A 115,328-nucleotide genomic window follows, 5' to 3' on the forward strand; every position below is an offset into this window, starting at 1 on the left:
TTTCTCTCTCTCTCCTTCTGTTTTTGTTTTTGAGACAGGTCTCAATATGCAGTTCAGGCTGGCTCTGAACTTACTGTGTAGCAAGGTAGGCTTGAGTTTGAGGTGGTCTTCCTGCCTCAGCCTCCCAAGCGCTGGGGCTACAGGTGTGTGCTATCACATCTGGCCAGTCCTCCCCTTTCTGACCATCTTTAGGAGGGGCGTACAATCGCCACGGCCTCTTCCCCACTCTACTGTGCCTTGGTGCACCCCGGGAAGCCCAGGACTTGTGCGTTACGTGGCCGCCTTCATCCTGGTGAGATGCAAGCCCAGCTTGCCAGCCCTTCTGCTGACCCATGGCGGTGGCTTTCTGGAGCCACTAGGCAGGAAATCCAGGCAGTGAGTGACAAGAGGGGCTCAGGGAGAGTGCTCAGAGATGGAAGGGAAAGGAGACCCCTTCAGCCACCTTCAGGGTTAAGCAACTGATCTGGTCAAACCTGACTTGAAATCTGAACTTGGTATAGTGTTCAGTGACGGCTTTGGGGCCAAAAATCCGTCAGCTCCTGGCGTCCCTGGAATGTGCTCTCTGCTTAATTGCTTGGCTGCAGGGTTATTATTAGCAACGAAGACTCAGCTCGCAGCGCAGCAAACTGGGGACGTGGGCTCCACACTGCGTGCGTCACGAGGCGTCTCCGGAGATGCCCTTTGAGACGGGCTTTGATGCGGGCAGAGACTTCCGGAAAGGCAAGTGGGCACCACTGTGCCAGCTCCGCCTCAGAGGGGGCGACGCCGCTCCTCTGTCCTCAGCCACCTCTAAAGTCTGCAGGCGGCCCAAGGGGAGCGGAAGTGCTGGCCAGGGCCCCAGAACTTGCCCGCCTCCTTTGATAGAGGTCAGCTTTCCTCCTCCACAGGGAAGCACCATGGGGCCTACGTGGCATTTGCCCAGCTTCTTCTGTTAGCTTGGACTTTTGCTCGGGTGGAGGAGCAAGGAGAAGGATTCTACGATGAAGGTAGAGCTCTAAGTTGCTCCTGGGGTGGCAATCCCTGTCTTCAGCGTGCTCCTCGGAATCCTGACCTTGGGGGCTGTGCGATGCGGCTGCTGTTTAATGCAGGAGTGAGTGGGAGAAAAGCCAAGGTGTGGGAAGCCAGGCCACCCCGCCTGCCTCTCCTGCTGGCTGGAAAGTCAGGGCTTTCCCCCTTGCTCCCCTCCTCTGAGACTCGTCGTCCTCACGCATTAGGGAAGAGCCTGGCAAATGGGTGCGGGATCCAGGATGCAAGCGGGTCTCTCCGGCTTCCAGCTCTGTAATGCGGGCTGGCCTCGAACTCACCTATGCAGCTCAGGTTGGCCTCAAACTCTCAGCAACCCTCTTGCCTCAGCCTCCTGAGTGCTAGGATTACAGGTGTATGCCACCTCTCCCTGCCCCAGATTTGGTTTCTGACTCTCCCAGGGCTGCTTTGGTGTCCCAGCGATTGCACGTGAGTGCAGAACTGGCCCCCCAACTCACTGGGGCTGGGGGTGGTGACTGCTGCTGCCAATCGTGCAGGAGCTGCTCCTGGCTGACATCACTTCCCAGCACTTCCTGCACCCCGGGGAGCCCCCAGTGCTTTCGATGCCAGAGCCCGGGCTGTGGACAGAAGGAGGCCAGGACCAGTGGGGAGGCAGGTGGGGAGCTCAGTTTTACAAATCCTCTGGGCCTTGTATGCTTGTAACCTCAGTGCATAGCAGGCTGAGGCAGGAGGATCCCCAGAGTGTGAGGACATACAGTGAGTTCAAGTCCAGCCCAAACTACATATTAAGATCCTGTCTCAAAAACAACAAGAACAAACCAAAAAAGAAAAAAGAAACAAACTTTACAGGACATCCAGCTCTATGGACTTGGTTTCTGATCCAAGAGGAAAATGGATCATTTAGTGACATAGGACTGATCTATCTATGGTTCTTTATTTCTTTCTTTCCTTTTCTTCCCCTTCCCCTCCTCCTCCTCCTCCTCCTCCTTCTTCTTTTTCTTCTTCTTCTTTAAATTTTCTTTTTCTGAAACAGGGTCTAACTAAATTGTCTGGGCAGCATTTGAACTTGAAATCCTCGTCTCAGCTTCTCCAAAGTGCCAGGATTTCGGTATGTGCTACCACACCCAGCTAGGAGAGATCATTTAAGAATGGGCAGTGGATGGAAGTCCCAGAGAAGGCCGGGAGGCTGGGAGCTACAGAGAGAACAAGGCAGTGAGTGGCCAAGTCCCTCGGGTTTAGCTCAGCCCTGCAGGAAAGGCTTATCCTGGGCTTATCCTCTGCTCCAGTCTCTCTCAGACATGAAGGCTGCTCCAGGGAAATGCTCAGCATTCCGGGAGTGGCAGGTGCAGAGCTCTGGTCTAGGACACTGCACTCCAGCCCTGAGCTGCCCTGATTTCCCTAATGGGTTTGCTCAGCCCTGAACGGCCAGCCCACCCTCCTCCAAGCAGTGGTCCAGCCCTGAGCTGCAGGCCACACCTCCTTGGTCTGTGTCCCAGGCATCTGACTGGAGAGAATCCTGTGTGTGCGTGGAGATGGGTCCCTGGCCCGCTGCACTGTCAGGAGGACGAGGTTGACCATAAGGAAGCTGGGGTGGGAGAAAGGTGTAGGGCCAGGGCGCAGTCCCCAGGGCAAATGCTAGGGAAGGCGGCTTCCAGGGGCATCTGTGGACAGGGACCTCAGCCCTCGAAGTCACGTGTGGTCTCTGCCCAGCACCTGAATCATCTCTTCCTGGACCTTCGGGACAGAGCGCGCACCTACACTCTACCAGCTGACTTTGTGCTGAGTGGGCTGACCTGGGGGATGAGTCCTGGCCACACTGGGGTGTGAGTGTCCTGGGAGACGGGCGCACAGGGCAGCAGTGGCGCCAAAGCTTTTTTGAAAATGGATTTGGAGCTGGGTGTAGCACAAGCCTGTAGTCCCAGCACTCAGGAGGCTGAGGCAGAAAGATCGCCATAAATTCAGAGCCAGCCTACACTGCATAACAAGACCTTGTTTGTCTCAGAAAACAAACAACAACCAAAAGGGAATGAAAGGAGAGGCCGAGCGGGCAGGTGCCTAGGGACCGGGCGCCTCCTGGCTCCGGCTCCAGCTCTATTAACTGCAGGGCGCCGAACCAGTCACGGACTTCTCTGGGCCTTGGTCGCCCCACCCATAAACTGAGAGATTAATGAGAATCCTAGAGTCTTTAGAGCAGATGGCACCGGAACAGGGCTTCGCCCCCCACTTAACTGCTTTTCCGCACTCAGTGCCCCCCTGGGTCCAGAGCCCCAGGAAGCGACTCAGCGTTTCTTGGAAAATTAGCTGCTCCTAAAACCTGATTTTCCAACATTTTAATTCATCTCGTTAGCAATCTGCAAGCTCCGGCACACAGTGCATGAAGGTGCAAAGTGACACAAGGCCCCTCCAGCACCACTGTCTCAGACACATACAGAACAAGGTGTCAGAAAGGCCACAAGAGTAGAGGCCAAGGCCCGGAGCTTGCAAACCCAGAGCCAGAGAGCAGGGCTGGAAGTCCCTCTGGCACTTAGTGCTGTGGGCTCTCGGAAGGGTGCTTAGTGTATCTGGGTCTCTATTTTCTCATCTTACAAATGGGGTTAACACAGCCGGTGTGGCAGCATGCACCTGTGATCTCAGCAGTTGAGAGGCTGAGGCAGGAGGAGCCTCATGAGTTTGAGGCCAGCTTGGACTACATAGCAAGTTCAAGTCCAACCTGAGCTAGGTAAGGAGACTACATTTTTGAAAAAAAGATGGAGGAAGGGGTGAATAACAACAGGACTGGCCTCAGGGCCCTCCTCTACTCAGTTGAGCTGACCACAAATGGAGTCATATAGACAGGGGCCTGGGATGTGTGGGGAACACAGAATGGGGGGTTCCCCTGGAGGAGAGAGCGGTGATCCCACTAGATGCACTGAGATTCTGAGGGTGTCTCCCAGTATGCAGGGGGAGGAATGAGATGGCCCCAGCGGAGAGGCTCCTGATCAGGCCACTGTGAGCTGAGCATTTGAAAGCTCCTTTCAGGGTGACATCAGGAATTGTGGATTTTGGTTTTTGTTGCTTAGTTGATTTACTGGAATTGTTTTAGACATGTATAGTTCAGGCTGGCCTTCAGTCCACTGTGCAGCCAGGCTGCCTTTGCACGTCCGGCGACCCTCCTGCCTCAGCCTCCTGAGTGCTGAGATTGCAGATGTGTGTTGCTGTGCTGGGCACAGGGATTACAGGCTTGAAGCTAAAGTTTGGTGCAAGGTAGAGGGCTCATTCCCGATGGGAATACAAGAGCAAGTTTAGAGTTGGGGTGGAGTGGGGAGAGACCAACTGCTGATATTTTACTGAGACTCCAGACCCAATAACCACAGGAGAGTGCTCTAATGCTGGCTGCAAGGCAGGAAACCTCGGCAGGACAAACCCAGTGCACACATCCTCTCGGGTTCCAGTCCCAGGGAGCAAAGACGTACCCACTTGGAAAAGGGATTTCTGCCGAGGTGTGATAAACAGTCCAGGGCATTAAACCTCCCCAGGGAAAGGAGCCCTAGCTGCCCAATGGGCCAGGCCTTGAGGCCACGCCCCAGCCCCATTAAGACACCTTGGGGACCTTGGAGAAAGCACAAGACTTTGTGTTCCTCCTCCGACTCTTTCTCTCCCACCTCAAAACAGATTGTTTTGATTACACAGAGAAAATTCCACTTCCAGAGAAAATGCTATATGATTGATTTTATTTCATTGTCGAGAGTATTTGCTCGCAGGTAAGAAGCAATCTTGTAGAAAATAATCAAATATATAAATCAAAATAAGTTAATAAATAGAAGTCAATCAAAGACAGGGGGTTGGGGACGGAGCCCTTGTGGAATCGGCATCCATGGCCAAGGCTTCCTCCTACGGCTGCCTCATCCCTGTGGGGAGAAGATACAGGGTAATCATGGCCACAGGGGGGAAACTGAGGCAGGAGCTGAGCTTCCCTGCACCTCTCACGCTCCCCTACCCACACCGGAGTCCTTATTGATCTTTACGTTGAGGCTCTGAATGTCCCATTACTCAGAGACTCAGTTTTCTCCTCCATAAAGTGGAGCTTCCCTGGTGGCCTGGTCCTCTACCTTGAGTCTTCAGGCAGAGTGGGGACCCCACGGGTGGTGACATGTAGGGCTCTTTCTGCCCCAAGCAGTGATTGCCCTACCCCGAGCCAACACCACCCTCCCCAGAGGCCTCCTGAACCCGCAGGACATGGAGGGCAGCAGGGGAGAGAGCTCGGGGATGGAGCAATGACTCCCCGTGACTGTTTCCCCCCAGTGACCCCACTGATGGCGAGTGTGCAGAAGGGGCGACCAGGAGAGGCCTTACCCTTACAGCCCAGGCCACTGACAGAATCGATCCGGTCCATCTTCGTCTTTCTGAAGCAACCAGAGTTTTGCTTCACCTTGGGCCGCTGGGGTCCCCGAAAGGTCTGGAGGGTGCTCTTGGGGCCTGCTTTCCCAGGCTTCCAGGCTTCTGGGAAGACTTTGCCCTTTTGGCATGGCTTCAGAGTCATGCGTTCTGGCTGTGCCTCCGTGACCTTGTCCCCAAGAGGGTGCAACAATTCTTGGGGTGAGTGGGGAAGCCCGGTCTCACCAGCACACACCTGGACTCGCCCACCCTGGCTGGTACCCAGCCTGGCTGCTGCTCACCTCGGGTATCACCCACTCCCACGGCAGGTGCGAGGAGAAGCGGGAACCTCTAACTGCTGTCCCCAAGCCCTCCAGGCAGCTTCCATCTACGCAGTTCCTAGTGCTCACCTGTACTGCCTGGTGATCCGAAGCCTGGTCAGGCCAGTCCAGTGGCGGGTGGGATCGGCCACGCTCGGGTAACAAGTGCAGGAGAAGCAGGAGCAGAAGCAGCCAGGGCAGGCCTGCTTGCGTACCCATGTTGCAAGGAGGCCAGCCGGGCTGGCGCTGTCCGGCTGAGCTCCTAACCCACCTTCCCACTGCCCTCTGCTCTCCCAGCTCCTCTGCACCTCGGCCTTTTATCTTGGGCTGGTTGTCCGGGCAGCCCTTCCCCAGAGTGGACGTTTATCTGTGATTTATCAGCCGCATTCCGGCCAGCTGAGCTCAAGGCCTGGGAATGCATCCTTCACTGCTGCCTGCCTCCAAGGAATCCTCACAGGGTGGCAGAGTACGCATGGGGTGGCAGCTGGGGAAAGCAGGCCTTGTATAGAGATGGGCCGGCCTGGGGCTGGAGGTTTGTGGGGACACTGGCACACCCCTGTCTCCTGCTTTCTCTTTTCCTTAAGGAAAAAAAAATCCAGGGAGCCCAAAATGATGCTTTCCCCTTTCCTTCCCACCCCAAGCATTGCTGCAAACGGCAAGGTGGACCCATCGTCCCTAGGGGCACGGGGTGCCTCGAGAACAGACCCAGCCAGCGCCCACCCACAGAGCGCATCTTGCTCCTGGCACTAACCCTCACCCTCACCTTGTGCCCCAAGGACGGCCGGAGCCCTGGCCGCTGTCCGTGGTGCTGATGGCCCGGAGCGAACCCGCGCAAACTCAAGGTCTGCTTCGCAGCAAGCTTTCCAGGCCAGAAAGCTCCACCTAGGTCCCTAGGCAAGGGTGCAAGCACTTCTGAGACCCCCCCCCCACCCCCAGTCTCTCACACCCTCAGTCCCGGAACCTGTCAGCACCGGGACGCTCATTCTCTTAACGTCAACTGGTTAAAAACTGGGTATGACAGGGAACTTTTGGAATGCCAGCCTACCTTCCACCCCTTAACGGGTAGCACTGATTTGGCTGGAATTTTGAGAGCATGGCGCGGAGGTGAAGTCATGCAGGAATGTTTCCTATGGCATCTCCTCCAGGTGCCATCATCCCCTGCTCCCCACTGAGCCAATGCATATGGGAGAAGGGAGGATGGAGAGGTGATTATCAATCTGGTGGGACCCTAGGGATAGAGATGCCCTCTCCTTCAGGTGGCCACCCATGGACCACTTCCTCTCACCTGGGAGCCTCCCACCTGTGATGGGAAATGGGGTCTGAGTCCAGGATAAATGATCCAAGCAGCTCCAGTACACCCTCAAATTATGTGTAACTGGTATCACTACCCCTTCAGAGGATCTGTGTGGACAGGTACTGGGGGAGGGGCTAGCAGGGGCGATGGGTTATGGCCGCGATGGGAAGGAGGAGGCAGGAAGCATCCGGACTCTAAGCAAATCCTGCCCTCAGCAGCATCTTGGCAGGTACAGGGTGAGAAAGGGACCCGTACTGCTCTGCCTTTCCAGACAAGGCAGCTGCGCTGAGCTGAATGAACAGACTTTCTGAAGATCACATGATAAGCAAAGGGGTGAAGCCCAGATTTCAGGCATCCGAGTCCAGACCTGATGCTCTTGGTGACTGCTGGGATGATGACAAGGTGTTTCTACTGCAGGGAAAATTGGAGGAAGCCGCTGCCTTCTCCACAGGCTCAGGGAGCTGTGCCGTGTTGGGGGGGGGGGTGAGTCTCACAGCTGCGTGTGCAGGGAGGGAGGGGAAATGTGCCACGGTGAGCGTCCGCAGGTGGAGTCGGGGGACAGGGGAGGACTGTGAAGATGCCAGTCCCAGGAAGGTCTGGGGGGTGGGGCAGTGTGTGTGTGTCTGTGTGTGTGTGTGTGTGTGTGTGTGTGTGTGTGTGTGTGTGTATGCACAAGCACATCAGGGGAAAACAATCCAAAAGCTAAGTGAAAATGAGGGAGGTTGAAATAGTTGAACTGAGTAGTGTAGGCTGGAGATCCTCCTGCCTCGGCCTCTTGAGTGCTGGAGTTACAGGTGTGTGCTGTTACAAAAAAGGGGAAGAAGCAGAGGCACGTGCTCAACAGGACAGGCTTATTTCAGAACAAACCTAGGAGGGACGGCTCTGCCGGAGGCCGGAGCTCCCTCTCCTACGGGCTGTAGGGTCGTTATAGGGTCATGAGCATTAACAAGGGGGCTGTGGAAGAAAAAGCTACAGTGGGATTTCAGGGTGTGGAGGGGTTCAAGAGGAAGGAGTTGTGGTCGTCTGCCAGGGGCAGGGCTCCAGGGCACATCAGGAGCTGTGTGTTGTTTTCAAGATCGGGGCTGAGCCAGGATTGTGAATTCTCGGGTGTGGCTGTGCTCACTGGGCCTGATCAGCCAGGGTGGCCGACGTGCAGCAGGGCTGGAGGCGCAGCTGGGGGCTCTGCTCGGACCAGATGGTGGAGGTTGGATTCCTTCATTCCAGGCTCAGTGGTTAGGTAAAGAAAGTGGGAAATGCATCTCTTGCTTAACCACCTCCTGCCGGCTGGGGCGTCATGCCTGGGGCTTTGTCTGGACTGAAGGAGGAAGGCCACGTTGATGTGAACTGTAGGAACCCCCTGTGAGATGGCCACATACCCGTCCAGTGGGAAACCTGAAACAGGCTGATTAGGCACAGCAGTAATACACAGGTGAGGAGAGAGGAGGCATGATCACAGGAGGAGTCCAGGATAGAAGAGCGGCCTTCCGTGAGCTCTGCAAGGTTCCCGAGACAGCTGCGGCGCTGCCTGGACTCTGGGTCTTTCGGAGCCACAGTTACGTTATCACCATGATCCGGAACCCAAGCACAGCGGCTGTGGGAAGCGTGGTGCGTGTCTCCTTGGCAGACTCTGCGTGGGGCAGTGGATCCCAGGCACTGCCATGGCTGGTTTCAGTTGCATTGTCACTTGAAATGTGGCGGTTTCTAGCAAGAATAAACAAACTTCCCCAAAAGATTAAAGCATGTAGGGACCAGACTTTGCGCACCAGAGTGGAAGGGGCTGGAATACCAAGTGTAGCCAGCTGGCTTCTAGATCTACCTGTAGCTGGAAACTGTCACCTGGGTTCAGTGATTGGAGCCCCTTTTAGGTTGACCCTATATTGCTATTATTTTAATATGGTTTTGGTTTTACTTTTTTGCTGGGTTCATGACCCAGTTAAAGTGAGACCTGCGTGGATCAAAATTAGCCCTCGATATCTATCAAGGTCAGTCACGGCCCCTCGGGCAGTACTTCTGAAACCATGTACAGGGCCACTGCCTCTCAAGTCCTCTGTCAGTGTCAGCCCCAGGATGAGCTGTGGTCCTGCTTCACGGTGTGGCTTCCCTGGGAAGCATGCTGGTGACCCTCCTTTTAGCACGCCACACATTTGCTTGACTCCTGGGGGCCCAACAGTCTCCCTGTTCAGGAGGCTGGAGCTCCTTCTCCTACAGGCATCTTTATAGGGTCATGAGCATTAACAAGGGGGCTGTGGAAGAAAAAGCTACAGTGGGATTTCAGGGTGCGGAGGGGTTCAGGAGGAAGGAGTTGTGGTCGTCTGCCAGGGGCAGGGCTCCAGGGCATACCAGGAGTTGTGTGTAGTTTTCAAGAGCGGGGCTGAGCCACGATTGGGAATTCTCGGGTGTGGCTGTGCTCACTGGGCCTGATCGGCCAGGGTGACCGACGTGCAGCAGGGCTGGAGGCGCAGCTGGGGGCTCTGCTCAGAGCCTTACTAAAATTGCAGGATCCTATAGAAAAGGTCCCCTCATGTCCTGGTCCTTGGTGACCGTGGAGGGCCAGAGCCAAAACACTAGCTATCCTCCTAGCCCAGTTACCTTTGTAACTTTGGTCATTAAACGTCAGTTGTTGAACCCCCAGGAGACCAGTTATCTTACCTAGATGTCAAGCACCTTGAGACATATTAGACCGGTACACTTGGGAAACAAACACACTTAATACCGCATGAAGTCGTGACAGGTGTCACGAACCGGGTCAGAACTGGCTAAGGAGGCAGCTCTCTCCTGCTCCTCATCATGGAACAGCCGACCCGAGAATCTACAACTATGTGTGAGAAATACTTTGAGCACATCAAGTAAACAAAGTGACCCACTCAAGTGTATCAGCCGGTGTTTCCCCAGGCCTGATTTTCGGTCTCATTATCCAGCTGGTCTCTGCGACTTTTCAACATCAAAAATGAATTTGTTTGTTTCCACTCGTGGGGGTTCGGAAGTGTGAAAAGAGGCTCTGCTAAGTGTGGCTGTCCTGAACCCCGTGTAAACAGCGGCCACGGACATCTCAGGAAGAGCCAAAAACGGGACAGACATTGTGGAGTTCAAACAAAGCGGGCGTTTGAGCCTTTATTAAAATACCGATGGAGGTTTTTCCTTCCCCTGAGTAATCTGTTCTGGCTTGGCATAATTGACTTCCCGGATTTAGGCTACTTTGAGTCCTTCCTTGGTGCAAAATAGACCCAATTGGATGCGGTACTGTAACTGAGAGCCCCCTTGCAGGGCCTTATCTTGGGGGTGGGCAGGGAAGTTTTTGGCAGGGGTAAGGGGTGAGGGAGACATAGGAGGGTGAGGAGAAAGAGGACGGGCTTGGGGACCCCCTGCCACTTGACGTTTCTCTGCAGCTAGTTATCAAGGTCATGAAGAATCTGGACACTAAACATGCTAAATCACGCCATTAATGCACCACATTGACAGAGCCAAGGACAAAAATCATATGATTATCTCATGTTGTAGTTAGGGGTTGTATACTGAGAACAATTAGAATCAGGACATGGAGTTTATAATATTGTTTTTATAATGGTCACTGGGAGTTAACACAAGAAAAATGCAGGAAATCTATCTGCAACACCAAAGACATAGAATATTTAGTCAAGAGCCTAAACCCCACGGCAATGTCCCACATGAGTCCAGATAAAAAACCAGAGCTCATGACAGTGTCTCCCCCACGCATCCAACTGGAGGTCCAGAGCCCACAAGAAGGACTCACGCCAGTCTCTTTTACAGATCTGTGCTGGGAAGGCCCAGAGGTCAGCGTTGAAAGCCAGAAAGTCCACACCAGCGGGGTGAAGGAGCTGTGCTAGTGGGATGAGGGTTCTACACTGGAACCAAGAAGTCACATTCACAACAAAGACCAGGGCTGTCCTGAAAGGCACCACAGCCATCCTCAGCGACATGGAGACCCAGAGCTCCTCTGACGATAAGCACAGAGGAGTACTTGCCAGGAAGCCAGCGTGACGAGTTCATCCTGGAGACCAAGTGGCACATGTCTTCCCTTCCGGAGCCAGGAAGCAATGCTTGACGTGAGAACCAGAGCATCTCCAGGAGAACCACCGGCTCAAACAGCAACATGTGGGAGAACCCACAGTGCCTCAACACAACAACGCATTAACGCCTCAACACCTCCCTTCTTCTCCGCCTGTTTATGCTGGCAACTTTCCTCAGGTGGAGCATCTTCGCTCAGTGCCATGCTGATGTAATCCAGCTGGCGTTAAGTTGACCACCACTTCTTAATCCATAACATTTCAATAAGTGCAGAGCAAGCTTTTGAACTGGGGATTTAGCTCAGCAGCACAAGTGCCTGCCTTGCAAGTACGCAGCCGTGAGTTCGATCTCCAGTACTGATAAAAAAAAAAAAAAAAAAGAAAGAAAGAAAGAAAAAGCTTTTGACAAAGTCCAGCACCCATGCATGATTTAAAAAAAAAAAAAAACCCCTACGGAAAACTGGAATAGATGGTCTTCATCTCAATCTGATAAAAGCCAACTATGATAAACGGACAGCCAACAGTGTACTAAGTGGACAAAAACTGAAAGCTTTCTCTCTAAAATCAGGAACAAGGCAAGGATGTCACTGTCTCTGCTCTTATTCAACATAGTCCTGGAAACTTTAGCTGGGGCAATTAGACAAGAAAATGGAATAAAGAGAGAAAAGGAAGAAGTTAAATTATCATTATTTGCAGATGACATGTACTTACATAGAAGGACCCAAAAACTCCACTAAAGGGGGCTGGGGATTTAGCTCAGTGGCATAAGCGCCTGCCTTGCAAGCAGGCGGTCATGAGTTCGATCCCTGGTACCGATAAAAATGAAAAAGACAAAAAAAAAAAAAAAAAAAACCCACTAAAAAACTACTAGTTGTAATCAGCAGTTTCACTAGCATAACTGGATACAAAGTTAACACTCAAAAATCAATAGCCTTCCTGTACTCCAATGAGAAACCCACCGAGAAAGAAATCAGGGAGACAACATCTTTTACAATAGCATCCAAAAAAAAAAAAAAAAAATACCTAGCATCAGTCTAACAAAGGGTGTGAAAGACCTCTGCTTTGAAAACTACAATACTCTGAGAAAGCAGATTGAAAAGGATATTAGAAAATAGATACCCTGTGATCTTGGGTAAGAAGAACCAATATAGTATAAACAACCATACCTCCAAAACTGTTACACAGATTTAATGCAATTCTGATAAAAACCTCAGCAGTATGTCTCACAGACTCAGAGTAAATAATCCCGACATCATTTGGAACCAGAAGAGACCTAGAATAGCAAAGGCAATCCTGATCAACAAAGACAAGACAGGGCATCACAGTTCCTGACTTGAAATTATATTATAAAGCTACTGTGATAAAAACTGTGATACTAGAGAAAAATAAACCAGACCAAAGATCAGTGGGACAGATTAGAAAACACAGACACATCTGCAGACACACTAAGCCACCTTATCTTTGACAAAAATGCCACATTCATTCACTAGATGAAGATAGCCTCTTTAATAAATGGCGCTGGAAAAACTGGATCCACACCTGCCCAAGATTAAAGCTGGACCCATAGCTTCCACCATGCACTAAGCTAAAATCAGAAAGGGCCAAAGATCTTAGTATTAAAACAGGAACATTAAATATACTAGAAGACAGAGTAGGTGAAACTGCTGAACACACCGGTGGAGGCAAAGATTTCATGAACAAACCCCGACGGTTCAGGAGCTGTCACAAAGAATCAGCAACTGGGATCTCATCTTACTGAAAAGCTTTTGCACAGCAAAAGAAGCCACCAACAGAGTGAAGAGACAATCCACCGTGTGGGAGAAAATATTGCCAGCCGTTCCTCAGAGAAAGGGTTACTATTAAAAACATAAAAAGAACTCAAAAAATTCAGACACCTCAAATTTAAAGACCCAATCCAAAAAGGGCATCTGAGATGAATACACACTTCTCAGATGAAGAAATATAAACAGCAAATAAATACGTGAAAAAATGTTCAGTTGAGAGATGCAAATTAAAACAACACTGAGAATCCATCCCTTTCCAGGAAGAATGGCTGTTATCAAGAAATCAGCCACTGGGGCTGGGGATTTAGCTCAGCGGCATAAGTGCTTCCTTGCAAGCAGGCAGTCGTGAGTTCGATCCCTGGTACCGACTAAAAAAAAAAAAAAAAAAGGCCAGAGATTTAGCTCAGTGGCATAAGCGCCTGCCTGGCAAGCACAAGATCATGAATTCAATCGCTGTTACAAAAAAAAAAAAAATTCAGGCCACTGGCTGGCACTTTCTAGCTTGTACCTGAGCTCCACTGTGAGAAAATAAAATATAAGAAATTTAGGTCAAATATCCTGTACTTTGCATGTTTGTTTGGTTGGTTTTTTGATACAAGGTCTCACTTATGTAGCCCAGACTGGCCTTCAGTTCCCAGCAATCCTCCTGCCTCAGCCTCCTGGGTGCTGGGATTCCAGGTGTGTGCCACCATGCCCCAGTCCAACATCCCTTGTAAACTGAGGAGTGACAGATTTTTTAAGAGGACGACCCAAAGGGGTATCTACTGGAATTTTAGACATTTGGCAGCCCCTAGTAATGGGCATGAGCGGCCAGGAGTCCGTAGGCTCGTGTTGGAGCTGCCCCCCAAGCAGGACCACGGGCCCAGAGACACTAAAGCGAACGTGGCCTGGTCCCCAGAGGAGGTTTCCCGAGAGACTGCTCAGGCCTGCCTGCTCCTGTGGCTGGAAGGTGCCACAGCACAGTCTGCCGGTGGGCCCCTCAGAGATCTGGGACAGACCTCCGCTTCCCGGGTGCAGCTGGGGGAAGGTAGGCCTCCCCCCGCCCCTCGCTGGTCCTGGGCCACGTGACCAGGAGTGCTTGGTGTTAAGTGGAAGGGCAGAAGGAGCAGCAAGTGACCTGGAGCTCATGAGGAGAGGGGAGAGGGCAGGCAGGTGCTAAAGGGAGAGCGGGGACCTGGAGTAGCCCCCGGCCTCTGCCCCACACTGGGCGCCAAACGTCAGGAAGACAGGACAAGACAGGACAAGCGGTAGGTACGTGCTCAGCAGGGCATGCTGGCTTCAGAGCAAAGCTCTAGGGTCTTTATGGGGTCCCCAGCATTAAAAGGGGGGCTGTGGAAGGAAAGAGCCCCAGTGGGATTTTGGGGTGCAGAGGGGTTCAGGATGAAGGGGTTGTGCTGTCACGAAGGCAGGGCTCCAGGGCGGACAGGAGCGGCTGTTGCTTGTCAGGAGCGGGCTGAGCAGGACTGAGAGTGGCTCATGTGACCATCTGCAGTGGGCGGGGGCCAAAGTGGGCCCTGCTCAGATCCGGATGGCTGAGGTTGGTTCCTTCGTGCACCACCACACCTGGCTTTAGAACATTCTCGGCACCTTTAGTCAAGGTTCCCTCCAGCCACAACCCTCTGTACCAAGCAAACACCAACCTTCTTTCCGGGTCCATAAAAGGAGCCTTGCTGGACCTTCCATGGAGATCAAACCACAGTCTGTGACCTTTTGCATCTGGTTCCTTTCACTAAATATCCACATCTCTTTTTTTGGCCGTACCAGGGATTGAACTCACAAGCTCGCACTTGCCAGGCAGGTGCTTATGCCATTGAGCTAAATCCCCAGCCCCAGTATCCACATCTTGAAAGGCTCATCCATGTTGTATCATGCATTAGTGCTTAGTCCTTTTCACAGCCAAATAATATTCCACTGTATGGGCATACAGCGTTTGGTTTGTTTCCGTCTTTAGGGTCTGATGGAGAATGCCGCTCCGTATGTCCCCGTACAAGTTTGTGTGTGGACTTGTTTCCTTTTTCCTTTAAGAATGGGACAGGTGGGTCACTGGTAACTCCATGTTTGATCATTAGAGGATTCACATGCATCCATACATAGTTCTGAATATAGTTTGTATTGCTAAAGAGCTGCCATAGCTATGTTCTTAAATGGGCATTTTAACAATCCACTGAGTTTAATTTTTAAAATAACTATGGGTTTAATTGGTGCCTAGATTTTTTTTGCTAGTTTGACTAACACTGCTAGCTGAGTTTGGTGGCACACACCTACAATCCCAGCACTCAGGAGGCTGAGGCGGGAGGATACTCAGGAGTTCAAGACCAGCCTCAGATCAAGATGCTATCTCTAAAAACCCCCCAAATCAATAAACAAATAAATGATGCTATTATCAATATTTCTAGGTACCAGGCTTTCTGTCCTGTTAGGTCAGGTTCCTCCACCTTAGCTGTGTAGAAAAGTGAGACGGATAATTCCCTGGTGGGCTGAGTGGGGGCTCCTGTGCCCGGTGGGAGGCTCAGCGGCATGCCTGGGCTCTGCCCTCCACGGGAGTGACTCCCTCATCCAAGCAGTGACAACAAAGGCAACTCCAGACCTTGCTAAATGTCGCCCGGGGGGACAAAGCTGCACCTGCCTGAGAAGCGCATCAGACCTGGCCCCTGGAAAGGCCCTGAGAATGAGATGTGTGCCCTGAAAAGCTGCAAGCTGGAGCTCAGCAGGGTGACAGGGTCACGAGGGTCTTTGTCATGCGGTTCAAGGACCTGCGTGAAACAGAAGGGCTCTGCACTTGCTGTGCAAAGCTGCATCGTATGCACCGGGCCGAACGTGGCTTCTTGTGTTGCATGTGCGGCCCTCGTGTTCCAGCAAGGCAGAGTCGAGGAGAACGGGGAGAGGGAGAGGGAGAGGGATGGGAAGGGGAGGGCAGGGGGAGGTGGAGGGGAGGGGCAGAGGGGGCCAGGCCACCAGGCAGGGAGAAAGGAGGGAGGAAATGCACAGAGAGGAAAGCCCTTGACCAGCTTAGTGTACAGGGTGGCGGCTGTGGGGATGTTGAATGGCTGCGTCTGCACGAGGGCTATTCGTAGAGCTGCTGGAGGGGAGGACACACTGCTGGGGAAGGCGGGCACAGGAACAGGGCCCTGTGTCCCCGAGGGAGCCCTGTGACAGCCCAGCCCTGGAAGCAGGGCGACCCCTCTGGCTGGCGCTGCCCCTGGGATCTTGCTCCCCGAGAAGGTGGCCCTCACCACATGGGCTGCAGGTCCTTGGCCTTCTGAGGCTGGGGATACCTGGAATTTGGCCCCCCTGTAAAGGGCCAAGCTCTGGGACTGAAGTGCCGTCCCCCTTCTGTGTCCCCTCCTGTTCCCGCACTGGAGGTCAGCATGGGGACCTTCCCTCCTGGGGGAGAAGTGCCCTCCCCACCCTCTGCCATTGCTGAGGTGCAGGGCCAGGCATCTGGGCCCCCAGGGGAAGAGGGTGGCACAGTGTCCCCGGGGTGGGACACTGAGGGGGCTAAAGCCAAGCACCAGCTTGCACATCCTCCCAGCAGCCGCCACGCTAGCCCACTCTGAAGTCCCCCCGGAGGGCCATGGGAAATAGTTTGCCACGGGTTGGTGACGGGTGGGCCTGTCTGCGGGACCCCTCAGTCCGCTTTGCTCTCTCTGCCTCGGGGCTGAGAGTCACAGGCACGCCTGCTCTCCCAGGGCCTCGGGGCCAGGTGCTGCAGGGCTGGGTGGGTTCTGTCTGGGGCAGCCCTGGCTGTCACCCCCAGGGCTGGCTGCTGTCACCAGCAGCTTGGCTGTTCTCCGCCCCCAGATGCAAACCGACCGGAGGCCCCGCAGGTGAGGCCTGAGTGCCGTGGGCCCCCCGCCCCCCGCCCCCCGCCCCCCTGTCCCCCCGCCCCCCTGCCCTCTCCCCCTCCCCTTCTCTGCTTTCTTCCCTCCTTCCCTTTCTTCTTTCTGTCTCTCCCTCCTTCTTTCCCGCCCAGCCTCCCATGTCCACAGTGTCCCCAGGAGCCTCCCGAGAGCCAGGGGTACCCCTCAGTGTCCTCCCTTTATCTCCCTTCCCGCAAGGACTGGATGAGCAGAGTCCGAGGCTGACCCAGGGCCCGGAACTGCGGCTCTGAGCTCCATGTGGTGGGTGCCGTCTCCACTGCCCCCAGCAGGATGGCCCGGCGTGCGCCACCATCCCTGCCCTGCCCTGGGGGGGATGGCCTTGAGCCCACGACAGAGGGTGCAGCTCCCTTCACCAATCTCTGCCACCCCGGACCCACTGGGTTGGGGGGAGCCAGCCTGTGTGTGGCCCCTTCCCCTCCCTCCAGAGACTGACATCTTTTTTTTGTCTTTTTTCGTTTTTATCGGTACCAATGATCAAACTCACGACTGCCTGCTTGCAAGGCAGGCACTTATGCCGCTGAGCTAAATCCCCAGCCCCGAGACTGACATCTTTAAGCCAGTCTCCAGACACAAAGATAACCTCAGTGGCACTAATGTGGTAAAACTGTCCAGTGTACAAACAGAAACACACGCGTTTCCTCCCCAGAATAGACGGCAAATGTTCTTCAGGGGCTGCTTACTCTTACCATTTCATAACTTGGACATTGTAACACAGTTTTAACAATACTTAAGAGACAGGATTAAATCTGTCAACATTGGCTGGCATAGTGGTGCACACCTGTAATCCCAGCACTCAAGAGGCTGAGGCAGGAGGATCATCATGAATTTCTTTTTGAAACAAATGTGTTTCTTGTAGGCAGCATGTTGTTGGACCTTGCTTGTTGATCCATCCTTAGCAGTCTGTCTCCTGACGGGTGCATTGAGGCCGTTAACACTGATACTTATAACATGTATATTGATTCCAAGATGGCTACACTCAACTGCCCTCTTCTGGGGGACATCTGAACCCAAATAACTCACCAGCCACCGCAGTCGGCTGCACCCACGTCCCTATTCTCTGTGAGTCTCTGGAGTCACAAGCCTCCCGCCTGCACGGTGAGTCAGGGCTCTGTGAGAAAGCACCGCTGGCGCCTCCCTCTCTGCCCTAGACCCCCGCCCTCGCCCTCTCTGTGGGTTCGATGCCTGCCTGGACCCCCGATGTCCCCCCTTCTCTTCCTCACGTTGTTACTTTCCTGTGTGCGGACACCAGGTCTCGGAGACGCTGTTTGTCCGCTGCTCCACTCTGCCGGCTTCCTCTTTATCTTCTGTTTCTCGTCAGTCTGACACATAATTAACCCCTTTTTCATAATTGGCTCTCAAGATACATTAATATTCAATTTTTCTCGGATGATATGACCGTTGCTGCTTTGCTTGGGATTCCCCGAGTCACGTGGTTGTTGATCCTGACAGGTTGTGTCTGTGAGCAGACATCCAGCCAAGCTTCGTGAGCTAGAGGACATTCCCAGGGAAGCTGGGGGTGGGCAGGTGCGCGGCCCCTCCCCACCAAGTCCCCTAAAATGCTTGGCTCTTGGGGATTAGGCCAAGGCTACCCCAGCAGCTAAGTCTTTATGCTGTTGGTGCCCACAAACCTCAGCACAAAACCAAGAAACTGTTGTAGTCCCCACAGAGCCCCTGAGATGACAAATGGGGCAAGACGTCTTTTTTAAAAGAAGAGCTTTTATTTTAGCTGGCCCAGCAACACAGTGCAGATGGAATTTGCAAAACTGTGCAACTGAGTTAGAGTTTTGACTGATTTTTATAGTTCATTTATGATTAGCTCATTGATCATTAAGTACATAGCGATGAGAAACAGAAATAAGGTGGGCCTTTGTTCCCCTTTGCTTGAGGTCAGAGGCATTTCACAGTGAGTGGTTAGCCACTTCATAGTCCTTGGTCTGCCAATTCCAGGAACATTTGTCTCTCATGAAGGGAACAATGGTTGACACAGCATCATTTGTCTCTTACAAGGGGAACAAAAGTTGACATTGCACACAGGTCACTAAGGTGGGGGGGATGACGCATTACAGAACAGCAGAACGACTCGGTCAGTTAATTTATAACTATGTGGTTGGTGCTTGGTTACTAGGGTAATGAGCTCAGTACAGAATGACAATATTACTAATAACTATCTTTTTAAGTAACTATTTTTGTTAATTATCTTTTAATCAATTATTTTAATTTCTAGCATCTTAGTATAACAGAAACTAAGAATAAGAAAAACAGAAACCTGAGAAGGACAGGCAACAATACGCCCTCCTTTCAAGGGGGTTTAAGGAGGAAGACACATGAGCCCCACACCGAATTCCTCAGGATGGCGGGGGGGGGGGTGTTAGGAAACAGACCAACAGGTAAGAGAGGAGCTAAATAAAGAGATCATGGAAATAAGTCCCAAAATAACCCAGGCGCTTTGCAAAAGACACCTATAAAAGACCAGCTGAGCTAAACAAAATGAAACAAAAGATGGGCAAGCAGGGCTGGGATGTAGCTCAGAGGCACAAGTGACCGCCTGGCTAGTGCGAGGTTCCGAGTTCGATTCCTGATACCAAAAAAAAAGAATGAGTATTTTAGTAGTGGGTTGGAGCACATGAAAAGCTATCAATCAGAAATATAGGAAATTAAAAAGTATACTGAGAGCTTGAGGAGCAGAAGTTGATTTCAGAACTAGAAGACAATAAGGAAAAATCAGAAGACAACACAAATGACGTTAAGAACCTGTTCACGGGGCTGGGGATTTAGCTCAGTGGCACAAGTGCCTGCCTTGCAAGCAGGCAGTTGTGAGTTCGATCCCCGGTACCGATAAAAAGGAAAAAGACAAAAAAAACAAAAAAAAAACCTGTTCATGGAAGTGACGGGAGGGCCGGACGTGGTGGCACACACCAGCAATCCCTGCATTTGGGGACACGGGCAGGAGGACTGGCTCAAGTTCCAGGCCAGGCGAGGCTACACAGCGAGTTCAAATCCAGCCTGGATACAAAGTGAGACTGTCTCAAGATGGAGGAGGAGGATGGGGAGGAATGATGGGGGAAAACTTCCTAATTATAGCAAAAGACATCAACTCACAGATAAGTGACACATATAGGACCCCAAATAACAAAACCAAAAGAAATTCTCCACCTGCCAAGGCAGCGGAAGCCCACTCCCAGGGACAAAATCTTAAAATCAGAGAGAAAAGCAACAAACCCCAAATAAAGCAAGCTCGTTAGAATCACAGCGGACTGGGGCCCCACTCATCACACCAGAGGTAGGGCAGTGTTGTAGTCAGGGGTTGTACACAGAGAACAATTTAGATCAGGACATGGAGTTTATAATATTTTTATAATGGTCACCGGAAGTTAACACAGGAGAATGCAGGAAATCTATCCGCAACACCAATGACATAGATTTTTTTTTTTTTTTTTTTTTGTCTTTTTCCTTTTTATCGGTACCGGGGATCGAACTCACGACTGCCTGCTTACAAGGCAGGCACTTATGCCGCTAAGCTAAATCTCCAGCCTCGACATAGATTATTTAGTCAAGAGTCTAAACCCCACGGCAATGTCCCACTTGAGTCCAGATAAAAACCCAGAGCTCAGGACAATGCCTCCACGAGTCCAACTGGCTGTCCAGAGTCCACGAGAAGGACTCACGCCAGTCTCTCTCTCTTTTTTTTTTTTTTTTTTTTTTTTTTTTTGGTCTTTTCCTTTTTATCGGTACCAGGGATCGAACTCACTACTGCCTGCTTATAAGGCAGGCGCTTATGCCGCTGAGCTAAATCCCCAGCCCCTTACGCCAGTCTCTTTTACCAGTTCGTGCTGGGAAGACCCAAGGGTCAGCAGTGGAAGCCAGAAAGTCTATGCCAGCAGGGTGCAGGAGCTGTGCTAGTGGGATGAGCGTTCTACACTGGAGCCAAAAAGTCACACTCACAACAAAGACCAGGGCTGTTCTGAAAGGCACCACAGCTGTCCTCAGTGACACGGAGGCCCCGAGCTCCTCCTCCGACAAGCACAGTCGGGTACCTGCCAGGAAACAGTGTGATGAGTTCATCCTGGAGACCAAGCAGCACATGGCTTCCCCTCCAGAGCCAGGAAGCAATGCTCGATGTGAGGACCAGAGCTCCTCCAGGAGAACCAACAGCTCAGACAGCAACTCGTAGGAGAACCCACAGTGCCTCCTTAACGCCTAAACCCTCTCCACACTTCTCTTCTTCTCCACCTATTTATCCTGACAACCCTCCTCAGGTGGAGCATCTTCTCTCAATGCATGCTGATGCAATCCAGCTGGCGTTAAGTTGACCACCAGTTCTCAAACCGTAACAGGCAGGACCACCTCACTGGGGAGGACAGATGTCAGAAAATCAGTAAATGCTGGCCGGGCATCAGGGAAGAAGGAAGCCTTGGGCGGTGTTGGTGGGAACGGAGACCAGGGCCGTCGCTGTGAAGGGCAGTGTGGAGCATCTTCGAGAAACTGAGAACAGAAACCTCGTGTGACTGAGCTCCCGCCCCCTGGGTATCTTCATGAGGAGTCAGAGTCTCACAGTGACCCACGAGCTCCATGCATTCCCATGTGTATAGCAGCTCAATTTAGAACAGCTCAGTCTTGGAAGCAGCCCATGTGGCCCTCAAGAGACAAATGGACACAGAAAATGGAGTGTGTAGACACTGCGCAACACAGCTCTGCCGTGAGGAAACATAAACGTGAGACCTTCGTAGGTAAAGGGATGGACCGGGGGCCATAATGTTAGGTGAAATAAATCGGACAGAAGATTAAATATTGCATGGTGTTTCTTCCATGAGACACCCAAAGCATAAAAACGAGCCGGGCGTGGTGGTGCACACCTGTCATCCCAGCACTCGGGAGGCTGAGGCAGGAGGGTCGTGGCAAGTTGGAGACCAGCCTGGGCTACAAAGTGAACTCAAGGTCAGCCTGAACTGCACAGCGAGACTCTCTCTCAGAGAGAGAGAGAGAGAGAGAGAGAGAGAGAGAGAGAGAGAGAGAGAGAGAAACATGTATTCTACACCTGTGCAAACTCCTCCACGGTAAATGTTACCATTATACCCCACAAACACGGGCTAATAAGTAAAAGAAGCTGACCAGGAGCAAGACAAGGGTGCCCAGGGTCACCACTGCTGCTTAACGTAATCCTTGTGCATTAACCAGCGCGATCAGATGGGAAAAAATAAATCATGCAAGAAAGGAAGAAGTCAAAGTATTTTTATTTGCAAATTAAAACATGTATTTCCTTACTTAGGAGACCCCAAAAGTTACATTAAAACACTCCTAGGATCAATACACAAATTCAGCACCGCAGCAGGCTGCAAAATCAGCCTGCAAACATCAGTGGCTCTTATACATGAGTAATAAACTCACTGACAAAAGGGTTGAGAAAATAAACCATCCACCACAGCTAGAATAATACCTAACTGGGAATTAACCGGCCCCAGGAAGAGAAAGACATCTAAACTGACAATTTCATCGCTTTGAAAAAGGAGATTGAAAAAGACTCAAGAAAATGGAACAACATCGCAGGTACCTGGACAGGCAGAGCCAATGTAGTCAAAATGGTCAGACTCCCCAGGCTGGCGCATATATTTCATACAACCCCAGTCGGAGTACCAAGAGGGTTCCTCACAGCTCGTGAGAAAACAGTGCAAAAGTTCATATGGAACCAGAGGAGACTCCGAATATCCAAAGCAATCCTGGACAACAAGAGCAAATCAGGACGTACCACAATCCCAGATTTGAAGTTATTTTACAAAGCTACAGTGATGAAAACGGCATGGCACTGGCACCACTACCAGCGTGTAGGTCGGTGGAACGGAGCAGAGGAAGCAGAAACAGCCCAGACACATGCAGCTGGTGGGGCTCCAGCAAGGCGTGCAGAATCGTGCACTGGAGAGGCGCAGCCTCTTTATAACTGGTGCTGGGGAAATGGGCTTTCCACACGCAGAACACTGGGTCTGCACACGTAGCTCACCACGCCCTAGCTAACATCAAAATGGATCCTGGCCCTGAATCAAGGCCGGCAGCTTCCTGACGCTGGTGGTTTCAAGCAGGAGCCTAAGAGATGTGTTTCTATGGTCTGTTGGCCGTTTCAGAACTTGGGCAGTGAAATGGTCAGTTCATTAGAAACAAACAGCTTGAAGCAACCCCTCGCCCTCTGGTGAGATTGTATGAAATTTAAAAACTTCTGCCCAGCAAAGGAAACAACCAACAGGATCAGTAGACAACCTGCAGAAGGCGGAAACATTGTGCCACCCGTTCCTCAGATGGAGGACTAATGTCTAGAATATATAAAGAACTCAAAGCAAAAATTAGACCGCCCTCTGAGAAAGGAGCCAGTCACAAAATGGGCAACTGAAACGAAGAGGCACTTCTCATGAGGCGGGCAGATGGCCAGTGAATACGTGAAAGGATGTTCTACATCACTGTCATTAGAGAAATGCAAATTAAAACAACACAGATTCCGTCTCACCCAGAAAGAATGGCCGGGATCAAGAAGTCAGACAACAAACGCTGGTGAGGCTGTGGGGGGAAATGAAGTCTTCTGTGTTGTTGGTGGACGGGTAAACTATACAAGCACTATGGAAACCAGTGTGGAGATGACTCCAGAAACTACACCCAGAAATTTCACTTGACTCCATTATTTCCCTTCTATCTTCACAAGAGTCAAAACCATGAAGTGGCAGTGAACTGTACATGCCCGTGTTTATAGGAAGTCCACTCATCACAGCTAAATTGTGGGTGTGGCCGGTGGGACCATTAACAGATGAAAGGACGGAGCATGTACTTAATCAAACACACACACACACACACACACACACACACACACACGTTTCTGTTTGTCCTGTGATACCGGTGACCGAATCCAGTCTTCCCACTAAGCCCTTTTCAAGTTTGGAGATGCCATCTTACCAATCACTGAGTTCCAGAAATGCGCCACCTCCTGCCTCAGCCTCCCAGAGCACTAAGATTGCAGCAACCCCTGGGCCCCGCTCTGGTCCCCTCGCTGCCATCAGCTCCTCTCCCTGCCCTGTGCCCCTCTGCCCATCCCCTCATGGCTGGGAGCTGGGAGGCCATGAGGAGAAGCCACCTCCACTGGGCTCCTGGCTGTCAGCGCCCGAAGTGGCTCTGGGATTGCTGTAAGCCCTGTCACGCTGACGGCTGATAAAGGCTCGGCCCGCTGAGCCAGAGCCTGGGCCTCGGCCCCAATTCCCTGATAAATCCGGGCTGTCAGGGCCTCGGCCCAAACCAGGGGTCACGCTGGCCGGCCCCACCCCTGCACCCGCTTCCTGTTGCCTGTTGACAGCCAGGCCTGGCCACCTTGAGGTTACCCTGGGAGCCAGGCTCACCACGGGCGGGCGGAAGTTTACTGGGTTTGCATGGAGTCGGTTTTCTGCCCGGCCTGCTGTCCAGGACCCCTGTTTTGGGCCCTCTCCTCTGCTCCCTGCCCAGCCTGTGTGTCAGTGGCAGGACGTGGGGCCAGGAGCCAACGATCAAGGGAACTTCAGCAACTCCAGGACCCTTCCAGAGACACCCAGCAGGTCCACGGATGGTGACGCTAAGACATAACCCATCACACCCCAAATTCCAAGTGTGCCTAGCTTAAGAACTCCCGAGCTAGTGCACACACACCTGTAGCCCCAGCACTCAGGAAGCTGAGGCAGGAGGGTGACCGAAAGCTCCAGGCAGCCTGGGCTACACAGTGAGTTCAAGGCCAAAGATACAGAAGCTAACCAAGACGGGCCGGGAGTCGGGACGAACAGGGTAGGGCATGGTCCTTCTCTGAAAAGACCAAATTTAGCCGGTGTCACCCCCGCTGAGAACTGCCCACTCTCTCCCACCGGGCCCTGCCCCCCCTCCAGTATCAGCCGCCTGACCCTGGCACCTCCAGGGCTGGCTCCTTCTAGGAATGGCAGGAGGTGGCAGCTGTGGCCCCTGGGGTGCAGGCTCCAAGCTGGACCCTGTGTGTCTTCCTCCTGGCGGCCCCCACCCAGCAGCTCCTGGGGGAAAGGAGGGACTGTTGCCAACCTTACCTCACAGGTGTGGATGGACTGAGGCCACCCAGGGTCCCAGCTAAGGCCCAGCAACCGACACTGGGGTCCTATGTGCAGTCAGGGTCTCCTTAGAACCCAGCAAGTTAGGACGACGTCATTAGAGCGAGCCCTCAGCAGCAAGTGACAAGTGACCCTGTGGACGCCCGGACCCCAGGCGTAGCTTCCAGGACCAGGCTTGGGCTTTGGCACCACAGCCCTGCCCCACAGCAGGGTCACACAGTCACAGGAGGGCTCAGGGCAGGGCCCGGGTCTGTCCACCTCCCCACAGTGAATGTTCTTGCTATGCACTGCGAATGCTCCTAATAAAAACAAACATTAAAAATGTTCTCTGATGCCTCAGCACAGGCTTGGGGTTCCTACGGGGCTGCCCTTCCTGGGTGGGGCCACCCAGCAGTGCCTCCGACCTGTGTGACCCACTGGTTGGCTGACCCCAGGATTAAGAACTAGTCACTTTATTTTATTTTGTTATTTATTTATTTTTGGTTTTTCTGAGCAAGGGTCTCGCTGTGTCATGCAGGCTCACCTCGAGCTCGTGGCAATCTTCCTATCTCAGCCTCCTGAGTGCTGGGACTCCAGGTGTGCGCCACTACGCCTGACCAGAATTGTATGCTCTGGAAGTTCCTAAGATGAATTCCAGCACCGGTATGGGTTAGAGTGTAGCCAAAAAATGAGAAACCCCAAGATGAGAAACCCCAGCCGCCATCTGGGGTGACGCTTCCCGTTAAACTCTCTAGCAGCAGGATCACAGCAGCTGTACAGCGGTGCTCTTACCCGAGTGGGTCCCCAGCAGCAGCAGCGGGGTGGCTGGAGCCCCACCCTCCTGCTTCTCCATTCCCTTCTGGGCCTCGAGCTGTGCCTCCTCTCTGCACTGCATGGCAGGGCCGGGCAGGGTCAGGCCGCTGGCAGGCCCTAGACAGTACCCTGGATTGCTGTTTCGTTTGTGTTTTAGAGACAGGGTCCTGCTACATTGCCCACGTTGGCCTTGAACCCTCCATCCTCCTGCCTCGGCCTCCAGAGCAGCTGGGATCCAGGTGTGTCCCAACGTGGGGTTTGTGACAGCACAAGTGATGCCTGCCCACAGCTCAGCGCCACTCTGGACAGTGAGCCCTTCGGGAGCCAGAACAGCCGTATTGTGGCTACTCCAGTCTCTGCCTGGGGAGACTGAGCAACTGGCCATTGGTGATCGGCCTGTGTGCACGCTGTTTCTAGCTCTCGAGGAAGTCACAGGGTGATAGTCACATGTGGGGTGAGGTGACAGCCCCGGCACATTCCTTGGATTCTCAGCCCCCCATGGGACCCAGCCTGAGCTACTGTGGCCCCAAGCAGGCAGCCAGCTGCAGGGGGTGTCTCTGACCCACTCAGGGTAACCTCTACCTGCCCGTCAGCAGGCGGGCACACAGACAGGCATTGCTAAAGGACCTTGAGACGCTGCCTGTGGGGGAGAAGGGCTCCCAGCACCCCTAGGGGGACGAGACGGCATGTCGGCTGTCCCAGAGAAGACCTAAGAAAGCCCAACAGAAACTGCGGGGACAACAGGACAGGCACCCCTGCTCGGCTGGACAGAGGATACTCATGGCCTCTTGACTGAGACAGGGTCTCCCTATGTAGTTCAGACTGGCCTCGAACTCGGTATGCAGCCCAGGCCGGCCTCAGCCTCCTGAGTGCTAGATCCCAGGACTGCTACCACACTCAGCAAGCTATTTAACTTGTAGTTAAATCATCATGGGGACCATTCCATGTGAACATATTTAGACCCAACAGCATACCTGAGCATTACGTGCAAGCCAGGGTGCTTTTGAGCATGATGGGGCAACATTAAACCAAGCGAAGAGCCGGGTGGAGGTCACATTCTAACGGGGAACCCAAGCCGCAGCGAGAAGGGAACCTAAGGGGAGAAAGGGTCCCACGGAACAGGAAGGAGGCGGAGCCCAGTGGGGGTCTGGGCAAGGCTTTCTGAGGAGGGCTTGGCCGGGGACACAGAGAGGGACAGGTGTGGCCAGACCCCGTGAGGGGGACTTGCTGGGTGGGAGAGGGAGCGGTGAGCCCAGTCTGGGTGTGGGGCGCGAGGGGGTGCAGATGGCATCTGGCAGCAGGGTCCCACTCACCACCCTCTGTGCCCTGGCAAACACATTGGGGTGAGAGGAGAGCCAGGGACGTGGTTGAGGACCCCAGGTTGGGCCTGGAGGCCTAGAGGAGCAGATCGGTGGCTTCCCCCAGGAAGCCGGCTTCCTGAGCCCTCCCAGCCTCCTCCCCAGCCACGTCTCCCACCGCAGGTTGCTGTGGGCCTAGAGACCAAGGGAGGGGACGGAGGCCTAGGTAGGGGCAGGGACGGAGGTCTAGGCAGCGCTGGACCTGGGATCCCAGGCTGTTGCGGTCATCATCTGAGCTGCGGACTGAGGCCTCCCGGGTGCTGCCCCTTCCGGGCATCCTCCTCTCTGTCACCGTGGGGATGAATGCAGAGCCAGGGGACAGTCATAAAGGGAAGGCGCAGGCTGGGGGTCAGCGGTGTCGGGAATGGGAGGCGCTGCCCCCGGCCCTGGCGCTGGCCCGGCGTGGACGGGAAGCGGCTGCAGAGTCCCACAGGTGGGGGTGGCCGGGAGAGGGACCCGTGACGGAGGCCGTCGGGTGGCCCGCTGGCCCCGGGGACTGACCTCATTGCCCAGGACCGCCGGAGCTTCCTGGGGTCACATTCCGTGCTGAAGAGCCTCTCTCCGAGGCCTCGGTTGGCGCCCAGGTCTTTTTAGGAACCAAGGCTCTAATTTTAGTGTCCGGGCTTCGACACCTTCTCGAAATAGCTCCCCGTTTTTCCCCCGTGTCCCTGCCTCTTCCCTGGAGGCGAACCCCTGGCATCCCGGTGACCGCTGGTGGCCAGCACAGGCCCAGCCTTGTATGGGTCTCGGCGGAAGGAGCCGGCCTCCCAGAGTGTGTCACAGACCCAGGGTCCTGCTTCTGGGAAAGGCGGAGCCCAGCGCCCATGGCGTGGCGTCAGGGGACCCGGGCGGCGAGCCCAGGCAGGCCACGGGGACAGCCAAGCTTCCCCCTCTGTGCTGATCAGCCATCGCATGATTTCCTGTGACCCAAATCGAGGTCCCCAGCACCCCCTGGAGACCAAGGCCTCCTCACTAGCCCAAGCCTCTACCTGAAAAATCACAGATGACCCAGGGCAGCTTTCCTCTCCTTTTGCGGGTTTTGTGCCATCTTGTACCAACTATGACAAATGCCAAGCTGGACCGGGAACTTGCTAGGGTGCCAAGAGCTTCCTGGACACACTTTTTGTTTGTTGTTTTTTTTTCTTTTATTCTCTCTCTCTCTCTTTCTTCCTTTTTTTTTTTTGAGATAGTCTCACTAAGTGGCCCAGGCTGGCCTCAAACTTGCACTGACCCCGCTGCCTCAGCCTCCTGAATGCCGAAGGCTGGGATTACAGGCACGCACCACCCCACACAGCCAGGATTTCATTTAATCTCTAATCACCTTGGAATTTGGAAGATCAGGCCCTTAGCTCTGTGGTTCTGGGTTCCCACCACATGGACACTCTGGCTCCCAGCCCTTCCCAACCTTGCTACCCGACTCTCCTACCGAGCAGACCAGAGGGCTCGTCCTGTTGGCCTGAGGTCGCACAGCAAAGCAGCGGTGGGTGGAGACACTGCCCCCAAGTGTGGGAGCTGATGGCTCTGAGAGCTGGTCACGCAGAGAGGCTTCCAGAAACAGCTAGGCAGGTGCATCGTGGCTGGGAATGCCTGGCCGGTGGCCCTGACCCCAAGGGACCAGCGTACTCAGCAGCAGGAAGAGCTTTTTACAAACCCCCGGCTTGGTGAGCGCTGGGTGGCCAGAGTGCAGGCTCCTGCAGCCCCCTGAGAACACGGCCTGCCAGGATCCTCGCTCTGCCGGGAACCAGGAGAAGGCAGAGTGGGCCTCGAAGCCCCTCCCGCTGAGAGCAGAGCCCCAGGTCACACCCTGGGCCCCCAGCAACCTGCAGATGCCACAGCCTCTAGGGTCCATGCGTGGTACCAGGCTGGTGGGCACACCTTGCGGTGACACCTGTGATCCAAAAGCTATCGTCACCATCATCATGATCAGCCATGCTGTGACTCAGTTCCCCTGCACAGCACTGGGAGGGAGTAGTGAACGGGCCAACGAGGTGACAAACAGCTCCTGACCTTCACTCAGCCCAAGTGCTGCGGGGACTTCAAGGACCAACAAGGTCCGCGTGCCAGAGCCCTGCACTGTGTTGTCAGATACTGAGGTAAATTTTTACAAACCTTTCAAAAAAATCTGATTTCGTAATGTGGATCCCCAGGTGAATTATGCAGTAATGGGAGTGTTTTTGTTTTTTGGTGGTTTTTTTTTTGGTTTTGTTCTGCTTTGTTTTTGACTCGGGGGCTCACTATGTAGTTCGTCCCAGTCTTGAACTCACTGTGTAGCCCAAGTTGGTGTCAAATTTGCAGCAATCTTCCTGCCTCAGCCTCCCAAGTACTGGTATTACAGGTGTGTGCCACCATGCCTGGACAGTGACAGTGGATTGAACTGGGAAGTCTGTCACTCCCGAGGGGTGTTCGTGCCGCTCTTCAGCGTCCCGGCTGTGGGAGGAGAGGTACAGCAGCCGACAGGGCCGAAGCCCCTTCCCCAGGAGGGCTGACTCCCCCACCTGGGCTCCCTGCACTCAGCACCCTGGGCAAGCTCAGGGCATAGATAAGGTTGCTGAGGTGCTGCTGGGCACCTCGAGTCCCGGCCTGCAGGCTGGCCGTGAAATGCAGAAAGGGAGCCAGCAGTGTGGGTGACCCACAGATCCCAGTGTCAGTGTCTCTGGACCACCTCGCCATCCACGGGCTCCCCGTACCCCAGCTGCACCCTTCCAAAGCATCCTCACGTTGCCATGGTTTGCCTGCTTTGGGGTCCTCGGTCCTGAAATCTGAGACCCCCATTGGGGTCTCCTGCATCTCAGGGGCTACTTGCCTCCGTGCTGCAGCAGGGAGCCTGGGATCCTGCCAGGGGTGGGGACACCACCCGTCCCCTAGGAGGGAAGCCATGTGTGACCAAGGCAGCTCCCCACCCATTCTCCAGGTGCCAGTGACACTGACGCATTCGGAAACACCTGCCAGCCAGCCTCACCCTGGCCCTGGCCCTGGCCCTGACCCTGCTGCCCCACCTGGACCCGACGCCCAGAGCACTGTGTGCTTTGGCCACCCCTGGCCCTGTCGAGGCACTCAGCAGAAATCCTGCCCTACGGCTGGCTCGAGTCGGGGGTTTAGGTTCTGGGCCCTGGGAACATTGGGCTGCTGTGTGCCCAGCAGTGACTTTTTAAACGAAGGGAATTTTCATCCAGTTTTTCTGTGAGAGATGCTGAATGTCAGGGTGACAGTGAGTGGTGGCACACGCCTACAATCCCAGCACTCTGGGAGGCTGAGGCAGGAGGATCGCAAATTCAAACCCAGGCTTCAAGATAACGTGTTCAAATCCCTCAAAAAAGGACAGCAGGGTGGCTATCAGTGGCCCTGGAAAGCCCTCCATTCTGGCTTCCCACAAGCTCCACTCTGTCCTCACCTAAGGAACGGAACAGAGTGAAATCCAGAGTCTGTGCCGGGCTCTGTCTGCCACCAGGACCACGAACTCGAGGCCTGTGGCTGGTGGGGAGCTGACACTCACTGGTCACCTGTCCAAACTAGCTATTTTCATTCACTGACCCATTTAACCCGAAGCTGAGCTGACCGTAGCCATCGTGAACCCATTTCACTGATGAGTAAACCGATGCTCCAAGAGATGAAGCAACTTGCCCAAAGTCACACAGCCTTGACAGGCACAGCTAGGATTTGAACTGAGATCTGTGTAACTTCAAGGTCTGTGTGCTGATCTTGTCCCAGAGTAGAATGGGACAGGCCTTCCCAGACAGCTCAGGGACACACACCCAAGGGCCACGATCCCTTAGAAGAGTGTTCCTGCCTCACCTACCAGCTGAGGTAGAGATGAGAACAAACAGCCTGGCGTCACCCGGGGCCACCGCTTGATCTTCCCACATCTGGCCGGCTGCTCCCCACAAAACTCGGCAACCGGCAGGCTGAGTCGCGGGGCGAGGAGAGAGCCTTTGGCGCCACCTGCTGGAGATATGGTGGCGGCAGCCTACTGAGGGAGACAGGACCAAGGGTGGGCGTGGACCCTGGGGTCTCAGGACGGGGTGCACATTCTTCCTGCAAGAGCCATGTCCGGCTGTCTGAGGAAGAGAGGAACAAGGCACAGGCGTCCTCCAGGCTCACACCATCCCTGTCTGCTGAGTCCCAGGTTCCAAGACCATTGTGATTATGACGGAGACCGCACCCGTCCTGTATCTTTGCTCTTACGTCTTTGCTGTTCATGCGACTTCTACCAAGGGGTTCTGGGGTGATGCTGGCTCCAGGAACCAGGGGAGGCAAAGGGGTGATCACAGCTGTCCCATAGCTAACGTGTTTCAAGCGTTTTCTGAATCACACATACCGCACGGCACACCCGTGGTCTGGGGGACAGTCTCTAAGACCTTGAAGGGGGAGGAGGAAGATTTGTACCCAGAGAGAAGCATCAGCATCCATGGTCTCCACGACCAGCGCTGTGGATCACCTTCTGCCTCTTAGGACCAAAGAAAGAGGTGTCCCGGGCTGGTTAAGTGGGCAGTCCCTGGAGCCAGGATGCCTGTCCCACCGTAAGCCACCTTCCCACCACTGTGACAAGATTCCTGAGATACCAATTGCAAAATGAGAAAGGTTTATGTAGGCTCACGGTTTCAAAGGGTCCAGTTTGTGGTCAGTTGGCTCTGTAGTTTTGGGACCTGAACAAACCCGTGATCCAACTCCCTTCCTCTGGGCCCGTGATGCCGAGCCTTTTAGAGATTTCAGTGATAACGAATAGCCTGCTGTGGCATAGGTGCCACAGGTGCGCTGCCACTGCTCTAGGGAGTCCTGACAATGCTGCCACCCCAATAGTGCCATGGGCCTGTGGGGGACGGTGAAGCTCCAACTATGGCACCTGACCATCACAGACCAGCAGTGTGATTATGAATGAGTTCTTTACCCTCTCTGAGCCTCAGTTTCCCAATCTTTGTTCTAGGAGTTGTCACAGCACTGACCCAGGGCTCCCGGCTCCCCAGCTGCCCAGGCAGAATGGTGGGACACTCCTGTAAGCTCAGCACCCTGGAAGGCCGAGGCAGGATGACCACAAGTTCGAGTCCAGTCTGGACAACTGAATGCCTTAGCAAGACTGTCTCAAAAATTTTTTTTAAAGTGCTAGACTTATAGTTAGTTATGAAGACCCACGAATCCATCCCCATTAGCACAAAACAAAAACAAATCTTGTGGAAGAATAATAACAGTATCCATTCTGCCTGGTGACTGGGCAGCATGGTTGTTATAGTGAGGTTTGGAGAGAGCATCCTGGGGAGTGAACCCGGGTCTCCCTCACACCAAACTTGTGCTGCACCACTGAGCTACACTCTCCAGCCCCATCAAAAAAATGTTTTTAGGACACAGTCTATTTTGGATTAAAAACTGGTGGTCAACTTAACACCAGCTGAATTAAATCAGATGGCCCCCCTGAGGGAAGTTGCCAGCATGAAGGGAGACATGGAGAGGAAGAGAGGCATCCTGGTTCTCCAAAGTGTTGTTATGTGGAGTGGTTGGTTCTCCTGGAGGAGCTCATCACGCTGGCTTCCCTGGTACAATTCGGCCGTTACCATCAGAGGAGCTCAGGACCTTGTCACTGTGAGTGGCTTCGGTTCTCTTTGGAGGAGTTTTGGGAATTGACTCCAGGCCTTTTTTTGTCTGTAGAAGCAGGGGCTCACTAACTTGCCCAGGCTGGTCTTGAACTTGCAGCTGGGTGGTGGGGACACCAGGCAAAGGAGGCCCTGTCACCTGAGCCTGGTTGGGGGGGGAGGGGAACCTGGAGTAACGCTCGACTTTTGCTCACGATTTCGGGGTGTCTGGAGTGGCGGGGGGGGGGCGGTATTTGCATCTGGCCATCTGGATCCAGCGACCTGGGGGGCCCCACGGGAGAAGAGGCCCGGTTTGCGCTAACGGACCCCAGTGGAGGCTTCCCGGAGACCCTCAGCACCGAGCAAGGGGAGCTGGGACCAGGCGGGTTCCAGCCGACCGGGCCCCGCGGGGCCAGGAGAGGACGCGGAGACGGGGCCACGCAGCTTCCGGAGCGCCCGGGTCCGAGGGCGGCGCTGTCCGCGGTGCTGAAATCCGGCCCGCTGCAGGGCCCGCCCGGTATTCGTTTTCGGAAGTTCAGCGCTCCCAGCCCTCCCTCGGCCTCAGTCGCCTGACAGTGTCACCAGGGCTTCCTGAGCAGCTGTCACAGCGGTCGGACAGACGAGCCTGTGCACCTTCCAAATCCTGGCCTCTACACGCCGGCAAGCGCTCCAGCCCTGAGCTACATCCCCAGCCCTTGCTATGCTTAGTTTTATACAACAGTGGCTTCTTTCGCTATTTAGACTATCACAGGAAGAATGAAAGATATTTTAGAGTCATAACTTTCTAAAGCGAGATCCAAAGCCTTAATAACTAAGCAGGAGAGACAGGGCGCACCCTGCCTTGTGATGCCAGCTACTTGGAGGAGCCTAAGCAGGATCCTGGCCTGAGCGACCTAGGGACACCCTGTCTTAAAATCAAATTTAACAGCTTTTGTTCCTCATGAACAACTGGTCATCCTGGATCCCTGCTCACCACCATGTGCTGTAATAGCAGGCAGGGGATCAGGGCTCACTGCAGGGGTCTCTGATAACTGGCATCCAATGTGACCTGAATTCACAGCTTCTCACTGGCCTGGTAAGTTGACTGGGGGCGTTTTGACAGCGTTCAGATCTCATGTGACAATTCCAGGGACATCCGGCAGAGATAAGACAGAGCCTCACTATGTGGTTCAGGCCGGCCTTGAACTGTGTTTCATGTGGAGAGGGAAGAGAGGCTGGGGCTGGTGATGGAGAAGGGGGTGAAGGCTCTGCTCTCTCAGTGACCCTTGGGGTGGGCTGTGGAGCCCATGGACAGTGACTTTCCCAGCAATTCAGCTGCCACAGAGCAGGTGCCAAGGAGATGAATCGGGTTGTCTGGGGTGCAGAGGACGGAGGGGAGGGGGCAGCAGCAGGGTGACAGATTGCGGGCGCCCCCTCCACAGCCGCTCCCTTTCCTAGGCTGCTTCCTCTGGATGGAAGCGATCCTGGGGCTCTAGGCCTTTAGGATCCACTTCCTGCCTGCCTGGCCGGATCTCTCCACCCCATTTGTAGGTACAAAAGAAATGTTTTCTTACAGCGCCAATTAAAAAGTAAATCCAAATCGGATGTTGCGGCGCACGCCTGTAATCCCAGCACTTGGGAGGCTGAGGCAGGAGGATCGCTGCAAGTTCCAGGCCAACTGAGCTACAAAGTGAGTTCAAAGCCGGCCTAAACTGCACAATGAGACCTTGTCTCCAAAAAAAGAAAAAAAAAAAAAAAAAAGTAAATCCAAAGCCTTCCTGGATGGAGCAGGTTCTCCGTCCCCACCCTCCGCTCTGCTCCCTAGCCTGGCGACGCTCAGCACCTACCATCCAGGGCATTTCCGGAAGCCGGAGCGGCGCGGCTGAAACTCATTTGCATACCCGCCGTGCATTGTATGATGGGGAATTTCCCGCTGTAAAATTACAAGAGTCTTCTTTTCCCTTCGGTCAATTTTTTCCAAAAATAACATTTATGTTTAGAGTTGTGACCGTAATAGGCAGAAATGACTAATACCTCGTGGACAATGATCACCATTACATAATTAGGAATAGCCCTTTTCCAAGTATTGTGGGCCAGTCACGCTGAACGCCTTTTAATGTGTTTGTGACAGGTTGTGTATAACTGTACTTTAAGGTTTCTAGATGGTTCAAAGAGTCTAGTCCGTCTGGCACGCGTTGTATTTGCAACCTTCTCGCTGAAAGTGATTTGTAAGTTTCTGAAAAAAGTAAATACAGGTCAAAACCTACCCGCCGTTGAGATCTAACTAAGATATTCTTCCAAAATGTGAGAATTTATTACTTTTGAAACCAGAAGTGGCACAACATTCAAAAGTCCAAAACATGAGAAAGGTGTTAGGTGATAGGTTTGATTTTTACGGGCAGTCTGATTGGCCGGGGTTTGGGTTTAGGTCACGTTGCGTCGGGCCGCAAGGGATTGTGGGAAGTGTAGTCCTTCTTGAGGCGGCCGGGTGACTCGTGGAGGACGTGAGGTTGCGGGGCTGCGGGGAGGGCAGCGCAGGGAGGGAAGCTGTTCTGCGCTTTTCTCCTCCAGGGTCTGTGCCTCTGGCGCGCACTGCAAGAGCTTGGGTCACAAAGCTGGCGTGGGTCTGGGATAACTCTTTCCAGGCTCTTTGATCTGGCCAGAAAGGTTTTAGGTCGATGAAATAAAGTACAGGATTACACGAAGACCAATTGAAATGCAGTTATAAAAATATTCTTTTAAAAAGCCAGGATGGAAAGAGAGGGGAAGAAGAGGACGAAAGAAGAATCACAGTGCATTATGTACATGTACCAACTCCGGTGATGGGTTACTGCAAGCATATGGGACTAAAGTAAAATGTTAATATAAAAGTAATCATTTTTCCAAACACGGTAATGCTGGGCATGGTGGCACCTGTCTGTAAATCGCAGCCTTGGCGAGGGTGAGGGAGGAGGATCGCTGAACCGCATAACAAGACCCTGTCTCAATCCACCCCACCCCCCGAAACAACCCCGTAGCCAGGCTTGGTAATGTATACCTGTAATTCCAGCCACTCAGCAGGCTGAGGCAGAGGGATCACAAATCTCAGCCCAGTCTGGGCCACCCTGCAAGACTCTGTCTCAAAATAAATAAGCGGGGGAGGGAGGTATTGTAAAAAAAAAAAAATTACACAAAGATGTGGTAGCACATGCCTGTAATCCCAGCACTGGGAGAGCCAGGGTGTGAGGCAGTGAGTTCGAGGCCAGCCTGAGCTGCGTAGTGAGTGCAAGACCAGCTGGACTATCTAGAGACCTGGTCTCAATTTTAAAAAAATAAAGGACAGAAGGAGATGCTGGGTCAGGGGAATAGCTCAGTGGCACCAGTGCCTGCTTGGTCCCGAGTTTGATTCCCAGTTAAAAAACAAAAAAAGGAGGTGCTAAATTTGTTAGACATTAATGCAAAAAAAGAGAGACCACTTTCTGATTGACAGCCACAGACTGAATTCTGTCCACAGCCCCCAGGCTCAGGAGTACTCAGGGTATGATATAAATAACTGTCCCTTGTGTTGGTAGAAATTTTGAATTTATTGTGGGTCAGGGATGTAGCTCAGTGGCACAACACCTGCCTGGCAAGCACAAGGTCCTGAGTTTGATTCCCGGTACCAAAAGAAATTTTGAATTACCAAAGTACGTCCATTCATACACAGTTATGAATGGAGATTGAACTCCGGGCCTTCACCCTGAGCTACATCTCAGCCCTCTTGTAAAATGTGACTCTCTAGGTTGTACAGGGTGGGCTTCAACTGTCCATCCTCCTGCCTCAGCCTCCCAGAGTGCGAGGGTCACAGCCTGCTCACCACTCCCAGCTGACCAGGTAGTCCTCTATTTAGCATCACTCCCAGCCATCCTGTGAACTGGAGGGACATTAGCCCCATTTCACAGGTGGCAATGTAGAGGGGAAGTGTTTCAGCCCTGATTTGAGCTCACACAATGACAATGACCGAGCTGGAGACAGAAAGCAGGCCCCCACTTGCTTCCACTCCCAGAGCGGGGCTCCCTCTGCTTACTGCAGAGGCTGCCAAGCGACCTCACAAACTTTTGTCCTTACAGAAGCTGCAGCATTTCTCCTGAGCCTTCCAGACCTTGAGCTTTTGTTTTCTTTGCTTTTTTAAAAAACTAGTCACCTGTTTTAGATATGTACAATGATTACATTCATCACAGGAAATTTGCATCTGTACATGACGTATCTTTGTTGGAGAGCGTTCAGGCTGAATACACGTGCAGGGCTGTGGCGTGGCCTGGGTATGGCTGAATTGAGAACGAGGGACACCTCAGGGGGCAAGATGGGCCACAGCTGAGGCCACTGGGAGACGTTCTGGATAGTTTTCCTTATTTAGCATCGTCTGATGCTCTGAGGGGTCCCTGAGCCCCTCCCGAGGTCCCGCTCAGGTCTCTGCCATTGTCCACTCAGCTCCTGGCTTGTTCTGGGTAAATACGGGCCGCCCAGCGTCAGTCAGCTGGCGGCTGGCAGAGTTCCGGGCTCTGCCGAGGAATTCACTCCTCCTGCAGCCCTGAAGACCACGCCGCGGGTCTCATCCCTTTGAGCCTTTGCCGTGCACCTGTTTGGGGGACTGGAGGTCTAGGCACGGACCCCAACATATCTTAGTACTTTTTGCCCATTCCTCTCCCCTCCCTGCAGCCCCTCTTCCGCTCATTACAAAAGCTTTGTTTCCATGTTTTCCTTTCTCTCCTTTTTCACCTCTTCCCTTCTTTCCTTGCCCTCTCCCTTTCCCATTCCCTTTCCCATCTAAACATCTTCCTGTTTTACATTCCCTGTGATACCTGTGGTCCGTATTTACCCTCTCAGTTTCTCACACTAGAGGAATAATGTGGGATTTACATGTGCATCCACCTTAGTTTACTTAAGAATTCAGTCTCAAGGTGAATCCATTTACCTAGAAATGGCTCAAACTCATCCTTCTTTATGGCAGAGTAGTACTCCATTGTGTAAAAACACTATTCTTTATCCATTCATCAGTTGATGGGCATTTTGGCTGTTTCCAAGATCTTTGGTGTTTTTTTGCAGGGGGGGTAAGCGGGATTAAACTCAGGACCTCAGGCTTGCCAGGCAGGTGCTTATGCCGCTGAGCTAAATCCCCAGCCCATATCTTTGATGTTTTTGAGACAAGGTTTTAGTATGTAATTCAGACTGGCCTTGAGCTCACAAAAACCTTCCTGCTTCAGCCTCCTGAGTGCTGAGATTATAGGCATATGTCACTATGCCCAGTTCTTTCCAGACCTAGCTATCATTTCCCTGGTCATACACTGAGTAGAAACACCCACTCTTATGGCTCTGGGGCACCCAGGAGGAGGACTCACGGTGCTCTCTGGGTTAAGGGGACAGTGGTCACCTGCATCCTGCCCAGGCCCTGCTGAAGCTCCATGACAAGTGACACCCTTCTTTGCAAGTTGCTTTCACTGGGTGTCAATTCTGTATAACTGGGTGATAAGTCATGTTCTTTGGTGTGTTTTTGTTTTTAAACAGGAAAAAAGCTTTAACTGGAAAGTGAGCAGGAAGAGGGGAGACAGGAAAGACTCCGGCTCAGGTCCCTGAAGGGCGCGCTCTGGTGCAGGCCTCAGAGTCCCCGCCAGCAAGGGGTGTTTCCAGGGCTCACCAGGTGGCTGGTGTCCTGGGCCTGGTGTCATCAGTCTGGAATCTTAATGGCCAGGGATCAGCTTTGTTCCCAGCAGAGAACTCAGGGATCTCAGTCACTGGGGGCTCCACCTGTCCACGGTCACCCATTTGGGACAGTGGCTGGAGACTTCCGAGTGGAGCCAAGGTCCTCCCCAGCTCTTATCTCAGGGTCCTCAATCTGGAGGGGGGCAAGGTCCTGATCATTCAGGCCTAACCAGCCCTGCCCTCAAGCTCCTGGACAGACCCTCCATCCCCACAATGGGAGCAGACAGGACCCGCTGGACAGTGAGGCTTTGACTGGGGATCTGCAGGCCCAGGGAAGAGCCATGGCTCACAGCGAAACAGCTTCGAAGTCCCTGGCTGTCCCGATCCTCTTTGGTTTTGGAAAAAGCTTAAAACTTGGCTGATACTGGGTATAGTGACACACCCTTGAAATTGCAGCACTCAGGAGGCTGAGACAGGACAATCACTCAAAGTCTGTGGCCAGCCCTCATCTAGCCTGTTGCAAAAAACAAAAAACAACAACTGTAAAGTTTAAGTGGCATTATATATAAATAAGTATACTTCAGCAAGTAGATTCTAGCCATCCAGATTTAGAAATCCCGGTCACGGTCTTCCTGGGACTCAAGCTGGCACAATGTGAGCACACGGCAGCTGGTCATCGCTGTAGCCATGCCCTTGGTCACCAAGGGCAGAGGGCTGCAAGGTTCCGCTCAAGGCAAAGCAAATGATTCATCCCGAGACCCTATGGGTCAAAGGTCGAGACTCCAGGGGCTCCGGAGCTGCAGTGGGGCTGCAGTAGCTGGTCCTGGGCGAGCCGTCTGCTCAGCCGGCACCTGCAGCTGTGGGCCCTTCTCACTCTGCCTGGGCCTCCTTTGCAGGCTGCAGCAGCTCCTGATTGCTAGACTCCTAACCAGACCCTTTTTTTTTCTTTAAATCGGCGGTGTCCACACCTGTAACTCCAGCAATCTGGAGGCTGAGGCAGGAGGATTGCTATGAGTTCCAGACCAGTCTGATCTAGTTTCTTTCCTTCCTTCTTTCTTTGATCTTCCTGGAGCCTGCAGACCCTTAGAAGGGCACAACCCATGCACATTTTTTTTCCTCCTGAGGTAAGTTCTATAGTTTTCCCAAACAATGCCTCACTTACAATTTTTACAAAATGTCCTGCACCTGGGGCTTATCTTTAGGGACCTCCCTGATAGGCATCTATGCCCTAAACCTTGAAGGTCTGGTTAGAGCCAGCATGGTGGCACAGGTCTGTAATCCCAGCACTCAGGAGGCTGAGACGGGAGGATCCTTGTGAGTTCGAGGCCACCTTGGGCTACACGGTGAGTTCAAGGCCAGCCTGAACTACATAGCGAGACCCTGTCTCAAATGACAAAAGCATAAAGTTATGTCCCACAGTTCTAGAGGCTCAAAGTTGGCAGTTGGGATGCCAGCAAGGCTAGGTTCTGGTGAGGTCCCTGTACCAGGCTGTCAACTGCTGTTTCTTTGTTTTGTTCTTTTTTTTGTTTGTTTCTTTGAGACAGGGTCTCACTATGTAGTTTAGGCTGGTCTTGAATTTACTCTGTAACTCCAGGCTGGCTTTACGGATTTCCAGATTCCTCTTACATTACGGTCCCCCCGTGAATTAAGGTTCCCCCTACACTAAACGCTGAGCAGCTTCCCAGAGATGAGCATGGCTGGAGGGCAGGCGGTGTGGAGCCATGCCTGTGTGCACAGCTGGTTGGCACAGCTTTGGCAGGGGCAAAGGCGGCTCTGTGGGTTAGACTGGGCACCACAGGCCATCTGGGTCGGCCTGCTGGGCAATGCCGAGTATAATGCAGTTGGAGATCTCAGCCCTGCAGAGACACAGGGGACCTCAGGCTGGAGTCTGCACTGACAGCTGTGTGGCCCTGGATGATTCTGCCCAAGGCCCATGTTCTCATCTCTCAGTGTCCAGGGAGCCAAACTGACACAAAACACCTAATAGGTGTGGTGAGCTCCTGAACAAGATGAAACCAACAAACATTAGTTTACTGAAATCCCAGTCACTCAATGGTCGTTGTCTTGCGGTACTGGGGATTTTGGCTCCTTCACACTAAGCTGCATCCCAGCCCATTGATTTTTATTTTGTGACAAGGGCACCTGGCAGGGCTGGAGCTTTGGACCCTCTTGGCCCTGGAATAACAGGTCTGTGTCACCACACCTGGCCACAGTTTCCTTATCCACTCATGGGAGCCCAGGACACACTCGGTTCCAAGTTCAGCAGTGAGCGGGAGTCACAGAGCTTGGGTCCTGTGGTCTAACAGCTGCCAGCTGAGTGTGACAAGTGGCGGGCAGGTCGCAGTGCAACGGACGCTGACCATAGAGAGGTGCCCAGCCCCTAATGTAGGCAAGCAGCCCCGGAACGTGGCATGTCCGAGCTCCGCACTGGCAGGACGGGGAGGCTGGGACTGAAGCCACCGGAAAACCAGGGCCTCGTGTACCGCAGCCTGGGAACCGGGGAAGCGGGGTCCCCCACAGCGGGGCTCCCCACGGCGGGTCAGGTCGCCTCTCGCAGTCCTTTTTCGGTCCCTGAACAAGTGCCCTCCTCCCCTCACAGGAGAGGGGTCTGATAGTGCCTTCGGTACCATCAAAGTCACATCTGGGCATGGGGGGTACTGGGCACTGAACCCCAGGCCTTTCTGCTAAGCTGCACTCCAGCCCCTTTTTTGCTTTTTAAATTTTCTATTGTTATTATTCGGTTTTGGAGCCAGGGTCTTGCTATGTCACTCAGGGTGGACTGGAACTAGGCAGCCCAGGCTGACCTCTCTAGGACCCTCCTGCCTCAGCCTCCCGGGCGCTGAGGTCTCGGCACTGCACCACCATTCTCGGGTTTTCCCTGCGAGGTCCTGCTGCACGCTCAGGCTGGGCTCGCACGTGTGATCATGAATCATGATGCCGGCTCAACTCGGGGTTTCCTTCCGCTGCTGCCCTGCAGTTAGAAAAACTGGGCTGAAGGGGGAGAAGGCTTCAGAGCAGGGGACCCCGGGATGCGCAGGACTCTGGCTCAGCCCACTCACTGGCCTCCGCACAACTCCGGGTGAGCAGGGAGGCGGCTGGGGCACAGCTTGAGTCGCCCCTTGGGAGTGGAGTCAGCACCCCAAGCTGCAGTGAGGCCGAGGGTCCCCTTTCAGACCACCCAGAGTCTGGGAGCCTAGAGGATGGCATCAAAGGGCCCACGCGTTTAAACCATGCGCAGACCAGTCAGGGAAATCTGAAAGAAGTTTATTTAAAAACAGAACAAAAAAGCTTTGGTATTTCAAAACCCAACAATCACCAATCACTAGAAAGTTAAACACCCCCGAGGCCAAAAGTACAAAACCACAGGAGCCCGCAGGCTCATGAGAGGACTCCCGTGCAAGCCCGGCTGACAGCCCCAGGTGACGGCAGGGCCACACTGTGCCCCAGAGCAGGCCAAGGCCCTGGGGCCGGCGTTGCTGCCAGCACTCATTACCCAGCGAGACCCCGACAAAAATAAATTAGAAACCCATTCGAGAAGGGACTCATTAAGTGAGGAGGAGAGCGAGGTTTTCTGACACGAGGCTTTTCCAGGGGTGCTCCCTGGGACGGGGCGAGCGAAGGAGGGGCGCACTTCAAGTATTTCCCCACGGGTGGGTTCCTCTTCGGGGTCCCTTCCTCCCCGCGTGGCCCTCGTCCTTCCGATGCCAACTCACGTCCACCAGGGCTTCGGCATCGCTGTCCCGGACAAGGCACAAAGGGTGGGTGCTCCGGGGACCCCGCGGCGGCTGGGCGCCCCGTGCTGTCTGTGCAAATGGTGGCTGAGTGGCGCTTGCGTCCCTCAGACACTGGGATCTTCCTGTGTGCGGAGAAACAAGGGTCAGCGTGGGCTGCGCAGCCACCCCAGGAGTGGTCAGCTCCCGGCCTGGCTGCTGTCACTCTGACTGTGTGGAGGACCAAGGTCCACACGGTGGGCAAGGCACCCCAGGACCGGCCCCGGGTGACCCAGGGCGGGCTGTTCTCCCTCCTAAGGTCTGGCTTCCTCTCCCAAGCCCTGCCCTGGGGACAGGGCTCTGCGGCGGGGACAGGGCATCCTGCCTGGGCCTGGGATGCTCACTTCCACCCATCCGTTCACTTACAAGTATTAGGGACGGAACCCAGCAGCCCTGCCACCGAACTATCCCCAGGCCTTTATTATTATTATTGTTACTGGATATCTCCCTGTGTCACTACAGTTTGACAAGGGGAGGAAGGAATGGTGGGAAGGAGGGTGGGCGAGGAGAGGAGTTAGTGGGTAAAAGCTCGGCCCCTTCCAGCACACCCCGCCACAGCAGCCCCTCCTGCCTCTCCTAAGTCCTGGTGGCACAGGCAGCCGCTGGCAGGCAAAAGGCGGCTTCACCACAGATAGCAGCCTGGCCCCCAGCACCAAGCAAGGGACGGTCCTGCAGCAGCTGTGGTCAGTCACAGCTTCCTGGGGGCAATGATGTTTCGAGTAAGGGGGGCCATTGAATGTGTCCTGACTGTCAGCAGGGCCTGAGTGACCATCGCAGCCCTGAGGAACTGGCTTCGGAGGCATCGTGCAGCCCTCAGGGGGGGGACAGAAGGCAGTCGATGCATCTGTCCTTCAATTCCCTGGTCCCCTCTCTTAGGATCACTTCTCAGACATAGCTTTTTTTCAGTTTTGCAACTGGGTTTTACTATGTAGTTTGGCTGGCCTTGAACTCACTGTGTAGCCCAGGCTGGCCTTGAACTCTCAGCAATCCTCCTGCCTCGGCCTCCCAAGTGCAGGGACGACAAGCACAGGCCACCGTGCCCTGCTCCAAGTCACGCTTGGATGGCCTCTCAAACCACACTCGCTCCTCTCTCTGTGGCTGAAAGCTGTGGCCTGGTCTTAGTACCGTTCTGCCCAGGGTGCCCCTGGCCCAGCTGGCCCCTGGACTCAGTGGATAGGGGCCTCAGACCCGAGGGACAGGGACAGCCTACCTTGCTCCTGAAGAGGGGCTTGGCTCCGGGCCCGCAGTACTCGTTGTAGATGAGCTTGAAGAGGAAGAGGTGGAAGAGGGTGATGAGGGAGGCCACACTGAACCAGAAGACGAAGGGCAGCCCAGGGTCCTGTTGGGCCATGTGCTCGTCGTGGGCCAGGATGGCCTTGAGGTGCAGCGTGTGCCGCAGGTCCTGCAGGTGCGTGAGGTCGGTGGAGATGTACAGCAGCGGGGTGATGGGCTGTGTCACCATGACTGAGAAGGTGTGGCCGCCCGGTGCCGAGGTCAGCTCCACCGGCTCCTGCAGGCAGCCAGCCTCGCAGGCGTAGATCTTGCCGGGCTGCCCACGGGCCTCCACGGACACATGCAGGTAGGGCTTGCCTTCGGCGTCCGCCAGCACGGCCAGGTCAATGTGGTCATTCTTGTAGCGGATGCCGTGGAGCGCGTAGCTGTTGTGCAGCACGTCAGGGTCGGCCTGGAACTGCAGGTGGTTCTCGGTGAACTGCAGCCCCCCGAAGCTGAGCACCATGCCCTGCAGGATGCCCGGCGCGCCCGCCTTCACCAGGCCCTTGCAGCCGCGCTTCTGGAGTGTCAGCCTCCACAGGTCGGAGAGCTGCAGGATCTGCTGCGCCGAGCCCAGCCGGCTGGGCCACAGGTTCTCGGCGTGCATGGTGGCGTGGCCGCTGAAGCAGTGGTCTTCGTAGCTCAGCGTGGCCTCCATCTGCTCTCGCTCCCGGCGGCCCAGGGAGGGGCTGAGCAGCGGGGCTGGCGAGCAGGACAGCATGTAGTACAGCGTCAGGTTCACAGTCAGGCCAGACGGCGTGTGGGCGTCGGTGATCCTCTTCATTTCCACCCCTGGAACACCATACACCAGACTGTGGGTTAGCAGGAAGGGCCGGAGGGAGAGCCAGAGAGGGGGACAAGGGTGGGGCGGGAGGGTCCTAGTCAGACTGTGGCGCACGCCTGTGATCCTACCATGAAGGAAGCCGAGGCAGGAGGACTGCCATGAGTTTGAGACCAACCTAGCTCCATAGCGAGACCCTGTCTCAAAAAACCAAAAGCAGTCTGCGTCCTAATGAAGTTGCAGTGCTGGTCCCCTCCAGGGTGGGAAAGGTCATCCTCCCCATCTAACATGACTAACTGGAGCCCATGGGCCTAAAACCTGAAGACTCATTCAAGGGAGTAAGGTCTTCGCAGAGCTGGGACACCACACTGTTGGCCATGACCTGGCCCCAACTGGATGGTCAGGCCCCTCATGCCAGGCCTGTCACCCGTGCCCGAACACCCCTGGCCATTTCTCTATCCCTCTGACCAGTCCTGCAGTTTTAAACAACATCTCCCAATTTTACAACAATTTGGGTTGGTACATAAAGACTGACATGGGGTGTCATACAGACATCCCCCAAATCTGAATGAACTGGAGGCTCAGACAGCTGCCCGCCCCAGGGTGTCTCCAGCTGGACACACGTGACAGGCAATGTGAACCTGACAGGGCACAGACTCAGTCCCAAACCAAGCCTTCCCTAAGCTGTCACCCAGCAACCGTGCAAGCCTGCAAATTCTCACTCCTGTGGCCAACGCCTGTCCCACAGGGACACCTCGAAAGCATCGGGATTCGCCCACTTCACAATCTTGGTCCCAGCTACCTTCTCCCTTGCCTGGGCTCCCACAGAAACTCACAGGCTCTCCACACTTAGAAACTCTCGGGGGCTCTCCACACTTACTCCGAACACAGAAGCTGGGATCCTCTCAAATGCAATCAGACCACATCTCTGCCATCTTCCCCTTCCTCTTAGAATAAAACTCAGCCCTTGCCAAGGCCTTCGAAGCCAGCCACTCGCCTAACAAGCTCTGCTCCAGGGCAGGCTCCAGCCTGCCAGGCTTCCTCCCACCGGGAGGACTGGCTGCTGGTCACCACTCAGGCCTCAGCCTAGTGTCTCCTTCTCGGACAGCCCCACTCCCCAGGATGGGGCTAAGCCAAGTGCCCCCCTCCAGGCCACTGACCCTCCCCCGTATTTTCAACTCATTCTACAAGCTGTCTTAAATTTTGCTTTTCTGCTCTGCCTGCCTCCTAACCTACTTGAGCAGCACCAGGAATCAGGAACTTTGCTTTGTTCACTTGTTCCAACTCTGGCCAGAAGCAGTCAATAAATACTTGAATGAATTACACATTGTTTGAGCAACCAAACATGAATCCAGACAACTGGAGCCCTGGAAACCAAAAGCCTTCTTTCTCACAGCCCAGGGAGAGAAGTTTCTGTTTGGGGGAATGAGTCCAACATGCTGAGAGGGGTCCCCAAGCTCAAGCCCAAGCGCAAGGCACACCTCAACTTTACTGGAGTCAGGCCTAGAAGGCCAGGCCTGGCCCAGAGAGACCTCCAGGACAGCAGAGGTCTGCGATGGCCCTGCTGGTCCCCCCTTTAAGAATGACACTAAAAATTCCTCGTTAGTATAGTGGTGAAAAATTAAAAAAAAAAAAAAAAAAGAATGACACTAAAAAGCCGGGCGTGGTGGCTCATGCCTATAATCCCAGCACCCAGGAGGCTGAGGCAGGAGAACTGTTTCGAGTTCGAGACCAGTCTGGGCTACAAAGTGAGCTCAAGGCCAGCCTGAACTACATAGAGAGACCCTGCCTCAAAAAGACAAAAAAAAAAAAAAAAAAAAAAGACACTAAAAAGCTCCACTCCAATCAGGGCTCAACTTAAGAATAAGTAAGATCCAATGTTTACCGTCAATTTTTCCTTTAAACCACACAAAAGTCTTCAGAGGAAGGCAACACTGTAAACACGGCTGCCCAGGTAGCAGTGACAACAAATTCAAGGTCACACAGCTATTAAGTGGCTGGGCACAGATTCAGCCTCCAATCAAATGCAACATCCAAGTTGTAGCCTTCGGTGTCACCTCTGCAGACCTCTAAGGACACCTCTAAGGCGAACCAGGTACCCTTGCATGCAGGTTATGTACTGTGCACCAAGCACTTGCCTAGCCTCACCTGGGCTGAAGAGCTGAGCCCAGAGGTGCTGGTGGTCCTGAAGCAACTCAGCCGCCGGCATCTCCAAGAGCTCTAGCATTTCCTTCCGGGCCAAGTCCTGGAGCGCCTTGAGCTCCTTGGCAGCTCTGCTTTTGAGCACCTGGGGAGTAACGGGGTCGGAGACGTGCACCACCCACAGCACTGTCTCGTCCAGCTGCGACTTGGGAGCCACCTGGAGCCGATTCACAAGCTTCTTCGCGGCCACCACGACCAGGTGCACCTGGCCCGTGGGCAAGGCGGTGGACCGACCCGAGTAGAGGAGGAACTGATGGTCTCCAACCTTCTCCAGGGTACTGGTGAAGGCCTTGGGGAGCGGGCCGGTAGTGGGAGCCACAGTCTGCAGTGCGGCCACACGCTCCGTGGGATTGTTGAGCTGGATGCGCTGCAGATAGACGTGGGGTCGGCCCCGGTGTGCCAGAAAGTCCTCCTGCAGCAATAGGCAGTCGCGGCCCGCGCCGCCGGCGAGGCCAGAGGCCGAGGCAGGACCTGCGCCGGCGGCAGCAGGGCCAGAGCCCGGAGCGCCGAGCTGTAGGCAGCGCACCCGGCGAAGCAGCCCCTCCCGCAAAAGCAGCACCGTCTCGCTCGCCTCGGCCAGCGCGTTCAGTGGGCGCAACTGCACCCAGGGCGCGAAATCCGGCGCCACGGCGGGCTCTCGCTCCCCAGGAGTCACCCACAGCCGGTTGGCGGCCACGTCCAGCGCCAGAAAGCCGTTGCCCACCAGGGCTGGCACTCCGGGGCCCAGCGACACGGCCTGGCCGCGCTCCCGAAGGCCGCGCCAGGTGCGCGTGGCCGCCTCCAGGCAGGCGGAGGGCTCGGCGGCGCCCGGCTCACCGCGGGCCCAGGACGGCAGGTGCAGGCCGCCCGCCGCCCTCCGCGCCCCGGAGCCCGCGAACCACAGCAGCAGCAGCAAGAGGCCGAGCAGAACAAGCAGGCGGCGGGCCCAGCTGCTCGACAGCAGCCCCGGCAGCCCCTTCAGCCGCTGCTGCAGCCACATCGGGCCGCCGGGCGCGGGCGACGGCTCGGGGGCGGCCGCGGGGCCTGCCGCCCAGCCCACCGGCCCGGCCGCCCCCGCCTCACTGCCGCACCGGGATCGCGACGCCCAACGCGACGGCCGCCTCTGCAGCCGCCCCTACTTCTTCCTCTACCGCGACTTCCCTCCTGCCGTCAAACGACACGGGCCGTAAACCGCCGCCGAGCGTTTTGCGACAATAGAAAGGGGACGGGCCGAGGCAAGGGGCGGAGCGGAAGGAGGCGGAGCCACGGGGGGCGGGGACACTCGCTCTAGAATTCTAAACAGTGAAGTCCAAGGGCGGGGGTGGAATGGGGGTGGGGCTGGGGTGTGCGGGCTGCGTCCAATTCGCTTAAAAAAAAAAAAAATAGCACGCACAGAGCCAGCCAAACTGAACATGTGTTGGGGCCTGTTTGCTACTGATGAATTCAACAGCCCTAAAATAAGAAAGTAAAAAGAATTGTCATTTCTGTAAAACTGATGATCATTAGTTGGAAGGAAAAAAACAAACTAGAACAGAAATTCCCACTGAAACGATTTCCTAGGAAATATTTTGTTGACAACTTTTCCAGATCTGTCTGGCCCCGTAGACGCGAGATGGGAGCAGGAGTCCAGGCCAGGACTGTCAGTTTCTCAAACGCTTTTTTTTTTTTTTTTTTTTGAGGCAGAGTCTCCCTATGTAGTTCAGGCTGGCCTTGAACTCCTGAACTCCTGGTGATCCTCTTGCCTCAGCCTCCTGAGTGCTAGGATTACAGGAGTGCTTTACCAGGTCTGTCACACACTCTCTTCTTTTAATCATATTTTATTGATGCATGTTTTTGTTTTAATATTTAGCTTTTTGATCCATTTCGATATTAGTTTGTTGCATGGTGAAAGATATGGGTCTAACTTGAATGTTCAGCATGTGTAAGTGCACCATTTATTAAGGAGACTAATCTTTCTTCCAGTGAAAGTGCTTGGCACCTTTGCCAAAGATAAGGTGGCTGAATATTCGTGGAGTTGTTTCTGTATCAACAATGTCTTTAAGTTGTAAATTGTCAATGACAACAAAAGTTTTTCAGTTGGGTATGGTGGCATATGTCTGAAATCCCAGAAACAGGGAAGCTGAGGCAGGAAGATCCTTTGGAGTTTGAGGCCAGCCTGGGATACAAGTTCAAGGGTAGCAGGCACTACAAAGCTAGTCCCTGTCTCAAAAAAAAATTTTTTTTTTTTTTTTTTTTGCTTTTGGATCTTGGTAAAAAAATTCAGCTTGAGCCCAGGGCTGCACAATGAGCGACTGTTTCCACTCTGGTTTCAGGACATTCCGAAGCCAGATAGGGTTTCGCAGTTGTTGGAAATTAAATGGTCACTTGAGGTGGCTTCTTTTGGGCTGTGGGCAGACCCTGAATTGTCTGCAGAACTTGAGGGCCAGTGCCTGCTGGAAGATGTCTGTCTGGGTGACCCTAATTCTAGTGTGTGCTTCATGTGTGTGTGTATATGCGTGTGCATGTGTATATGCGTGTGTGTGTGTGTATGATTCTAGGAATGGAGCCCAAGCCCTCAGGCACCATAGGCACAGATTCTAGCACCCTGCTGCCTTGCCCAGCCCAGCTACCTTTTATCTAAAAAAAGATTAGCTGTTGACAGTGTCGGTGCCTGACTGTAGCCTCAGCTACTTGGAAGGATGAGGTGGGAAGATCGCTGGAGCCCAGGAGTTTGAGGCCAGCCTGGGTAAAACAGCAGGACCTCTCTAAATAAATATCACCAAAATATCCATAGTGATGCCAAGCATGGTGGCACACACCTGTAATGCCAGTGCTTGGGAGGCTGAGGCAGAAGTGCTGCAAATTTGGGATTTGCAGCCTGGATTACACAGCAAGACCCTGTGTCTAAAACAAGAGCATCACACTACACTAGGTATCACGCCATGTGGCTTACACTGCCCTTTAGCTGTTGAACTAACTTTGGCTAAGAAATGCCAAACAGCTACATGATACAAAATACAAAAAGCACAAAAGAGTAAAGGATGATTATTAAGTCATTTCCTCTCCTGGGGCCCCTGTGAATCTGTCCCTCTCCCCACCTGTCATTAACTGTCTCTTGGATACTCTTCCAGACACTCTACTTGCTTACAAAGATAAACACAGATCTTTATTTTGTTCCTTGGACAGAGATTATAGCGTGCAGACCCAGGCATAGTGGCACACGCCTGTAAACCTACACTTGGGGGGCTGAGGCAGGAGGATCACCATGAGTTTGAGGTCAGCCTGAGCTACATAGTGAGTTCAAGATCAGCTTGGTCTACAAAGTGGGACTCTGTCTCAAAAATAAAAAAAATTTAAAAAAAAAAAAGGAAAAGAAATTATAGCATGTGATATACACTTGCACCCTCTTTTTTTTTTTTTTTTCTACTTAAGGGAACAGCTTGGAAATCCTATTATTACAGGTGCTACGTGCTGATGGGAAAGTGACAGCCGATCTGAGAGCACAGAGAATGTGTCCCTCTAAAGGCATAGCTCCTCCTGTCCACTACAAGGCTGGAAGACAAGAAGCCCTCCCAGCGGGCACTGCTGACGCCGGGCAGCCCCTGCATCTCCTAGCACAGCTGAGCGCTGCCCCTTTAACTGCCTACAGCACGTGTTGCACGCTCTAGGAGCAACATCTGGGCGGCAGCCACTGCCGCTTAAAGAGACAGGCCCTGCTAGAGGAGGCGAAGCTTGGCCCGGGTTCAAATTCCAGCAGTTTGCTGAAGGGGACCGGAAGTGGATACCAAAGCGGGGAGGGCAGGCCTGGCCAGAGAGAGCCCTTTCTGCGGAGGGGACAGCTGCTTCCAAGATGACTTCCCGCCTGATGTGTGATGATCCTGAGGACAGGCCTTGTTCCACGGCCCGGCCACAGCGTGTTTTTGTATCTGTGGAACCTGACCATGAAGGGAGGGTCTCCTGGGATTCTAGCAAACAGGAGGTTAGAGCTAGGTCCAAAGGGTGCCATGTGACATCAGGGAGCCTCTTCACAGAACCAAGCCCTATTTTGTCCTGTGCAGAGGGAGTTAGTGCAGTCTAACATGAGGCTGAGGCGCGAGCCCTTTCCAAACAGGCTGTTTCCCCCACTCCTCCGCACGCATTTCCTCCTCCATCTGCCTCCTCCCAAAGCCAGAGCATCCAGTGGCTCTGGGACCAAGTCCTGTCCCAGCTGCAGCATTCCCCTACCGGACTGTGCCTCTTCCCTGAGCAGGGCCTGTGACCTTGAGCCTCGAGCTGGTCCCACTGGCCCCATCTGTGCAGTGAGCAGATGGAGGCAAAGAGGTGTGCGTCTTGTTTGCATCTTCTCAAAATAACTCCTTCCTTAAAAAAACAAAAACAACAACAAAAAAACCCTCCTTCCTTTTCATTGAATTGTACAAATAATACATATATATATATATTTGTTTTGTTTTGTTTTTTTGAGACAAGGTCTCCCTGTGCAGTTCAGGCTAGCTTTGTAGCCCAGGCTGGCCTCAAACTCACAGCGATCCTCCTGCCTCAGCCTCCCAAGAGCTGGGGTTACAGGCATGTGCTACCATCCAGCTGTATGTTCATTTTTTAAAAAAATAAAAATTACCTAGACATAATGTGAAACCAATATAATACATCAAATTATGTATAAAATTACACATATTCTACCAACCTAGAAATAATCACTGTAAGCATGTAAGCATTTGGTTGTGAATTTCTTTTCTTCTTCTTTTTTTTTTTATACCAGGGATTGAACTCATGACTTTGTGTTTGCCGGGCAGGCACTTGTGCTGCTGAGCTAAACTTCCAGCCTTTTTTTCTATTTTTAAATTTGACAGAGGGTCTCGCCATATATTCTAGGCTGCCCTTAAATTCATTGTGTAGCCTGCCCTGCATTTGCAGTGATCCTCCTGCCTCAGCCTCCCAGAGAACCAGGATTGCAGACGTGGGCCACCATCCCTTTTTAAGAGGATGTCTGCCTCACGAGGGGCACCACTGTATATCCAGCTTCTTCAGCCACCATCTCTGCATCGTTATTTGCATAGAGGTCTCTCCTCCACCCACCACCCACTGCTCTGGACTCGGCCAGAGGGGCTGGCTGCTGTCTGAGTCTCCGAGGGAGGCTGGCTTCTGCCCAGAGGTGGATTCCCCGGAGCTGACCTTAGGCCCCTGGGACTGCGGGCTGGGCTGTGGGAGTCTGTTAAGAGGCTCTAATTTGTCTCACTCATTCCTGCGTTATCTACCTTGTGGCCCAGCAATTACCCTTCCAGAGCAATTCTGGCTGGGCCTTGGGGTTCTAACTGATTCCCTTGACCCGGGGAGTTAGGGAGTGGGTTTTCCCCATCTCCAGAGCCAGCAGGGCCGCAGCGGGGTACCCCAAGCTCGGCCATGTCCCTGTCCAGGAGGTCCCCTGCCGAGGAGACCCCGAAACGTGACTTTCAGGCTCCCCAGCGGGGCTGTCCTATGTGCTCCAGGCACCAACGTCATCCCCCAGGATTAGGCGCCGTGACAAACCCCGCTTTCCCGGAGCGCACGCCCGGACTCCGGGGATGGGTCCTGAAATCCGGGGTGCAGCCATGCGGCCCCTTGTGGCCCCGTCCGCTCCCACCTCGGGCGGCGGCGGCGGCAGGACCCGGGGGCGCACAGGCGCAGGCGCTGCCACACCTCGCGCGGGCTCCGCACGGCGCCCGGCCGGGATGGGGGTGCGGTGGGGGTGGGGCGGGTGGGGGTGGGGACCCGCGGCGCCGCCCCCGGGGCGGGGCCAGTGCGTGGCAGCCTCGCCGGCCGGGCCGCGAAGTTTCCAGTCCTGCCAGCGCCTCCGGTCGGCCGGTCGTCCGCGGATCCCGACCATGCCACCCCTGCTGCTCCTGGCCCTTCTGGGCTGGCTGCTCCTGGCAGACGCGAAGGGCGACACCAAGCCGGAGGGTGAGCGGGCGGCGGGGCGGGCGGCGCGCGGGGGCCGGTCCCGGGCGGCCTCGCTGAAGATCGGTGGGTCCCCGAGGCCTGGGCTGGGGCTGAGGGGCGCTGGGTTCCGGCCACTTGTCCTCCTAGTCCTGGTGACTCGTTGAAATCACTTCCTCTCTTGGGACTGCGGTTTCCACATTCATGCAGCCTGCCGAAGAGGCGACAATGGAAATCCCATTCAGGGCTGGGAGGGACTCAGCGCTGGGGGTTAAGGGTTAACGCTGGCCTCCTTCACTATTTGTGGATCGCTTTCAGTGACCAGAGGTCAGCTCAGTGCCGTGGTTACTCTGGAAGCTGGTGCCTTCCTCTGTACCCACTTTCCAGCCTGGCCAATGGAGGCTGCGTTGATTTGCTTCTCAGGGTTGAGGATCCCATTCCGAGGTGTGTCTGGTTCCAGAGCTACTGCGCCTCACTGCTGCAGGAGTGCAGGGCCTTGGGGTGGGGTAGGGAGGAAAGTTTGCAGGGTAGCAGGAGCTTTCACCGTGTTCTCTGCACAGCTCCTGCCCAGAGGGTCTTCTCTCCAGTTCACATGTGGGGAAACTGAGGCTCAGACAGGGGCAGCAGCTGCCCAGGATGCTCTGGCTGTGACATGGTTGGTCCCCACTCTGCAGGACTCCCAATCCTCCCAGCCCTCCCTGGCCTGGGCCAGTTCCAGGGTTGCCCACCGGGCATCCAAGGGCCCAGGGAGGTGGAGGTAGATGATCATCCCGGCAGATCTAAGCCAAGGCACACCAGCCACACCTTCCACCGCACCCTGTTCCACGTGGCCCACCATCCTGGAGAGCCCGGCAGCTGGTGTGTTGGGTTGGGCTGGGGAAGAGATGGAAACCACTGTGTCTCCATTACCTCCTTGGCACTAAGTTATACCTAGGGCCAGATCCTCTGGATGGCAGAGTCATTGTGCTTAATCTCCAGCAGGCTTAGAGTCCCGGCCTGCACCCCAGGGCCATCAAAGCTCACTCTTAGAATGCTAGAGGATGCCAGGGCCGTGAGAGTTCGGCTCACTGCCTGTTACATTCACGGGCTTCACCAAGGGCATTTCCTCCCCTCCCTGAGTCCCCAGCCTGGCACAAATACAAGTCAGAGAAGGCAGAGGGGGCAACGCTGAGCACAGGGCTGGTGGCAGCCTGTGCAAAGGGCCTGCACCGGCCTGGTCCTCTCCCTGGCTAGCAGCCAGCGGCCCTATAATAGCCTCTGTTTCTTTCTGGGCCTCGATTTCCCTGCCTCTGCTGATGGGCCACCTCCACTCAGATCATCTCATGAGAGAAACTACAGCTGCCCAAGATGAAGCCCAGAGCGGTGAGTGAGAGGTGGGACTATGATAACGGGGCTCCCCACTTTTGGACCCCGGTGAACAGGAAGAGGGCGGAGTGGATACAGGTAGCCCTCACCGCAGCACTCCTGTTTCAGGAAGGCAGGAGTTGGGGTGTGCCCGAGATCACTTGGGGTACCCCAGCCCCATTTATTTGTTTCTATATAGTCTTTTTTTTTTTTTTTTGAGACAAGTTCTTATTATCTTGGTTACTTTTCTCTCATTGCTGAGACAAAATACCTGGCCCCCAAAGTTAGAGGAAAGGTTTATTTAGCTCACAGTTTGTAGAGGTTTCAGTCTCTAATCTGCTGGCTCCCAGGCAGGGAGGCATGAAGAGGGCAAAAGGAAGGGGGCAAAAGTGGAGGAGAAGCCTCTCTTCCTCCCACACGTTGTATACAGGTTACCTGCCCTCGGGCAGGTGTAGCACTCACAGCCCTAATCCTAGCACTAGACAATGAACCAATCACAAACTCTAGATTCAGCTGCTTTGGAAAGGCTCCTGGCCCATGACCACATTAGGCTTTGGGGGCCATCCAGATGCAAACCATAACATTCATTGTGTAGCCCAGGCTAGTCTGCAGATCACAGTGGTCCTGCCTCTTGCCTTGGCCTCCTGAGTGCTGGGATTACGGGTATGCACCACCTCACCTGGTCTGGTTTTTACTTTTTTTTTTCTTTTGGTACCTGTGATCGAACTCATGACCGTGTGCTTGCAAGGCAGGCAATTATGCCGTGAGCTAAATCCTCGCCCTGGTTTTTACTCTTACTGGCTGCCAGTCAGAGGGGGACTTGGGGCTCCTTGCACAGGTAGATACCTGGTCTGCTCCCTGGGAGCCCTGTGTTCGAGGGAGGAGGCATTGTCTTGCTCGGGGGAGCCTCCACAGCAACACAGGAGCATGCCGTTCTGCAAGCCCTGTCCAGGGCTCCAGCTCGGTACTTGCAGGGGAGGTAGGAAAGGAGAGGGCAGGGGGAGGCCCTTTATGCATTCCCTCCTCAGAGAGCAGCTTAGTGTGTGCACCAAGCCCAAAGCCTCCTCAACTGGGGCTGCGCTGGTGGTGCTGGAGAGGAGGGGCATCCTGGGGCTCAGCCAATCAGGGCTGGGGGCTCCACCGTCTCCTAAGGACCCCAGAGGTTCTGTTCTGGGAGCTTCCTCCTGGGCAGCTTGCTTTGCTGACATCTCTCGTTGAGTCCTCACATCCTTGGGGGAAGGTGCTGTTATTATCCACTTGAGTCTTTTAGTATAGATGAGGAAACTGAGGCACAGGGAAGGGAAGATGGGTCTCGCTATGTAGCACTGGCTGGGCTTGAACTTGCAATCTTCCTGCCTCAGCCTTCTGACTGCTAGGATTATAGGCACACAACACCACACTGGGCCCAACCATCTTTGCTTACCACTCTACCCTGCCCTGTGGTATTTATCTCTGCTGCCCCAGATCACAGCTGGATTGCTCTGTCTGGGGGAGTCATTGCTGGGTTTGGGTAGCAGGGAGGGGGCCAAGTTCTTCAGCTACCAGGCTCCACGTGGGCTTGGTCTGAGCCCAGAGCAGTGGCTGAGTAAACAGCAGGCAAGCGGCCGTGGGCTGAATCCTTACAGCGCGCGTGGCCCAGAGCTGTGGCTGCTGGAAGATGGATCAGAAGGTCTCCCCGAGTGCCCGCATAGGATGCCCACCTTGGGAAGCCTGAGAGAGGTGGGCGGCCTCTGGTCGGTGGCACTCTGATGTGTCAGGCTTTTGGACAGGCTGAGGAGGAAGATGTCAGGTGCATAGGCAGGGTCTGGCATGGCCAGAGACCTTCCCTGAATCCAGCCGGACAGTTTCTTTGGACAGAGCCAGAGCCCGGCAACAGATGGCCCGGGGCATCGTCCCAACCCCAGGCAGTGCACATGGTCAGGTTAGGAGGCCGCTTGGGAGCCGGGCTGCCTGTTTTCCAAACCCTGCTGCTTCTTGGCTCCCTGGGGCAGGTTACATGCCACCCCCCCAGCCTAACTGCGGAGCGGGGTCACTGTCCACACTGCTTAGGGCAGTGTGTGGCTCGCACAGAGCGAAAGGCTTGCCGCTGTTACTGAGCTGAAAGCAGGAACCTCAGACAGCCGCCCTGTCCCCCTCCCTGCTGCCCACTTCGGGAGCCTGTCCCTGGCGAGACTCCAGAATATTTTCTCCTCTCTCTCTCTCATGCATGCATGCTGGCTTTTTCCACCCATGAAATGTGACACTCGTCCTGTCCCCAGCACCCACTTTGGGCCTCAGAGCTGGTCGCTGTGCTTCTTACCTGGAGGAGACTTAACCCTCAAAGCGGGAGTTGGAGGAGCCCTTCCCGCAGTGAGCAGCACCCCTCTGCACTGGCCTGGGGCTCAGGCCTGGGACCCCCTGCTCTCTGTACCTGTCCCAAGCACCCACCCCTCCTGCCTGGGCCCCAGCCACCCCAGCTGGTTTCTGCCAATTTGCTGCCAGCCGCCTGGCACCCGCCAGCCCCCAGCCCTGGGGCCAGCAGCCTATACCTCAGCATCTGCCAACCCTGTCCAGCTGGGCCCCTTTGTCCTAGCGCGACTCTAGACTTCCTGTGGGGGAAGGAGGGGCCCTGCCCGCCTGCCTTTGGCCTGGCCACTGAGGGGCTGGGATTCACAGGGAGAAACCACAGTGAATGTCCCAAAGCAGGTCCTGCCTGCCAAGCTGGGGAAGGCACACATCTGAGAAGGCTTCAGAGAGGTGGAGGAGTGTCATTGTCACTGGTCCTGGGAGCTGCAGGACCGTTGGAGAAAGGAGACACAGAAGGAGCCACTGTAGGAGGGGAGGAGCCCAGGGCATGACCCCCGGCTAGAGAAGGGATCAAGAGTCTGCCAGACAAGGGACCCTGAATGCCAGGCAAGGCATCCTCCTCTCACCAGTGGCACGTGCCAGCCATCCCAGTCAGCGCTGTATATGCCAGGCTCATTTAACCAAACCAGCAAGCAGTCAGTGCTGTTACCAGGGGGAAACTGAGTCTCAGAGAGCTTCGGTCTCAGGAATTGTCCAGCAAGTTCCACCGTAGAGACAAAGCCCAGGATAGGTCCTTGAAGCAGCTACTCTTGGTGATGGTCAGAATGAAATCAGGAGTGGAGATCTCAAGCAGCCTGAGCTTGGCATTGGGAGGGTCCTATTAAGGGGACTGCAGGGTGGATTGGCTGCATCTGCCCGGTGCAGGCATGGAGGATGCTGGCCTCTGGGCTTTGTATTTGCTGCCTCTCTCCGTATCTGACACTGGCCAGAGAGGCTCCCCGGGGCTGTGCTCAGAGCTGGCTCTTACTGGTCCCCATCTGAGGCCTGATCCTAAAGCCAGGACCTCGGTCCCACAGGGCCAGTATGATCGCCTTTCCTGCGGCGGCTGCTTGATGCACAGGGTAATGGCCAGGTGCCTCCCCTTGAGGGAACCGGGAGACCCAACTGTGTCCCAGCTCTGCTGTGAACCCGCTGAGGCCCGATCTGTCCTGGGCTGGCAGGAAGAGGACACCTGCCGGGGTTTGACAGGTTACTTGGAGCAGTGACCACCACTCCCTGCCACCTCGGCAGCAAGTCCCCTTCACTGTGTCCTCCTCTGCCCACAGATAACCTTTTGGTCCTCACGGTGGCCACGAAGGAGTCTGAGGGCTTCCGCCGCTTCAAGCGCTCGGCGCAGTTTTTCAACTACAAGGTCCAGGTGAGGCTCCTTGGGGGCCGGAACTCAGGGCGCTGGTGTCTCCAGCACACACTTGGGGCTCCAGGACAGCTTGGGGAACCCCGGAGGATGAGTGTGAGTGGGGACAAGAAAGGATAGTGTGTGAGGCTGCTCTAGCAGGTGACCGAGAGGGACTTGGGCTTAGTGTCCTCTGTGTGCACCTCTGTGGGTGTGGTGTTGGACACGGCGGGGTAGAGCTGTGGACCAGACAAGTCCATTCGTGTCTCTGCCTGACGCCATGAAGGAAGCCGGAAAGACGGTGCATAGTTCACGCATGCGGGTGCTGAAGCAGAGGGCCGTTTCAGGCAAAGCTGGATCCAGGGTGGTCAGGAACAACATTATGGGATGTGGCAGGGGGAAGGGGAGGACATTCTGATCAGCCAGGCGTGGTCACATGGCCTCCAGGAGCCAGGGCTGCCTCACACCTGGAGAATGGTTTCCCTACAGCAGGGGGCAGAGGTGCCAGCCAAGCAGTATGCCCACTGTCCAGCAGGGGGTGAGATGTAGCCGGGAAGTACTTTCCCCTCCCTGGTTGGTGTCAAGTGGTCTCCCTGTGCAGGCACTGGGCCTGGGCGAGGACTGGGACGTGGAGAGGGGGACGATGACCGGTGGAGGGCAGAAGGTCCGCCTGCTGAAGAAGGCGCTGGAGAAGCACGCAGACAAGGAGGACCTGGTCATTCTCTTCACGGACAGGTGGGTGGCCCTGACCGGGGCCCTGTGGACATTGGGATAGCAGGGGGGACCCTAAGTGAAATTGTGTGGCTTTGAGGAATCCAGGAAGCCCTGGATAAGACTATCCCGTGTTGCCCACTCTGCTCCACTCTTGGAGACAAAAACGAGAGGAAGAGCCATGCCCTGCGTGTGACCATCTCTGCCCAGGGTCTGGGTGGACGCTTACCAGGCTGCCCTGGAGACCCTGGGCAGATCCGTCCAGGCTGTTCTGGAAGGTGGGGTGGTGAGCATCTCCATCCGGGTCAGCTCCTACGGCGGGGTCTGCCATGGCCTGTGTCACTGGGCTCCATGGCACCTCTCCCTGCTCTGGCCACAGCTATGACGTGGTGTTCGCCTCGGGACCGCGGGAGCTCCTGAAGAAGTTCCGGCAGGCGAGGAGCCGCGTGGTCTTCTCGGCCGAGGACCTCATCTACCCCGACCGCAGGCTGGAGGCCAAGTACCCCGCAGTCTCCGAGGGCAAGAGGTTTCTGGGCTCTGGAGGTGAGAGGCTGCACGCGGGGTGTGGGGCCTGGCCATCCCCTTTGGGAGGGTCCCCCTTTCCTGACAGCCACATCGAGCTTGGGGTGTCGTACAGAGCGCCCTGATTGAGCCCCAGGGTTCTCAGCCCCAGGTATACTCTGAGTCACTGTCTTTGTCCCATTCGGTGGCACCCAGATGCAAGAATTAGACATGGGGTCACCTGCTTCTATTTTTGACCTCTCACACCTCCCGTCCATCGTGGGTCACGTGACCCCTCCTGCCCAAACCAGACCAGTCCTCCTGTGGTCTACACTTGCCCCCTTGCCCAGCTCTCGACCTTCACTGTCTTCTCATTGCTCTCCCGGCCTCTGTCCACTCTCCTGTGGCCTCTTCTCCACCCAGCAGCCCAGGGGAGTCTTTCAGGGGGTGCAGATTACTGGATGTGGTGGGCACATCTGTAATCCCAACACCAAGGAGGGTGAAGCAGGAGGATTACAAGTTTGAGGCCAGCCTGGTTTACACAGCGAGTTCAAGGCTGGCTTGGACTACAGTGTCTCAAAAACAACAACAACAAAGAAAACAAACAAAAGAATGCAAATGTCCCCTTCGTTCCCACTGCTCGGAGAGGAAGGGAGATCTTTCCAGCAGCTGTCTCACTGGCCCAGCGTGACCACCGTCCAGATGTTCTGGCCCTGGCCTTGGCCCAGGGGTCAGGGTGTTTGTGTTTCTTTTCTCTTTGCCTCTTGTGGTCTGCACTGGCCAGGGAGCCTGTGTGGGGTTTTTCCACTTGTCAAGAATACTCTGGGACCTGGGCTGTCCTGTCCTGTTCTCTGGGCCACGTTTCCCAGATCACTGAATAAAAGGGGCTCCAAGCCTGGACCCCACCACCTCCACTCCCCAGGGTCCCCTGGTCCAGTCTCTGGACCTGGTGGGTACACTTTTGGAGTGTGCCATTGATCTTGGGAACTGCCTAGCCAGCGATATTAGTTAGCTAGCTTGCACCCCACCCCCACTCCATCTAGACGGACTTCTTTTTAATTTTTTATTTTGTACTGGGAATTGAACTCAGGACCTTACGCTTGCCTGGGAGGCACTGGGCCACCCAGGTATATCCCCACAGCTAGGAGAACTTCGAGAGGAGACAGGATTTGTGGGTAAAGGAGTGGAAGGTGAATGGCAGGGGAGGGGACCCCTGACTCAGAGGTCAGAAGCTAAGTGTCTGTCTCCACCTCCCCGCAGGCTTCGTTGGCTATGCCCCCAGCCTCAGCAAGCTGGTGGCCGAGTGGGAGGGCCAGGACAGTGACAGCGACCAGCTCTTTTACACCAAGATCTTCTTGGACCCGGAGAAGAGGGTAAGAGGAGGTGGGTGGGCTGGGAGAGGGCTGGGGGAGCCTGACGCTGTGTCCTGCTGGCCAGGCTGCACCGGGCACGGTGCCCTAGCTTATGTTAGTCTTTTGGGGCGGCTGTCACAGACTGCCATAAATAGGCCACGGGTAACCGGCTCTCACCCCAAGGGCTGCGGTGTGAGATTGGAGTCATAGGTCTCAGTCAGGATGACTGGGTTCTTGGAATAAAAGCATTTGTGAGGCTGCTTTCCCTGCGGGTCACAGGGACAGACACAGAAGACTCACAGCGGCACTGGTGTGCCATTGCTAATCAAGTGTCTGTAAAGTTACCATTGTGGTTGTCATTGTGGTACTTGTGGTTGAACCAACTGTTGGATCCCTCCAGACCTGGGGTTTCCTGGCTCTCTAAGCAGAGGTGCTGGGCCAGGGAACTCCAGGGGGTTGGTATCTGGCTCCCCCCCCCCACGCTGGTGCCCTGGGGAGCCCCGTCCACCAGGATCTGTCCCTGCAGGCTGCAGTGCAGTGTCCTCTTCCCCACAGGAGCAGATCAATATTTCCCTAGACCACCGATGCCGCATCTTCCAGAACCTGGATGGAGCCTTGGGTGAGCAGGCCCCCAGAGAGGGGAGGGGAGGGAGCCGGTCCAGAGAGGGGAGGGAGGGGAGGATGAGGGTTCCAGGCAGCGCTGAGTCCAGTGCACCCTGGTGGGCTTCTCTCTGCTGGTTGTGCGGGGAGGTCTCTCTTGGGAAGCAGGGAAAGGGGACAGCTTGGGGTGGGGGATGCACAGAGCAGGTGGTAGACCTTTGCCCTGCAGGCTGTCTTTACCGATGGGCTCCCTCCTGCAGATGGGCCCCCTTCCCTACAGATGGGGCCCTCCTGTCCTCAGGGGTGGTTCCTGGGCTGGGGCCAGGGCAGGGCCTGAGCTGGCAGGCTGTTGCTGAGAATGACCCCTTGACCCTTAAAGCCATGGACCAGGCCTTGTGTCTGTGGCTGGTAATGATGGTGCTTGGCAGTGGATCTTGCTGGGTAACCCCAAGAAAACACACACACACACACACACACACACACACACACACACACACACACGGGGAACCCAACCAGACCCCTGGCTGGTGATTTAATTTATGGAGTCCTTTGGATAAAAACTGCAGGTTCTCTCCTGGTAAAGAACCATTGCATCCTCCTTCCCGTGGTTTCTGGGGGGCTCATGAACTTGGGTGGAGAAGTGGAGTTCAGGTCCCTGTCTGGGCAGTTCAGGACCTTGCACAGAGGGTCCATCCTTGTGGTCACCTGCTACAAAAGGCCTCTGTTCCCAGTGTCCTCTCAGAAAGCTCCCGTGTGTCTTCCAATCAGCAGCTTCCTATTTTCCTCTGTGCAGACTACAAGGGTCAGAGCAGGGGTCTGGGGACCCTGCTCCAAGGCCCCCTGTGCTAGGTGTCCTGGTGCTGCTGTGCATGCTGGGAGCTGGGATGGTCTGCATCTTTGGTCCCCTCCCACCACCACCTCTGGTTCTAACACATCGTGAATTTGGCTGGGGGGAGGGACAAGAGAGGGATTATCCTCATTTTACAGGCAGGAAAACTGAGCTCAGGGATTGCCTATGGCCATTCCCTGCCCACAGCTGTCAGGCCCCAGCCCTGGCTGCTGGGTGGATGTGGACAGGCTATCCTTTCTGACCCCCAGATGAGGTTGTGCTCAAGTTTGAAATGGGCCATGTGAGAGCTCGGAACCTGGCCTATGACACCCTTCCGGTCCTGATCCATGGCAATGGGCCCACCAAGGTAGGAGGGCCCAGCCGTGGGGACAGCTGGGTTGGGGGGAAGCAGAGCTCGACTCAGCCCTCGCTGTCACCCCTGCCCTGTGTCTTCTCTCCCTCCCTTCCATGAGCTCTGGTACCTCATCCCTCCTTGCTGGGCAGAGGATGCAGTCCCCGTCTGTGTCTAGGCTGGGCTGCCAGAGCTGTCTGCCTGCCCTCATCCTGGGGCCCTGTATCAGGGTGAGGACCCAGGAACTTGCATTTTATGGGTGTCCAGGAGATCAGAGAAGAGGAAGCACCACAGGGCCACATCCTCCCTCCGGCCTCCCCAGGCCGGCGGGCTGCTCTCCCCAGGACACTGGACTACTGGGTGTGGGAGGGAGCGTGATGTGATGGATGGGCCCCCCGGCCCCGGAGGTGGGCTTGGGGCCAGGGCGGGCTGGCCTGGCTCTGCCCCAGCCCTGCGTCTCTCCCGACAGCTGCAGCTGAACTACCTGGGGAACTACATCCCGCGCTTCTGGACCTTCGAGACTGGCTGCACGGTGTGTGAGGAGGGCCTGCGGAGCCTCAAGGGCATGGAGGTGAGGCTGCCGGCCAGGCCTGTGGGGGTGCCTCCAGATGGGGAGGCGGGGTGGAGCCTGGGATAGACTCCTGCGCCTGCTCACCTCCCTGTGTGGGCTTCTGTCCTCCTCGCCACTCCTGCCCCCTCCTGGCAGCCTTCCTGGACCCCACAGCTGCTGGCTTCCCTCCACATGCCTCCTGTCTGGTTTCTCCTGCCTGGTCCTCCTCAGCCCACAAGGCCTCATCGTCAGCCTGCTGTCCACCAGGCCTGGCTCTGAGCCCGGCCAGTTCCTGCCTCTGCTTCTGAGCGCTTCCAGGCCCAGGCCCCTGTCCAGCAGAGGGCACATGTTTTTTGCTTGTCTTGCTGTGTAGTACAGGGTGGCTTCCAACCTGCCACCCTCCTGCCTCAGCCTCCCAAGTGCTGGAATCGCCATGCCTGGCTATAGTCATGTACTTTTGCTTGTGGCTCTGCTCCCTCGGGGCACACGAAGGCTGGGTGACAGAGCATGGCTGGACATTGCTGGACTCTTGTGGCCCCTCCCCCCCGCAGGACAGAGCTCTGCCCACGGTGCTGGTCGGCGTGTTCATCGAGCAGCCCACGCCATTCCTATCCCTGTTCTTCCAACGCCTCCTGCGCCTCCGCTACCCCCGGAGTCAGATGCGGCTCTTCATTCACAACCATGTGAGTGGCGGGCACTGCCCCCAGACTTGTGTGGGCCCAGTAGACGTGGGGGGTGGGCCGTGTCCCCAGATGACAGGATTGGCGCTGGAGCCGGACTGGCTTGGCTTGAATCCCAGTGGACTGCTTTTATTGGATACCTTCACCCACCTCTCTGGCTTCCGTTTTCACACCTGTAAATCAGGGATCATGGTGGGCAGAGTAGTGGGAGGCCGAGACAGGAGGACTGCGAGTTTGAAGTTAGTCTGGGCAACTCAGAGAGAACTGGAGCCCAGAAGCTAAAGGGGCTGAACACAGCTCAGTCTTGAGCACTTGCTAGCATGGGCGAGGCCCTGGGTTGGATTCCTTGCTCTACAAAAAAAATAGTGGGCAGAGAGTAACAGTGCCAGTCACTTAGGATCGCCACTGGGGTTGACCAGATTGGCCTGTAGTGGGTATAGAAGGTTCTGGCAGCCGCCGGGCTGCTATTTGGTTTGATTTGGTTTGGTTTTCTTTCAGTACTGTTGTAGGCAGGAGCTGCAGGGAGAACACTTACACACAGGACACAGAATTTATAATATTATTTTACAATGGTCACCCAGAGTTAAATACAAGAAAGTGCAGGGAATCTGTCCCCAACACTAAAGGCCCAGAAAATCCAGCCAAGAGCCTGGATCCCATGGCGGTGTCCTGCATGAGTTCAGCCGAAAATCTAGAGCCCACGACAATGACTCATGCAAGTCTGTCCCACGGATCTGCGCTGGGAAGGCCCAAAGGTCAGTGGTGGAAGCTAGAAAGTCAGTGCCAGCGGGGTGAAAGAGCTGTGCCAGCAGGCCGAGGGATCTGCTCTGGAGCCAGGAAGCGATGCTCAAACTGAGTACCACATTTCCCCCGAAGAGAATTACAGTCATCCTCAGCCACAGTGAGGTCCCGAGCGCCTCGGAGGATGGGAACAGCCAGGGTCATATCAGGAAGCCAGTGAGACAGGCTCCTTCTGGAGACTGACCAGCACACATCCTCCCCTCGGAGCCAGGAAGCGATGCTCACCCTCAGGACTAGAGCTCCCCCAAAGTGAACCGCAGCCACTCGCATCAACAAGGTCCCGAGCTCCTCCAATAAGAATGGCTGAATCCATATCAGGGAAGCCAGCATGACGAGCTCCTCCAGGGGAACCAACAGCTCCAAACAACAACACTCACTTAGGAAAGCCACAACACCACTGTTCCCCTCCAGCTGTCCCTTTTATGCTGGCAGCAGTCCTCAAGCGGGCTGTCCACGCTCAGCACCGCACGGGTCCAGTGCAGCCGGTGTTTAACTAGACCACCAGTTACCAACCCACAAGAAGTACTTCTTGGGGAATCAGTGAAGGCTGCTGCTTTCCGGGGAGCAGACTGGAGCAGCCCTCTAGCTCCCTCCCTCCCGCGTCCCCTTCCGGCCACACAGTCCTCTCTCTCGGCCTCTCTCGTATGTGTCTGTCCACTGCGATGCCAGCACGCGCTTCAGAGCCTGCCTGTGTGCAAAGCTCTGTCTGGCTGTAGCTCCTCCCCCAAACCTTTTTTTTTTCTTTCAGTACTGAGGCTTGAATCCAGGGCCTTTGCATATTTTTTACTTTGATACAAGGTCATTCTAAATTGCTAAGTTGCCCAGGCTGGGCTCGCCCTTGCAGTCCTCCTGCCTCAGCCTCCTGGAACGCTGGGCTGATGGCATGTGCCACCTCCCCCAGCTCCCTCTTTTTCTGAGACCCTATGCACCTCATCCTGGGGGCCTGGGTCACCAACCGTCATTCCACCCTTGTATTATGATGCCTGGAAACAGGACGGAGGTCCTGCCTGCAGACAGCAAGCCACCGCCCATGAACAGGGACTTTGTGTAGGAAGAGAAATGTCCCAGGTGGCCTCAGAGGACCTACTGTGTGCTGCAGCTGACTTGATGTCTGCTTACTGTGACGCGGGAGGGAAGTGTGGTTGTCCCCCCATTTTATAAGGGGTAGTATGGAACTGCAGACGGGCAAAAGGGCCAGTGCCGGGTCACAAGCTCATCCTAGGGGACCCGAGGGCCAGCTGAACCTTGAGTTTGGGTCTAGAGACTGGTTTGCCCATGTCCCCATACTGGGGGTCTCAGGTAGGGGCTGTTGCTCGTCAAATCGAAGGCAAAGGTCACCTGGTGCCAAGGAGGGACCCGCGGGGCAGAGGTCTGGAGACAGGAATGCAGATGGCCGGGGATGCGGCAGGGAGGAGAGAGGGAGTCACCCGGCAGTGCCAGGCGGTGCTGGGGTCCTCTGGGGGCTGGGCCCTGTCACCTGGCCCTCACCCTGCCACCACCCCCAGGAGCAGCACCACAAGGCACAGGTGGAGCAGTTCCTAGCTGAGCACGGCGGCGAGTACCAATCGGTGAAGCTGGTGGGCCCCGAGGTGCGGATGGAGAGTGCCAACGCCAGGAACCTGGGCGCGTGAGTCTCGGGCTGGTCCTCCTCGCGGGGCGGACAGGCCAGTGGACAGCGGGAGCCCCCAGCAGCAGAGGAGGAAGTGGTCTCTGCTTTGCCTACCTCTCCCCCCAGACAGACAGAGCAGGGTCATCTGGGTTCAGGATGCAAATTCAGGAAACAGGAAGGGCCGGAGGCCTAGAGGTAGACAGACCAGCAGGGGAACAACCCGAGTTTTTCTGTCAGTATGATTATTAATCATCATCACCACCATCTCCACTATTATTAACTTTGTTATTATTTAGTTTTGTGAAGCAGGGCCTCACTGTGTGGTTCAAACTGGCCTTGAACTCACTGTGCAGCCCAGGCTGGCCAGGAACTCGAGGTGATCCTCCTGCCTCAGCTTCTGTATGTGCCACCATGCCTGGCATGTTTTGTTTCTAATAAAAGAACAAATTACTTGGGTGTGGGCACGTCTGCAATTCCAGCACTCAGGAGGCACCAAAAAAAAAAAAAAAAAAAAAAAAAATTGCATTGGTTGTAGAGGAATTAGTAGGGCTCAGAGGCTGGGCAACTTCCCGAGAGGGACTAGGGGTAACTGGACGTATGAATGGGCTTCTCAAGTGCTGTCCTTGTGGCCCAGAAGTGGCCTTGAAGGATGCTCAATGCAGGACGCGTAATGTGGCTGTGTCCCAGCAGGCTTGCTTTACTGGAATTAAAAAGAAATTTGACAGCAGTGTAATTTTTGTGTATTATTTTGATTTCCAACCCCCCAGTCATTCAAAAACAGAAAACTATTCTTAGCCCACCAGCAATTACAGAACCTGTTGGCACGAGTTTGAGACCAGCCAAGGCTGCACAGTGAGACCCTGTCTCAAAAAACCAAAAACTGAACATCAAAACAGACAAAAAATAGGTAGTGAGCAGATTTGGGTCAGGGAGCATCATTTGCTTAAGTCCTGGGCCACGTTTTTGTTGTGGTGGTTGTGGTGGGGCTGGGGAAGGAAGCCAGGGCTCTGCAGGCTAAGCCAGGGCCCCCAGGGGGCTGCCCCACAGCCCTCTCTCTTCTCTTTTTCTTTAGTCTGTAGATTGAACCCAGGGCTTTTGCACTGAGCAACATATCAGCCCTTTTCTTTGTATTTATTTTTATTTTTTTTGAGATGATCTCACTAAATTGGGCTTGAATTTGTGATCCTCCTGCCTCAGCCTCCCAGAGTGCTGAGATTACAGGCAAGCACCACCACACTTGGCCCAGCCCTCATTTTTAAGGCTTTTGGTACAGACTACCCAATTGCCCTCCAGACAGGTATGAGCACGACAGCCCCAGAGCATTGGGCCTGGCTGGCTGGCCGTGCACCCCTTTGGCACTCCTGAGAGCCCGGGAGCTCAGGAGTGGGTGTCAGCTTTGGGAGGGACCTCCTGGGTGGCTGGTCCCCTGGCTGCAGCCCCCGACAGCTGACCTCTCACCTTCCTCCTTGCAGAGACCTGTGCCGGCAGGATCACACCTGCACCTACTACTTTAGCATGGACGCAGACGTGGCCCTGACCGAGCCCGACAGCCTGCGGCTGTTGATCGAGCAGAACAAGTGAGCTGAGAGCATAGGCAGGAAAGGGGAGCCCCAGCCCCCACCCCTCCTCAGCCTCACTTGTGGCCAGGCTGTGGGTTCCCAACCCCAGAGAGGATGGCACCTCCCCATATCTGTCCCCAACTCCCTCTTGGGAGGGAGGAGCTAACATCCCTTCAGACCAAGACTTGAGCGTGCACCAGTCATGGGGTCCCCTCCTGGTCCCCATCCCGGGTCAGATCCACTCCCACTGAGGCACCCCTTCCTCAGGAACGTCATCGCCCCACTCCTGACGCGCCATGGGAGGCTGTGGTCGAACTTCTGGGGGGCGCTGAGTGCGGACGGCTACTACGCTCGCTCGGAGGACTACGTGGACATCGTGCAAGGGCGACGTGTGTGAGTACCCGTGGCAGCCCCCCTCCCGCTGCTCCTCACCCAGGGATGCCTGTCCTGGCTGCCCTCAAATTGCAGTTGTACCGGGTGTGGTAGCTCACACCTGTCATCGTAGCATTCAGGAGGCTGAGGCAGGACAATCACTGTGAGTCCAGAGTGAGTCTCTGTCTCAAAATCCAAAACAAAAGAAAGAAGTTGCTATAGAACCTCACGCAGAGAGGCTGGCAGAAGAACTTCCTGACAGTTGTCCCCGGCTCGTGCTCCCTGAGAAGGGCTTCAGATCGCTCTATCACGCTCTCCCAGCCTGCGGGCTCCTCCCCTTTGGTCATAGAGCCTCGCTTCCAGCCTTCAACTCCCCCTGCGCCCCAGTGACCCCCTTCTTCTTCCCTGCCCCCAGTGGCGTCTGGAATGTGCCCTACATCTCCAACATCTACCTGATCAAGGGCAGCAGCCTGCGGACAGAGCTGCAGCGCACAGACCTGTTCCACCACAGGAAGCTGGACCCCGACATGGCTTTCTGTGCCAACATCCGGCAGCAGGTCAGCGGGTGGGGAGGAGGGACACCTTGTCACCGAGGCCCAGGACCTGCTTCTTTGTTGTTCTTCGGAGGCAGGGTCCCCTGTGTCATTCAGGCTGGTTTTGAGCTCACTTCGTGGCTTGTGCTGGCCTCGTGGCAGTCCTCCTGCCTCGGCCTCCCCAGTGGTAGGATCACAGCCAGGTACCACCACGCCCAGCTCTCAGACCCTTTTCTTTTATGCGTTCACCCTTTTATTCCCTGCTGTCCTCCAGGAAGTCTTCTTGGTTAATCCTAGTGTTGGGCCCGGGCCAGGTGCTGGAGACACAGGCGGCCTGTGCTCGTGGGTCACTCCGGGCGGGTGCAGCAGCCCCACTCTCCCCGGGGTGTGCGCGGGGACAGGGCGGGTAGCCCCTCTCCCATCAGGCCTGCTCTCCCCAGGAGGTCTTCATGTTCCTGACCAATCGGCACAGCTTTGGCCACCTGTTGTCCCTGGACAGCTACCAGACCACCCACCTCCACAACGACCTCTGGGAGATCTTCAGCAACCCCGAGGTGAGGCCCAGCGGGACTCCTGTGCTCCTGGGCCCAGAGCTGCTTCCCTGGCCTGCAGGGCACCTGCCACCCGCTTTCTATGCCTCTGGGACTCAGTAGCCAGCGCTGGATTTGGGGCAGCGCCATCTAGTGGACAAGCAGGCTGGTGTCAGAGGCCCTGGTTTGTGGCCCAGATCGGCCTAAAGGAGCTGGGGTTTAGTTGTCTCTCAACTTTTGGGGCACCTGGCTGTTATCTTGGCTCTAATGGTTGTGCCCTCACAGCCTGTTATGCCCTGAGGGTGTCACGGTGATCAGAGGGGACAGTTAAATGACAGTGACTGTAGGTATCGGGAGCTTGTGGCTGACATGGGCATTGGTGCATACCACACCTGCACACAGCTCTGTATACAGACACACGTGTGCACACATGTGTACGTGAAGCCACCTCCTGTGGGCACACCTGGCTGGCACGGGTGCATAGCTGCCTGCCCCTTTTATCCCGAGGGGCTGTGGGTAGAAGACCCTTCGGGTGACACGTGCCCCATGGGTAGACGCGTGCCAAGCCCCACCGACACCCCTCCCTGCAGGACTGGAAGGAGAAATACATCCACGAGAACTACACCGAGGCCCTGGCGGGGAAGCTGGTGGAGACGGTAAGGGTGGCGGTGGCCCAGGAGCAAATCTGAGCCCACATCCTCTGCCTGCTGCAGTGGATGGAACCAGTGGGGGACCGACAGTGGCAGCCCAGGGAGCACCCCTTTCTGTGTGTCCTGGCCATGCTGCAGCCAGAGGAGTGCGTGGCAGCATGACCCTGCCCCTTGGCTGGCACTTTCTGCCTGGAGCCTTCAGAGGAAACTGCCCCCAGATGTGATCCTGGGCCTACCCCTGGGCCAGGAGTAAAAAGTGGCACCCACTAAGGGCCCCGAAGTGGGTTCTGCACCCAGGGGAGGTGGTGCTGCGGCCCTGGCCCGTGTGCCTGAGTCCCTGTCCTCCCCAGCCTTGCCCCGATGTGTACTGGTTTCCCATCTTCACGGAGACGGCCTGTGATGAGCTGGTGCAGGAGATGGAGCACTTCGGCCAGTGGTCCCTGGGTGATAACAAGGTAGGGCCTCCCAGACACCGCGTCCGCCCTCTGGGCTCTCCTGTGGCATGTCGGTCTCTCTGGGATCCTTGACTTGGGTCTGCTGGCAGGCATTCACGAGGAGAGGGATTGACAAAAGTAGTGATGTGTTGGAATTGGCTGTTGCCACGGTGTATCTGACAGCTGCTTCAGCCAAGTTGCTAGGTCTTCCATGCTGGGTTACTGTTAGCGTGGTTTAGCTTCTGTCCCCGATTTGTGCTTGGAGTGGGGACGTGCGGGAATGTGGGCACTGGCCCGTGATTTCGGGCCAAGTTCAGCAGACGTCAGATGCAGGGGCCTGGTGCACGGGAGAGGCTGTGTGTTACCAGAAGCAGGAAGCTCATCATGGGAGGTTCAGGCTCCCTTTTTTTTAACCTCCTTGGTGCTGGTGATGAACCCAGGGGCTGGTTTATGCTAGGCAGGGGCACCTCTGCCAGCTACTTCCCTGGCCCTTTTCGTTTATCCATTTTGTGAGAAACGCCCTTTCCTGGCTTCACATTTCCATCCTCCTGCCTCCGCCTGCAGAGTAGCTGGGATTGCAGGCGTGTGCCACTGTGCCTGGCCTCTGGCATCCTGTGTAGGGCACCTGCTTTGGTGTCGGGCCGTGTCCGAGGCCGAGTCACTGGCTTAGCTCAGGTACTCTGAGCTCTGGTTAACGCAGGTGCTCCAGTGGCACGGATTCCAGTGCCTGGGCTAATTGTGCCCTTGTGCTGTGTAACAAGTGACCATAAGCTTAGTGGCTTAACACGATGTCTACTTAGTTTCCAGTGCTGAGGACTAAACCCAGGGCTTTCACACTGAGCTATGCTCCCAGCCCCTTTTTATTTATTTTTTTTATTTTGAGACAGAGTCTTGCTAAGTTGCTAAGTTGCTCAGACTGAGCTTGAACTTGCGATCCTCCTGCCTCGGCCTCCCAGAGTGCTGGGATGATCAGCCTGCACCACGAAGCCAGGCTACAGCACCTGTTTATTCTCCCCCGGCGGGGTTAGGGATGCAGATACGGCTTTGCCGGATCCTGTGATCCTCTCACAAAGCTGAGTCAAGGGCAGCTGGGGTGGGTGTCTCATACGAGGCTTGAGGTCCCTTTCTGAGCTCGTGTTGCTGGCTGGATTCCTCCCCCTGCAGCTGGCCTTTGCCATGCCGGTGTGACCCAGGGTCCCTCTCTCCCAGACCCTCCTCCAAAGGCTGTGGCAGGCTGCACCTCCCTTGGTTAACCCTAGGTCAGCCGAGTGACAGGGACCCAGTGACATCGGTACCTCTGCCCCTCTGCCTCCTCATGCCACGCAGTCCCGTACTGTGCCCTGGGTGGGGCCATGCGAGGCGGAGCCTGTGTCTCAGGCCCGGGACTCTAGAGCACCGCCGTAGCCCTCACTGTGCTCACTTCCAGGACAACCGCATCCAGGGCGGCTATGAAAACGTTCCGACCATCGACATCCACATGAACCAGATCAGCTTCGAGCGGGAGTGGCACAAGTTCCTGGTGGAGTACATCGCTCCCGTGACAGAGAAGCTGTACCCCGGCTATTACACCAGGGTGGGGCTTGGGGTGCAGCCTGAACCGGGGCGGCACGGGGTGTCTGGGAGGGGCAGGCACCCGGAAATCACCCCAGCTTTGGGGACAGGCTGGACACCGGGCTGCCAGGGGATGGCAGGGTGTGAGGAGGAGGGACCTTGGGGTACACTAGGCTCTCGGGAGCACACTGCTTTGTCCCCCACCTTACCCCTCTTCTTCTACTTGTTTAAAAAATGTTTGAGTCTGTGTGTGCTTAATGATTACACTCATGGCGCAGAGTTGGTACACACTTTGTTTTTTGTGTGTTTGTTTCCTTTTGTCTTTCTGAGACAGGATCTTGCTGGGTAGTTCAGGCTGGCCTTGACCTCATTTTGTAGCCCAGGCTGACCTCGAACTCCTAAGGATCCTCCTGCCTCAGCCTCCCGAGTGCTGGGATCACAGGCTTGCACCATCACAGCGGCTCATAACACATTTTAGTTCCTTCTGCTTCCTCTTCCCCTCCCTTGTCTCTTCCGCCATATCGTGGTCTCTTTTCTCATTACCATAGCGCTGGCTCACTGTTTCCTGACACCTTTTATTTTTTATTTTGCCCTTCAAGTTACTTATACTTTGGGCTGGGGATTTAGCTCAGCGGCATAAGCGCCTGCCTTGCAAGTGTATGGTCGTGAGTTTGGTTCCCAGTACCGATTAAAAAAAAAAAAAGTTATTTATACTTTGGGTCTCATTTCATACACACTAATTAGCTCATGTGTCTGATTTCTTTTGGTTACTATTGTGGCCTCAAGCCACATCCATTTGCCTACAAATGACCAAAGCTTATCCTTCTTTATAGCAGGGTAGAACTCCCCGGGGCGTGTATAACTCCATCCGTCCATATGTGATGGACATAGAGAGACAGCCTCCGACCAACTATGAGTTCGCTGCTGTAGACATGGATGTGCTTGTATCATTGTCATGTGATCTTTGTAGCTCTTTTAGAAGATATCAGAAGGAGAATATCTAGGCCGAATGGAATTTCTAATTTTAGCTTGCTTTCTCTGTTTTTATTTCTTGAAGACAAGGTCTTGCTCTTTGTAGTTTAGGTTGCCTTAAATTGTACCAGGCTGGTCTCAATGCCTGTGATCCTGCCTCGGCCTCCTGAGTGCTGGGATGACAGGTTTGTGCCTCCACACTGGCTGGTTTTACTCGTATTTTTTTGGTACCCAGGATGGAACTCGGGACCTTGCCCTTGCCGGCGGGAGCTTGTGCCGCTGAGCTAAACCCTCTTTTGAGGACTGCACACTGACCCCCATAGCAGTTGTGCTAGTGACATTCGCCAGTCACGTGCAGGGTCCTTTCCCGCAGGGCCTCGCCGGCACTTATGATTTGATTTCTTAATGATGGCTGTTCTTTCCACTCACCCCTTTGAATCTTTCCTTGAACCCTCAACCCTTAGCCTCTGCGCCTGCCCTCTGCCAAGCCTCTGGCCAGCTGACCCGCATGCCCGGTCCTCCCCAGTGTCCCCCAGTGCCATCACTCCTGTGTCTGTGTGTGGTGTCTCGGACCTGGTCACTCTGGCTGGCTCCATCCGTCCCTTCCGTGTGGTTTCTCCAGACTCATGCTCCGGACGTGCCCTGGGCTCCTCTCAAGGAAGGCAGAGGCCCAGAGGGTCATGGTCCTGGACTGGTTCCTGCCTCCCACCCTGCGGTTCCTCCCTTCCCTCCTCCTCCACTCCTCTTTCCTTTCCTTCTCTCTTCTACCCCTCCTCCCTCCCTTCTTTCCCTGTATTTTTCTTTTTATGTCTCTTCAAGACAGGGTCTCCTATGCAGTTCAGGCTGGCCTTGGGCTCACTTTGTAGCCCAGGCTGGTCTGGTATTTGCAGCGATCCTCCTGCCTCAGCCTCCTGAATGCTGGGATGACGGGTGTGCACCACCACGCCCAGCTCCCTGTATTTTTTCTGGGAGCTTTCTGTGCCTGGCACCGTTCCGGGTGCCTGGGGACGCAGCACCCACCCGAGGGGTCCTGGCTGAGCCCCAGCCCCTCCTCCCTCACCGGCTTGTTATCCCCTGCCCTGCCCAGGCCCAGTTCGACCTGGCCTTTGTGGTCCGCTACAAACCAGACGAGCAGCCCTCGCTGATGCCGCACCACGATTCCTCAACCTTCACGGTGAACATCGCCCTCAACCGGGTCGGGGAGGATTACGAGGTGAGGTGGGCCCAGGGTGGTCCAGGCGGGGCTGCAGAGCCAGAGGACGGGTGCCGGGTCGTGGTGGGGGGCTTCCTGGAAGGGGTGGGCTCAGGGCACCATTTGCAGGAAGTGGGGTGGCTTCGGAGGCCAAGCGTGCCCCTCAGGAAGTCTGGGACTGGACTGCCTGGTTCTGGGTCGGCCGCCCTCCCCTTCACCGCTCCGGGGCCGCAGGTCTTTATAGCCTCTCTGTTTGCTCAGTCTGACTCGGGAGAGCTGAGTGCCGTCCCTAGAACTGTGAGAACAACCCAGATCACGCAGGTCACTCAAGTGACAAGGAGCTCTGGGGTCCCTCCTGTGGGAAGAAGAAGGCAGCTTGGAGAGCAGCAGGGGTGGTGGAGGCTGGGGAGGAGCTGGGAAACCAGGAGGACACCGGGAGTCTGCCTGTGGTCCACTAGGGAGCCAGCAGGCCTTGGCCCACTCCTTAAGCCACTGTTTTACTTTGGTTTTGCTGGTAGTGCTGGGGCTGGACACCCGGGCCTCACGCAGGCTGGCCAGGTGCTCTAAGCAAGCCAATTCTCAGGGCTCAATACAGTCTAATGCCCACTTTGCAGATGAGGAAACTGAGGCTGGGTCACAAAGTCAGTAGAGGGTAGCGAGTTTGTCCAGGGCTTCGTGACTCTGCGGCCAGAGCTCTCTGTGCAAGTCTGTGTTTGCTGGCTTCCAGGGAGGCTGGAGGCTGTCCCTCCAAAGGGTATCTCCGGGTTACTGTGCTGGGGATGCCTGGCTGTGGCAGGGCAGCCCAGACTGGGCAGTAAGGGCTGGGCAAAAGCGTTTGCAGCACTGATGCTTCCTCTCTTCCTCTCTCCCAGGGCGGGGGCTGCCGGTTCCTGCGCTACAACTGCTCCATCCGAGCCCCACGGAAAGGCTGGGCCCTCATGCACCCCGGGCGGCTCACGCACTACCACGAGGGGCTCCCCACCACCAAGGGCACCCGCTACATCGCCGTCTCCTTCGTGGATCCCTAACTGGCCAAGCCCACGCCCTTGGACCTTTTGTCTTTGCCGACAACCACTGCCCAGCAGTCCCCGGGGCCTCGGGTCCCGGCCTTCCCGTCACAGCTTCGGGGCCCCGGACTTCTGTTGCTCTCACACTGCCATTGGAGAGACCGAGCCAGGCCAGCGCAGTGACAGAGCAGCCTGGGGGCTTTTGTGGTGCTCCGGGGCCAGCCCCAGGGGGCATGGATCGCTTTCACACTTTGGATGACTTGCTTCCCCCCAAAAGCACCTGGCACCTTCTGCCTCCTGTTCTTCTATGGGCACAACTTGGAACAGAACAGGGCTACCCATGTGAAGGAGGAAGCCACGCCCCAGGGCACCTCTGACACAGCGGCAACCCCTTGGGGTTCTGCCTCCAGCTTTGGGGCAACACAGAGACCTGATCAGGTGCAGGTTTCCACCCTGAGCCCTGGGCTGCCGAAGCCCCTCTCAGGCTCCGTGTTGAGCACAAACTTGTCCCTGGAGACAGTGACTCCAACCTCTGAGAGGACAGTGACGGCATCACTGCTGCAGCTTGGGGGAAGAAAACAACACGGCCACACTGCACTGGATCATTCTGTCCCAAGGCCCCTGGGGAGAGGGACCGTCAGAAACAGGAGAGTTCTATTAAAGGTGTTCAGACCACAGAGTGGAGGGTGCTTTGGGCTGGCGGGTGTGCATGTGTCCAGCAAGTGATGGTTGGGGGTGGTTAAGAAACGGATGTGCTGGGTCCATGCCTGTAATCCTAGGCCTCAGGGAGGCTGAGGCAGGAGGATCATTGCAAGTTTGAGGCCAACCTGGGCTACAAAATGAGCTCAAAGCAAAAAAAAAAAAAAAACCAGAAAAACAGAAGCAGCCGCAGCAGCAGCACTGATGTCCTGGTGCCCAAACCCCGAGCTATGTGACCTCTGTGGCATTTGTTTATTCTGGAAACCCTTGCTGTGAGCCAGATCCCGGCTGCCCGGGGCACAATTCTGTCCAGACCAGCGTCAGGTGGTAGCTGGGCTCTGGAGCCCCTGAACCATTTGGCCTGCATTGATGGAAAGAACCGGTGTGCTGGCAGCCTGGGCTGTGCCCTCGGGTATTTGCTGGTCCTGAGAGCCTCTGACTGTCCACCTCTTGCAGGCTGTGCAGTGACCATGTCAGGCGTTTGGCACACAGTGCTCAGAGTAGAGGCTATTTCCTTTTTACGCGTAGGGAAACAGGCTCAGAAAGGCGAAGTCACTGATCTAAGAACACAGCAAGTAAGTGGTAGGAACAGGAGTTTGAATGTGGTTTCAGCAATGGCAGCAGTCAGATCCCTGTGCCCCAGCTCCTGGTAGCCAGTAGTGTGGGGAGGGGCAGGGATGGAAAGAACTAAATAGGGTGCACTGTGACCTCTGATCAATGTCAAAGTGACATAAGAAACGTGGGAGAGGAGCAGCAGGGACCAGTTGTCAGGCATAGCTGGATATTCTGAACTGAGAAGGATCTCGACCTCCAGGGGATCTTTGCCAGGTCAGAAGGCAGTTTAGGTTGTTACCACTGGGGAGGGGGATGCTGCTGGCATCTGGCAGGTAGAGGCAGGGGATGGTCCTGAGCATGGTGCAGTGCACAGGGCAGCTGTCCACCGCTACCGGAAAGGAATCATCCAGCCTGGAAGCTACTGAATCTGAGAAAACCCAGTGCCACATAGGCTGGGTCTCAGACCGGCCAGGTTTCCAACAGGCAGAGACACCTTTGAGGCCTAGAGGATGCAGCAGGGCTGGAGTGGATGGGTCAGAATGTAAAGCCCATTTCCCCAGGTGTCTTAGTCCATTTTCAGTTGCTATAAGGGAATAGCACAAGCTGGGTAATTTATGCAGAAGAGAGGTCTGTTGAGCTCATGTCATGGAGGCAGGGAAATCCAAGTGTTCGGTGTTAAAGTCTAGTGAAAGCCTTCTTCCCATACCTTTATATTGTGGCTGGTACCACACGGTGAACGGAGGGAGCCAGCTGGCTTACCTGTGTTTCCTCTCCTGCCATCTCACCTTCAGGGTCCATTTATCGTCTTCTCAAAGGCCACGCCTCTGAATGTCATTACTGTGAAGCTTGGGAGTGAGCTTGCAGTTTAGGAACGTGTAGGCGGCACATTGCCTAGGGCTACGGAGAGTTTGTGTGTGACTCAGGAGGCTGCTGGGGTCATCTGATCGCTGGATGTATGGCTTCTAAAGATTTTTAATTGTTTTGTTTTTCAAAATTGGCTCGTGATAAATTAAACTAGCATAAATCTTTGTCACACTTACTACAGACTGCGCAGGTCTCCTCTCCACAAGCCACCACGGCCAGTCTTTTTCTTGGATATTTATATTTGTCACTGCGATGAATTACTTGACACTCAACTTAAAGAGAAGTTCATTTGAGTCAGTGTCCAGTGGGTTCAGGCCGTGGTCAGCTGGTTCCAAAGCAGAAGGAGTGTGTGGTAGATGTGAGTGGTGGAGGAGGCTGCTCAGCTCATGGCAGCCAAGAAGCAGAGCGAGAAAGGAGGACTCACCTGCAGTCAGCTTCAGTTCCAACCACACCCCTCCTTTTAACAGTATATATCCATAAATTCATCAGTGAGTCATCCACTGAAGAGTAGAGGAGCCTGTGATCCAGTCCACTCCCATAAGTTCCACCCCTGAGCACAGACTTCTGGGGGACATTCCAGAGCTAAAGCATAACAGGGTTCTTGAGCTGATCTGTGCATGCGTGTGTGAGTGTGTGTGTGTGTGTGTGTGTGTGTGTGTGTGAGAGAGAGAGAGAGAGAGAGAGAGAGAGAGAGAGAGACAGAGAGAGAGAGAGAGAGAGAGAGAGAGAGAGAGAGAGACAGAGAGAGAGAGAGAGAGAGAGAGAGAGAGAGAGAGAAAAGTTTATTTGCTGGGGACTTGGGGATTGATTGACTCCAGGACCCTAAGCATGCCAGCCACATGCTCTGCCACTGAGCCACACCCCAACCTGGGGCTGTTTTTAACACCTTTTTCTGATGATAAATGGAATTCATGAGTGAAGCCTGAGCCAATGCTTGGAGGGAGGTTTAGGGAAGAGGAAAAAATGATAGGAGGCATTTGGGGAGATCCTTTAGGCTTCTACCTGACTTGGGCAAGATTCCATCAGAGAAAGGAAACGGAATTCATGGTTCCTGACAGATGAGAGGGAGGCAGGAGATTAAGGAGAAAACCATCAGCGACACTCTGAGACAGCTGGTCCTTGACGTTCCACTCGATGCCACATCTCAGACAGAGGTCTGGACACACCTACAGGTATGGCCTGGGTGTGGCCCCACTGTCCAGTCAGACTCTCAGAACAGACAGACACCCTGAGAGTGGTGAGGGAGAGAACGCTGCTTCTGAGCCACTTCCCAGGAAAGGCTCAGGGGTACTGATTCTCCTCTTGAGGCTCTCTGGCTAGATTTTGCCGTGCATTTGGGACAGGGCTGTTCCTGGGAAGCTGGGTCCTAGTGCAGCACGGAATCAACCCCTCACCCCTTTGGTCCTTGGTTCTTTGTGCCCTTCATGAAAGAATGCTGTCAAGACAAGGGTGAGCTGGGCATGGTGGCATAAGCCTGTACTCCCAGCACTCCAGAGGCTGAGGCAGGAGGATTGCTGTGAGTTCAAGGCCAGCCCAGGCTGTATAATGAGACCCTCTTTCCAGAAAAAAAAATTAAAAAAAAAATCCTGCCTGAGCAATTCAGTGAAATACTGAGTTACTCCTGCGTTTCAGTAGGATATTATCAGCACTGCTTATTAACATTTTACTTATTACTTTGGAATTGCAAAATGTCTTCCTGTCTTAGATGGTCAGTATTACCAAAATTACAGAAACTTACAAAAGATATTTTTTGTAGTATTGGGGATTAAACTCAGGGTCTATCTCACTGAGCTATGTCTCCAGTTTTTTTGAGGCAAGATTTCACTAAATTGCTAAAACTGGGCTCAAACTTGTGATCCTCCTGCCTCAACCTCCCAATTGCTGGGGTATGCTCCACCACAGTGGGCCCAAAGGGTAAATTCTTAATTTAAACCAGGTCCCAACCCAAACCATAGGGTCTTTAAAGAACATTTCCTTTTAGGCTGGGTTTAGTGGTGCACATCTATAATCTCAGTATTCAGGAGGCTGAGGCAAGACGATCACTTCAAGTTCAAGGCCATTGTGAGCTACAAAGCGAGTTCAAAGCCAGCCTGAACTGCAGTGTGAAACTCTGTTTCAAAAATTAAAGAAAAAAGAACACTTTCTTTCCTAGTATCACAGCAGCTGGCAATGCTGTGTGCTTTGTTTGGAGCTAGACAGCCGGTGGCTGGGGATCAGGAGAGATGTGCATAACGTCATTATGCTGCATAAGACTGCCTTAGCTTTGAGACCTCAGAAATCATTATAAATATATCATGTATTGAACTCTTTGTTTCTTAAGTGGAAAAGCATTGTATTTTGTATTCTGCCTAGCCAGTGCTGCTCAACAGAAACACAATATGGGCCACAAATGTGAATGCGATTTAAAATTTTCTAGTAGCTACGTTTTTGTTTGTTTGTGTTTGCACTACTGAGGATTGATCCCAGACCCTTCACACTGAGCTACGTCCCCAGGCCGTTGCAGATAGGACCTTTCTAAATTCCCAGCTGGGTTTGAACTTGCATTGCTCCTGTCTTAGCCTCTCTGAGGAATGGGACTACAGGCCTAGCCACGATTTTAGAAGTAAAAAGAAACCAGGGGCAAATTTAAGTAATTGTATTATTTAACCCAACGTATTCAAAATTATAATCTTTTACACACCAAGTCTTGGGGCATGTCTCAGTTTGCACCTACTGCACTGTGGGGACTCAGTAGCCACTCAGCAGTGACTGGTATACCAGTCCAGGCTAGGAGTTTCCCTGCTGAAACTGTCTACTGCTGTCTCTTGGTGCTTGGCTCATAATGAGAGTCCCAGTTGACTGTCGCTGGACCTTGGGCAGTCACTCTCTGAGCCTGGTACGCTGCTGCTGTTCTGATTTCTACAAAGGCAACTGAAGGGCAGCCAGCCCCAGCCTGCCTGTTTCCCTAGATGAGTCACTGCCCCCAACGCTGGTCCTCCTGAGGGCGCTTCTCAAAAAACATCCTAAGATTCAAGTCAGGGCTGACCGATTCTGGGGCAATAAGCCAGACGGGGGACCTGAAATCTGTACCCTTGTTTTTTTTCTTGTCCCTTGACAGCTGGAGGCCCCGCCCCGCCCCGCCCCGCCCTGCCGGCTGTAGCCCGCGCCCACGGAAACTACATCTCCCATAGTGCAGCGGAAGTCCCGAGGCTCTTACCACATCCGCTTGGGACAAGCCAGTGGTAAAATTGCACGCTACAGCGTCTTTCAAAGGGCAGAACCCTGAAATCACTGCGACATAAGGAGTAGTAAATTCCAAACGACTGAGCTCGGAGTCCACTGGCTCGTCTAGGCCGAGAGGGAAGCGGTCGACGGATGATGACGTGAGCGCCCCGCCCTGCTCTCGCCTCTCTTTGGGGTGGCGCTCGCTGGTGACATCATGGTTGTGATGGCCGCCGCGAGGCCGGGAAGGTGAAGGTGAGAGGGCTAGCTTGCTGGAATAGTGGGACTCGCCAGTCCCGGCACGGAGATCCCTGAGCTGCCCAGCCCGGGGTGGTGGGCCGGTGGGACTCTCAGGGCTAATGATCAGGTCATAGGAGGGTCCCCACGCTCTGGCCTGGAAGTCCGGCTCTTCGCGGCTCTGAGAGGAGGGGCGGGACGCAGGACCCTGGGCTGGGGCGTGGGGTCCTCTGGAGCTCCCATCGCACCCCTTCACAGTCTTAACGACCACATTCCGCGGCTGCTCCTTTCCTGTTTTTCCCTCAGTCCCCTTCTCTTGCCAGCATTTACTCAGGCAGATGCGCCCGTTCGCTGCTGGAGCGCCCTGCCCCGCCCTCCCCTACTTAGGGCGTTTGGTACAGCGGCTTATTTACTTGTATGATTTCTCGTAGCACTGTAATGCAGTGGAGGGCAAAGACTGTTCTTATCTCTAACCCCAGCGCCTAGCGTGCGCGCGCGCACACACACACGCACAAAAATGCTAAAGAAATGGCTGCTCGGATGCAGGACGCCAGACACTTGTCCTCCTTTTTTTTTTTTTTTTTTTGTCTTTTTTGAGACAGGGTCTCACTATGCAGTTCAGGCTGGCCTTGAGCTCACTTTGTAGCGTAGGTTGGTCTCGAACTCGCGACAATCCTCCTGCCTCAGCCTCCTGAGTGCTGGTATTACAGGCGTGAGCCACCATGCTCGGCCGTCCTCCGGTTTTGAAATCCATTTTTGCTCCCAATTGTTTAAATTTTCAGCGCTCTGTCTCCCTCCTCCCAGAAAGGAAAGGGCTCTGATTTCTCCCTTCCTGTCGCCAAAGAGGGGCAGCTAGGCTGAGCTTTCAAGTGAGAGAGGTGGGAGGTCTCAGTTCCTCGTTTGGCCACTCGACTAGCAGTGTGTAAACCTTCCAAGTAGTCCAAGCTTCTCTTTAGCCCTTGAGAGTTGAGAATGGAGATATTTACAGCAGCTGGGGTAGTTGGCTTTTAATGAGCTACATTTCTCTCCCTCACCCCACTCCTCCCATCTCTAGTTGGTAGTTGGTCCTCAGCACCAGTGCTTGTGCTGCCTTCCCCTCCCTCTCTGGATATGCTTTTACCAGATCCCCTCTAGGGAACTTCTGTAAGGCTTAACCAGCGGGGCTGAACACGTGTTTGTGCACACCCAGGCCTGGCCCCACACCTGTGTGTTGTGTCTTTCCTGCAGCATTTCCTCCCATGCCAGCCCAGCACCCCAGGACCTTGATGAGTAAGCTTCCCTGAGGGATGAGTTTGTTTGGCTTTGAAACCTGATTAGACTTGTACACACCAGTTGTTTTTTTCATTGTTGCCATCCATTGACATCTCCCCTTTCCTTCCCAGTAAGGCGGTTACAGGTGGAGTCAACACCGTCTACAGCCAACCTTGACGGGAGACAACACAGAGGAGAATCAGATTCTTACTACTTTTTGACTCCAGCCCTGTTCATGATGCCCACGCTGTGAACGTCTCTTACCACCCAAAAAGTAAGTGATAGCTGTGACCTCCAGCACCCTGGATCTGGGTTGAGTGGAAAGGGGTGTACTGTACTCTGCTGGCTCTGGCCCTCGGCTGGCATGTTTCTTGGTTGGGGTTCTCTTTGTATAGAGTGCATTGGAAACTGTGTTGAAAAAAACCACTCTGTCTCCTTTCTGCTTCCACGAAGAATTCACTGGGCATTGTGAGAGCCTGTTTAAAGTGGCCAGGATCTCCTGGGCTCCCTGAAGAATTATCTCTGTCGGGACTGGGGATTTAGCTCAGTGGCATAAGCACCTGCCTTGCAAGCAGGCAGTCGTGAGTTCGATCCCTGGTACTAATAAAGAAAAAAAAAAAAAAGAATTATCTCTGTCTCCCTGTTTTTAGTTCTGTGAGGCGCTGTTTCTTATCCCTGGCTCTGCCCAGCAGAGGGTGGCTCCTTATTACAGTTCTTCTAAGAATCTGCCCTGTTCCTTTACCCTGTATATCCTTCTGTTTCAATCTCTCAGCTTCTCCTCTGTTCCAGCTGTGCCAGCTGACGATCGTGGATACATTTTATTTTCCCTGCTAGGAGTTGCTGTACATAAAACTGGGTAAGGAGGTGGTGTGGCTTTAGGGACTGTGCTTGAGACCCAGACACTCCTTGCAGTGAATTTGCTACCCCTGTGCCTACATCCTAAATACCTAATACTTCCCAACTAACCACCTAGGTTAGTGAGGGCAAATCTTTTAGAGCTTTCACTGCTACAAACAGCATGCTGTGATGTGGGTTCTCCATAGGTTCATGACCACTGGCCTAGGTTGAGGCAAAGCTTCTGGTCACCTTGACATGTTAAGAGCAGTTGCATTCCTAATTGGATTTGTTTCCAGTCTTCGGTTATTATCTGTTAGTAGTGTGCTCCTGGCACTTTTCAGAAGTGAGATTAGGAGACTACCAGGATGAAAGAGCCTTTCCAGGAATGCAATCATCAGAATTTTGTTTCATTTTGTTTTGGCTTTTGAGGCAGTGTCTTTGGCATGTAGTTCAGGCTGCCCTTGAACTAGAGGTGATCCTCTTACCTCAGGCTCCTGAGTGCTGGGATTACAGTTGTGTGCCACTATACCCAGCTGCTTATCACAGTGTTAAAGCTTGTTACTCAGAAGAGTCTTCATTGAATAAATTTGTGTATTGCTGCTCCAATATAATTAAATTGTCACCGTGTGTGCCAGTGGAGAGAGACAGCAGCCCAGTATTTATTTTTTTGGTCTTTTTGAGACAGGGTCTCACTGTGCAGTTCAGGATGGCCTTGAACTCTCACTTTGTAGCCCAGGCTGGCCTCGAATTTGTAGCGAGCCTCCTGCCTCAGTTTCCCAAGTGCTGGGATTGTAGACATGCCCCACCATGCCTGGCCCTGTCTGAGACTATAATATCAAGAGCACTTTGAGCTCAAAAGCTCCGAGTGTGCAACTTAGTGTGCAGCTGATACTGGAATTGGACCCTCCAGCTCAGCTGTGCTGGGGGATGGGCTGCGCATGCCTGCGGTGATCCCTGTGTCAAAGTCGTGTCTATCAGGGCTTTCCAGAGGAGGAACGGGAAGCCAGCCGCTTCCCACAGCGTGAGAGAGGCAGCAGACAAAGCCCTGAGATAGTGGGGGCCCTCTCTTGGCTCTCGTGCATGTGTTTTGCAGCTTTGGTCCTCTTGTGCCCACGTGTATGTCCAGCCTGCTCTTTGGAGGGATTGTGTTACAGAATCTGAAACGTTTGTCCAGCTCTCTGGGCACACTGAGCCCAAATATTGCTTTCTGAGAAGAAAGAGGATTTGGGTGTCCAGGAAGGTTTAAAACTGTCCCTGGGGGGTGTTCCCCTCTCACACCATGACTCATAGTGGTGGAGAGGAAGGTAACATGGAAGGAGGCCACTGTTCTTGAAGACTGGCTTTCGAGGAGCTCAGAGCCTAGGTGGGGACACAGTCTGGTGAGGGTGGGCGTTCCCTGTGCAGGGGGTGACGTGAGTTGGGCCTAGGACAGTAGGAGCGTATGGCTTATGGGTAATTAAGGGAAAGTGTTCCCGGGAGAGAGCAGGGTCAAGTGTGGAATCTGAGCTTGGGGGTCGGCAGCGCTGGAGAGATCACACAGCTTGGAGCAGTCACTCGTGGGTTTTTTCCCACAAGGTGTTGGAGACATGCGCTGCGGGTGTTATCGCGGCAAGCACAGGGCGTTTCCTGGCTGAGCTCCCCGCAGACTTTAACCTTGAGGGACTGAGCTTTTACTGACATGTGTTCCCGAGAACCCTGCCCTTACTGCTCACTCATGCTTTTAGTTCTTAGCCTTCAGGCTTGCGCAGTGACTAGAATTTAAAAAGCACCTGCTTCTGAACCTGACTCCTGCAAGCAAGCTGTTTCTGCAGCCGGCACAGCTGAGCTTCCCAGCGGGCCTGTTTACTCTGTCTCCAGGCCCGCTGGTGGGAGAGGCAGGTCCTCACCTCAGCCCAGTTACTTTCTTTGCAGGCCCGGGGCTTTTGGGGAGATCTGGCTAATCGTTATTGTTTTAAACCGCGTAATTCTTTGATTCCTTACTTTGTGTGTGCATGCTAAGCTTGTAGCAGTTTTACAGTGTTATACTTGTGGTACACATGAAGAAATCAAGGTTCTAAGATGAAATAACTCGGGGGCTGAGGATTTAGCTCAGCGGCATAAGCGCCTATCTTGCAAGCAGGCAGTAGCGAGTTCGATCCCCGGTTACCGATAAAAAAGAAAAAGACAAAAAAAAAAAAAAAAAAAAGATGAAATAACTTGCTTAATGTTGTTTATGTAGCCCAGAAAGAATACAGTCATGATGGTTTCTCTCTCTCTCTCTCTCTCTGTTTTTTCTTTTGTCTTTTTGAGACAAGGTCTCACAGGGTGGTTCAGGCTGGCCTTGGGTTCACTTTGTAGCCCCAGCTGGTCTTGAATTTGGAAAATCCTTGTGCCTCAGCCTCCCGAGTGCTGGGATTGCAAGAGTGAGCCGCCACATCGGGCTGTTTTTTTTTTTTTTTTTTTTTTTTTTTATGTGTTTTGTTTTGAGATAGTGTCTCACAATGTAGCTCAGGCTTCTCTTGAACTCTCAGTGACCCTCCTGTCTCAGCCTCCCAAATGCTAGGAATACAGTCATGTGCCACCACTCCTGGCTACAGTCACAATTTGTATCCACTGATAGCTGATTCCAAAATCTGTCCCGTGTAACCCCCCATCCTGTCCCATCCCAGACCCCTTTTTTAGTGTGGGCCTCTCCCCCATCAGTGCTGGGATCCAACCCAGGAGCTGGGCCAGGCAGGCACTGTACCACCGAGCTACACCCACCCAGCACTTCTCGTGTGTCTGCCTGGCCGCACCTGGATCTGCTTTTCTGCTTTGAGGACCAGTCACTTAATTTCCAGTCTTCTCCTCAAGGCCCTGCTGTCTTTCTTAGTCAGAAAAACACATCTCAGAGATGTGGCAATGGACGGAGGAGGTGGGTGGAAGCAGAAGTGGGGTCACTTCCTTCCTCTTCTTCCCAGGAGTCTCACACTGCAAAAGGATTTGTAGAGTTGAGCAGTGCGTGTGGTTCCTGTCTCTGCCCATCTGTCTGCGTCCTCCTTGGGCCGGGTAGTTCCTAAGAGCTGGTTTTGGTGCTCAGTCTCCCCCACTTTCTCCGGATGGCCTTTCTGCTTCTCAGGACCTTGCTCAGCACTCCGGGCACCCTTTGCCAGTTCCTCTTGTGTGCGCGCTTGGGAGCAGCGCCTTCTTTCCGCCTGAGACTCGGGGCTGATGGGCGGGGCTGCCCAGCAGGGAGGCACAAAGCCAGGCACATCGTGGCATACACATTCTCTGGTCCTGGCGGGACCTTTTCCTTGTACTGCCCTGGACCGAAGGGCTGTGCCGGAGGAAGGGCTCCCTGCATGAGGACCTGGCAGGGTTTCCCAGCCACATCTGGAGCCGCTTTCTCTGATTGCCACTTTTGACCTTTGCCCAGGGGACTTCAGAGTCAGGTCACTTTGCCATGTGGAGCAAATGCACTGTAGAGATGCATATGAGGGTGACAGAGAGAGAGAGAAGAGAGTGCCACATAAAAAGACAGTGTTAATAACGTTAGCAGTGCTTACGACAGCAGTGCTTATCACACAGTGGTAGAATTAGGGCTTTTTCCTTTAGTTTCTAAATTTTCTACAATCCAAGGTACAGTAAGAGACCAATAGATGTTTTTTCGAGTGAGTTTTGTTTTGTTCTGTCTTTTTGAGGGGGTTCCCCTACGCAGTTCAGGCTGGCCTTGAACTCACAGCTGTCTCCTTTCTGAGCCTCCTGGGTGCTGGGATTCCAGGTGTGCACCATCACGCCCAGCCTCGAGTCAGTTTTAGCCCCGTAAATCAGTGAGGAATGGGCACCATCAGGCTTCTGGGCGGCAGAGTGGCCCCGGTGCGTGCCGGGTGTCGCTGACCTTGAGCCTCACTCTGCGCTGTCTGCGAGGTGCTTGGATGGTGTGTGGGGAGAAGTTAGGGCTGGTTAGAGGATGGCTTCTCTGTGTGACCTCGCCATTCCTCTGTCTCTCTGTCTGTCACCATCTAGCAGGCAAGGTGTGGCCAGCACCGGGCCTGGACTCAGGGCCTTGGCTGCAGGTGTCTGTGCCCGTGCAGCGTGGCAGGGACAGTAGTCTCAGTGTCCTGAGGTCTGCCCTCCTAGTCTTCTCATGCTGGCTCTCACCTGGTCACTTGGAGCGGCCCCAGAGGTGGTCCCAGTTCTCCTTCCATGGCCTGTCATGCCCTAGCACCGTGTCCCCTGGCCGGTGTTCCTGGGCACGCTCACATTGTCTCCTCTTGCAGCGCGATGTCCCTGCTCTTCTCTCGATGTAACCCCATCGTCACGGTCAAGAAGGATAAGAGACACATGGCCGAGGTGAATGCGTCCCCTCTCAAGCACTTTGTCACCGCCAAGAAGAAGATCAATGGCATCTTTGAGCAGCTGGGGGCCTACATCCAGGAGAGCGCCGCCTTCCTGGAAGGTGAGTGGGCGCCTGCTCAGCCGGGACGCCTCAGACCCTCTGAGCTACTCGGAAAGCAGGCTTCGGAGTGTGGGGGGTGCAGCCTCACTCTGGGGGGACACGTGCGCCCAGGGGCCATTCCCCTTCATGGTGCTCTGTTTTCACAGTCCCGTGGGTTTAGGAAGTGGGCAGCTTAGGCCGGGAAGACCCAGGAACCAGCAGGTCAGATTTGATCTAAGAATTGCATCAACTCGTCTCACGCCGTGAGGGTTGGGTGAAGGTTGTCCCCATCTAAAAGAGAAGCACACTGAGGTTTATGATTTGTCCCCGTGCGAGTGACCTAGTGCTTGCTGACAGCCTCACCCCGCCCCGTTCTGGCCGCCGGAGTGCCAGGCACTGTCGGGTGGTGGTTATCCTGGGCGGGCTGCCCTGCCCGGGATATTTTTAGATTGGTGACAGGACTATGAATAGACATTCCTGTCACCTTTGCCTCTGCTACTCGTTACTAATTCGAGGCCTGCCTGTAGTCCCTGGCCGTACCAGCAGAGAAGGGCCGGCCGCTTGGCCGTAGGCCGGGGGTGTGAGCCCCGGTGGCTGGCGCCCAGCTGCCCTGGATTTTCTGGTTTGGAGGGGCCCAGGTGAGACCAGGCATTTTCAGAGCTCCCTCAGGAGTCTGTGCAGATGTCCCTTGGGCAGCCATCTTCTCTCCAGCTGCTGTCAGCTGGGGTCCCCGACCCCACATGCCTGTAACAGGGCCACTGGGGCTCGCAGTCCATCCCCGAAGGAGGCGTCTGGGTCCAGCTGTGTTAACTTGTCTGTGCCCAGCCTTCTGTGTGGTACCTGATGTGAGGGAAAGTGTCCCTTGCGTTTTAAATTAAAAATAAGTGTGGGGTGTAGCTCAGTGGGAGAGGCTTTGCCTAGAGTGCCTGAAGCCCTGAGTTTGATTGCCAGCAATTAAATAAAGAGGTAAAGAGTTTTGAAAAACCTGAATTCTAATAGTATAGGGTTGAGAGTGAAATGATTCCACCTGACTAGCTGTGTGTTTAGCGGACATTTGCTAACAAAGGCGCTCATCATGGAGAATGGGTCCTGTGCGCCTCACGTCTTGGCCCTCGCCTCCCATTGCCGCCCTTCCCTCCGTCCCCCCTTCCCAAGATCGTCCCATCTCCCCGCAGCCTCCCCGTTTCCATCACTTGGGCTTCGCTCCTCTTTATACTCGGCTTTCTCCTCCTCTGTCCGCCCGGTAGCGTAGCGTCTGGTCTCCGGAGCCTGTGCCTCAGCATTGCCTGCCTCTTTAGCAGCAGCCGCCCTGCTCAGCTGGGATTTGTGCCGGGCGTGGGATTACAGAGGTGGTAACAAGGCTGCCGTCCTCCCAGAGCCCAGGGTGACCTCTGTGACCCCGAGTCACTGGCTCGCCTGAGGCTGTGGCCAGCGCATGCTTCAGGGAGGTGTTTGTGTGACAGTGCTTTGATCTGTGAAAATGTGTGGTCCTCACCTCTTGGTCCCGGGATGGAAAGGAGCGGAGGAATCCTGGGCTGCAGCTGGGGCTGCTCTGTGCCGGGAGGGCAGCTTCCCAGCTGGGCCTTCTCCAAAGGGCAGGCAGCAAGAGCCTGTCACCACCCGCTTTGCTGGGTGGCCACAGCCTTGGGAGCCTGCGTCCTCCCGGTCACTGCAGAGGCGTGTCCGTGTGCCCATGCGGGGGTGGGCATGGTGGGTGCAGCCTGGGGGCTGCCAGCTTGGAGGTGTAGTCGAGAATGCTCCCAGTCACCTGAGGCCTGTTTGGGGGGATAGAGAGATGGAGAGAGAGGCCAGCAGGGCCAGGTCAGGAGGGACCTTGTGCAGTGACATGGAGGGCTCAGAACCTGGGCACTGGTGTGACTCTTGCCTCCCCTACTTCTGCCCTGTGCAGAGTTACAGCAAGGCTGGAATGAGGCAGTGTGTGGAAGGTGCCCAGCACAGTGCCTGGCTGGTACTGAGAGCTTTGTAAGCATTTGTTGAGGAGGAATATGTAAGGAAAAGAGCGGTTAACATTGGGGATTCCTGGCGGCCCCTGCTCTCCGTGCTTTCACTTAGTTGAGCTGCACATAGTGATCTGAGTGTCTCTGCCTCCGTCTGACGGGGAGCCTTGTGCCTGAGGCTCCAGAGCTGGTGCCTGTGAGACTCGGGAGCCTAGGCGGCCTTGCTGCCAGTCATGCCCTGGCTGCCTCGTGGAGGTTCTGGTGAGCAGGGCCAGCACTCGGGCCCTTCCGGCTGCGGTCACAGAACTCCCATCACATGGCAACCCTCTGTCATCTTTGCCTCCAGACACCTACAGGAATGCAGAGCTGGACCCTGTCACAACCGAAGAGCAGGTTCTGGACGTCAAAGGCTACCTGTCCAAAGTGAGGGGCATCAGCGAGGTGCTGGCCCGGCGGCACATGAAGGTGGCCTTTTTCGGTCGGTGAGTCTGGAAGCCCACAGCTGCTTCCTGGGCTGGGCCGGGCTGGGCTGGGCCGGGCTGGGCTGGGGCCAGCGGCCTGCCTGAGTCCTTCGAGTTCTTTTGTATGTTGAATTTGTAAAAGTCTATGTAATACAAGATTAACCTTTTTGTTGGTGGTGGTGCTGGAAATGAAATCCAGGGCTCCCAGGTGCCAAGCATGTGCTCTGTCACCCGCTGTACCCAGCCACCCACGTTAACCGTTATGAGGTACAGTACACGGTTCAGTAGCCAGTGTGTCCGCATTACTTTATGACCTGTTTCCAGAACCTTTCATCTCACGGACCTGGAATGGTCACCATTCAGCAGCGGTTCCCCGTTACCCCGCCCCAGGCCTGGCCAGCTGCCTTTCGCTCTCTGTGCTTAGGAATTTGAGTGCTCTAGAATAGAGGCCTCACTTAAGTGGAGTCAGACTGTGTCTCATGGCGACTGACTCTTGTCAGTGCCTCCGTGTGGTAGCCTGTGTCGGAGTTTAAGGCTGAGCTGGTCCAGCAGCACACGCCTATAATCCCAGCACCCAGGGAGGCTAAGACAGGAAAGTCACAAGTTCGAGCCCAGCCCCAGCAACCTAGCGACCTGCCAAGACAGTTTCAAAAGGCAAACAGTCAGGGGCTGGGATGTAGCTCAGTGCACAGGCCCAGGTTCAGTCCCCTGGAATGGAAAAGCAAGCTGAAAACCCAAAGCCACCTTTCAGGGCTGAGTCCTGCTCCATTCTGTGTGGGCCACGTTCATCTACTTGCCCACCTGTGAATACTGGGTTGCTGCCACCTGTCTGCTGTGGCGAACACTGCTGCTGTGACGTGGGGACAGCTCTGTCTTCTGCACCTTGCTTTCTGCTCTCTCAGGCCACACAAGCGGTCAGTGGGTCGCATGAGCCTGCTGTGCGTAATGTTCCGGGAGCCACTGCGCTGTTTCCCCTTGTGCACCCCGAGCACCAGCCTGTGGTGTCTCCCACCCTTCCAGCACCGATGGCTTCCTGGGTTTTGCTAGCAGCCGTGCTGACTGGGTGAATTGGTGTCCCACCGAGAGGAGTGTTTTTGCATCCTGTCTGTGTTTGTTTTGTTTCTGAGATGGGTTTGCTATGTTGCCCAGCCTGGGCTCCAACTCCTGGGTTCCCTGGGTTCGTTACTTCTCTCGTTGCTGAGACAAAATACCCGACCCGAAGTTAAGAGGGGAAGGGCCAGGGGTTTAGTCACCTCAGAAGCACCTGCGTGGCAAGCGCAAGGTCACGAGCTCGATCCCTGATCCCCAGTGCAAAAAAAAAAAAAAGACTAGCCAAAGTTAAAGGGGAAAGAGTAATCTAGCTTGCACTTCGTAGCACTTTCAGTCTGTAATCGGCTGGCTCCAGGGCACAGTGGCATGGCGACAGGCATTTCAGAGGACAGAGTTCATGGCTGGCAGAGGGAGCAAAGCAAACAAGAGACTAGACAAGCCGCTTTCTGCGCCTTGTATTGTGTCCAGGCTATCGGGGTTCGGGTGGTGCCAGACTGATCAGTAGATTTATTGAGCAACCACCCGCCCTTACTCCGAGCCCCTCAGTCCTAGCATTGGGCCTGGATCAGCCGCACACTGTAGATCCGGTCACCTCTGAAAAAGCCCCACCTGGAACTGCATGAGGCTTTGAGGGGACATGTAGTCCCAGACCACAACATGGATTTCCCTGCCTCAGCCTCCTGACTCCAAGGGGTACAGGTGCAAGCCGTTGTTGCCCTTGGTTCCCACTTTGAGTGAAGCTTCCCCCTCTGCTTTCATGTTATAGTTTTCTAACTAGATATCTAAAAATAAATTAAAATTGGAAACAGGAAGAAGGCCCCTAGCCAGGTGGGGTGCCGGGCATGTGGCAGTTCCTGGGGAACTGTGCCTCGAGTCCTGTCCTGATGCCCTGCGACGGCCTCGGAGTGGCCCTCAGCTCAGTGGTTCATGCTTGCATAGGCCCCAGCTGTGCTGCTGGTGCTGGGAGGCAGCGGGGTGTTCAGGGACAGGTCGCACGAGCCCCGCACAGATGGGCCTGAGGTTGCAGCCCTGGTGGTGGCCCAGCCTCAGGCCAGGGGACATTTGCTGCCTATTTTAGTGAGCACAGAGCGCGTGCTCTGGGTGCTGTCTGGCCACCAGTGACAGTGCAGAGAACTGGATTTGGGGCTACCAGTGACAGCTGCTGCTGCTGGCTTTGCTGATGGCCTTGTGTCCTCCTAGGACGAGCAACGGGAAGAGCACCGTGATCAATGCCATGCTGTGGGACAAGGTTCTGCCCTCCGGGATTGGCCACACCACCAACTGCTTCCTGCGGGTGGGCGGCACCGAGGGCCACGAGGCCTTCCTGCTTACCGAGGGCTCGGAGGAGAAGCGGAGCGTCAAGGTGGGTGTTCACCAGGGGGCCATGTCACAGGGTGACCCCACCCCGCACGAGGGCCGGGCCCCCTGCACTGGGAGGCAGGAGACCCTGGGCCCTCACACGGACTCTTTGGAGGACAGGAGTGATCAGGGAGTCAGGTAAGCCACCGGTGAGCCTCAGGGTCCAAGTGACGGCTGTGCACATCCATGGTGACAGAGCAGGGAGAAAGGCGCCACCACTGCTCTTAGTCCTGAGTGGAGAGGCCTTGTGAGCCGGGACTGCTGCACGCCAGCCGGGACCTGCCACCTGGGTGCTTCCGTTTGTCTCAGGGAAACCGAGTTCCTGCCTGGGGCCAGGTGCTGAAGGAGCTCTGTAAGGAGTTAATGCCAACGCGGTAGTGACAGCATGTACCTGGGAGGCTGAGGCAGGAAGATCACTGCAAATCTGAAGCCAGCATGGGCTTCATAGTGAGTTCAAGATCAGCCTAGACTACAATGGGATATCTTGTCTCAAAAAAAAAAAAAAAAAAAAAAAAATGCAGTTTCAGTTTTAAGGTGATATCTAAGAAAGAGTCTTGAGGAAGAAAGGGTTTTTTTTGTTTGTTTTTCATGCTATTAGGAATTGAACTCAAAGCCATTGCATTGATATATATAGATATGTAGATATATCTATAGATATATTTTTTAGATTTTTGAAAGTCTGGCATAGTCACTTAGGTTGCCTCGGCTTGGCTGCAATTTGTGATTCTCCTGCCTCAGCCTCCTAAGGATTGTAGGTGTGCACCAGCATACCCATCTAGAAAGCTGGTTCTCACTATACCTCCCAGCACTTAACTTTATGTAGGAGACAAACGGAAAGGGGTAGCTGACTAGACCGCCATGCCGTGGCAGGCGCTGTTGCAAGCCTGGCTGGGCGGCTGCCCCGCAGCCTGACCATCCTCTCCCTGCTCCCCCAACAGACTGTGAACCAGCTGGCCCACGCCCTGCATCAGGACGAGCAGCTGCACGCTGGCAGCCTGGTGAGCGTGATGTGGCCCAACTCCAAGTGCCCGCTTCTGAAGGATGACCTGGTGCTGATGGACAGGTAGCAGGGGCGCCCCTGCGGAGGACTGAACTGGGAGGCGCTGGGTTTCCATCCGATTCTGCACGATCCCGCCTTGCTCTGCTTTCTTTCTCTTTTCGAGGTGGTGGGTTGGGGGCTTTGTCTGCACCCAGGCGAGTGCTCTGCCCCGGAGCTGTGCCCAGTGCTCACTCTCGGCCCCAGTGTTGCTGCCTTTGAGACGGCTCTGCCAACCCCCCTCCTCTGGGTTCCCTCCGGGGTCTGGCTGCCAGAGCTATTGCACCAGGGCCCTGCCGATCTTTCAGGACTGGGCTTGGGGAGATGGGGAGAGCTGCGGGGTGGAGACCGTCTCGTCCCCAGGTCCCTCATGTGTGTGTGTGCTGCAGGAGATCCTGTGGTGGTGGGGTCAGAGTAGTATTTGATTCCCGTCTGGGGCCGGCATGGTACTGGGCACTCACTCATGCTAGGCTGCGCTCCAGCACTGGGCTGCAGTCCCAGTCCTTTCTTTTTAAAATTTGAGACCAGGTCTGCTGAGTTGCCCAGGCTGGCCTTAAACTTACTGTCCTCCTGCCTCAGCCTCCACACCCAGACAAGCGCTTGTGCCACTGAGCTAAATCCCCGGCCCTAGTGATTACATTTGTATAAGGGTGGTACACGCATATGTGAAAAGCCACACGTTGGCCAGGCAGGCTAGCAGGATGCGAAGTAGGAAGTCAAGCTCGCCACACAAGGGCCAGGCCGCTTCCTCCCCCCAGCCTGCCTGCCTCGAAGCCCCCAGTCTGTTCACAGCTGGCGCGACAGGGCTCGAAGTCTGTGCCCAGCCCTGTTGGTTTGCCCCTGTCGCCTCTAGCCCTGGAATCGATGTCACCACAGAGCTGGACAGCTGGATCGACAAGTTCTGCCTGGACGCTGACGTGTTCGTGCTGGTAGCCAACTCGGAGTCCACCCTGATGCAGACGGTACCTCCTCCCCTCCCTTCTCCTGGGACCCTGCTTCACAGGGGCTGGGGCGCCCCGGCTGGCGCAGCGCCTTTGTCCTGAGGCCTTGTCCCCCTGTCCAGGAGAAGCAGTTCTTCCATAAGGTGAGCGAGCGGCTGTCCCGCCCAAACATCTTCATCCTGAACAACCGGTGGGATGCGTCCGCCTCGGAGCCCGAGTACATGGAGGAGGTGAGTGCCTCTGTGTGACATTTGGGGGCTGCATCTGCCCGTCACCACGCTGTGCGCTCCTGGGAGCCGGCAGATCTGGTGTCTTCCCTGAATTGATGGCAGCACCAAGGTCCTCCAGGTGTTGGCTGCGGCGTCTTCTGATGGCCCGGAAAGCACGTCTGTCACGCGTCTCTGTTTGGGGTCATCTGTGCTCATTTTGGTTCATAAAACTAATAAATACAGAACAGACTCAGCTTCCAGCAGATGAGAGAAGGAAGCTTGGAAGGAGAGTGGAGAATGATCGGTTTCCAGTGACAGCTTTCAGCTCCTGATGTGTGTGAAGGGAAAGGGCGGTGGCTGGTGGCGGGACTGATGCATTTTCCCAAGTCCGCAGCCGTCGGCCCAGAGTCCAGACCTGGCTGATGCTGGGCCCGTGACCGTGGCGGATTCCTTAACGTTTCTTGGCATCCAGGGCTCATTGGAGGGAGGAGTGCAGTGGATAGATTTGCTGAGAGGATGAAATCTCTTAAAAACTCCTGACTTTTGTATGCCTGATCCGCCTTGGGCCGGTCCCCAAAACACCCCCACGACAGCACTTCTGGGGAGTGTGGTGGCCAGGGATCAGAGGGGCCGGGTGACCTATCACACTGAACGTGCCTAAATGACCCGTTAAGGAAAACAAATGCAGTTTGGGGCTGTGGGCCCCACAGGAGCAGCCTGCCACACCCCACCCTGGTCACAAATTCCCCTCTGTGTGGGCCTCAGGTGCGGCGGCAGCACATGGAGCGCTGCACCAGCTTCCTGGTGGACGAGCTGGGCGTGGTGGATCGAGCCCAGGCCGGGGACCGCATCTTCTTTGTGTCTGCCAAGGAGGTGCTCAACGCCAGGATCCAGAAAGCCCAGGGCATGCCGGAAGGAGGTAACCGTGGGAACAGAGGTCCACCTTTTCTCGGGTTCAAGGGGTCAGGCCACGTGGAAATCGAATTCCACTCAGTGGAAATCGTTTTGGGGAGGGGCGGTGAAAAGGTCCTGGGGTGAGAGGCCCTCGCTGTCCAGCACTCCTCCTGTGACTGGGGCAGGGGAGTCCGGGGTGGTGTGTGTGTGTTTGTGTGTCCCCTCTTGTCTCTGCATGGCTAATGCAATGCAACTCCCCTAGGGGGTGCGCTCGCAGAAGGCTTTCAAGTGAGAATGTTTGAGTTTCAGAATTTCGAGAGGAGATTTGAGGTAAGTCCCTTGAGGCTGCCGTCAGCTGATCCTGCGCCTCCTGAGTGCCCCCTGGTCCAGTCCCCGGTAGAGAAAGCCAGAGCCTGGCCCTGACTCCCCCAGCCGCTCTTGCCTTCCAGGAGTGCATCTCCCAGTCTGCAGTGAAGACCAAATTCGAGCAGCACACGGTCCGGGCCAAGCAGATCGCGGAGGCCGTGCGCCTCATCATGGACTCCCTGCACATCGCGGCGCAGGAGCAGCGGTAGGAGGACGCTATGCCACTCGCCCCGGGCAGCTGGGGCGACCCCGGGCAGGGCCCAGGGGTGGCCGAGTGTCTGGGCTTCCACTCAGACCCCATGGAGCCCCGTGGACAGCTGGGGGGCGGCGGACAGCTGGACGGACGACAAGCGGGGAGCAGGGACCGCTGGAAAGCAGGACCTCTGGGGAGCGGGGCCGCCAGTGCTGCCCACCTGCTTGTGCAGTGTGGCCCCTGTCCTGCCCCCGGCTATTCTCTGAGCCTGAACTTGGTTTTTTTTTTCCTTAAGTTTTTGTTCTTTCCTTTTTGGAGATCTTTTTCTGTCTCTTTGAGACAGGGTCTCGCTATTGCAGTTCAGGCTGGCCTTGAGCTCATGTTGTAGCCCAGGCTGGTCTTAAACTTACAATAATCCTCCTGCCTCAGCCTCCTGGGTGCTAGAATTACAGGCCTGTGCCACCATGCCCAGCTTGGAGAAATTTAAAATATAGAAAAGTACAGAAAATAATATAAAAGCACCTTGTTTCCCACCACCCAGAATTGGCAGTGTTTGCTCTGTATTAAATGCAAATATAACTGAAGGAAGTGTTCAGTGCCCTTTGACTGGCTGACCCTGTCGTTCCTCAGAGCCACTGTGGCCGATGCTGCCCTGTTCACATCAGTCCCCGCACACATACGGCAGCCCTGTGGCAGGCTGGAGTTGTCGGGGTGGTGGCTCCTGCGTGCCTGCCTGTACCCTGCCCCTCTCCTCGCCGGGTGTGCTCACAGCTGGTGACGCTTGGAGAGCCAGCCTGCCATGGTCACCAGAGCCCGTTTTCCTACCAGCTGATTTTTAGTCTTGGTTTTTCCTATGCCATGCCCTAGAGCAGCGGCCACCTGCTTGTGACCCCCAGGCACCTCTGTAAGTCTTTCTAGGACTTAATCCTAGAGGTTCCGCTGCTGTGCCCCTCCTGGCTCCCAGTGCTGTCTGCAGGGACTCCCTGCAGCGTCAGACCCGGCCCTTTCCCAGCCTCTGGGGAGAAGGTAGCTTTCCTTTCGTTTCCATGGTCACCAGTGAGGCTGAGCTGGCTTCCTTCCTTATCAACTGGTTGGCAGAATTTTTTCTAATTTCCCCTCTCTGTCGAGTCGGAGACCAAGGAGTGATTGTCACTCACGAGTCCTGGGCGGGCCCGGGCCTTCGGGCACCGTGGCCTCTGAGCCCTGCCCCCTCCCTGCAGGGTTTACTGCCAGGAGATGCGCGAAGAGCGGCAGGACCGGCTGCGGTTCATTGACAAGCAGCTGGAGCTCTTGGCTCAGGACTACAAGCTCCGGATTAAGCAGATTACGGAGGAGGTGGAACGGCAGGTGAGACTCGGGAAGGGTTCAGGGTGGCGGGGACTCAGCGTCCACGGTGCTGGGAAAGGGACGGGCAGACAACCTCTCCTGAGAGGCCTTCTTGGCTTCCAGGAGGAGGTGGTGGCCCTGATTCAAGAGTATGGAGCTTCGCCTTGGGCCCCACTGTGTGTCGCCGGGCCGGTCTCCCTTCCCCGGGTCAGACTGGCCTCAGGTGGTCCACCATCTCGGGGTACAGCCCGGTGCTTCCTGCTGTTCACTTCGTCCTTCCCTGGGCTGTAGGTGTCCACTGCTATGGCTGAGGAGATCAGGCGCCTCTCTGTGCTGGTCGACGAGTACCAGATGGATTTCCACCCCTCTCCAGTCGTCCTCAAGGTCTACAAGAACGTGAGTTACGAGTTCGTGGCAGCACGGCCTGCTTTGCTCTTTGGCTGTCGATGGAGTCACCACCAGACAGTGGTTGGGCTCTGGCTGCTGTGGCCAGGGCGCCTTTGCAGTGCAGAGGAAGCCTTGAGGGGAGCCTTCCTTGCTCACCCCGTGGGCTCCTGGTGGGGTGCCGCCCCTCTTACCTCCCTCTCCCGCTCGCAGGAACTGCACCGCCATATAGAGGAGGGGCTGGGCCGGAACATGTCTGACCGCTGCTCCACCACCATCACCCAGGCCCTGCAGGCCATGCAGCAGGACATGATCGGTGAGTGCTGTGTCCACTGGGTCCTGGGGCTCTCCTGTCCTGTCACCCCTGGGGGACCTGTCCTGGGACTGTCACAGCCCGAGAGGGGCCTAGGTCCTAGCCGAGCCTGTCACAGTGAGGCTGCCCCACAGGGCTGGTTTCTGGGCAGAACTTGGCACCCTTGGCCGCAGCTGGTGTGGCCCGTGTGCTGAGGCTTGGCACCCATGGGGCGCAGGCCCGAGCTCACATTGGCTTTGTGTCCCTGACAGATGGCTTGAAGCCCCTCCTTCCGGTGTCTGTGCGGAATCAGATAGACATGCTGGTCCCTCGCCAGTGCTTCTCCCTCAGCTACGACCTCAACTGTGACAAGCTGTGTGCTGACTTTCAGGAGGACATCGAGTTCCATTTTTCTCTGGGGTGGACCATGCTGGTGAATAGGTTTCTGGGCCCCAAGAACAGCCGTCGGGCCTTGATGGGCTACAATGACCAGGCAAGCAGAGCTCCTCCCCAGGGCATCATGGGAGGTCGGTCTGTGCCCCACCACCAGACACAGGAGCTGTACTAAAGCGGGGTCCCCGGGGCAGACAGCTGGGCCGTGTGCGCAGCGTGGCCCAGTGTGCTCAGCAGTGCGGGGGTCAGCCTGGCCTTGTCCAGCACGATGCTGGCTGAGTTCGCTCTGGCACATGGTAAAGGAATGCTGCCCAAAAAGCTTGCTTCCTCTTTTTTTGCTTTTGGGACATAGTACGAGCTCTTCCTGCAAAAAAGGGGCAGACGCTCTGCATCCCTGTCCCAGATCCCCAGCCTTGGGGTCCCTGAGGGTTTGCTTCCCTGAGAGATGTGCCACTTCTTACCCCTTCGTCGCCTCTCCCCACAGGTGCAGCGTCCCGTCCCGCTGACACCTGCCAACCCCAGCATGCCGCCCCTGCCGCAGGGCTCCCTCACCCAGGAGGAGCTCATGGTCTCCATGGTTACTGGCCTGGCCTCGCTGACATCCCGGACCTCCATGGGCATCCTGGTGGTTGGCGGCGTGGTCAGTGATGAGTCCTGTTCAAGGAGCCTGGGGGAGAGGGGAGAGGCCTCGGGGCTCGATGCTGGGGTGGTCCCTGCCTCCGCCCAGCACTTCAGTGAGCTGAGTATTTCTTTTTTGGTACCGGGGATCAAACTCACCACTGCATGTTTGCAAGGCAGGTGCTTGTGCTGCTGGGCTAAACCCCTAGCTGAGCTGAGTATTTTCTATCCTTGGGACCTCTATGCTTAGGACGCCAGAGCCCCCGCTTCTTTTTGTGGGAGGGGCTGGTACTGTGTATTGCGCCCCAGGCCTTGGTCATGCTAAGCTAGCAACTGACTTAGCCACCAGTCTGCATCTCCAGTCCTGTTTGTTTTGAGCAGGGTCTCACTAAACTAGTTCCCCGGGCTGGCCTTGAGCCCACGGTCTTGCTGCTGAGGAGTTGGGATTAGAAGAATGCGGCCCATGCCTGGCTACCCAGGGCCTTGTCTGTGAGCCAGGAACTTGGCCAGGGTCGCACAGGCAGCCGAACGCCTCACTGTCAGGCTCTGAGCCCTGCTTTTTGGCTCTAACCTGTTGCTGTCCCAGACCAGAGGGAGCCATTTGCTGGGGGGCGATGTGCAGAGCTCTGATGGCCCGTGTCGTCAGCAGGAGACATGGCTCTGAGACACTAGCCTGGAGCTCTGAGAATTCTGTTTGCTGCAAGGAGGGGAAATGAGCTCAGCAGCAGGGTAGATCCTTACCTAGCATGCGGGAAGCCTTGGGCTCGACCCTCAGCACTACAGAAAAACAATTCTACTTAGCTGGGCATGAGGGCGTGTGCCTGTGATCCCAGCACTCTGAGAGGCTGTGTAGCAGGACTCCAAGTTCAGGAGCCCAAGTCCTGCTGTGCAGGACTCCATCCTGGGCAACTTAGCTACTTAGCAACCCTGTTTCAGAATTTAAAATAGGCTGGGGATTTAATTTAATGGGAAGCTCTGGATTTAATCCCTGGTACTGCCAAAAACCTGCAAACATCTGCTTACATGGGTCTGGCCCCCATACCATGCATAATTCATATCCTATGGCCAGCGCTTCCTAGCTGGAGAGAGACCCACCCCTGGCCCTGGAGGGTGGGGAGACATTGCAGGGGTGTCTCAGTGGAGCCCAGGCTCCCTGCTTGGGGCTCCAGCCATCCTGGGAGTGACAGAGCATGAGGCCGTGGAGGGGCCCCAGAGGCACCGCTCTGCTGACAGTGCCCTCTGCAGGTGTGGAAGGCGGTGGGCTGGCGGCTCATTGCCCTCTCCTTCGGGCTCTACGGCCTACTCTACGTCTACGAGCGCCTGACCTGGACCACCAAGGCCAAGGAGAGGGCCTTCAAACGGCAGTTTGTGGAGTACGCCAGCGAGAAGCTGCAGCTTATCATCAGCTACACGGGCTCCAACTGCAGCCACCAAGTCCAGCAGTGAGTGGCCCGCTGGCCCTGACGGGGTCATCTGCCCTCTGGGAAGTGAGACCCAGCTGCCTCCAGCCTTGCCTGCAGCATCCTGGATCCTGGGCCTCTGTGCCCACATTGGTGCCAGGAAGGGGAAGAGGTCTCTGGGACATTATGTCCTGGGCTAGGCCAGGCTGGGGAGACAGGCACGTGTGCCGTGCCGTGCCATGCATGGCCTGGGTCGCAGCCTGGTCGTGGCACCCCACAGGCCCAGAGGTGCCTGCCGTGGGTCAGGGGTTGGAAGCACTGCTCCACTGCTGGGTGGCAGCTTTGCTGACTCCTGGGCACCTAACTCCACCTCCTTCGTGCTTGAGGTGGGTCGTGTTTTAGCAGCATATCCTTTTCACCACGAGGAAACCGAGCCTTGGAAATCATGTCTTGTTCTCTGCCACTCGAGTGACAAGCAGTGGTGTCAGGCTCTGAATCCTGGCCTTACGCCCAAGCTGGGCTGCACTGCCCAAGCTGTTGCCTGTCCTGCCATGGTGGTGCCCTGGTTACAGTAGGTGGGAAGGGGCCCGCCTGGCCCTGTGTGGCACATTCAGCCACCGTGACCTCCTACCAAATGGCCCTGTGCATAGCAGCCACTTCTGTCCCCCCAGGGAACTGTCTGGGACCTTTGCTCATCTCTGCCAGCAAGTGGACATCACCCGGGAAAACCTGGAGCAGGAAATTGCTGCCATGAATAAGAAGATCGAAGTTCTGGATTCCCTGCAGAGCAAAGCCAAACTGCTCAGGTGAGGCCGAGGGCGGCCCAGGCCGTGGGTCCAGAGTGGAGCCCAGGCATGGCAAGAGCCCTGTGGTGGGAACTCGGGGCTCCATGTTAGACATTTACCGGGCACTGCTGGCTGTCAGACAGTGCCAGAGCTTTAGGGTCAGGGAGTGAGGCACAGTGGCTCTGCCCGTGATCTGGGGGCATCTTGACACCTTAGAAGCAAGAACAACAAAACCATGGGATTGTGACTCCAGGCCTTCTGCGAGCTGCAGCAGCTCCTGAGCCAGCAGTTCCCTGTTGGAGCAGGAAAGCAGTGCCTGCACAGGGTGACCCGCCACCCACAAGGACAGGGCTGGGACCTCATCTTCAGGGGTGTCGAGTGAGACGAAGCTTCTTTTTTGTTATTTGTCTTTGAGACAGGGTCTCCCTATGCAGTTCAGGCTGGTCTTAAACTCACTTTGTAGCCCAGGCTGGCCTTGAACTCCCCAGTGACTCTCCTGCCTCAGGCTCCTGAGTACTGAGATTACAGGTGTGCGCCACCATGCCCAGCTTGAGACATAGAGCTTCTGTGGGCAGGCCGAGCCAGCCTTACCCGTCAGCAGCCCGTGTGCGAAGTGGCCGTGTCTTTGCAGGAATAAGGCCGGTTGGCTGGACAGCGAGCTCAACATGTTCACGCACCAGTACCTGCAGCCCAGCAGATAGTGGACGGCAGGGGACGTGCGAGGAGGAGGGCAGTGCCGCCTGCCCTCGGTGATGCATGGCCCCACGATGTGGCCTCCACCTCGGTCCCTGGCCACCACCCCCCGAGTGAAAGCACCTACTGTCTCGTGCTGCTCCAGCCCTTCGGCACCAGTCCCCGCCTCTCGCCCGCTCCTGCAGGGCACCTCTGGCCAGGCCCCTGGAGGAGGCTCCGGTGATGCCCGCCAGATGGTCCTGGGAGTCAGGGCCAGGCCTTGCCCCGCCTGTCAGGTCCCTGGACTGAAAGTCATCTGTCTGCTTGGGAAGGTCGTGAGATGTCCACCTTGCAGATCAACTGACAGCAGCCCTCAGGGGTTCCAGGCAGAGCCCCCGCCTTCCTTCAGCCCTGTGCACTGTTCCCTTGCACCCCAGCACACCCATGACGAGGCCACGTCGGCATGGCCAGGTGCCCTTTCCCAAAGCGTCTGAAATGATTGCAGAAAGGCGTGTGGCGCAGGACTCCTGTGTGGTGCTGGCGGGAGCTGGTCTGGCCTAGGTGGGCAGAGGATGTAGAAGAAGGTCTGCGGAAGGTGGGGGCGCTGCCCTGCTCAGGACGGCTGGAGAGTGCGCTTGGCACAGAGCAGGGCCCCCGCTGGACCTTGCCCTGTGAGGGGCACACGGGCCTCAGCCCCCACTCCACTATCTTAATGGCGTCCCCATCTCACTAGCCACCCTTGGCCCGGGGCCTGCAGACTGTTTTCTGTGCCAGGTGGGAATCCTGACCCCATTCTCCTGCGCTCCTGGACCCCCAGAGCCTCCTCTGACAGGCCTGGTCTCATGTCCACTTTGAGAACTGCTTCCTGTTTTCGTGTGTTGGGATTGCTACTACTCAGAGTGGGCAAGATTCCTGTCACTGTGGTGTTAACTGGGAAAGGCAGGGCCTTGGCAGAATGTTCTAGAAATAAGTGCTGCAGGATGGAGACCAGGGCGGGCCTCCACAGAGGGGAGCTGGTCCTGCTGGGTTTCAAACCCCTGACACGTGAGGAAAGGAGGTGGTGCGTGGCCACACGGGAGGCCACCTGCAAGTGCTGGCTCGGCCCCAGGCCCTCCCTCCCCGTTCTGTGGGGCAGTGGTCAGCTAGGCAGGGGGACAGTGTGCCATTAGGACAGGTGTGGGCTACTCACAGCCTGTGGGGAACAGTCAGCATCGCCCGATCCCAGTGAGTCCCTGGGAAGTAAGTAAATAAATAAACATGAATTCTGTTCCGCATAGCCCTGGGCAGTGTGTGGAATCCTGTTTCTTCCAGGAAGTGAGTAGAGGGAAATTGTGCCGCTGAGGGACGCGTGGCCGAGGGCACCGCACGGGGGGCCGCTGATGTTCAGCTTACCTCTGCTGGGGTGCAGACGTGCTTGCCGTGAGTTTCTCCCTGCGTGTGTAAGGTGCCGCCTCTGCTGAACCCCCTGTACCCTTGCCGTGATCTGGGAAAGTAAATAAAGCCCAGTGGGAACCGTGTGTGGTGTTTCTCCTGGTGCAGAGCCCTGCCTGCGCCCTCCAGGAGCAGCCTGCACTTTGGGGGTCCCTGGGGGGGAGGGGGGACTCCTGCAGGAAATGGAGAGCGATTCCTTCAGTGATTTCTCTGTAACTTCAGACTGCTCATCACTCACTGCAAACAGTGACTCAGACCACCACGCCCTACTTCCCTTCTTGAGAATCTGACTGTGACCTCTTGTGTTTTTCAAGTTTCTTCGAAGTGCCTTTGGGAGCAGATAAGGGCGATGGGTGGGTTTCTCTGCCCTGGGTCCCCTTGACTTGTGCGCCCACTTCCTGTGGCTGCCGGCTTCATCCTTCCAGATTTCCAGGCCCCCGGCGTCAGCCTCTGTCCGGCCTCCAAACCTTGACCCTTTCCAGCCCTGCCTCCTCACCCCGCTCCCTGGTTCCCCCTGTGACTGGGTGGCAGCCAGAGTGACCTTTCGTCTCTGTTGGGAGCCATGCTGTGGCTCCGCCTCGTCCAGGCTCCCCAGGCTCTCAGGTCTTGCTCCCTCTGTGGGGCTCACCTCGGCCCTTGCTGTCCCTGAGATTGCTGAGCCAGCCAAGCCGAGTGCTCCAGTCTGCCCAGTGTCACCTTGGGAGGTCAGCCCCCACGACACCGTGGAGATCCCGGGCTCCTTCCCTGTCCCTGTGTTTATCATGGATACACATGAAATCCGAGCCCTGTGGAACTCAGACTTGAGTCCCTGTCCAGACAGCACAGTCCGCGTGGGAACTCGTCCTGTGGCCTTGACCCGCATGCCTGCAGGAGACGTGGCTCTGGGGATCTGAAAGAATTGTACACTCAGCAGTGCTGTGTCTCCTGCACAGCAGAAGCAGGCTCAGAGGAGTCAGGGCCCCTTTGAGTCCCAGCTTCTATGAAGGGGCTGATGCAGCTGAATCTTCTCTTGCAAAGTTCAGGGCTTGCAGACCTTTCACTGGGACCCCCAGTTCCAGGCACGCTGTAACCCGCCACGCACATAGAGCTGTAAGGTAAGCAAAACGTTTAAAATGAACAGGCTGAGTGTGGTAGCACACGCCTATAATCCCACCACTCGGGAGGCTGAGACGGGAGCGAGGACTTGAGTTCCAAGCCAGCCCCGGCTACATAAGGACAGAAGTTGCATCTGTCATTAGCAAGATGGTTTTACCACCCACTCGGTTCTGGCCAGCTGGTCATAGCCGGAAAGGGGCGTTGGTGCCGTCTTGCTTCTCACCAACACTGCTTGTTTATTTAGTCCAGGCCAGGGCCAGGCTCATTCCTGTGGTTTCTCAGGCTCCCCTGTCTGCCTGCTGGAAGTTCTGGCCCCCAGGGTCAGTGTCCCACACAGACCAGGAATGTAGCACTGAGTTCCAGCCCTGGGAGCCCTATCCAGGAGAACATCTGTTTCCCAGGGCTCCTCCAAAGCAGGGCCTGCATTCCAGATGCTGGCCAAGGTCACTGTCATCAGGGCACTGTTTCTCATCTCCTGTTTCAGAGCTTGCCTCTGGGCTTCGTGATAGCGATCAGTTTGCTAGTGTGGTGGTGCACATACCTTTAATCCCAGCGCTTTGGAGGCTGAGGCAGGAGGATCTAAGCTAGTTTGAGGCCACTGAGTTCAAGCCAGCTTGAACCACATAGCAAAGCCCTGTCTCAACAAAACAAAATAAAACATAGATATGGAACCACCTGGATGATTCTCCTTGAAAGAAGAGCGGTTATCTCCATTGTGGATAAACTGGCCCTGTCTCCTGTATTGGTATGTACAGAGCTGGCTAGGACTTTTCCCTCCAATTGGCTTTAAATTATGTGAATTGGGCTGGCAGAGGAGGCCATGTGCAATCTTTGGAGCAAGGTTTCCCCACCCAGTGACTCATGAAAAACGTGCTCTGTGCTGTCAGCTGGGGACCGAACCTCGAGATAAGAGGCTGTGACTTCCCAGGGCAGGAAGAACTGTACATCAGAGCTGAAGCACCGACCCTGAAACGTTAGGTACAAACTTGGTTCTGTGATGCAGACTGTCCTCGCTGCATATCTTTCCCTCTGCGTATTGCAGAGGTGACCTCAAGCCTCCTACCTAGCCCAGCTCACATCCTGGCTGGATTTAGGACCCCGTTGCTCCGCATAACTGTAAATACGTCTTAGTGTCCTTGTTCTCGCCCTGGGTTGCACTGGAAGTGGTAGATTGAAGTTAACTTGCTGGAATAACTTTTCCGTGGGATTACAAATATAAACTTCCCGGAGCGAGAGGAGTTCAGGAAAGTGCTCTCTGTACACATACGCAAATGACCAACTTGTGCCAGGAGCTCAGCTGTGTCAGGCATTTTTGTGCATTAATCCAGTGCCGTCCACAGACCGATGACCTTTTTCCCCTTTGCACAAATGAAGTTCACTAATTCAGCAAACCAGCCAGACGCCCACCTGTGCCCTGCACCGCTGCCGGCATGGTGGGTACAGCCGTGCAGGAGCAGCTGGAAAGCCCTGCCTCTATGTGAAGCTGCTCTGCTGCTGTGGAAAGCCGAGAAAGGCAAAGACGGGCAAGGGGCCAGGAGATTGGGGCTGCAGGGACACGGGGAGGTGTGGCTGGGCTGTGGCTTTGCTGGAGAAAGTTTCGAGGATATAGTGCACCTGGGCAGGGACAGGAGCCTGCTGCATCTTCAAGTGCTCAAGAAGGACCCCGGGACAGGGACAGACTTGCACAGCCTTCGGGCTGGCGAACATGAGTGGAGGGGTGTGTAAGCTGTGTGCATCTCTCGGGGTCCTGGCTGCTGTGCGGTGGTGGATGACGGGGTGCAGATGAAGGCAGGAGGTGATGGCCACAAACCAGGCAGAGCACGGTGTGATGGAGTGGCCGTCAGGCCCCGGCCCCAAGGCCATTTAAGACACCACGATGTGTTCATCCCTTTGCCACTTGATAGGTGCTGGGATTCGCACAGAAGCTGCTGTTAACATGTCTGCAAGTGTTCCTGGGGACAGTTTCCACCCTTAGGCAAATGCTGAGCTGTTAGAATGGCTGGATCATGTTGTGGGTGTGTAACTATGGCGGGAAAACACAAAAACCAGGCTTGTTTGTTTTTCAAGACAGGGTCTCCTTATGTAGTTCGGGTTGCCCAGGCTGGCTTCAAACTCACAGCAATCCTCCTGCCTCTGCCTCCGGAGTGCTGGGATGACAGCCGTGCACCAGCATGCCCTGCTATGGAACTTTTTTTTTTCTTAACCAGGGATCGAACTCACAACCTTATGCTTGCCAGGCAGGCATTTATGCCACTGAGCTAAATGCCTGGCACTATGTAACTTTTGAAGGTACTTTAACCTGTTTTTAAAATTCCTCGCACCCTTTTACATTTCTGCCAGCAGCACCTGTGGATGTCAGTATTTCCTGTCCTCACCAGCACTGAGTTATATTTTACACAACATGCTTCTGTTTTTTGGTGCTGAGACTGAACCCAGGGCCTTGCTCATATGAAGCATATTACCACACTCCCAGCCCTACCGTTGTAATCCTAGAGCTAAGTACACTTCTGCTGGCTCCTCACTGCGGGTGGAGGGCAGGAGAGGCCTGGTGGAAGGCAGCTGGGACAGAAGCTGGTCCCGGAGGCGCCCAAGGTGGGCAAGGGTGCCGTGTGTTGGTGTCGCTGGCCGGCCTTGGGGAGTGAGAGACGGATGATGCTGAGCACATTTTACTGTGTTTATTTGGCATCTGTATCTCTTTCTTGGTGAGGGTCTCCTAGACATTCAGCTGTTTTGCTCATTTAAAAGCTTAGGTTGTTGTGAGCTTTAAGAGTTCTTTGAGCTGTGCAAGTCTGTAATCTCAGTGCTCTGGGAGTCTGAGGCTGGAGGATCGAAAGTTTTTTGTTGTTGTTTACCAGGGATTGAGCTCATGACTTTGCACTTCTCAGGTGGGTGCTTGTGCCACTGAGCTATATCCCCAGCCAACTTTCATCTCAGGGCAATTTGTTCTGAGTTTTCTGCACATTTCTTTTCCCCAGCATAAAGGAATGTTTTAAAAGCCATTACAATACACATTGGGAACACATGGGAAATCTTGGGTAATGCAATAAATTCAGGAAAGCCAGTGAGCAATGTGTAAGACCTTCACACAGAAGCTGGGCATGGTGGAAAATACCTGTAATCCCAAGACTCAGGAGGCTGAGGCAGGAAGATCTCCATCACTTTGAGGTCACAGAGTGAGTTTACATAGTGAGCACTACATTGTGAGTTCAAGGCCAGCCTAAACTACACAGTCAGACCCTGTCTCAAAACAACAACCTTTACACAGGAACTAAACTGGGCGTAGTGGTGCACACTTGTAACTCCAGGATTTGGGCTGAGGCAGGAGAATCACCACAAATTTGAGGCCACATATGGGCTTTATAGTGAACTTAAGGACAAGCTGAACTATAGTGAGACACTGTGTCAAAACACAAAAAGCCCTGAGCCGGGCGTGGTGGCTCATGCCTGCAATCCCAGCACTTGGGAGGCTGAGGGAGGAGGATTGCTGTGAGTTTAAGATCAGCCTGGGCTACAAAGTGAGCTCAAGGCCAGCCTGACCTGCATAGAGAGACCCTGTCTCAAAAAGACAAAAAAAGCCCTTTCTTTCAAAATTTTGGTAAGTTTTAATAGGAAGTCTTGTGCCTCTTGTGAGCATCTTTCCTAAGTACATTGCCATTATTTCTTGATGCCTTTCTAAATGACATTGTAAAAATTTCAATTAGCATTTTATTTGTGTATATTGAGCTTATATCCTGCAAACTTCTAAAATTTATTGACAATTCTAGTACTGTAAATGTTTGGTAAATTCTATGCGTTTTCTGTGTTACAGCTGATAAAGACAGTTTTCCTTTTTCCGCTCCAGCCTAAATGCATTTTCTTTCCCCAGTGCACTGGCTAAGATTCCAGGTGAAGTGCTGGAAGCAGACATCTTTGCTTGTTCCTAATCTTAGGAAAGCATTCAGGATTTTATTATGGGAAATACTGCTGCCTTTAGGTATTTTATAGACTCTTTTTTATCAGGATGAACAAGTTCCCTTCCAGTTTTGGTTTGTTCAAAGGTTTTGGTTTTTTATTTTTAACTTATTTGTGGAGCAAGGTTGAATCCAGGACCTCCTGCATGTTAGGCAAGTACTGTAGAGCTGTGTTATATTCCCAGCCCTTTTTATTTCTTATTTGAAGATAAGATGTTGCTAAATTGCCCAGGGTGGCTTCCAATTCAGAATCTTCCTGCCTCAGCTTCCCAAGTACTGTACCTGGGATCACAGGTACACACATCTCCGGACGTTGGAAGTTTTTTTTTTTTTTTAAATCAGAAATGAATGTTAGAGTCTGTCAAATGCTAGAACGCCTCTTTTATGATTGAAGACAGCCGCGGCACTTTCATTTCCAACTACTAAGAAAAAGGGACAGCATTTGTGGATTTTTCTGCATTTGTTTTATCCATTTAGTGATTACCCATCTATATCCTGTTACTACAGTGAAGCATACTTATTTCAAACTGTTCTCACACGTTCCTTCATCTCATGATCTCATGAAGTTTTGTTTCTCTATAAAATGGGACAAAAATAGCTCCACACATATTTATGAGGCCAGAGTGCACTGGCATAGGGAAAAAATCTGGCTCAAATACCTGGCATATGCGTGGCACTCAATTTGAGTTTCTTTACAATTTACAGACTGTATCAAGGGTTTCTAGGTTCTTATTTTACTCTGCTTCGTTTCCCTTTCCAGACGCTGAAACTGCCGCCGCTAAATGCGTTTTGGCCCCGCTTCTGACCAATCGGAGGCCCGCTTCCGGGTTCCGCGCCATTCCCTCGGCAACAGCAGTTAACCAATTAACTTTGATATCTTCATTAGTCCCGCCCTCAGGTTGAAACTGCCGCTTTGGAACACAGAGTAACGCAGGAAGGGTGTCAGGGTCCCGCCCCTTCCCTGGCCAATCAGAATAGCCATCGGAGGCCCCGCCCCCGGCCGGCGCGGCGCTGAGCGGGGCTGGACTGGGCTGAACCCGGTGCTGCGCGGGGCGGCAGCTGCGGCTGATGGGCCCGGGTCAGTCGCCGGTGAGCGTCTCTGCCGTGGACGAGGGGGCGGTCAGTAGGCGGGCCACGTGTGTCTCCGCGCTGGGTGGCTCGGGACAGCGGTGGGATGGGGGCGGCCGCCTGCGGTTCCCCGGGTCGCACCTCGGTGACCCCCGCCCTGGCTCCGTTACTGCTGTGACCCCCTCATTTGGATTCTTTGTTTTTTCAGCCTTCTAGGGACGGCCGGAATCCAGCAGCGGAAACGGAGACCTCACGCTGCTGCAGCGCGGCCCAGCAGCACCAGACTAGGTGAAGGGCGACCCAGACCCCGTCCTGGCGTTTGTCCCTCGGGTCTGCACCCCTGGACTCCTGTGAACGCGTCTCCATTCCCGCAGCCCGCACTCACTTTGCACCCCGCACTCTGCGGCGCTTTGCGGGGCTCGTTGCAGGCCACTGGTCTGCTGCAGGGGCTGAGGGAGGGGCCCGGGTGGCTGTGCCAGGTGAGGTTGGGTGTGAGGGCTGTCAGGGCGGGATGGTTGATTTTTACAGAAATCGCTTCCACAGGCGATTGTGTCCCCCAGCCCGGCCGCTGTGGCAGGAGGGGGAGGTTATTATTTTCCAGGCCCCTCTCCACCCTGCTATGGAAAATCCTTCTGACCCTGTTCCCTGGACCCAGATTTTGGTCCCAATCTTGGCTTTACTCCTGAGTAGCTGTGTAACTCAGGAGACATTGTTTAACTTCTCTGAGCTTTGCACTTCATGCCTGAAAAGAAAGGGAACGGACTGGGGGTGTGGCTCAATGGTAGAGTGCACCCCCAGCTTGCTCCAGGCCCTGGGCTCAATCCCCAGCACCAAGCAACCAAACCAAAACAAAAGCTCAGAGGGCAGCAAGGGGAGCACAGGAAAGAGCCGGAGAAGCCCTTCCGAAGTTGAATTCACAAGTTATAGACCTTGTGTTTGGAAAAAAAAAAAAAAAAATGAAGCTTTGTATTTGCAGACTTGGGCGATTTTCTTTCTGCAAATTAAACTAAGCTGGTTCCCACTCAAGGCTATGAAGGGGGCACCAGGCTCTTTTAGCAGATAGAGTAGCACAGCCTGAAACTCTTAAGAGTAATAGATGTGTAGCTGAGCATGGTGGCACACACCTGTAATCCCAGTGCTCAGGAGGCTGAGGCAGGAGGATCAAGCACTCTGTGAGTCTGAAGGCCACCCTGGGCTGCATAGTGAGTTCAAGGCCAGTTTGAACTACAAAGCAAGACCCTGTTTCAATCAAGAAGAAAGAAAATGAGAAATAGAGGTCTACTCAGTGCCTGCTGGAGTAACTGTGCTGAATGTTGTCCTGTACCCCCAAGGACAGCTCAGCAAGGTCGGTACTGTTGCACATTAGCAGCTGAGGAATGAGGTTCAGAGAGGCTGAAGAACTGGCCTGAGATGTCACAGTTAAGGGCCGTGGGGGCGGGGTTATGGATCCAGGGTTTCTCAGCCTATGTCACACTGTTTTAACCTCAGGCAGAGTCGCCCAGGATGGTGGAGACCGAAGACCTCACGCAGCTCCGGCTGTACAACCTGGCCCTCCTGAGGCGGCTGCGGGCTGGGCAGGCTGCCATCCAGCGGTCAGTGGCCCGGGCAGCCTCCCAGGTGGGTGCCCTTGGAGAGCAAGGGGCTGTCTAGTGCACAGGACGGTGCCTAGGCCTGTGGGGTCACCTTGTCCCGCCTGCCTATTTTACTGAGGATGCAAAACTGAGGCCTGGGGAGGGAGGGAACCAGGCTGGGACACTGTGGTTCTGCAGAGGCATGGCACCTAAGCCTGGTAAGGAGGCCCTGGCTGGCACCCTTGGGTGACCCGCACCTTCTTCTACAGTCAAGCATGGACTCAAGAAGCAACAGCAGTGAGGACTCAGAGACACCATGGTCCTCGGAAACGTCCCTAGCCTCCTCGAGCACCTCCTGCGCTCAGGACGAGCAGTGCGTGTGGGAGCCCCCAGACACCCACCCCGGTGACCCCTTTAATACAGCCTGGCTCGGCCCGGTCCACTCCAGGGTGTCCTCTCTGCCTCCTGCCAAGTGCCAATTCCCCGAGGCCCCAGAGCTGCTGAGGCCTTGCTCGCCACCCTTGCTGGACACCAGTGACCCGCAGGAGCCATCTGCCGATCAGGGTGAACCGGGGCCGCAGGAGGCCCAGGCTCCAAAGTCCGTCCTGGCCCAGCAGAGCAGGATGTGCAAGGTAACATGGGAGAGCCGGGCACCCACAGATAGGCCTCCTTGGGTCTCAGTTTCCCTGGCTAACAGATGTGCTCAGGGGCAGGCCCTGGGTGCAGTGAGAGGCTTCTGGAGCCTGGGGGTTTAGGTCAGCAGCTCGAGTGCCTGCCTCCTAAGGTCAAGGTGGTGAATTCGATACCTGCTACCAAAAAAAAAAAAAAAAAAAAAAAAAAAAAAAACAAAGAGAAAAGCTTCTGGGTGCAGCCTAGTGCTTTAGAAGTGATTGCGGTTAGTTTTTCAGACAGCTATTTGGGAAGAAGGGGACAAACTCAGAGCTCATTGTACAGATGGGAAGGCTGAGGCTCAGAGCTCAGACTTGTTCAAAATCACAAGTAAAATGAGGCTAAACACTCCAGGGTCCGAATCAGGGTGTGCTTTAAGACTCAGCCCCCTAAGCCAGGCATGTGGTGCATACCTATAATCCCAGCACTTGGGAGGCTGAGGCAGGAGGATCATTGAGAGTTCAAGACCAGCCTGGGCTGCAAAGTGAGCTCAAGGCCAGTCTGACTGAACTGTATAGCGAGACCGTCTCAAAAAGACTCAGCCCCTGGCTGGCTGTGGTTGCAGGTGTGAGAGTGCCCAGCTGCAGTGCCAGCACCAAGGGAGCTCGAGGCAGGAGGATCCCAAGATCAAACTCAGCCTGGGCAATTTAGGGGATACTGTCTCAGAATTAAAAAGGGTGCTCAGTGCAGAGGCCCTGGGTTCAAACCCCAGTACTGTGACAAAGGAAAAGACCTAGCCCCTTGGCCTGTCTCCTCAGCCCACAGTGACCTTTAAGGAGTCCACAGTGCCCGAGAGCAGCTGGCGCCTCCGGCCGTACCTGGGCTACGACTGGATCGCAGGTGAGTGTGCGCCGGGGGTGTTGGCCGGGAGGTGGAGGTGATGGAGGTGATCCCCTGGCCCGGCTCTGCCCTCCGCATCTGGACATGCAGGAGTCAGAGCTGCCGTGTTTTGGGGTGGTCGGTTCCTGCCAGGTCCCCTCCACAACTCTGGATGGGCCCGGCTCCCCCAGAGGCCTCCGTGCTTTCCTGGCTGGTCTCCCTGGGCACCTCCCGCCTCCTTAGTATCTGTTTTGTGAGTTAAAGTATACACAGGAGCCGGTCACCAAGTATGGCGGTGCACCCCTGTAATCCCTGCACTCAGGAGGCTGAGGCAGGAGGACTGCTGTGAGTTCAAGGCCAGCCTGGGCTACGTGGCGAGACCCTGTCTCCACAGCAGAATGAATAGAAGGTGCGCCAGCTGCTGTGCTGCCATGGCGCTGTCCCTTCCCAGACTGGGACAGAGCTGGCACCTGGGCCCTGGAAGCAGCAGCTGCCCAGCTCCAGCTGGGCCTCCGCTCCCCTCTGTCTGGCAGTGGCCCCCCACGGCAGTGCTGAGAAGCGGGCTCGCACAGAGTTGTCTGCCCCTGACTCTGGCCACTGGTGTGGGGCTCCCAGGCTGTCCGAGACGTGGCCGGGTCCGGTCTCCTCTGCTGTGAGCCTCACAGGATCCTTTCATTTACTTGCTGTTGATGGAGGGAGACATATGTCTGTCTTTTTAATTTGGCACCTTTCTTTTTGTCTTTTTGAATCAGGGTTTTGCTGTGCACTTCAGGCCGGCCTTCCACCTTGAGCTCACTTTGTAGCCCAGGCTGGTCTCGAGTTTTCAGTGATCCTCCTGCCTCAGCCTCCCAAGTGCTGGGATCATAGGCGTGAGCCACCACGCCCAGTTCTGTGAAGGTTTTTAAATGTGCTGGTCAGATCAGGTCTGTCCATTGCTCGTTTCCTCAGAGATATCCGACACTTACTGTAAACCCTAGCGTCCTGTCCAGGCATGAGGCAAGGGCTGGCTTCTGCTGTCCCTGCATCCTGACCTCAGGTACCTGCTGCCCCACTCTGTTCTGGCCTCCCTGGCCTTGTTGATGTTTGTGTCTGACATTCATGTGGCCACCTCAGTACCTTTTCACTTGCTGGGTTGTCTGTCTGGTGTGCACTACCCCAGCTCAGGTCCTGGTTGTCATGTAAGGCTTCCACACCAGGTCTCCTCTGAGCCGTGTCACAGGGCCACCACCCCCCACCACTGCCTGTGATGTCAGCCAGGTTTTATTTCTTCACAGCATTCCCAGAAACTGCCTTTTGGACAGACATTCTTAGAACTTCTTGCTTCTCATCCTCTTCTGGGAGAGTGGAGCAGAGAGCTGGCCATCTTGTCTTTGTCATGTTCCCCAGCCCTGAGGCCCTCGGCAAACAGTTGTTGAATGAATAAGTGAACTACGCCCTTAGTGCCATTTGGGTCTCCGTGTGGCAGAGGCTGAAACAGGCTGTGTGCCTCGCCCTCCTTTTTGGTCCCTGTTGATTTATATCATTTTTTTGAGACAGGGTCTCACTATGTAGCTCAGGCTGGCCTTGGACTCATGATGATCTTCCTGGCTCAGCCTCCTGAGTGTGGGGGTCACAGGCGTGTACCCCACCATGCTGGCTGGTCCCCACTTGTTCGATCCCTCTGTGCCTTCTGTCACACATCTTTTAGTGCCTTTCTGGCACTAGCTGCTTCCCACATGGGTGCCTGTGCTGGTCTGCTCAGTGCCTCTCCTTCCCGTCACCTAACAGCAGTCAGAAGAGGTGGAATCCTGAGGACATTTCTGGATGATTTGATTGTGTCACTCCTTGTCCCCGAACCCTTGATGGGGTTCCTAACCCCATCACATCCACCTCACCCCTCAGTCCCAGCCATTCCCCCTCCTGGGCTCCTGGTGTTGTCCAAACACCAAGCATACTCTCACCCCAGGGCCTTTGCACCTGCTTTTGCCACCCATCTGCAGTGCCCTTCCTGGGGTTGAACATGGGCTCATCAGGTTTCTGCTTAGCTGTCAGGTTTCTCCTGGCACTGTAGATTACCAGTGTCGTCTGCCTGGCCCCACGCTCTTGTGGCCTGGCGGGTGACACTGTTATGGATTGCGCTGGTGACTGCATCCATCATGGGTTTTGGAATCTCGTGGGGTGGGGGCAGCTCCATGCGCTTTCCCCGCGTGTACAGCCAGTCCAGCCAGGGTCAGGCTCCAGCCTTCCACCCACGGGGCAGTCAGTGTGCTGCAGGGTGGGAGACAGTTCACAGTCACAGCGCAGGACGGTCCCTTGCTGGTCTGTGGGATGCAGCGGGCTGGGATCTGGGGCTGCCTGTCCCTAAGGGTCAGCCAGGCCCTGGCCCCTGGCTTCAGCACTCGATGCTCTGCCCTCCCTCGCCCGCACCAGGGACCCTGGACAGCAGCTCGCCCATCAGCAGCAAGCCCGAGGCCTTCTTCTCTGAGCTGCAGGAGTTCCGAGAGGCCCACCGCGCGGAGTGCATCCACAATCCCCACGAGTGAGCTGGGGAAGGAGAGGGGGCCAGGGACCCAGTGCCCAGGCACCCAGGCCCCGCCCCTCATCCTCTGTCCCTGCAGGCCCCGCCTCCGAGGCCCACAAGAGGGCGAGGACGTGGAGAAGGATCACAAGTGTGAGTGATCTCTGTGGGATCCTGCATCCTTAGGGGCTTTGTGGGAATGGGGTCCTCCCTGTGTGCTGGCCCTGGCCTCGCTTCCCAGAGGGCTTGGCACCCGTGTGCTTGAGGAGAGCCGGGCACCCTGGCTCAGGGGACCCGCTGCTGTCGTGGCTCCTCAGGTGTGTATTCCTATCGTGTCAACCGGCGCCTGTTTCTGGAGCCCTCAGACCCCGGCATCCCCTGCCGCTTGTGTGGGACCCCGAGGGACCAGCAGGGGCCCGAGACCCTGGCAGAACCTGCACAGGTCCAGTGAGTGTTGAGTGGGACCCTGGGGCTCCCTGGGGGCAGCCACGGGGTGGGGGCAGCCCAGGGCGGCGGAGGTGGGCTGTGCCTCAGTGCACCCCTGTGCAGGGTGAGTCTCCCGCTGTCCGTCCTGGATCCCCCGCACCAGTACTGTGTCCAACGGCGCAAGAGCTTCGACACCTCCGACACGCTGGCCCTGCCCCGGGTGAGCGGCCCCAGGGTCTGGGCGGGGACTTGGCAGGGCCAGAGACACTTGGGAGGACACAGAGTCCCCGAGGATGGATGCTCAGCCTCACCCGTGCTGGGCCTGGTCCCTGGGTGGGGGTGCATCCGCCTCAGCTTCCAGGATGGCTGCCTGCTGCACCCTGGCACCCTCAGGTGGCTTTGTCACAGGGTCTTGGGTGCTGTGTGCACAGCCTTGGGACCACCACTTCCTGGATAGTGTGGGGGTCAGGGTGACCTCCCCCCACTCCCCATTGAGAGGCGGCAGCCGGGGTTGTGTGGAAAGAAGGTGTCGCCCTGGGGTGTCGGGTGCTCAGGTAACGGGTCCTCTCCTGCTTCCCTTTGCCCCGTCCCAGCTCTGGGACAGGAAGAACTGGGAAGAGGGGGCCCGGAGAGGCCATGGGTAGCTCCTGCCCCAGGGCTTGCGGTTGCTTAGGGGGCCCCTCCATCCTGAGCTGGGGTGGCCCCCCCATGAAGGGAGTCCCCAGGGCTGGCGCCCCTGACCCTGTGCTCCCTGCAGCACTGTCTGCTGGGCTGGGACATCGTCCCTCCAAAGCCCGAGAAGAGCTCAGCCCCCAGGAGCCTTGACCTCTGGTCCTCCATCTCTGAGGCCCAGAGCCAGAAGCTGTCGGATGCCAGCCTTTCCCGCCTGGTATGGTTGGGGACGGCAGGGTCCCCTGGGAGCAGGATGGGGTTGAGGGTACAAAGCCCTGTCCCCAACCCAACAAGGTGTCCCCCGGACCCTCTCCCCACTCCCCGCCCGCTCCATCCTACCCTGGAAGCTGACCTTGCCTCTCAAGGTACAGCAGGGGCTGGGCTGGACCTGGACCCCCTGACATTTCCCATCCCCTCCAGGCCTTACCAGGGCAGGCCCCGAGCTCCTCATCGATGTGGTCAGAGCCGCAGGTTCCACGGGCCCCACAGTAAAGCCCTGAGGACTGAGCACCGGGATCGCAGTACCGCTGCCCACCTGGGGGTCCCGGGAGTGGGTACTTGGCGGGGGAAGGCTTTTGTGATGTTTGTAATAAAGTTTAGCTTCCATTCCTGCCTGTGCTTACCATGGCCTCCGCCTCTGCCCCTTTCCTGGGATGGATCTGGGCCGCCTGGGTGCTGGCATTTGTCCCTGCCACACAGTGAAGGTCCCCAAGACAGACCAGGCCAAGGCCAGCTTTATAAAGCAGTAGCTAGGGGCTGAGTGTGGTGGTATAGGCCTGTACTCCCAGCCCTCAGGGAGGCTGAGGCAGGAGGATTCCAAGTTTAAGCCCAGCCTCCTGGATAACTTAGTGACTTAATAAGATCTTGTTTCAAATAAAGAAATGCTCTGGGGATGTAGCTCAGTGTGAAGGCTCTGTACTGCAGGGAAAATAAAAATAAAAAGTTCTTGCAAAGTGGGCCTTAAAGGAGGTTTAAGCCTCCACTTGGTCCC

The 115,328-nt window shown here is 55.3% G+C and overlaps 5 protein-coding genes, 1 long non-coding RNA gene and 1 other non-coding gene across 15 annotated transcripts; 5 read left to right on the top strand and 2 right to left on the bottom strand.

Annotated features, from left to right (window-relative positions):
• The first annotated feature begins 467 nt into the window (after positions 1-467).
• LOC134472913 (uncharacterized) lies at positions 468-12,002 on the top strand. Its single transcript, XR_010042943.1, has 2 exons — positions 468-986; positions 10,720-12,002. It is a non-coding gene; the product is annotated as an uncharacterized LOC134472913 (long non-coding RNA).
• Positions 4,678-5,990, bottom strand: Nppb (natriuretic peptide B). Its single transcript, XM_063235526.1, has 3 exons — positions 5,748-5,990; positions 5,317-5,527; positions 4,678-4,871 (listed from the first exon to the last, which is right to left on the bottom strand). Exons 1-3 carry the CDS (start codon positions 5,874-5,876, stop codon positions 4,855-4,857), a joined length of 357 nt encoding a protein of 118 aa, XP_063091596.1. The 5' UTR covers positions 5,877-5,990; the 3' UTR covers positions 4,678-4,854.
• A 10,659-nt stretch (positions 12,003-22,661) lies between the features above and the next one.
• Positions 22,662-22,797, top strand: LOC111757275 (small nucleolar RNA SNORA2/SNORA34 family). Its single transcript, XR_002791648.1, has one exon. It is a non-coding gene; the product is annotated as a small nucleolar RNA SNORA2/SNORA34 family (small nucleolar RNA).
• An 18,507-nt stretch (positions 22,798-41,304) lies between these two features.
• Positions 41,305-47,248, bottom strand: Kiaa2013 (KIAA2013 ortholog). The gene is made up of 3 exons (XM_003471419.5): positions 46,033-47,248; positions 43,042-43,895; positions 41,305-41,917 (listed from the first exon to the last, which is right to left on the bottom strand). The coding sequence occupies exons 1-3, from the start codon at positions 47,063-47,065 to the stop codon at positions 41,900-41,902; spliced, it is 1,905 nt and encodes a 634-aa protein (XP_003471467.2). The 5' UTR covers positions 47,066-47,248; the 3' UTR covers positions 41,305-41,899.
• A 4,571-nt stretch (positions 47,249-51,819) lies between these two features.
• Plod1 (procollagen-lysine,2-oxoglutarate 5-dioxygenase 1) lies at positions 51,820-74,439 on the top strand. Of its 2 annotated transcripts, XM_005004359.4 has the most exons (20): positions 51,820-51,978; positions 53,269-53,316; positions 56,910-57,001; positions 57,579-57,712; positions 58,068-58,231; positions 59,450-59,562; positions 60,097-60,160; positions 61,240-61,337; positions 61,792-61,893; positions 62,424-62,555; positions 64,859-64,980; positions 66,435-66,539; positions 66,789-66,914; positions 67,309-67,450; positions 67,867-67,980; positions 68,547-68,612; positions 68,957-69,061; positions 70,467-70,613; positions 72,651-72,776; positions 73,628-74,439. In XM_005004359.4, exons 1-20 carry the CDS (start codon positions 51,903-51,905, stop codon positions 73,781-73,783), a joined length of 2,232 nt encoding a protein of 743 aa, XP_005004416.1. In that variant the 5' UTR covers positions 51,820-51,902; the 3' UTR covers positions 73,784-74,439. The 2 variants fall into 2 exon arrangements, with proteins under 2 accessions (XP_005004416.1, XP_003471466.1); XM_003471418.5 differs by lacking the exon at positions 53,269-53,316.
• A 4,703-nt stretch (positions 74,440-79,142) lies between these two features.
• Mfn2 (mitofusin 2) lies at positions 79,143-101,656 on the top strand. 5 transcript variants are annotated; one of them, XM_013153932.3, is made up of 20 exons: positions 79,143-79,336; positions 80,701-80,843; positions 81,342-81,425; positions 85,645-85,823; positions 88,107-88,242; positions 90,472-90,634; positions 91,569-91,693; positions 92,520-92,628; positions 92,730-92,837; positions 93,582-93,735; positions 93,973-94,040; positions 94,160-94,281; positions 95,490-95,616; positions 95,887-95,991; positions 96,193-96,295; positions 96,544-96,764; positions 97,149-97,304; positions 98,528-98,724; positions 99,354-99,488; positions 100,099-101,656. In XM_013153932.3, exons 4-20 carry the CDS (start codon positions 85,649-85,651, stop codon positions 100,166-100,168), a joined length of 2,274 nt encoding a protein of 757 aa, XP_013009386.1. In that variant the 5' UTR covers positions 79,143-79,336; positions 80,701-80,843; positions 81,342-81,425; positions 85,645-85,648; the 3' UTR covers positions 100,169-101,656. The 5 variants fall into 5 exon arrangements, with proteins under 5 accessions (XP_013009386.1, XP_013009387.1, XP_005004414.1 ...); XM_013153933.3 differs by having other exon boundaries at positions 81,359-81,425; XM_003471417.5 differs by having other exon boundaries at positions 79,147-79,336; positions 80,705-80,843.
• A 5,881-nt stretch (positions 101,657-107,537) lies between these two features.
• On the top strand, positions 107,538-114,943 carry Miip (migration and invasion inhibitory protein). 4 transcript variants are annotated; one of them, XM_003471200.5, is made up of 11 exons: positions 107,538-107,704; positions 107,892-107,971; positions 109,172-109,300; positions 109,524-109,886; positions 110,682-110,763; positions 113,152-113,260; positions 113,340-113,392; positions 113,557-113,686; positions 113,789-113,885; positions 114,423-114,554; positions 114,758-114,943. In XM_003471200.5, the coding sequence occupies exons 3-11, from the start codon at positions 109,187-109,189 to the stop codon at positions 114,827-114,829; spliced, it is 1,152 nt and encodes a 383-aa protein (XP_003471248.2). In that variant the 5' UTR covers positions 107,538-107,704; positions 107,892-107,971; positions 109,172-109,186; the 3' UTR covers positions 114,830-114,943. The 4 variants fall into 4 exon arrangements, with proteins under 4 accessions (XP_003471248.2, XP_013009388.1, XP_013009389.1 ...); XM_013153934.3 differs by having other exon boundaries at positions 107,598-107,734; XM_013153935.3 differs by having other exon boundaries at positions 107,671-107,693.
• Positions 114,944-115,328: the final 385 nt, after the last annotated feature.

The sequence above is a fragment of the Cavia porcellus genome, unplaced genomic scaffold (assembly GCF_034190915.1).
Source record: "Cavia porcellus strain 051 isolate PalLab524CR breed Dunkin Hartley unplaced genomic scaffold, mCavPor4.1 scaffold_25, whole genome shotgun sequence".
NCBI lineage: Eukaryota > Metazoa > Chordata > Mammalia > Rodentia > Caviidae > Cavia > Cavia porcellus.

Excerpts from the sequence above, each read along its gene's own strand:
- Nppb (XM_063235526.1), bottom strand. The coding sequence starts at position 5,876 with ATGGGTACGCAAGCAGGCCTGCCCTGGCTGCTTCTGCTCCTGCTTCTC. Across the intron at positions 5,528-5,747 it reads CGGATCACCAGGCAGTACAG|GTCACGGAGGCACAGCCAGA; the intron begins GTGAGCACTAGG and ends CTTGGGGACAAG.
- Miip (XM_003471200.5), top strand. The coding sequence starts at position 109,187 with ATGGTGGAGACCGAAGACCTCACGCAGCTCCGGCTGTACAACCTGGCC. Across the intron at positions 109,301-109,523 it reads TGGCCCGGGCAGCCTCCCAG|TCAAGCATGGACTCAAGAAG; the intron begins GTGGGTGCCCTT and ends CTTCTTCTACAG. Across the intron at positions 109,887-110,681 it reads AGCAGAGCAGGATGTGCAAG|CCCACAGTGACCTTTAAGGA; the intron begins GTAACATGGGAG and ends CTGTCTCCTCAG.
- Kiaa2013 (XM_003471419.5), bottom strand. The coding sequence starts at position 47,065 with ATGTGGCTGCAGCAGCGGCTGAAGGGGCTGCCGGGGCTGCTGTCGAGC. Across the intron at positions 43,896-46,032 it reads GGCTCAGCTCTTCAGCCCAG|GGGTGGAAATGAAGAGGATC; the intron begins GTGAGGCTAGGC and ends ATGGTGTTCCAG.
- Mfn2 (XM_013153932.3), top strand. The coding sequence starts at position 85,649 with ATGTCCCTGCTCTTCTCTCGATGTAACCCCATCGTCACGGTCAAGAAG. Across the intron at positions 92,838-93,581 it reads AGCCCGAGTACATGGAGGAG|GTGCGGCGGCAGCACATGGA; the intron begins GTGAGTGCCTCT and ends TGTGGGCCTCAG. Across the intron at positions 94,282-95,489 it reads ATCGCGGCGCAGGAGCAGCG|GGTTTACTGCCAGGAGATGC; the intron begins GTAGGAGGACGC and ends CCCTCCCTGCAG.
- Plod1 (XM_005004359.4), top strand. The coding sequence starts at position 51,903 with ATGCCACCCCTGCTGCTCCTGGCCCTTCTGGGCTGGCTGCTCCTGGCA. Across the intron at positions 67,981-68,546 it reads AGATCTTCAGCAACCCCGAG|GACTGGAAGGAGAAATACAT; the intron begins GTGAGGCCCAGC and ends CCCTCCCTGCAG. Across the intron at positions 72,777-73,627 it reads GGGTCGGGGAGGATTACGAG|GGCGGGGGCTGCCGGTTCCT; the intron begins GTGAGGTGGGCC and ends CCTCTCTCCCAG.